A 144179-nucleotide genomic window follows, 5' to 3' on the forward strand; every position below is an offset into this window, starting at 1 on the left:
GATCGTACTTTAAATAAGAGAACAGTTAAATTATGTAGAGTACCTACACAACTTTGAACTGACCAGTAGCCATATACCTACAAAGGGTTCGGTACAACGTTCAAAATACAAAAGCAATGCAACTGGATATGTATTTTTATGAGCAAGCACCACACTAATAAAATAAGGAAATGTATGTCGTGTAGGTATGATTTCTTCTAGAAAATCTTTCATTTGGACATGAGTATTAGAGACTTGCCAGTATTTTCTAATTAATCTATAGAAACAAGGTGTTAATATGTGTTAACACCCTGGCGGCGTCCTACCTACCAGCAACTACCAAACGTGTGGGGGCGGCGGCAGACGCCCGGCAACGCCTCAAGGTCACAAAATATAGCTGTCTCGGCGCCCAATATCATTTCTTTGCTTTCTGCGTCGAGACTCTAGGTCCTTGGGGTAAGGGTGCGCTGGAGCTACACACAGGGAGACAGGGAGCTCATAGGTTAAGGGAGGCAACAGGCAACCCTCGCGCCGGCAGCTTTCTCGCGCAAAGAATCGCAATCGCAGTTCAGCGCGGGAATGCTGCCTGCGTGATGGGCACCATGCCAAGAGGCACACCTGTCTTTTTAAATTAAGGTTTAGTTTTAGTTATTTTAATTTCGGCGGCATCACATTTAACCGACGGTTAACGCTAATCAATGGATGGTGAAACAGCCCCTAAGTATATGTTTTTTCTTTCAGGTGTTAATAAAATAACTGAAAACCTCAGACACCCCAAAAAAATGTTATATTTTAAGTTAGTTGATTGCATTTATTTCTGAATAACTTCATTGTGTTTATATCGCCAAAGCCTTCATTATTTAAAAAAATATTCGTATAAGTACTTATTAATTGTTGTTGTTTTTTTAGAAAAATATGGCGCTGTCCATTGGAGGAAAATTTTGCCAGAGTCTAGTAGGTTTTGCCGTTGTACGGTAAAAAAAATCTAGAAAACGAAATATGAAACGTAATGGTGGATGAACGATCGTATAAGTACTTGATTTCTAACTCTACCGTAACTCTACACGCATAATTTGTATTTGTCAGTACGCTTTGACGTTTTTAGAAGAAAATCAAACTGGCAGCAAAACGGCCAGTATTAAGTTAGGTATAAAATACTTACATTACGTAGTGCAACCTCGGTAAAATATTTAATTGGCGCATGTTGCATTCGTAACTTTTGAACTGGGCAACATTAATAAAAGGATTTAAAAACGCAAACACAACCTGATTTAAAACATAGTGTATGTAGTGTGTAAGGTTATAATGATTCTACTTTCAATTCTGAGCAAACTACTTTCTCGTTTTCAGTTATTTAAGCCACAGTTATTTCACTTTTAGATGCTAGGTGCTGCATAGCTGTAAATATGCTTATATAAGTAGGTATTATTCGAATTCCCGAGAAATAAAGCGCAATTTTAATGCCAAAAACAATCGTTTTCAAGTTCTATCAGCTGTTATTGCAGTTAAAGCGCCAGTGCCGTTTTTATCTGGCTAGATAAAATGAATTGATAAAAATTTGGAATTGCCTGCGTAGTCAATTTTATTATTGTTTGTCACTCCTTGTTATTATGACTAAGTGTTTAGTGGCGTGTGTCGTTTGTCCAGAACTGCAATTTACTTCTCATTACATATTGTTAGTTTAATTTATACCTATAGTGGACTGATATACGTGATGTTTTTGATGATGTTGCAAGAATATTGGCGTGCTTGTTTTAATAAATTTATTCAGATGCGTAAAAAAGGTGATCGTGCACATTAACAATAACCGAGTTATTATACCTATTCTTATTATGCTGATTGCTAAATGTGAATATCTGCCAATGAAATTATAAGAACTGTATTGGAAATGGCAGTTTATTTTTTGGCTATTTATTACATATTCGAACAAAATTCTGATTAATATTTAAATACGATTAACTAGTAAACAATTTTAATGGCAACCCTCGTTGTAACAGAAACACGTGATTTTTAAAATAACTTGGACATTTTCGGCACATTATCTAGCCGTGCCATCAGTAGTAGCTATCGTAGGGCGAGGTGGTGCAGTGCACCAGGGCCCCGGAGCTCAAGGGGCCCTCTAACCTAAGCTTTAAAAAGAGAGGAGCATAAAAGAAAAAGAGAGGAAAATAATCATGTGAGCAGGCTCGAACCTCGAGCCTACTAGCTAGGGTTAAGTCCAACTCACTGTAGAAGTCAACGCACGTAAAAAGAGCTCTGGGTGGCTAGTGGAGGGGATACGTTTGCGCATCTGTCAACTAACAAGCTAATGGCGTGACGGACGCGCGCACGCTCCTACGCCCCCTCCCGCGTCCCCCACTGCTCCGCCGCCAATTTGGTCCGTATTCGCTCACTGCGCAGGTATATCGCCAGGAGCTCTTTTTACGTGCGTTGATTTGTATCCAATTCTTATTCCTATAAGTTCAAGCTATGAACTTGGAAAGAGGGGGTGAGGGCCCAATTCTTCCTCTGTGCACCGGGGTCCTTATCCACCTAGCTACGCCACTGCGTGCCATTATTTAAATATTAATTTATTTTACATTGAACATTTCAATTTATTAAGGTTAAGTAGATAGATTAAGCAGTATTCCAAGAGAAAGATTCAGTGAAAAGTAGGTGTCGGTAATTATAAATATGAAATCGTAGGTGCACTACTTAGAGCAAAAACTGAACCGGGAAACGTGACACTAACAAGGAAAAAGCACAAGCAGTCATAAAGAATTTAGTTAGACACTTGCGAAACACGGAACAAAAACATTTTCCCAGATAAGTACAAACCACAAAGACATCGCAAAGTTAGCAAAAATTACGCGCACGGAGGAGGCATGCGCGAAGAAAGTCAGCGGGAATTGCAGCGCACGCGTGACTGCACTACGAGCAGCCGAACCCGTTTCTACTGCACCTGTAGCGAGCAACAATTTGTAAGACATGAAAGATTCAAATAAGATTTTTTCCCAGTTAACCTCAAAGCAGCTCAGTAAAGTCTGCTCTTAATCGAGAAAACGAGTATTTTCCCGATATTCCTGGATGTTAAATATTTAAGATATTCTTTTGTCACATGAACACGATAAGCCCAAACCGATCGTTGTTAGTAGAGAAGGTACACATACAGCTTAGAAAATAAACCGAACTTAAAACATGTTAAAACGGTCCATCCATAATTTTTGTGCCGTGCCGTACGCAATGGACCAAAGCTTGATATCTTTCTACCAGTTATTGTGTTTATTGACCTATATTCGATTGAGCTAACGTACCTACTCCATAAGATAGGACTAAATAAGAATAGACATGTATTTTTTTGTGGGTATTAGTTTAATGGGGTTAATATGTTAGGTTAGGTGCTAAGTATGACTGGTGGTTTTTAATAAGTACCTATTGAATTTGTCATCATACTCATAATAATTTCAAACATGGTAGAAGACATTAAACGTTCTTTAACTCTTTACTACATACCCGGTGAAGAGTTAACTTGAATGCCTTTTCCATAATAAGTAAGTACTTCACAAACCTATTCGTTTTACTATTGAAATAAATATGTATATTCCACAGACAGTTCCACAAAGACGACGCTCTAATCTTCTTATTTTGTTTTGATTTCTAACGATTTGTTTACGTCGTTCGCTTTTGTTTACATGTGCGTCGTAATCAATATTGTCATTCAGTTGATATGATTATCTATATCACGCATGGCAGTGTGCATCGGCAGTGCACGAGTTGCATTGCACCGGCAACACCTTGTATTGTAGGACGAGACGGGGCTAATGCCGAAGGAAGGACTGCTTCGTGTTCGTGTCTGCTCGCGGCTCGCACGTGCACGCCCCTCTCATGCCGCGCCGATCTCCCGTGATACCGTACCGTAGCGACATAGCGGGCGCTTCTCGGCCGGCTTCGGAACCCCTCGGCCTTCTTCGCGCCCCAACTCGGACGTGATTGCGAGAGTGGAGCGGAGCGAGCAAACCAGACCTCCCCCCTTCTACCCCGCCCGGCCCAGGCCAGTCTACTAACGGCTCGTGTCAAGAGTGGTCGCTTTGACGATTTTTTGTGCGTTTTCATCCGTCTTCAATTTCGTGGATTCTTTGCGAAATAACACCAGAATCTTGGACTACAAGCCGATAATTGACATTTGGATCCGCCAGGACTTTGTGAGGTGACTAGAAAGTGGTATTGTGGAAGTGGTGACAGTGCAGCAAGGCTGCTCGCGCTACGTTCGCCGTGCCTGAGTTGGCGTCCTCCCTCCGATTCTTGCGAGGTAAATGAGACTCCTACGACAGTAATCGCATACGTGGACGATACCGGATAAAAATTAAGTGCTTCTTTTAATTTTCTTATTGAACCATCATATTCTATTGGAAAAAGTTTTTGTTTGAGCGCGCTCCAGTGGATTCGAGATGAATGTGGTTCAAGACACTTGTACCGTTAGCTAGTTAGCTGCGTCGCGGTCGGCGCCCGCTTGTGTAAAATTATTGCGCTTCTTGGAAACTTAATGAAACTGCTTTACTAATTTGCAGCAAACTTTAAAAAACACTTAAGTAGTTTGACCCTATCACAAAATTTTAACATCCAAAGATGATGTCGGATGTAATGCGTCAAACTCGTAAAAGACTGAGAGGTTGAGGATAGACTTAAAATTATAGGTAGGTACCAATTACGTTTACGGAAATGACGAGTTCTTATTGTTTCTCAATAATCCATCTGTAACAACTGGCTTTTGTTTGAAGTGTAAACGACACATTGTGGAGCTGTGAAGGGCAATTGATTAGAATTTAAGATAAAGTTTTGAAGTTTAATTATTTAGTGACAAGGAACTGTTTGATTTTTGAATAAAAAGAGTATGGATGGGCGTGGCAGGTGACCAAGTGCTTCAAGGCCTGCTGCGACTGGTTTTTAAACTGTTCGCGACTACTCGAGAAATTGCGACATCGCAAGCCACTTGGAACTTGATAGCGACTCTTTACTGCAGAAATTTTCAAATGTGCCAAACTTTACCATACCTATAAGCTTAAGAGTGTAAACCGCAACAATCTCAGATTAGAAAGTTAGGCAATTGACAACAATTTGCCTAGGTATCTTCCGAAAAGCCTTACACTTTCTAATACACTATGCAGTCGATTTGAAAGATACAATGACTCACTCTAATGGAATTCTTTGTGAAAAGGTCAATCGGAACCAAGAACTGCTGATGCTCACTTCTTGTCCTTAGTTGCGCATTTTCTTTGTTAATGTTAATAAGTGCATAAGCAAATAATAATATTTGGCCACTTAGAAGACAATCGATAAAATATAGCGTGTGAAGACTTTAGCTGATGTGAAATCTAAAGAATAAATAATATAAAGCCCACACACTGGTTTTTACCGACGGCGATTGTATCATTATCTCACGATTCCGGTACCGTTAGTTACGAAGTGCTGCGACTAAACCACCTTATTTTATAAAAAGTAGGTAGGTATTCGTCTTTTAAAAGTTTTACAACAGGCTTTAACGATGTGTTTAAATGACTCGACGAATAGCACCGATTTGACAACACTATTAATAGTGGCCTATTAAAATGTCGTTGATCGTTTGGTGGATCGATGAAATGGCTGCCAACGCTTGTTTTTGATCTACATAGAATAGATTTAAATTATACATAAAAACTGAGTTAGTAATACAAATACACAGCGGTCATTGTTACATTGGCTTTAAAATTGGAATATGGATGGCGGATTTCGTTATTTGTCTCGGGGTAGTCTCGGTTACCTGTCTGCTCCAAGTCAGTCGATTCGACGTTGTTTGGCGACTTCCTAGATGCGAGGATCAGAGAGAGCGGCGCAAGTCGCAACTATGGCCGATGCTGTCTGCCTAGTGCTTTCTCAGCTCTGTTATTTTTAGCGGCGCTATGCGCGGCGATGCGCCGCGGCGGTCTGTAAGTAGGTCGCGTTATTTGCGCTCTACCTGACTACACAGCGCTCAATGCCATCAAACAATACGAAGGACAACATCATGTATTATTTAGCTTCAATTACAAAGGTCCGTGGTTAACGGATGCGACTAATCTACTTGTTGCAAGCAAGAGAGAAAAGATCGAATAGGTATGATATGTTATAGTACCTATTACGATTACGATAATGAAGGCTCTACATTAAAATATCTTATTCTCGATTGTCTTTTAAACAGTAACAGTTAGGTCACTAATGTCTAGGAGAAATTACCTAACTTCATTTGATCTATCGAATGTTCCTATAAAGTTAAAGGAAAAAAAAAACGTTGAATAGTCACATAACGACAAGGCATAATGACAAACTTAATTTCACATTTATAAAGTTGTCTAGCTGTTACGCGATTTCGTTTTGCGAAAAATTCGTTTATCGTGCGCCCGCGCAGGAATACAATTTTCCGGGATACATGTTCTTGTCAGGGTCTATCTTATTTACATTAATAATATTAGTTAAGATTAGGATAGATAAAGAATTTAAATACTTACTCGTACTAGTAGATAGGTATTGATAATCACGAAATTATTGATTAGATGGATTGCTAAAATAATGATTATTTATATAACTACAACAACAACATAGCATCATAGCTAAGTATTGTATTTATTACAGAATCTTGTGTTGTGGTTTACATAAAAAAGTAAAACTTATGCAATTAAATATAGGTAGGGAAGCTCAAAAAAAGTTACGCGAAACTTTGTTTCGTTCAACCTTCCTCGGCTAGCGGCAGCCGTATTGTTCTTCTATTTCTGTTTGCGCTTTACTAAGTTGTTTATCATCATTCTCTCTAACCCTTAGCTGTTATTCGCACACAAATATTGTTATGATTATGACCTTATTATTGGTTTGTTATTGTGTTAATAACTTTCAACAATTGTCGCATTACCATTAAACATATAAAATAATACAAAAGAACCTTACCTTCAGCAGTTCAGGCAATATGGTCAACATATTTTTATTACATAATAGGTTACTCACCACTTCGTCTGCGTTTAGTGGGAAGCTTAATTTAATCAGGTATACGTTCGCGGAATAAAATATGTATTACTGGCTGATAATTTAATTTTCGAGAAATGTAACAATTTCTCAAATTGGTTTCGTAGTTTTTGAGTTTATACATATAGGTATATATTAAAAACAAATGAACACAGTCTAAAAGTGTATTTTTATTATATTTGTTTTAATGAAAGAATTGTCTTCAGGCCACGTGGTGAAAATTTTATTAGGTACATGTACATACGAGGTACCTATATATTTTTGGCCGCATAGGTAAGTAACCTTTACAGGGCCAAATCCTTGTAAGGCGGAAGACTATTCCATAAATAGCCGTTTGAAATATTGCCATTTAAGATGATTGATAGCAGCCACCGTCCGCAGTAAACATTGTAGATGTTTTACAGCCGGAGGTTTACGTTTGCTTGATTAATCGCATCGGCGAAGATTCGAAGAACGAAATAAAAACGGGTCAGAGCACCAGAATAACGTGAAACGCCGGATGCTTTGTGATTCATGCATTTTGATGTCTGCATCTCGTTTTGTTTGCATTTATTTAAGTTGTACAACAATTAAGACAGTTGCGGCGTTTCTTTGTAGACATTGCTATATTTACGAGTAGTAAGTACATAAATAAATCTTAGGTATAATACTAAGGTTATAAGGTATAATAATATATACCTAAGTATTACTTACAGCTGCTTTGCACCGCGTAAAGTGTCATCATCATCATCATCTCAGCCGTAGGACGTCCACTATTGGACACAGGCCTCCGCCATAGACCTCCAGTTGCTACGGTTGGCAGCGGCTTGCGTGAGTAAACCCGCGGCTTTAACCAGGTCATCCGTCCATCTCGTTGGTGGATGTCCTACGCTTCGCTTGTCGATCCGTGGTCTGCACTCGAGAATTTTTCGGCCCCAACGGCCATCTATTCTTCGTACTATATGTCCTGCCCATTGCCACTTCCACGAGCTAATTCGCTTAAACCCTACATATTATAAATGTGAAAGTTTGTGAGTGAGTGAGTATGTTTGTTACTTCTTCACGCTGAAACAGCTGGACGGATTTGGATGAAATTTGGCAAAAAGTTAATTTATAACCTGGATTAAAACAAAGAATACTTTTTATCCCGATATTTCCATGGGATAGGGATAAAATCTCGAACTAATAACCGCTGGGCTTAGAATCATGAAATTTGGTATGTAGATAGCTGGATATCTGGAATAACACATAGGCTACTTTTTATCCCGATATTCCCACGGGATAGGGATAAAATCTCAAATAACAACCGCTAGGCTTAGAGTCATGAAATTTGGTATGTAGGTAGATGGACGTCTGAAATAAAACATAAGCTACTTTTTTTCCCGATGCTCCCACGGGATAAGGATAAAATATCGAACTAATAACCGTTGGGCTTAGAGACATGAAATTTGGTATGTAGATAGCTGGATATCTGGAATAACACACAGGCTACTTTTTGTCCCGATATTCCCACGGGATTGGGATAAAATCTCAAAAAACAGCCGTTGGGTTTAGAGTCATGAAATTTGGTATGGGTGTTATAATTTAACGTCAGTGAAAACCACGATGTAATTTTAGGAAATTCCCACGAGAATTTAATAAAATCCCGGAATTTCAATTCAACTGCTGTTTCTAATGATTTACGCGTGCCAAGCCGCGGGTAAACGCTAGTTGTCTGTGTCGATGACCCTTGTTGTCCGCGTAGTGTATCTAACCTATACATAAATACTCGTGCACCAGTACTATCCCTTTTCCACTTCCTAAATTTGAAAGGAATAATTAAAATACCCACGCTTTGAGGAATAAAGTACAAATTAATTAGGATTTCAAGTGAAATCTTACATAACACGGCTTATTAAAACTCAAAATTAATTAACGACACAAAGATGTTACACATGGGATATGTTTTAAATGTATTTTCATTTTTCATTGTACTTACATTGACTCGAAATATTATTATTTCGTGTGATATTGGTTCTTTTCCTTCCTTGTTCAACAATCTAATATTTCTGTGTGTGCAAAAAAAAGTCATGGGCTACAGCTAAGTAATAAAATAAATTATTTTATTATTCAGTGAAAGCGCCTACTATCGTCTGCTCTCAAGGGGAGAACATTCATATGACTTCGTTTTGACCCTATTTCATGGGACGGAGTCCCGCGTTTAGGGGAAAGCAAGCAGGTAGCTCTTAGCAACTCAATAATTTACATAATACATATTTTATTACATAATTTTATGCAAAGACCGAAGTCACTAATAAAAACACACTTAAATCTCTTTACAAAAGAGCCGGTGAACGGCCGAAAAACGTCGTGAGAGATAATGTCCCCACAGTTGGGCCGATGTCGTCAGCTGATACGAGGGGTTAATGGCCTCGACTTTGTCTTAGTGTCCGCACTTATCGTCCTACGCCACGAGGTCGAAGGGTTATCGTCCACTTTTTTTGGCTTGATTAACGATTAAAACAAGCGACTATCGATGAAATGTTTATAATTTAAAATCGTTGATGGAAACAACCTTCCTTTGTTTTTGCTAGAAGTCGTCAAGCCCCACCTCTTCTTGCTGAGTAATGAGAATTTATCGACATCCAACCTACGCTGAGCTATTAATAAATCTTATTATGTACCTATTTCCCATGGCTCTGCGATATGAAAGCAATCCGCAGCGCAGCGAGGTAATAATTAAGTTGACTACGTACTTACTATTTTATTTCCCAACAAGAAATTTTCTTAATGCTCTTCTTTATTCTTATATCTAGTAGAAAACGGAAGACTTTAATTAGATAAGACAGCAAGATTACTTTCAAACTTTGTCCGAACTTTGTGTTTTCCTTCCATTAGTTAACAAATTAAGTAAGTGCTCACTTTAAACAATTCAAATTCAACTGTAATATATTATCTTGCTCTCGTGAGATAGATGAAGTAAACATACGCTTTATTTTATAATTAAGGGTAATAAATGATTCTTGCAGTTATAGATAAGGTAAATGATAACAATGCATATATTATTATATTATACTACCCTCAAAAGCCAAAAGGCGCTATCCCAAAAAAAAACATTTTTGACTTACTACAATACTACCAGCTTTTGCCCGCGGCTTCGCGTTTTAAAAAGTAGCCCATGTCACTGGCCCATAAATTATTTCTATGACAAAAATTACGTCGATCCGTTGCTCCGTTTCGACGTGAAAGATGAACAAACATACAAACACACTTTCGCATTTATAATACTAGCTTTTGCCCGTGGCTTCGCCCGCGTGGAATTCGGTTATCGCTTGGGGCTGTGCATTTTTCTGGGATAAAAAGAAGCCTAGATGTCACTCTCTAGCCCGTAAACTATCTCTATGCCAAAAATCACGTCGATCCGTCGCTCCGTTTCAACGTGAAAGACGGACAAACATACAAACACACTTTCATCATATTATATAGTATAGTATGGAATGTATAGCTTAAGACATTCTGCATCACATGGTAACCTAACCAAAAAAAAGTTGGAAAACCCCCGACTTTGTCACTTCAAAGTTCAATATCAAAAACGGCTAAACCGACTTTGATGAAACACGTCTAAGAACCATCGCTAGAAAACCTGATTTCAAATAAAAAAACCGCGTTCAAATCGGTCCGTTTAAGAGCTACAGTTCCATAGACAGACACACAAACACACATAGCGGTCAAACTTATAACACCCCTCTTTTTGCGTCGGGGGTTAATAAATAACTCAAATGATTTATTTTGATATACCGCCTTTTGGCTTAGGAGGGCAGAATAGAGACTTGAGGAAATAACCTAACCGACTTACCCCCTGTTTCCCCACCCATTGATTAAATTTATTTGACGGATAAATGCGTGATGCCATCTCTGATTGTTTTGCTCGAATAGACGGAGACGGCTACACATTTATCGGTCAATTAAAATTAATCAATGGGTGGTGAAACAGCCCCTGAGAAAAGTTGAAAAACCCCCGACATTGTCATTACAAAGTTGAATATCTCTAAAACGGCTGAACCGATTTTTATCAAACATAGCTAAGAACCATCACAAGGTAAGTCGCTTTCACGTTAAAAAAAAAACTAATCGAAATCGGTCCATCCGTTTGAGAGCTATGCCACCGATAGACAAACAGACACACAGACATTTACGTCAAACATTAACCCTATATTTCTGCGTCGGGGATCAAAAAGAATGAAAGATATCTTACCTAAACATTATTTTATCAAACGTTAGAATAAAGTGAGAGCAAATTAACATTGACTTATTACATTTTTGTTTATTTTGTTTGAGTTTATAAATTGACGATGTTTAACTGTAATTAATTTCATCTTTAGCATAAGCTCGCTTAAGCTGATAAACTCCGGTAGTATGCTACTGATTAATAAAGTAAACACATTTAGTATAACTTAGTAGGAAACGAAAAACTTGGATGACATCACAATAGCACGAATTCGACGCAAGGTTGGCTGCCAGTAATTGGCTAAGATTGCCCACACGCGGCCGTGACTCATAATTTCGACTATCTGACTTACGCGACTTGCACATCGATTCAGCGAACACTAAATTCAGTACTTATTAAACTGTCAGGTAAGTTAATGTAGGCTATATTTAATATTCTCGATGCCCACGATTCTACCATAGGTACCTAGTACCTACGTGTATAAAGTAAACAAATGAGTCCCGACAAATATGTAGTACTACTGCCAACAGGCTGCGGTTGATGGCTTTATTATATATTTACGAAATTAAAATACCATACCATGGGGGGGGGGGTTTCGGAGTCGAACAATAGATCCCGCTTGGTTTTATCTCTAAAAAGATGTTCTGACCGTTTTTTTTGTAAAAATAACAATGACAGGTTGACGTCTATACATTCCTGAGTTATAAAGTCCTGATCTGGTACATTACATTAGGTAATCTATGAAAACGTGGTAAGCACTTGGAATGGAATAAAGTAAGTTGAAGATACCCCGAAGAGTGCAAACGGGATATTTTTTCTCAAGAAAGAGAAAAAATGTGAAAAGATATGATAGATAAATGATAACCCAAAAACCGCGTGCCTTTACATACCTGATAATAGCTGATAACGCTCGAGTAGGTAAGCGATATAATTCGGATTTGAACCTGTTTGAGATCCAATCTTCGCTGGCTGGCGATAGCCATTTTTCTTTTCGGGTATGAATCATTCATAAGGCATAAAATTACATTTAGTAGCTACGTACCTGTGCACTGTGCGACAATTATGAGAAATGAAAACAAACATATAATAAAAATAAATATAAAAAAAACCTATAAATGTCCCGTTTTTGCCTTGTTGGCTACTGAAGTTTTAAGTTAAAAGTAAGTCGACCGAGATTTTACTATACCGCTGAACCACTATACGCTGATGACAGAGCTATCGAAATTTTCCACAAAGAGCGTAGCCGTGTTTGCATGGAAAAGCGGCCCTTTCACCAAACGTTCACTGTATTTTTTTTAATGAGAGCCCTCATGACAAGTATTATTTCCTGTAAGTTTCAGCTTCCTATCTTTGTTATTTTCTGAGATATGTTTTTTTTTTACTTTCACAAAAATGTTTTTTTCCTCATTGGCTAATGCGAGCTACGTAATCTTTTAGTACAGTAATTTATGTATAGAGACTCACATATTCTTTAAATAATATTTTATTTTTCCAGAAAAAAAACTTGGATAAATATAGGAAATAAAACTTCAGTATTTTTTTTCTTTCTTTCTAGAAGAGCGACACCAATAGTATTTTGTTAGGTAATTGCTTACCTATATAAAGGCCTACAATATTTTTTTTCAGAATAATCCAGTTGGTACTTCATACTAGAAAATGGAAAAATAAAGGATATATGGTGTACCCATACAAGATAATTTAGTCGCAAATGAGATTATGCACATTGCAACCTATTTATCATTACCTATAAAGTTAATGATAAAGAGGTTTAGGCGGCTCTTCTAGAAAGCAAGAAAAAAAAATACTGATGTTTCGCTCTTAAGCGATAAGGCCGCCTATTGCTCACCTTGTATTTTTTTTAATTTTTTCTCTGTGTATCTGTTTTCTGTATGTCTGGTGTACAATAAAGAGTCTTTGTATTGTATTGTATTGTATTGTTTTATTTCCTACATTTACCCTTTTTTCTTTCTGGAAAAATAAAATATTATTTAAAGAATATGTGAGCCTCTATACATAAATTACTGTACTAAAAGATTACGTAGCTCGCATTAGCCAATGAGGGAAAAAAAAACATTTTTTGGTTAGTTAAAAAAAACATATCTCAGAAAATAACAAAGATAGAAAGCTGAAACTTAGAGGAAATAATACTTGTCATGAGGGCTCTTATTAAAAAAAAATACAGTGAACATTTGGTGAAAGGACCGCTTTTCCATGCAAAAACCGGTGGTAGATTTTTTTTGACATTCATAAGTGCTTGTTATAGCCTAAATTGAATAAAGATATTTTGACTTTGACTTTGACAAACACGGCTACGCTCTTTGTTATGAGGGCGTGGGGGCGAGCTACCATCCCCGAAAAATTCAATCGAAATTGTTAGAACCGTCTCCGAGATCAGACTCTAAAAGACTATTAATTATTCCGAGGTCAAGAAAGTGAATATTGTAATGTTTAAAACAACGTACGCCAATATCGCAAGCAATTTGGCACAAGACAACAAAGAAAGTGAAATAAAAGCCCTTGATTTCCCGTAATCTTTCAGATAATGAAGTACCTATAAATAGGTCTAGTATTGTGTAGATAGATGTTGTTTAACGATTATAATCGTGTTTGTCTGTGTAGCAACGCGGTGGTTTGAGTGAAAATTCATTTAGACTCCCTTCGATATTGAAACACAGTCTATAGGGACTGGAACTAATTACTTTCTTGACAACGTAGACACAACAATAATAATATATGGACCCTCATCATGGTAGAAATACCTAGAATGCATTTAACTTTTTTATTTCATTATTCGGAGATTTTTTTTTGCCTTTTGACAAAAAAAATATAAAGGTACCTACTGAAAATATTCCCCTTTAGCTTTAACATACCATATCAAAACGTTAATTGCAGTAAAAAAGCTTGTAATGCGGTCTTATAGGTAAGGTACATATTATACTTTCAATTAGATTAGATTGTCGTAAACTTATCATGTTATGTAGAGCGGTTTTTTTTGCATACAAATGGATATTTGACTGTAAAAGCAGTAGTTTAAAACCGGAAAATATGAAATAAAAAACATGTATTTCCTTTATAGAGACATTAATGGAACATTTGTTAACATTCTACTTTTAATATTTTTTAGTACCTATGTTGTGTATCGATATATGTGTCGGCGGCCGATCGTAAAATCCGCCAGATCACAAGTGAGAAATCAGGTCAAAAATGCCATGAAAATTCCTCTCTCTGGTAATTATCTATGGCTTTTGAACGCATAATGGAGGATATACCTACAATTGGGAGCTCCGATTGGGAGGGTGCGAAGTACTAGGTGGGGGTAATGAAATCTATCGCAGCGCTCATAGTGGCCAAAAGAAGAAATAATCTAGGCTCTGTCATCTGTCATACTCATATGAATCTGTCATTAACAAAGCAATTTGTCTATACATACGTTTAACTACCTAATTTTAGTAATAGATGTTTGTGTTATGTTGCGAGCTTGAATTATTGAACACTGTCCCTGTTTTGTTCTTAATTCCTCTACATCTCGGACATGTCCAGCAACAATTTTCCTTATGAAACGGTTTGTGGTTGAAATTTTATATTAAGTGATACTCACAAAACCGGTCTACAAAATGATACTCATTTTGATCTGAAAACGATATTTAATTTATTACTAGCGATAGGTATAAGAACAATTATATTTTTTTTACTATTATTCAAATAAACCAATAAGATAGATTTATCTTTTCGTTTTACAGTAAAAGTACCTACAACTAAACATGAAGTCAACAAACCCTGACATAACGAAAATAAAACACACTTTTTGGATAAATTTTACTTACCTCATTTAATTTTAATGACCAAAAATGAATTCACAACCTTTTGTCCACCCAAATCACGGTATCACAGTAATTTTGTATTATAAATGAATAGGTACGTTTTAGGTTTAATTTTTGTCACAATTTCGCGATGAAATTTCAAAACGTCAGAGCATCAGAGCCAAAAAAGTTGCGGACGCTAGGTGGTGCTGATGTCGTGCACAGAGCCGATACGGGTGTAGATAAATTTAATTTTCTCACCTAGTTTATGTCAGAAAAATTGAATTGAAATCGTACGAGGAAGCGGAAGTTACGTCACACGCTGAAGTTCAGTCCTTGTTTACGACTTCCGGAGCGGGCGCAGCGCAGCTGCGGAAGAGTGACCTCGATACTATGGATCAGGGACGTCAGGGTCACCAAATCAGAAAGAACAAATCGTGTTTGCCAATTGCCAACATCTTACGAATACACCTACATGACAGTATCTAAGCATAGCAAATTTAGACAGCTAATTTTTTCCACATTAGGTACAAATAGAATAATCGAATATTAGGGTTATTACTTACCTATTTTATTACTGAAAATTCGTGTATGTACTCGTACCCTTGTGTTAAGTAAGCTTTGACCAATTACTTTGGTAACACGGCTTATTGTGATTTCCTCGCAGTTTTGAAAACCAAATTAGAAATGAGGAAATTTGCAGAAGAACCAAAGTACCTATTTATGTGACATAGACAAAAAAAAAAAACTTAAGTGTCACTGGGCGGGGTACATTGTTTAAAAATGTAATGGTCATTGAGGTCCTATCCTATGTGTTCCTGAGTGGTGGCCACCCACGTATCGGAAGACGCAGCGTAGGGTAGGTCCTCCACAAAGTGCACTGATAACCGGTGAAGGTCGCAGAAGTATGATGGATCAGGATCGGCCAATGATGCGTTTTTTGGGTGAAATAATGTTCAGGACCAGTAGCAGGCGTTTTTCGGCTAAGACGATATAGATGACGTTGAACCTGACTTATTAGACGTAAATCGAATAGAGGTTAATTAATCAGGGCTATATAAGGTCACGTAGAGGCCCCGGGTTCATTTAGTTTGGCAGATTTTAGAACAATAACTTATGTGGCTTTGCAATTTTCTGATCGTTGATAAAACCAGTCTTGGGTCTACTGTTTCCAACAAATAGAGCCATGTTCAAGGATCATGGAACGCGTCATACATTATTAAATTTTTGTTAATTATTTCTGCTGTCGGTTGGTCTGTCGCAGTGCTGTTTATCAGTCAGTGGTGAGGGTTATAAAATGACTCTACATTATTTTTTTTCAGATCTGTGTAGTTATCTTAGCATGTAAACAAAATGTATTCCACCCGAATCCGAATCAATAAAATTATTCTGTGCACTTGAGCCGATTATATTGATCTCCATAATTTACTTGCTTAACTGCAAGGTCATTTGATTACCTTCTATTCGCTCTACTCGTAATTGGATTTCGAAGTTAAGTAAGTTACTTCTCTTTATTCGCTTGAAAACATTTTTAATTAATTATTTACCTAGGAGTAGTGTGCAACAACAACTACGATGAATTTAAGAAATTTTGGTAATTTGATTTTGAAGCTGCTTTTACGTCACCGAATTATTACGTCACATTAATCGCAATCTTTGGTATCTTTAGCCAGCAAGTATTTTTAATCCACAGAACATAGTAAAAAGATGAATAGAAATAGAAATGTCACGCGAGCTTACGATCGCGCATGTGGTTAAAAAAGCCATAGGTACCTACGTTTATTTTCCCAGCCAGCTCAGTTTGTCTGTAACGAGCAATTTCTGCTCAAAAATTTGATTTAATCATTTAGTCATACATACAATCATTGCTTTCATGGGTAAATAGGATTTTAAACTAAAATAAAATATTTCCCAAACATGAAACCCTGTAGTAGGTACTTGTAGGGCACTACAGATCACAGATGATTATTGCAGTTAAAATCAAGAAGGATTAAGTTTCATTGGTATGTAGCGTAATCTGTTAAAACATATGAAAAATGTGTGACTAAAAACTGGCGACATCAATTGCGGAAGGAATATTACACGAACATTTCTATTCCTCTAAATTAGATCTGTGATTAAATACATTGTAATCAAAATTTTCCAAGAGACCAATTTTATAATTAAGATAAAGCAATTAATTCAGAAGCATTTACAGAGTTCATTATCGCTTTAATACAGCCGTTAGTGGCGGCCGGCGGTCGGCCGTCGACCACCGTCCACTTTCACCGTCGGCCATCTTGCGAGTCTTGCGAGCGGCCATGTCGTGCGTCTGCCGAGTGCCGATCATTGAGTAATTGGCATGCCTATTGTTACGCCTTGCCTCGCCTAATAACGTCATGCTAAATCTTGGCTAGGTGGCTAATTTATAAAAAAAAAATGTGGTCTAATGAGAGCCGCCTCGTTAGTCTTAATATGCAAATCGATATTATACGAATCTTCAGATAAGCATTTAATGAAATCAACAAAAGGGAATATGAATCTCAGTTTAGTACTACTGAACAGTGGCGCGACGGAAAATTTAATCACATCCAGCTTTACTGTTTAAATAGTTTTTTTTTTCTATTGTAATCATGAAATCGAAAAATCTAAGGTTAACTTCTTCATTCGTACCAGTTCTAGAAGCTTTTCCTTGTCTATTTTTAACCCGCCCCGACGCAAAAAGAGGGGTGTTATAAGTTTAACCGCTATGTGTTTGTGTGTCTGTCTGTGGCACCGTAGCTCTTAAGCAGGTGGACCGATTTGAATGAGTTTTTTTATTTGAAATCAGGTTTTCTAGCGATGGTTCTTAGACATGTTTCATCAAAATCGGTTAAGCCGTTTTTGAGATAATGGACTTTGAAATTACAAAGTCGGGGGTTTTCCAACTTTTTGTTGGTTAGGTTATTATAACAATAAATTATTTCAGGTACGTAACTGTTTGTTAAGCCGCCATTATAAAAAAAACTACTACGTTCAATTACATATCTCGGTGTCTTGGTGATTATACACTTCCTGGTTTTCACAACTTTATGGTAGGCAACCATCGCGCTATTTCCTTGTCTTAATCGCCCTGTTCCATCAACCTCCAGTTGAGGGCGACTTGGGCGGTGACTGCGGCGAGCAAATCTAATTTCCACCTTCTCGTTTTAAAAAGTATACAAAGCAAAAAAAAAAATCAAACTTATTTAGTGTTGTTTTGTTACAGGAACATCATTTATCTACGTTCACGCCTTACGCTCAAAAACACTGTAAGTATACTCGTAGTTCGTTATAGTTTTTAACGATAAATGAAACATTACATATTATCTTTCGGTTTATGTAAATTAATTTTTAGGTAAGTATTAAAATGTGTAACAAACATGCAAAGTTTAGTTATGGTTAGTAATTGGAAGTATAGGTACAGGCTGGAGTTACTAATGTTACTATATCATATCCCTCTTATTTATTGGTTGGTGTTTCAAATGAAGTAGGCACATAAAACATAAAAGTCGTTCAAATGATTCCCGAAATACGCTGACATTTATAGAAATGAAGTGTATTTTTAGAAAGCGATTATTGAGCGTTGCTTAACCTTTCAGAGTCCGTGCTTTCAATTCGTTTTAACAGCATCATCGGTAACAGTAATAACGACACGATTTTCTGTAGATTATTTTATTATACTATATCTTACTAATATTATAATTATAAACGAGAAAGTTTGTACGGATGGATGTTTGTTTGGATGTTTGTTACTCATTCACGCAAAAACTACTAAACGGATTTGCATGATATTTGGCATACGGGTAATATATAGGTACCCTGGATTAACATATAGGCTACTTTTTATCCCGAAATAATGTATGGTTCCTGTGGGATCAAAAAAGGCTTTAAGCTACATACCAATTCTGCGCGAGCGAAGCCGCGGGCAAAAGCTAGTATAAATTAAACGATCTGCTATATTTTGGCCCTTAAGCTATATGTATGTAGGTTAAAATTTAATGTCCATTAGACGACCCTGCGGAAAATCTTACGAAAAGACTAATGCATCGTGTAGTTGTAGAGGACAGTGCAACGACCGGCCTTCGTGGAGCTCAAATATTAATGACGCATCGTGTATCATGGCAAAAACGTCTTGTTAAATTTCTACTTCCCCGATTTCGTGTAACCAAGTTTTAAAGACACTTTTGGGGTGGGGAATTTAACTGATAGCTATTTATAAGCGACAATCTCTTCCGGAAAAACTATGGTTATTTCGTAATCGGATAACCTGTATCTGTATCCGATGTGACGACTTAAAATCATGAATGTGAGCAAAAGATTAAACTTGGGGAAGTTCCTCTCTAGATAGGTACACGCAGGAATTCCTTGATTTCAACCAATCCTGCTTCTATTAGTGAAACGCACCTCGTAGTCCTACAGAGCGATCGTTGACAATTAATAACGCAGCCAAAATTTTATTTTTATGGATGACGATTCGGCGGTTCGCTTCGTCTGCAACGCCTACAGATAAGAAGGCAGTGACACGCCGTCACCTTGAGTTATTTTTGTATGTTTTATTCGTACCTACCTCTATAGGAAACACCTTGCGAAACAAAGATGTTAAAGAAAAGCTACTTACATCTATCTATGAACTAAAACAATAACTTTGCTCACCCGCGACCTTATGATAGCTAGGTTTATGCAAGATATGGGTGTTCATGCAGTTCCTCCACCTCCACACTGTAAGAACACACACAAATCACACAAACCTGGTGGTCCAGACCCAACAGATGTTAGACTCACGTGAGACTAACATCGGTAGCATGGTGTACGGTTGTGTTGCTCTGAAGATGAGCTCTGGTTGAGTTCGAAACGCGTCAGTATAGTGTGATGGTGGTGATTGATGGGTTTGTGTGTTCTTACAGTGTTGAGGTGGAGGAACTGCATGAACACGTATATCTTGCATAAACGTAGCAAATCGACTAAATAACACTAGTTTGTAAGACCATTCATACTAACAAAAAATATTTTGTTGTCTGGTTGGTCGGAAATAAAGTATTTTTATTTTTTTATAAGGCGTGTGAGTGTGAGCAGTTATTGTTTTAGTTCATTGATATGGACCTCCGCAAAGTAACCCCTGATTCAGTAAATAATCTACATCTATCTGCGTCCCTCCATCTACACTAGAAGTAGTAGTTTAAAAATACCTACTTTTAAAATTAACTCAAAATTATGATTGATTTTTTGGAGTCTTTTTGTATTTTTAATTTCAACTCCAAATTGGTAATTTTACGGGTATCCCGTGAAACCATATCGTAAATACAAACTGAGACATGGATGCACAGAAAAACCAGAAAAAGAGACCAGCACTGAGAATCGAACCCAGGTCCTCAGCATTCCGTGCTGCGTGCTATAACCTCTACACCACTGCTGGACAGGAATCTAGACACGAATTTTTCCTATGCATACATATCTCAGGTTGCTTATTTCTACTATGCTTCTTTTAACTAAAATAAACTCCAGGGATTATCCGTTGCAAATTATGAATAATTTCAGTAGTCACATTTATTTAGTCATATGGATTCATAAATTAGTATCAATACCCTAAATGAATTATTTGTACTTTTACGCCAGAGAACTCAGAAGGAAAATCTGCTCAATTAATCTGTTGCGTGGTGTGTGGCTTATTTATGTATATTAAAATACATATCCCGGTAAATTATTGATAGACGTCAGTACTTACGTGGTTTTACGGTAAAGAACGTGTTCGATTTTAAGTCCATTGTACCATCAGCCAAATAAGTAGTCTACCAATTTTTAAACAAGTTCCTACTCGTATCAAATGAATATGTCGCTAAAGTCGAACTTTCAAGTTGTCAGACACGTCTATTGGCATTATTGTTTTATGACATGCAAACGATTATCAACTTTAGGGTGGTAGACCACATATTTGGCTGATGGTACCTACTAGCACGTTCCGTTGGGAAATAGAAAATGCCTGAATGATACGCCCAGAATAGATCTAAAGAATCATTATCGAGATAAACCAATAAAAATAAGCACTTCAATTTACCAAATGCTTAAAACACTAACTAGCTCAACTACTCCGATTCATAAAGTAGAACACTGTCGCATCAGCCAGTGAACTCACAAAATCAACAGCACTAGACAATACTCATATAAAAACCGGCCAAGAGCGTGTCGGACACGCCCAAAATAGGGTTCCATTACAAAAAAAAAACAAGTATCTTCACGGCACTTTTTCGGCAATAACTCAAAAACGGTATATCCGATCATGTTGAAACCAATATTCGTTGAAAGTATTTATTAAGCGTTACCTTTCCATATTTTTTGGACAAACGGTTTACAAGATAAAGGGGGGGGGGGACATAACTTTTGATACTTTGGGAGCGATTATTTTCGGAAATCTTCACTAAATCAAAATTTTTTTTGAGAAACCTTAATATATTTTCAAAAGAGCTGTCGAACTACGCTACACGTTGAAGCGAGTTATTTTTTTTTCATGTTTTGTTACGTGTATGGAGTGCCCCCCTATATATTTTTTATTAATTTATCTACTAAACTAAATAGCGGCTTTTACAAGACATCTGTACTCCAAATTTCATTGATATACATCTTGTAGTTTTCGAGTAAAATGCCTGTGACATACGGACGGACAGACAGACAGACAGGAGGACTTGACGAAACTATAAGGGTTCCGTTTTTGGCTCCGGAACCCTAAAAATCTGCAATCAAAAGTGCAAACAGACTTCGCTTCACTATTCTCGCACAGATTAAACACACCTGTATCTGATTGCCTTGTTAAACGTCCCGATACTGGGGTAAAAAAGAAAAACACCCCCTCGACTACCCAGCCATCTTTAAATAATGAACTTGACCTAGTTGGTGCGGGGCAGCTCGGGCGCCGATACTGTCTCGACGCGCCGACCTTTGCCAAACTTCAGACGCCCTGTCTGACTAATTTCGGGGCGTTCGATCCCTTTGCTGAATATTCTAAACTTAAGTTTAACATTGCGACGAGGCTATTGAAACGAAACGCGCAGGTGTGTCATAGTCCTAACGTGATTTACATGCGTATTGTTATCGTACCTTTTCTGTTGGCTTGGATGAATAAAATTATACTTTGTAACTTCAGATTGTAGCGTAGAGCCGAGATTAACATTGTACAGTTAATTAACTTCACCTAGGTATTTATCTCACATGTTCAATGTCACATAGTAGACGTTCTTACCTAAGAGTAAATGTCTAATAATAAAACTAAGTTTTTCAAATAGTTTTCCTTTTCAAACAGCACCGTCGAGTTTGTAAGGCATCACAAGTTCACAAAAACGTCTAACGAAGAATTTGATTCGCAGTGCACCGTACAATGAAGTTACGGTTTGCGCGGGTGTCGCGAGAGGGGCCGGCGGGGGCGGGAGGTCAATGACGTCCCTCCGTCTGGGGGCCCCCGTCCCCGCTCCCCGCCTGAACCAGTTCCCGGACAAGCCGTAGCTCACCTAGGGTTACCATTCGTCAGGATTTAGCTCAACTGACAGCTCTTTTGAGTCTTCATCTTTACTCTGGGAAGGTCGTCGCGTATGCCTACTTTCTTTACTTACGTAGCTAAGATAAAACAAACACAAATTGGAAACGCGTGTTGTGCGCTCGCGTGTGTTCGGAAGGGTACTTCACTAATTGGTAATTAATTAGTAATCAGCCCCGTCAATTAGCTATAAGGATAAGATTTCGACTCTAGAATTTAATTTGATTAAAATTTATGTCTTTAACATTTTGTAAATTATACTTTAGTGATCAAGTCAAATATGTAATTGAGAACCCTAGCGTTCCAACCCCGTCTATCTAGTTTACATTTTGGTACAGTACTCTTACTTGCTTACCTGCTGAACATTCCTGTTGGGTCACATTCTGCTATGCTGCGTATCAAAAACAACAAAAAAGTTAAGTAAATCGTTATAGCAAACCCAGCTTTTCAGTTTCGATCATTCCTTTGTATTAGCAAAGGGGAGTGAGTAGGCTGGGGAAATTCGTCCTTTTCGCGCGTCAAAATGTGCACAGATAATGCACCGATGATATCGCACGCGAGCTGTCAAAAACGCGTGCCGGTCGAGTGGCGCAATGCAACGCTTTCGCAAGCCTGTCGCAACCCGACCACTGCCGAAAATAGTCGAAAGTTTCTTCATGGCATTTTTTTTCGTGTCATTGTGCGTGCGTCGTAGCTTTTTCACGCTTCAGAAAGCCGATGAACTGGCGAATTTATAGATTGCAGACAGGGCTTTTTGATAAGTAAGTACGAAGTAATTTCTAAAAACTAGTTGGTAAATATCTTTATTTCCACAAATAAAAAGACCATATTTATTTTCTTTCAATAAATTTACTTAATTTATAAAGTTAAAAGTGACACATGACAATTTATGATGTTACCTAAAGAAAAGATAACAAAGCGTCAAAGTCAAGTCACGTTTGTTACCAAATGTAACCTAGCCCCCAGTCGCCAATAACCTTTACTTCAATACTGAAATCGTGAGAGATTAGGTGTTCATATAACTCCTCACAAATTTCAGCATTATGTGACAGGAAGGAATGGTCGGAAAAAATTGGGCCAACCTTTGGATTTCAAATAACGTGAGCGGTTTTCAAATTCCTACTTTGCATAGGCTTAGAGGTCTAGAGAGAGACCTACCTATCTATCCATCAGTCATTCAGTTTCAGTACAGTATCTTATTGATCTTTTAGCTACAGATTGTTCACAGAACTACATATAATATAACATCCAAAAATACAAAAACACAAACATACAAAAATCGAAGTCTTTCCTCTTTATAATATTAGTATACTCGCGATAAAAAAAAAAGACTGCAACGCGCGCATAAAGGGTTCCGCACCTCCGTACAATGTTTTAAAAACATATAGTTCAGTAATATTTTTTTGTAAAAAATTCTAATACAAGTTTTTTTTCTGGCGGTACTTTTGCCCCTGGTTACCAAAGTAGGTAGTCGTCAAGTCGAATCAAATGAGACAAAAATCAATGCGGTGTGTCGTTTTATTATAGAGTTCCTATGGCCAACATCTAACTTCATCATCAGATCAGCTCTACGTCATAATAATATTGCATTCTCGTCGGATTTATACATGCATGCAAAATTTCAGCTCAATCGGTTGAAGATATCCACTTCAAATAATTGAAGTTGAAATATTAATTCCACCCGAAAAAACATAACCACATAGTTACATTACATTACAAGTTAATAAAAACATATCACCAAATTGTAAGCACTAGATGCAAGTATTTTGAATAAAGAACAATTTTAAATTCTCACCCTCTGCCTGCCGCCCTGTCGGAGGCTGAATAGCGCTTTAGACTCTTGCCATGCGCCGCCAAAGAGAATATAACCTGTGCGCCGCGGCAAAAAAAAACAGTGGCTGAACGCGGTCATTCGGCCGACGGCGCGTATTTATTATGTGTGTTGGAGGTTTGTAGATCATAAATTGTTTATTTAGTCTTAATGCTGCACAAAAAAATAAACCACGGTCTTAGAGACAATTATTATAATTATCGAAGGTTTTATAAAATAGCACTAACAAAAACGCAAACTAATAAGTAGTTAAACATTAAAAAGAACATAAGGCCTATTACGGCTCAAGAGATAGAGCCCTGTGACAGACGGACAGACAGACAGACAGACAGCGGAGTCTCAGTAATAGGGTTCCGTTGGCACCCTTTGGGTACGAAACCCTAAAAATACGAAGCGCCTATGTGGCAAATAGACCATTAAATCCCCCGCTCAATCTGTAAGGAATCGCCAGTTGAGGTAATTGCCCTAAAAAACGGTTATTGTAAGGATTGCATTCCTTTAGAATTTTATGAAAACAAACGAGTATTTATTAATAAACTAGCTTTTGCCCGTGGCTTCGCCCGCGTGGAATTCGGTTATCGCGCGCTGTTCCCTCGGGAACTGTGCATAAAGGCTACTGCCTATGTCACTGTTTGGCCCATAAATTATCTCTATGTCAAAAATCACATCGATCCGTCGCTCCGATTTGACGTGAAAGACGGATAAACATACAAACACACACACTTCGCATTTATAATATTAGTATGGATACAAGTGAACATTATGAGGATGATACGTTACGATGATTTCTAATACATTTGAGAAAAAAACCGGTGTCACTATAATCCTTAACGGTAGGTACAAACCACAGGTACAAACTAATAAGAATGGCGGGGTTCAGCATAAATTATCCATCATCATCATCATCCCAGCCTATATACGTCCCACTGCTGGGCACAGGCCTCCTCTCAGAACAAGAGGGCTTGGGCCATAGTTCCCACGCGGGCCCAGTGCGGATTGGGAACTTCACACGCACCATTGAATTGCTTCGCAGGTTTGTGCAGGTTTCCTCACGATGTTTGCCTTCACCGCAAAGCTCGTAGTGAATTTCAAATGTAATCCGCACATGAATTTGGAAAAACTCAGAGGTGCGAGCCGGGGTTTGAACCCACGACACGACCCTCTGTTTGAGAGGCGATAGGTCAAACCACTAGGCCACCACGGCTTTTTAAATTATCCATAATTTTATCCATTTATCCATTATTTTAATTATCCATAATTTGAATTATTTAAAACTAGCCTTAACCCGCGGCTTCGCCCGCATTAGAAATAGCTTAATGTCGTCTTAACCAATTGTTGTAAATTATGCCCGAGCGATTTTTTTAAATATATAACGACAACCGTTTACTAACACGATTCTTGTTATCATGGCAACGCAATAAATAAATGACTTAGTTTGGCTTAAAAAAAAAAACGGCCAAGAGCGTGTCGGACACGCCCAAAATAGGGTTCCGTAGCCATTACGAAAAAATAAAGTAATATTTTTCTAAGGATTTCGTATTATCCAAGTTTAGGTATGGATCAAAATTATGTTCGTTGTATTGTTTCTGACCACTCTGTCGCGATATTATTTATGTCTTCTAACTAAGAAATAAAAAAAAATGTGGAGCCAATGTTTGTTTTTTCGGATTAACTATTATTTAACTAGAGAAAAATTAAAAATGCCACTAGGTTCCATAAAAAAAAACTCCGTGCAATTTTTTCGGGGACAAAAGCAAGACAATGAAAAGAATTTTGACCCGTATATAAACCTAGCCTATTGCCTAGTATCCATAGTACAAGCTTTGCTTAGTTTGGGACTAGGTCAATTGGTGTCAAGTGTCCCATGATATTTATTTATTTATTTATTATAAAATATAGGCTGCTATTTAAGTGTAAAACTACTAATAATTCTCAAGCAATCTTAGCAGCTTGTAAATTTTATATACTTACTTAAAAAATTCCATCCACCGGTTTAAATTTTAGAGGGGGGAGAGGATTTTATTATTAATTTTTTATTGTACCATTTTGTCGGCATATCCGTGCAAAATTACAGCTCTCTAGCATTGATAGTCCCTGAGCAAAGCCGCGGACGGACGGACAGACAGACATGGCGAAACTATAAGGGTTCCGTTTTTGCATTTCGGCTCCGGAACCCTAAAAAGGTTTCGGTAACAAGTTGAAAGGATAACGTTCGGTCGCACAACGCAACGTCATCTATTGATGGAAAACGAAGTTAACACGTCATCTTGAGAGCCGAGGTAGGTACGGTACATCACCGTTTTTGGACAGCGCCCTCTATTCTTGTTTAAACTTAAAATATTATCCCACTGGAACAACGCATTACCGGGATCCGGGATATCAAGTATTTTATGTATCAATGCAGATCTTTGTCTATATGTACGCGAAGTTTCATGTAAATCCGTTCAGCTGTTATTGCGTGTTTGAGTAACAAACATCCAAACATCTTAACAAACTTTCACATTTCTAATATTAGTAGGATAAATTACAAAAGGTAAAAGGTAAGGTAACCTAACCTAATAAACTTTGAAAGTTAAAAACCTCCAATTTAGTAATTTCAAAATTCAATATCTCAAAACGGCTTAACCTATTTTAATGAAACATACCTAAGAACCACCGTAAGGAAGTTCTCTTTTAAGTAAAAAACCGTATCAAAATCGTTCCATCCGTTTGAGAGCCACAGACAGACAGACAGACATTGGCATCAAACTTATCACCCCTCTTTTGTCGGGAATTCAAAATTTAAATTAAATACCATTCAATATTTAATTTAAATAATTCAAAATATTGGCTTACCTATATGTAAGTAATTCATTCTTGTTATACCACACAATTACACAAATAAATTGGATCGAAGTTTTGAATTAGCAAAAACACTTAAAATACACGTTAAAATGTTATTGGTTAATTTATCTTTGTTTTAGTTTAGTGTTTTTGTCAATTGGTTGTCAGCGTTTTATATTTATTTTAAATGTATGTTTAAATTTTATTCCGAATCGTTTCTGTCCCGCATAGTTGATAAGCTTATTAGGGTGTTTAGATTTTTAGTAACCCTTAAGGTTAAGGTTCTGTTTTGTCTGGAAGAATATCAGCGTTGCGAAGCAATTCGTGACATATAATGCATCGTGCTGAGCCAGATTCCCATTTTGTGTCCATTTTGCCCTTCCGCTTTTGCTTTGTTTGTTTTTGTATGTTTAAATGTGACCAAATAAAATTTATCTTTGTTTCTCGTCTTATCGTTGTAAATATTATTTTCTTCTGTGGAAAAAGGAGACAAGTCCGTCATGCATGAGCATTATGATAATGATTACATACAGATGTTGTGAATAATGTCTTGCCGTCGTATTTTTTCGGAAAAATCGTATTTATCTTGCTTTCTCAACTTGCTTACTGAAGTTTACTGAAGCTGATTGAGAAAGAACGATAAATACGAACTTATTCGACAAAACACGATGGAAAAACATTACTCAATAGATCTGTACATATTTGATTTGGACCATAGATGCAATAGTAAGAGGAAGAGTGTTCGAATGGGTAAACTAGTCAGAGATAGCACCAAGCGAGTAAAGCTTCCTTCCGCTAAATTCGTACCATCAGTCAAATAAGTGGTCTGTCAATTTTTAAACAAGTTCCTATCAAATGAGTTTACAGTATTACTCGTGCCTCAAATTATGTCGTTCCCTCTAGCGGGAACAGAAACGGTATCATGTTTCCGAACGCTGCTTCGACTAACAACGCCTATAATGTTTTCTTCGTAACAACTAGCTTTTCGAAATAATTATCAGTTGTTAAACACCACAATCATAATATTCGTCTACAAAATGTAACTTAATAGCAAATAAATGTGAGTTTAATTATTATTTTAATCGAAAGACTTCCTAAAAGCGGTATCAGAGCTGTAATAACTAGTCATTTAACTACACTACAACAAGTAAATAATTTTGTTGATACGCAAGCGTATAGGTAGAGTCATTCACGATGACGCGTGCCGTGGTTGGCACTAGGTACGGTGACGTCATCATTATCCTTTAATGTTTAAGCGCAAAAAACTGTGCCAGTACTTACCTACATGATTTCCGACCCTAGAGCGCCTCTGATCATCAGAGGGGGTCAATGGATTGCCTTGATAGGGTGTTCACCTCTGTTTCACACCCGCGATTAAGAATACGAGTATGTTCTATTTAGATTTCATTATACTTTTCCGAATTACATACGGCTAGTACGAGTAATAAGTATTAAAATCATCCAGGATATTTTTCTGCTACACAAATTGATAAGCATGTATAAAGCTTTATGCATCTTTTCTTTAATACCTACATGCGAGCATACGTCCAACATTAAAAATTGTCATGCACTTAGGAATTATCCACAATTTGCCCGGAAAAATTGCCTACTTTGTCATGGTTATGTCCTTCTAGTTAGTACTCAGTACAGATGTACTTGCAAAATAAACCCACTTAGGAAGATCATAAAGAAGCTAACAAAGTTATACAACATAACAAACGATGATGTGCCCTATTCTGGTCTGTTACGTTGGTAAACTAAGCACGAAGCGATGTTGATCCGGTATCATTAATTTAAACTTGAAAGTTACTACAAGTATGTATATTTGTTTCTAAAAATAAATCCTTTTTTCATCGTTTACAAAATAACCTTTACTTCTCGACATTTGCGATGCCAATTCAAGCCATTTATGTTGCGCAAATCAAGTTTTTGCAAATTATGTTGATCACCTTGTTGAGTAGGTACCTATTCTACCAATAAAGGTTATTCCAAGTCACAAAAAATCGTCGAGTTTGCACGATTGTTAACTTGCCGATATAAAATCACACGGCAACGCACTCATACAATCAGGGGCAAATGGACGATAAGGTTTCCGCAATCGATAATTTAAAAAATCGTCGTTGAATAAAACATAAACAAGGATTGGTAGATTCTATATTCTATTTATAACCGGATCTAAGATTGATGTTTCCCTGTATGCAAACGTTTAAATTAATGATGAGTTTTAAAGTCAATCGAGAAGCAGTTGGCGTGGTCGCAACCTTGCGCGGCGCAGGTCGGATTTTTCGAAGGTCGATGACTCGCCGCCTGTTATTGCTACGAGTTATTATTATTAGCGCTTCCCGGACGAATAGTTCGAACGTCGAACAAAGCGGCCGATTAAGTTGAAGTCGATGCGCACGGTTAGGTGCGGGTGCGATCCTGTTTCTTGTTTTTTTTTTATCACCATCCTTGAAGTTACCTGCGATCTGTAAATCGAACGAGGGTGGAACTGAATTTGTTACTGTAGTACCTATCAAAAAGACATTATACCCGCTTCTGCATTCAAGGTTTTATCATGAGCAATGCTTTTTTAATTATTTTTAAATCACTCGGGCCTGTAAACAGCCTCCGCTTTCGGGTCGTGCGATGATTACTTACAATCTTCATGTTCTATATTTTACAATCTTAGGTTAGTAGTGGTTCAAGTTCAAAAGTAGTAGTTTGAAACAGTAAACAACAATGTGATCGCGAGTGTCAGAAACGTTACGCAATAGACCCTCTGATAATGGACTAGTGTTCAGCTACTTTTGAACTTGACTACAATTAGGGATTTTAATTTAAAAGTTAATCGATAAAATCACAAAATCCAATTCGAATCTTATAAGTAGATAACTGGCAAAACGAATTGCATTTTTACTCTTTTACTAAATTGGTTTGTGTTAAAACTGACTTATTTACGAGTATTGCTCGAATACCAAATGCACATCGCTAGACATTTTGCACAACAATACAAAAGGGGATCGAAAAATAACCAATTGTCATTTTCACACCGCAGCGCAGCGCAAGGCTCCCCGCTGGCCCGCAGCACATGTTACGCAAGAGACAAGTGTCAAATAATTTACGTCCGCACAATACGATTGTCGCCATCATTGTTGCTGCAGGGTTGCTCAAAAATTTTTAGTGGCTCAACTAAACTCAACTTATAAACTCATAAAAAATTATCCAACTGAAACAAGGTTTCTGATCGGAACCGAACTTTCAGCTCTGCTCCACCCACGCACGTTCGGCCGAAACCGAAACTTATTTTAACACAATTAAAGATTGAATTGTAATAGGTAGCATTAATAATTATCTTTTAATTATAATTACCTTTTTTATTTATAATTTTAGTTTGTATGTAGCTTTATTTTGTTTTATATTATACAGGCATTGTGAAATTTTATTAAATATTTAAATTTTAATAGGTAGCATGGTAAAATTTACTGCGTTTATACATATACTGATAGAAAAATAGTTTATGTTATACCTACATAATTCATCTTCTTCTTCTTCTTTAACTTAAGAGTTATACTCTTGTCGGTGGAGTATCTTCCACACATCCCTCCTTTGATCCATCTTTTTGACCTCTTTATACGACGCGACGCCGACTTTCTCCCTTATCTAATCGATGTAGCTGCGCCTAGGTCGACCTCTTCCTCTCGTCCCCTCGATCTTTCCTTCCAGAATTGTTTTTAACAAGTCGTCGTCGTGTCTTATCAAATGCCCGATCATATTCCCGCGTCTAGCATCTATAGCGTCCAAGATTGTTCTCAGTTTTCAACCATTCTCAAGACTTCCTCATTGGTCTTCCTTTCTATCCAACTAATATCATCATCCCAGCCTATATATGTCCCACTGCTGGGCACAGGTCTCCTCTCAGAACAAGAGGGCTTGGGCCATAGTTCCCACGCGGGCCCAGTGCGGATTGGGAACTTCACACGCACCATTGAATTGCTTTGCAGGTTTGTGCAGGTTTCCTCACGATGTTTCTTCACCGCATAGCTCGTGGCATAGCACATAACATATAGCATTAGCATATAGCCGTGGTGGCCTAGTGGTTTGACCTATCGCCTCTCAAGCAGAGGGTCGTGGGTTCAAACCCCGGCTCGCACCTCTGAGTTTTTCGAAATTCATGTGCGGAATTACATTTGAAATTTTATCCAAGTAATATAATTCATCATTATTAATTAACATCATTATTTTCAAATAATAGCTGCAACCGAAACAGGATTTCTTAGCCAAAAACAAAACCTTCGGCTTATCACAAAAATTTCAAGTCGGTTAAAAAAACCTAGTAACTGCTAAATTTGAATAGTTACTTTGGATTTGCGGAGACGTAAAAAAAAGGCTAAATTATCATTTGATGCCTAAAGATTGTTGTTGCATAAGTATTAGTACTTATATACAAACTTACGGTATGGTCATGTTAGTCACGTATTTTTCTACTTAACTGTCACACATTAAGCATGACCTCGATAAACAAGTTTACGCTAGATTAGAGAATCGCAGTTAAAATTTTCACTTTTGGGTGGTGGTAGCCCTATATTTAAAGCGAGCTACAGTTGCGCTTGTCAAAGTGCTTGTTGCATTAACATTAGGGTCTGAAATCCTTAATCGACAACATCGTGAGCTTGGTTGAGAGTGAGGTACCTATATCGTTGAGTCGCTCTCGGCCAACATCTGGCTATCCGGTCCAGACGAGACGTACAAAAAATTAAGATAAATAGCCTACTGACGTTTACAATTGGGATTTAAAATATCGTAGACGTAGAATACCCCACCCCACTTACAAAACCGCACCTTGTTCCGTATGGATTTTCTTAAAAGTGTTTTAATACTTATTTAAAGTTTGATTTTTTCATCTGCCCTATTTATTAAAGATTTATTTATTTAAAGATCAAGTAGGTAAGATTTAGGCACATGGGCATAACATTCCGTTATTTATAGCTTTACATATTATTATATTTTCTACAGATACAGCAGGGCTACTACGAAACTCGAAACTCGAAGTTCGTGTCGTGCGGTCCCTCTGACATTAATACCGACTGACTTTAATACGAGAGCGAGAGGGACGGTACGATACGAACTTCGAGTTTCGTAGTAGCCCAGCAGAGGCTGTGAGGATTGGGACTAATTTAATTTAAAATATTTATTGAGGTTATAATCACAGGGAGATCACAGGTATCTATAATAATTGTTCTCTATTTTTATTTATTTAAAAAGTTATCCCATGATTTTGAATTTCTGAACGAATACAGATTTTTTTGGAAGCACAAAAACACTATGCCCAAATAGAGAGTAATCTACCTGCGAGCTCGTTGATACAACAGTTGAAGGGTAGGGGACCAAATTTATGTTATTTTGGAAAAAAATAGAGGGTTTAGTTAGACTTTGTCCTTTGGAGATAAATGTGTGTGTCACGTGTGTGTGTGTGTGTGTGAAATTGATATATTTTTTTAAATTCTTATACGTATTGGAAAGCAACTTTGCCAGTTAAGGAATTGAAATTGTTAATTGACACCATTATATACTTAACTTGCATATGATGTGCAAAATAATTGTTAGTTTGATGAAATTGTAAAATGAACATCACACACACACACACACACAACAGAATTTTTTACGTTCCAATACGTTTTATTCCGAAACTTCATAAGAGTTAAATGTCAGGCGTATTACAATGTATCGCAAGCCTTGAGTATGATTGAGCCTTGAGCAATGCTTGAAAAGTGAAGTTTGAAGTAAACTGCAACAGACTGAGCGCGTGGTGCAAAAAGCGCAAAATCGCCGACCTACTGACCCAAATGCGATGTCCATGAGCGAGGCAAGGTCGGGCCGCGACGTGAGACGTACTCCAAACAGTTTATCAAACGTTGTATGTATGTCATTAAGATGTTCAACAACAGTTTTAGATATCCAAAAATGCTTTTGTTCTTTGACAATCTCGTAGAATCGTGTACCTCTGATTACGCAAAATTATCATATTATTTCATTTTGCGTATGAAGATGAAGTTTGGTGCATTTAGTTATTACTGTTAGGTACACAACAGGTACCAGTATGTAGTCTAACTATTTCTAAATTTATTTCCATTAATTTTGTTGCTATTCACTAAATCAACTTTCAATGTTTTGTTCTAATTTTACTGAACATCAAAAGACCTCGTGGAATTGTAATGTGCAACATTGCATTGCAGCAGCAATGATACGTTGAAGAAAGTTTGATTAGTAAACATGGCAATCATATTGTACAGAGCGCGTGGTGCAAAAAGCGCAGCGCCGACCTTACTGTATCCCAAATAAGCGAATGTCCATATAGCGAGGCAAGGTCGGGCCGCGACGTGAGACGTACTCCAAACAGTTTATCATACGTTGTATGTATATGTCATTAAAATGTTACATACAAATTTTTAGAATCAAAATGCTTTTGATCTTTTTCGTACAGAATCGTAGATATACGCAAAATTCATATTATTTACATTTTGGACGTATGATAGAATGTGAAGTTTGGTGCACTGTTAGTTATTACTGTTAGGTACACAACAGGTACCAGTATGTAGTTATAACTTATTTCTAAATTTATTTCCGTTAATTTTGTTGCTATTCACTAAATCAACTTTCAATGTTTTGTTCTAATTTTACTGAACATCCGGTTCAAAAGACCTCGTGGAATTGTAATGTGCAACATTGATATAATCACATTGCATCACACGCACACCATCACCTGCAATGATACGTTGAAATCCTACATTAATATTATAAATTCGAAAGTTTCTTGCTATTAGGTGGATAATTTGGATACATTTCGGCAATCCGATATTGTATAAGCTTGATTGAGACAGAAAACTGCAAAAACGCATTGTTCTCGTGGGCTAGCGATGGTTGAAATTTCTCGCACGAAGTCGCGGGCAACAGCTGGTATTAGTCGTGAGAAAAAAAAGCAATGCAAACTAGTAGACATTATAAATTAAATGTTATTTGAGACTGAATGTAATCGTAATAACATAGACAGTTAATTAAGCTCGACTTAGGAACGTGTAGGCGAAATACCTACCAGGTCGGGTTACTGTCGGCCCAGGCTGTCTGGCAGCTGGCAGGAGTAATTAAAGCAAGTGCTGACACTGCTGACTAGGTGGAGTTATATCATGCCACAAAAATTTGATTGTAAACGGGTTGAATAAACTTGAATAGTGTTGATGCAGTCAAACGGTACACAGATTTACTTGAGGTGATGTTACCATGATGCCATAACATGACTAATAATAAATGTTGCAGCTACGTTTGCGTATTTATTCACGATCTTATATGGAAAGACTTGTATCTTTGACTAATGGTGCGATTTCATTAAAGTAGAGCGGATTAGTCAAAATTCACGTCGCACTCCGTTAATCAGGAATGTGACAGTCCACACTCCATTCCGCTCCACAACAATAGAAGAGCATCCTTAGCATAGAAATAATTAGGTACTTAAATATGTTTCTCATATTGTTACCAAGATAAGAACCTAGTATAAGGTGCCAGACCAGGCCTTGTGGTACGAGTACCAGGCCAAGCCAGAAATGTGTTAGTTTTAGTACAGGCTTTATACTAAATTAAATAGGAGAGTAAAGAGAGGTACGATACGAATTACCAATTTTGGAGCAGCCCCCAGAATTTCAGATGTTAGCTGACTCTTAAACGTTCTCGTGTTTCACACTTTTAGACGTCCTCATCCAAACACATGTAACATTTGACGTAGATTAGATATCTGCCTGACCATCGATTCTTCTCGCCATTATGGCTTCATGCTATGCTCGACGTTTCAAATCCGATTTGCAAAATGACCACAAATACATCTCATGAAGATTTATGTGACAGTAATGCAACACTTTAAATTGGGACGGATGTCACGGATGTAACGCTTCTTCGTAGCCTGTTTCTGTAACACAGTCATATTTGGGTCGCTCGCTGCATATTTCGTTTAGATAAACGCAGCGCAATGTCCCAGGGAGATAAGGAAGTGTCGCTGGACGTTATTTACTTGGCAGATAACTCTTATTTACTACTCGCAATGTTGTTATGACAGTTTATGACGCAAGTTATAAACAATCGTGTTAAATACCTAATGCGTTGATGAAAATAATAACAGTTGTGCAGAACGCCTTGATTTTTGGCAATACCTACTCAGTGAAAACTTTACAAAGATGCATTGATAAAATTAAATGTTTTTTAGGGTTCCGGAGCCAAAATGGCAAGAACGGAACCCTTACAGTTTCGCCATTTCATTAAAATCGAGCGTCCCCCCCCTCTAAAATCTAAACCGGTGGGTGGAAAAATTTGAAAAAATACAGGTTGGTAGTAAGTATATCAAACTTACAAGGAGAACTATAACGGCTAAGTTTGCTTGAGAATTATTAGTAGTTTAAGAGTAAATAGCAGCCTAAGGTATAAAATATGCCTATTTTGAGCGTGTCCGACACGCTCTTGGCCGGTTTTTTTAAGCGAGTTTCACTCAACATAATTAAACCACCCCAGTTGGTAATCACAAGATATTCTTAAAATCACTTCAACGTTTCGGTCACATCGTAACGGCTCTGGTCACGCACGGCAAGAGTAGACCATAATGGAAGGTATTACATGGTATTACGTTCGTTTGGCCGCGTGACTTTTCCAAACTACCCGCACTTGATCTTTATTTTGTTCTGGCTTATCTTACATAATGCACTTGATTGAATCCCGATTGGTTGGTAGTACTTAAATTATAAATAAATTTGCCAATGCGAGTGTGACCTTACTTGTAGTTATATTAAATATTATGTCTCTGATCTCCTTGATGTAAGTGACATAGTGTTTCAGAATTTAATTTGATAAAAGGCACGTTTTATTTAGTATGCGCTCGGGCATGCCGCGAGTAGCGGCGCGGGAGTTGACCGTTCATCGCGTAACGGCGACCGCTTTTATTATTCTTTTATTACATTCCAACGTTTCGGCACTTTTTTGCACTCTCAGTGCTGGTTAAATGTAATTGTTTTCAAAATGTGCTTAGAGTCAGCTTTAAATTGGCATTGGATACCGGTGATATTTTCAGGGCAATCTTTTACCGCCTCATTTATATTACAATCATTTTTTTTATATTGTAAAATATAATTACACACATTGACCATAAATTGCAAAACAATTTGTTGGCGAATCAAACACTAATTTTAACAATAGTTCTAGTATTCCAATAATGTCCAGCTTCTGTTAATGTTATTTTTATCTGTCGCATTTGTCATACACAACACAATGCAGAAGCATATTGAAATCTGACGATAAACAAACCATCCTGTACCAGTTGTTAAGCCCGTCACACACTAAGCAGACACGATAAGATATCTGTATCTGAACGCATATCTGTCAATATCGCTCCCTATACAACACACACAGCGCAGATAACTTATATTTTATCGTGAAGTATCTCTGTGGGCACCGACATATATCGAAAGATGGCAAAGATATTATCTGCGTATATAAATTGATGTGTATAATATCTGCCGATATAAATATGGTATAGTATTTTATCTGCAGATAAATACAGGTTGATGTGAGAGCCCCGCTTTACGCGAGTAAATCTAGAAAAGATAAACACAAAAACATCCTGTATAAACAATCCGCACCAAAAAAACAAGTCTACTCAGTTTGAAGGATTTAGACTGAATGTATCGTCTCGTAATATCGTATCTACGTAGTGTGTGATAGTTTCAGATCATTAAGTTATTATACGCAGATAAAATATTATCGTATCTGCGTAGTGTGTGACACGCTTTAGCTCATTGAATTGTATAGGGAGTGATATTGACAGATATGCGTTCAGTTAAGATACAGATATCTTATCGTATCTGCTCAGGGTGTGACACGCTTTATGTTAGGTGTTCCAAATAGTCGTGAAGGATGTTTCTATTCGAGTCGACCTCACAAGCTCGCGGGCATTCCCTCGTTCAACCACCCTGCAGGACGTTGACTCGCCCCCCGAGTCTCCTGACCTGACCGGCCTGTTTACCCCCCACGCGTGCTATACTAACAAACGCATTGTGTATAGCCTATTAGCTGCAGGGTTTCATTTCACTTATACACATAACCCACTATGGAACCTTTTCATAGGAAATATCATAGTGCCCATTGCCTGATAAAGAGAATCATAATGCCACTGTGAGATTTATATAGGGTTGGGTCGATGGGTCAGGAATCAAATGATTCCACCATTCTCGTGTACTGCCGTGTACGTAAGTTATATTTTGTTGAATTATTTTTAAGCTAAAGTATGTTTTCACCTGTCCCCTTATCAGCCGACCTGCAAGAAATTCCATCCACATAAGTGACGATTAGACCATTGATGTTTTGGATGATGGCCTGCTAATTAATTAGTTCTAACCGGCGAAATGTTTACGACATATCTGATTATGTAACGAGACGATTTCTCGCGTTCAGCACAAATTAATAACCTCCCTCATTACTAAGTGCGATTACGTCACCTTTTCTATTACAAAACACTGTGTTAATTTACCGTTCAGCATTATTGCCCGTTTTGATGATATCGTGTAGGTTTCATATTACTTAGCTAAGTTGTTGACATCAATAATATGACAAGTGTGGGTGCTTAGAGCTGAGAACGCCAAACTTATGCGCGACCTCGTTACGCAAACCAAACGTAACGGTAGTCCCCTGAACGTGGTCCGCGTCGCAACTGAAACCCGGCAACCGGCAGCTTGGAAAGTAATCGCCCGGCAACGGTCACTTTCTCTAGAACAGGTCCCGTCTTGCTCCGAACGTCTTATACTGCCGTGTACCAGTCCTTTCAACGGTCAAACAATATTGCAGCAGGAACACGAACAACATAAGAATCACTTCATAGTCGTACGTGATAAACAGCTGAAATTTCCAATCGGTAACCAAGTTGTCAGCGTGTCCATGCCATGCACGATGTGCAGATGGATAACCTTGTAATCGACTGTGTTGCAATGTTGCAATATCTAAAATACCTAAGTACTTACTGACGATTGTGTTTACCGAATTTGCTTTTTTCCCGCAACTTGGAACTGCATTTTCTAGGGATGAAAATCAAGAAAGCTTTCAATCGGTATTAAAATGATTTTGCAACCAATTTAGTTTTTTTTTCGACTGGATGGTAAACGAGCAAGTGGGTCTCCTGATGGTAGGTAAGAGACCACCACCGCCCATAGACACCTGCAACACCAGGGGGATTGCAGATGCGTTGCCAACCTAGAGGCCTAAGATGGGATACCTCAAGTGCCAGTAATTTCACCGGCTGTCTTACTCTCCACGCCGAAACACAACAGAGCAAGCACTGCTGCTACATGGCAGGATTAGCGAGCAAGACCCACACACATCCCGTCCAAAAACTTACAAACAATGAAAATTAAGTCGAGTTAGCCTGGTGGTTTTCTTGACCTATTATACAGCTTCTCAAGCAGAGGGTTGTAGATTTGAGCCCGGGCTCACATCTCTGAGTTTTTAGGAATTTATGTCCGGAATGGCCTGTGAAATTTACCATGACCTTTATGCTGAAGGAAAACCTGCTCACACTGCGAAGAAATAAAAAAAAATGTGTGTGTAATTCCCAATCCGCACAGGGCTCATGTGAAAACTACGGCTGAGGCCCTTACATTCTGATAGGCCTGTGCCCTGCAGTGGGACGTAGATAGGCTGACTGAGCTGAGATGATTTATATAGATTGGCAAATAAACCGTGGCAGGGCGATTACTGCGTCAGCAAAATTTTGCAACAAATTGACGAATGGCGATTTAATGATAGTAAGTAGGTTAACCTTAACTTGGCAGCCATTTAGTAAAAGGTTTGCTAGCGGCTGCGACACGAGACTCGACTGCGTAAAAAAGGACTGGCAGCCAAGCAAGGCGATGACTCGGCGCGTAGGAAACAAAAAAACATCCAACAAGTGCGTTACCCCCTCGAAGTTTATCGTATACATACATAGTTAACTCGATGCGAACCAACTTATACGCTCGAATGGTTAACGCTGGGTAACAAGTCGATGTTTATTTGAATGGGCTGATTTTATGCCCATGAATTTTTTTCGCGCAACTTATCAAATATTATCGTTTTCTTTTTGAGTTACTCACATGTTCATTAGACGTTAACATTGTTCATTACATACAACTCATTTTTTTTTGGTGTGTTACAATTGGGTTAATTAGGTATTTATATTATAGTATAGTAACTAGTATGTGCACGATTTAATAGTCTTTAAAATTTTATTTAACATTTACGTATTTTGTCGACCTCAATGCTGCTGAAGTGACAACTTCTACTTAGCTCTAGAAAACGTTTTACTCGGCACATCGTTAGCTAGCTGTAGTCTTGTTGTAGTATATATTTGTAGTCTGGATAATTTTGTTACTAGCTGCTTTGTGTCGTAATTATCTAATGATAATGAAGGTGAAACTATGTTTACTTTGCGGATATTAAGTATACTCATTATCCAATATGAAAAAAAAAATACTGTAGCAATATTATCTAAGACGTCGTTCGTAATACGAAACAAGAAATAAATGAAACAAACGTAATTATCAACGTTAACGTAATAAATAACCAAGGCTGAGAGATACGTGACAAAGAAGCTATAATCAAGTAGGAAGTAAAGCGAGTGGCATTACCTACTTATCTGTAAAATAGCGGCGTGGCTAACATCATGATAACGAAAGTGATGATTTTAATTGTCACTTCGGTTCGTCTCGCATGTGATATAAAGATTTTGGCACTTATATCCGTACTAGCTTTTGCCCATGACTTCAACTGCCAAGAATTTGTGTACCTATCGCTATCCCGGGATACTGATACCGGGATCCCGTAACTACGTCATTTTCCGGGATCAAATCTTTAATATGTCCTTCTCAGGGTCTCAAACTATCTCTATACCAATTTTCATTTAAATCAGTTCAGTTTTAAGCTTGAAGAGGTAACAGACCAATACAAACAGTTATTTACTTTCACATTTAAAATATTGGTGTACCTACCTAAGTTGGAAGAAACATTTTTCTTGGAATACATGTCACCCATTTTATACACTTCCGATATTGATTGAAATATTGATTACGATCATTATTCACTTAAGCAAAACAATCATTCATTTCTCATAAGTTAAACGAAAAGCATTGTTAATCACTAAAGTTTTATCAAACATGATACGTCAGTTATAAAAATAATTTTATCGTAAGTATAACGTTATCGTACTTCATTAAAGTTGTTCTAGATCAGTTTTTGTTAAAATTTGCTAACGTCTGGTTTGAGTTGCGCTTCACTGCCGGAGCTCAGCAACAGCGGGATGACCTTAATGGACAAACGCGCGGCCATGAGAACCTCCTGAAGGTTGCGTTTGCTTCTCGGATGACCGATCGACATAGAAACTGGTACACAGGTAGCGAAGACTTACCTACATAAATTACCTTGCTCTGTGTAGTACAATCATTAAGTATATTCTAGTTTTATGATTAGTAAATTCTTGTTCTTGCTAAGCGAATAAATTCTATTTAGTTTCTAGCCCAAGTTCATTCATTTGCAATAATTCGGATCTCAAGAGCAAACTTCGTGCTCGAGTGCCGTTGTCACGCAATTATTTCCTGCTGTAAACGCGGCTTTACCGTGTTGGTGGATGCCAATAGGTCGACCAACCAGTCGGTCAGACGCCCTCCCTCCCTCCATCTGTCCTCCCTCCGTCCGTCTGCCTCTCTGCCTGCCTGCTCTCGCCCTCCCCCCGGACCTCCCCAACTCCCCACTGCGCCAGCAACAGCCGTCCAATCTAGCCAGTCAGTCTTTGGCCGCCCGATCGTGCGTACGTCTATACAACTGAATCACGGACTTTTTACGTCACAGCTTAATTTATCATCAATTTAACTAACATCAGCAAAGTACGTTCTGGTTTTATCACTTTATAAGAGCGAACGTTATTTTAGTTTACATTTATTGATTTTCTTGAAGTCATAAACTCAACAGCCGCTTTGTCTTGTTACAGGTACCTGCCTACTTAGAACTGGGCTGGGTGAACACAGATACGGTGTGTGAAGTTTTATGTAATCGTTTTTATACTGTTATTTTAAAAAACAAGTGGAATTTGTGTGCCCGAAGTGCTTGGAAAACGACAGACAAGATTTGCCTTTATGCAGTGGATTGTGTTTACTAAATAAAGTGGAGTGTACGTTGCAGCTATTATTAATGCGCGTTAAACAAGTGATTAGTGTCATTATTGGATTGTTATCTGTTTGCTTGGACTTCTAGAGCAGCTCAATGGCCACTGTGAGTAACTTTGCTTTTCTATTTAAATGCTATTTCAAAATTATTTCCATCGTATATTGATCTCGGATTGTAGCATTCCAAATATTTACGCAAAGGTTTTAGACGTTAAAGCATTAAGACGTTAACGTAGCAGGTAGTATCTCATTCTAAACGATAGTTTTGAGTTGGCTTGCTTTGTCACTTCAAGCATAAAACAAGTCATAAAACACAATATTTCCAAATATTCGAAAGCTCCTAAATGAATGGATAGAAATAATTGACCACAATATTTGTTAAATTATTTTAAAATGGGCTGGGTTGGGCTGTATTTAGGTATAATTTAACGAAAAGGTTTCCTTATTTACTTTTTCTATGATTTTATTAGCAAGCGTGTCATGCCTATAGTGGTAAAGTACTGCGTAAAATAAAAGTAAAATAAAATATCTTGGAATGGAAATCATGCTACAAACAAATTATGAATGCTTTTTATACCTGAGAAATCGTTGCGTTCCGACTGCGAGATGCAGTTGTGCGAACATTCCGTGAATTCCCACAAGCCACGGCAAACATGTTTTTTTGTTACGGGTGATTCTATTCACCAAACTAAATCACTCATTGTGAGCCTAACAGCGAGGTTGTGAAGCGTGAAGCTAATGAGACAATCGAAATCGCGATATATACGGGCGCCATCTTACCACGACTCGACTGACGCGCGGTGCGAGCGACCTCGTGTACAAGTTCACTAATTTTAGATCATCGTTTGACAATGTTGACAACTTACACGTTCGTATTTTTTAATATCACTGTAAAGAAAAAGATTTGCGTACACTCCAAATTATAGTAATAGCTACGTAGGATTTAGATGCATAAGTAGGTTAAGATTTCCAATGACATTATTAATCGGTAGTAATATGATATACTTAACGGATATTAAACCATGTGTTTAAGAGAAATAAATCACGACCTCACAAATATTCTTATGCAAATGCATTAAGTTAATCCAAAATTAGGGATTGTAGGTATTTCTCTCTCTTTTGCTAAGTAGGTAATCAATAGTATTCCGTGAGTTTGCTGTGTGTGATGATTGCAAGAAACTTGATTTCGAATGGTGAGTTCGACCAGCGTGCTTGTAAAGTATAGGCTAAAGTGGGTCAAGGCACGATCGGCCGGCGTTTCCTACTAGCTCAATCCGACGCAGTGCTATGAGGAAGATAGGTAGGTAAGGTACCTACTCGTTACTGCAACTCGATCGGTATCATCTTTATTGAAATAAATTGCCTGTCCAAATTAATTGTCTCGATTAGCGGATGCTGAGATTTCTCAACACAGTAGTATAAAGATGTTTTTCAAGTCTTGTTACGACATAATATTCTCCCAAAATTTGCTGTTTCTTTTTTTACTCTGCGAAGTGATTTCGTTTTATCATCTTGGAATTCATCGAACGCTTTTAACTGACTGCAACCACAAAATGAAGCGCACGTTATTTATATTTCGTTGAATTCATTATCTGCTCATTTGAACTGAACGTGCAAGTGTTTTTCATTGTAACCGTTAGACACCACAATACTAACAAACATGTTTTCCCTTTCATTCTCTTCATAAATGAAGGTAGTTGGTATCTAGATATTTAATTTTCCGTTTCTGCGTTCCGTTATCAGCTAGAAAGTTGTTGTTGTGACTGATGTATAGACGTAATTTACAATTGAACATAACTAGTTCTTCCGTAACTGGGCCATGATCCATGATTATCTATTTCTAATTTAGGTCAAGGATTTTGCTGATAATTGTAATCATATTGTCATACGAATACGTTTTGAATCGTGCTAGCTAGTTTTACGAAATCTTTTAAGTGTATATATAGATTTGAAGCAGTAAGAGTAAGGAAACTTAGCAGCAATAGGAAGTTATAGGAACTTGATAGGGCCGAAACAAAAAAGGTGTTTTTCAAAAAACTAACTACATAATGTGAGTATTGGACACAAACTAAAGTTCAATAATATGTAGTTGCGTTAACTCGTTGGTTATTTAGGTATTTAAGTCTGCACCGACCTAGTTAGATACCAGTGCTATCACTGTAATAGTTACGATATATATATAGGCACCTACAAAGTACTTTCTCTAATACATTCCGTTTTCTTAATGATCTATTTTACTTATCTGAAAAACAATACATTAATGATACTTATGCTTATCATCAATTCATTTAAAACTTGTATCACGTAGGTACCTTAAGTTCTTTCATTTTTTTGAGTGTTTTGATTCTGTAAGAAGTTAATTAGATATTGCAATGTCGTCACAACAATGTTTTCAGTGACATTTGCAATTTTCTATTTCTATGTGAGCAAGCTATTTTTAGACATCCTCTTTACTCTGACCTTTTAGTGAGCTACATTGGCGTCTTTGATATTGGCAACGTGCTCAGCTATGCTAGTGTTGGTTGGTTTTATCTTACTTTCTATTTATACAATAAAAATCAATTTGGTGCATCTACAATCTGTATCTAATGCGTGCTGCGTGGCGTTCCTTTAGCCGAATTGTATTTACAATTTTATGTCTTCATCGGCAAATTATCAGGTCGTAATGCGGATAAAGCGGGACGATCATCTAATGTAACATTGACTTTCACATCAGTGTGGTGGGTCTGATGTAACGTGAGGCCGCGCGCGCGCCGGGTAGCGCGATTAGGTAAACGTTGCGCGCGCCGCTTTCACCCCACTTTCACCTCTATTTCCGCATTGCTTTGCTCATTGGGGCATTTATCCACGATTGCTATTACTAAATCATTTAATTTAATTTACAGACTGCAGTGGTGGTTCCAAAGTATATTTAAACGATACGTCTCAGACGAGGACTTTCTTTCAGTTCATCGTCAGTAGTGTACTTCAAAGTTAATTAACGACAATGAAAGAGAATTACGATGTTTGTGAGCGCACGTTATTTATATTTTGTTGAATTCATTATCTGCTCATCTGAACTGAACTTGGAAGTGTTTTTCATTGTAACCCTTAGACACCACAATACTAACAGGCAGGTACTTGCAGGGCTTGCAGGTGGTAGGACCTTCTGCAAGGTCCGCCCGGATTTCTACCACCATCTTGCTCGCTAATCCTGCCGTGAAGCAGCAGTGCTTGCACTGTTGTGTTTCAGCGTGGCGAGTACGTCAGCCGGTGAAATTACTGGCACTTGAGATATCCCATCTTAGGCGGTGGTGATCTCTTACCATCAGGAGAGAGAGAGAGAGAGACTTGCTCGTTTGCCATCCAGTCGAATAAAAAAAAATGTGATAGAGATTCTAACAACCAAACGTTACATTTTACGTAGATATTAAGTTTGTTTTCCATCTGATTTTTCATAGAAACGTCCGTAGCGCAGGAGATTTTTTATTTACGTAGGTAGGTAGTGTGAAACCCTATGAATCGTCTATTTTTTGCCGTCTGAACTGATAGGATGGTAACACGATGCATTGTAGATTTAGATAAGATAACATTCCAGGTAACAATTTTAGTTTGCTTTCGTATACTCTATATTTTATTTGTAATGTTACCGTAAAATTGAAATACCGAGAAGATATCCTGGATGTTATTAGTCGATATTTGCAGATTGATTAGCTGTAAAAATATAATCGTTATAGATTTCGGAATACTAAATGCTGAATCGAACTGTGCGGTTGTGTGTGACACTGACCTACTGACCTGGCTACAGTCCGATTTAACCACTTACTCTTATGCACAATTTCGTCTGTATCACATCATCGCCTGCGCTCTTATTACATTGCATTGCATGTGTGATGATCAACTAAGGTAGTTACGTTGCCAGTTGCGTCATGAATGAGCTAAAAGTGGTTCAATGATATAAATGTTTTTTTTCTTTAGTATACTTAATTACTTGTTAATTTTATATTAACTGTATTATTACTTTCATGACATATTAAGAATAATCGAAAATCGTAAATTTGATAAACTTGATTTTTAATTAGATGCTTTGTTTGATTGTCGTATTAAATTGTAATTGCTTTTTCTGCTCAAGAACGTAACTACGTACCTAAGGTATTGCCACGAAAATTGAAGTGAATGATTATGATTACACGCATAGCTACAAAAAGAACTAATTGCACAAAAGGAGAATGAATGTGTAAAAGTCAAGATCCTGCTGTCATTACACGCTATGTTGTAGCTGTGTGTGTAATCAAATCATTCTCTTTAACTCTCGTGGCACTACCTATACTTACCTATTTTAAAAACGCGATTTATAAGAAAATTTATCTGAAAAACCCGTAACTAAGTACGTGGACTTGGAGTCTTAGAAATGATATGGGAAAGATATGTATCGGTATACAAATACCTACATACAAACAGTAAAGTAGGTACGACTTAACCGGCACCGGCTTATTTGCACAACGCTTGCAGCTATTGACCCACTGACACACAAACAGCTTAGACTGAAGGATAGCGGGTCGGTGTGAGTGACAACAAACTTTAAGTACTTATAAGCGGGAATTAACAAATTCGTCTATGTACATTAAATTCAGACCAAGTGCATAAACATGAACACTGGGAAAAGAAGACCAATATATCGTCGGAATTAAATGTGAATTTAACAAGACATGTCATCTCATCTCGTGGGTCAAAAAAAAATTAATTTAAGTTCTTTTTATTACGGTAAACTGTTATTTTTTCAATTAAATAAAAGATTTTACTTATTTTCTATGAACATAGGTTAAAAGATAAATTTTTAACACAATAAAAAAAATTAAAGTGCTCATCGGGTAAAACAATGGAATATGTTATAAAGTTGTTGGACACTTTCCAAATGGATAAGCTTTGGTTGTTACAAGTCTTGAAATAGATCTTATGTATTTTATGATACGACAGTATAATTGTGTACAAACAGCTGCTGAACCCTTTGCATTGATGACGTAACTTTATCTATAACAATCATTATAAACTTAATAATTAATTTATAAACGATTAGGATTAACAGGAAAAGGATTTTACAAAACGAAACCTCGTCCAATAGTCGTGTTAATTATTTAGTACCTCGGCGTCCGAGCTTAGCTCGGGCTAAAGCTCGATAATAAGCGTTTTCCCAGAGATAAGACCAAGCTAGATCGATTTGTCATCCGCGAAAACCCCCACATACCAAATTTCATCAAAATTGTTGGAGCCGTTTTCGAGATCCCCGAAATATATAAGAATTGCTCGTTTAAAGGATAGAGTTTTGTACTTTGAAAAGGAACACGGAATTCGTTGTGTGTCTGTAAATCTGTTATATTAGGTTACACATAACAGAATAATTACTCATAAATCATTTTAACCGTCACGCCGCTCCGTTGCTCATTTAGGGTTAGCGTTAGCGGTTAAGTTGATCAAATAAATTTTTACTTCAAAATTACATAAATACATGTTTCATATTCCAGATAGTATATCTACAATATCAGACGATTTTAACGCAATTAATTTAAGTAGGATTTACGAGAATTGATTTCTTACTGTCTCGGTTCTTATAAATAATTTTAATTTTACCTCTTTTCAAAAACTATGACGGTCTACCTAGAAATCTTCTAATTCAAACATCTTCTAATTAAAGCATCTAATTAGAAATCTTATTTCATTCGTCGGAGAAGATTCTTAAAAGAGATTTAAGAGATTTATTTGCGATAAAATTAACCAAGGTCGGGAAGAAAGCGGATAAGTATTACTCGCGAGTTTAATAAACTAAAGCGTCTTTCGAAACAATGGAATGTACTGCCATCTGTTGTCAAATAACTATTACTAATCTAATTTAGCTACTAGAATAGATAGCAATTATAGTACATAAGTACGGTACAGGAGTTCCCCCGGTAGCTACAATTGCGGTGCAATAGATGGCGCCACCTAACACTACACATTTAAAGTTACTTATATAGGTAATTGCTCGTTCGATAGTAAAGGATTCGCTGTGAACTGTGAAGGCGGTCGTGTCGTGATCAACAAACAAAACGGATCTAATAATAGAGGGCGCTGGAAATATGGAACGTAGAATGTGGGCCACAGGCGCGCCCGCGCATCTCAATACACAGACATGCGACAGTGAAATGAAACCTGAATATATGTAATATTTTTTCTTTTCGTTCTGTTTGTTTAAACTTTTTTCGTCTCGATATTTCAGTGACAACTATAAAGATGTCGCATTTCATGACCCTTTTACTAAATTATTTAATATTTATGACGTCGATAAAAACGTTTGGAATTCTTAATGGAGCACTAAGTTTCAGAATACGTTTCTTCGATCGCATTGTAAGTGTTAATTCTCCTACAACATTGGTTGCAAAATAATTATTCGCCCCCTTTACTCCATAGTTTGCCTAGGACACGGGGTGTGATTTTCATTCCCCTGTCTTGGCCACCCCTACACAACACAGGGGGTCATTACGACTTTCCTTTTTAATTACTGCGATGTCATTATGACGTTTACTGTGAAATGGTTCCATGGTGGCCAATGAATTAAACTCCTTGACCGTATCTATCATAATTCATAGCATGTCGACGACCTGAGAAAACAGTTGATCGACTGATAACTCTCGGAATTCTCAATACATATACCATACCTACCTTACTATGAAAAATAACTTGCATAACAATTATCATGTTTTTAAAATACCTACTTACAGTTTAAAAATATGTAAGTATCTTTTTAAAATGTGACTTTCGTAAAGTATGCACATTAACATTATGCTTATGCACATCTGGATATTTGCATTATGATAATTACGATAAATTTGCGAGCACAAAAGCCGAATTTCAATCGAGTAGGGAGGTATAAAAGCAGACGTTCGAGTCACCTTGTTTCGCGTCTCGTGGGGGCAATGACCCGACACAGCTGTGGACGTCTGTGTGCGTACGTGAACGTGTACCTACACTAACACAATTAAGATTATACCTAGTCTTTGTCGATGTGTATGTGTACAGAAAAATATTTTCGAGTGCGATAGTTGGGTATAATCGATAGGTATCGTAGGTATCATTTGTAGAATATTATTTTTACTTATTTTACCTTCTATGTCAAATTCAACACAAATTTTCATACATTCGTAAATAGAGGCTTGAATCGCGCAAAATATGCTTGTTTTATTGCCTACATTTTCAGTATTTGAGACTATAACGAACGCATTTGAAATATTACGACAAATAATATAAATAAACTATAGCCTCCAGTCTAAGACTATAGACTAGATTGCAGCATTAAAACATACGTTCGTCAGATTTAGACATTGACCTAATTCAACATTTGTAGAGTTGATCGGCTTACGATGCGCACAAATCAGTCAAATCGCTTCAATTGACTTGTATATATGTAAGGATGAGTAAGAAAGCAAACATGACGATTGTAACTGAATAAATCAGTTACGGCTGTGGAGAGCTGCCTGGTGTCGCGATGACGACATTAATTTGAATGAATCGATTCGGATTATTATTTATACAATTATTAAGTATTATACATTATACGTTTATCGTTCATCTCCAACGCAAGAACGTCTCATTGGGCACAGGAGAATGAGAGGTCTCGGGCTTTAGTTTCTACGCGGGCCCAGTGCGTATTATATGAACTTCACGTCACGCATGCGGTCTTCTTTGGCACTATATCAAAACTAATAACTAGAGATGAAACGGATAGTGGTTTGGACGGATACCCGATACCGGGTATTCGGTGGGACCGTTGGCCAGATAGCCGGATATTCGGCCTAGTTTTACATACAATTAAATTAAGCTAATTCGAACATGCGCATGACACTCCGTGCAGATTGCCACTTGTAGAGATAATTAACTTAGGGGCTGTTTCACTACCCATTGATTAATTTTAACTGACGGATAAATGTGTATGTAAACTCTTTATTGTAAAAAAGAAAAGAAACAAAACACAATTGACAAACTTTGAGATACTTACTTGTACAAAGGCGGACTTATCCCTTTAAGGGATCTCTACCAGTCAACCTTTGAGTAGATGAGAGTAAATTGGCTAAATAATGATTTCATTTATCTACAACGTTAGTCTACTTATCTACAAAATAAATCTATCTTGAGCAGGAACTATAAATTGACGGAATTAAAAACTAAATATAAAAAACAACTTATTTGTCATACTGGAATATGCGCCAGAAACAAAACAAAAGCACCGTCACCTGTTTTTCGCAACTGATAAAACTAAATTTGCGAACTTTAGACCGCCTTCTTTAAAATGTTGATTTAATCTAATTTAAATTAACCTGAATTGACGTAAAGTATGTTGGGATAACATCGGACTAATTTTCGATACATTGCTTCGGCTAACTTAACTAACGAGTACCTGGGCGACCGAGCTTTGCTCGGGCTAAAACTGCGTAAATGTAGACATACCAGCGAAACAGTTCAATAATATGCGTGACGTGAAGTTCATATAATACGCACTGGGCCCGCGTAGAAACTAAAGCCCGAGACCTCTCATTCTCCTGTGCCCAATGAGACGTTCTTACGTTGGAGATGAACTATAAACGTATAATGTATAATACTTAATAATTGTATAAATAATAATCCGAATCGATTCATTCAAATTAATGTCGTCATCGCGACACCAGGCAGCTCTCCACAGCCGTAACTGATTTATTCAGTTACAATCGTCATGTTTGCTTTCTTACTCATCCTTACATATATACAAGTCAATTGAAGCGATTTGACTGATTTGTGCGCATCGTAAGCCGATCAACTCTACAAATGTTGAATTAGGTCAATGTCTAAATCTGACGAACGTATGTTTTAATGCTGCAATCTAGTCTATAGTCTTAGACTGGAGGCTATAGTTTATTTATATTATTTGTCGTAATAGTTCAAATGCGTTCGTTATAATCTCAAATACTGAAAATGTAGGCAATAAAACAAGCATATTTTGCGCGATTCAAGCCTCTATTTACGAATGTATGAAAATTTGTGTTGAATTTGACATAGAAGGTAAAATAAGTAAAAATAATATTAAAATCTACCAGCTAGGTCAACAATACAACTAACCGAGGTTATAGATATATGGTTAAGGTCACCATTAAAACTGAATGTAATGTTTTTTTTTTAATTTATGCGTTATTAAGTTTTACTAAACAACACCGTTCAAGTTGCACATTTCAATGAAAAACACAAAACTAGAAACAATAAATAGTAAACATCTATAATTAAATCTGAACTGTAATGATGTCGTCTACCTACCTCCTACCCCTGAACTTAAGACAATAATCGTAATCCTTGCTACATTAAATCACTGCAATACTTCTACCATTATCCAATTCTTACTTTAGGAACAAAGAGTTTTTTGGGTCTGATAATACAGAGGGTTTCTTTTCTGTTACTTTCTTACTACAACAACAACCTGCGTGTAAATAGAAGGGCCACAAAACCTGAGTGCACCAATTCGCGACTCCCCGAGAAGTCGCAATGCACAGTTTGGGAACCTCTGTGTTAACACTAAAAAAAAACCGACCAAAAGCGTGGCGGACACGCCCGTCCGTAGCCATTACGAAGAAATCAAGTAATATTTTTATAAGGATTTCGTATTGTGTACGGAATCTTCTAAGTTTGGGTATATTTTATACCTTTGGCTGCTATTTTTACTCTTTAACTACTATTTTTTTTTACCACTGTCGATGCCACATTACAGCTTTCTAGTACGGGCGGTCTCTGAGCTTAGCCGCGGACAGACAGACATACGGACAGACTTGGCGAAACTATAAGGGTTCCTAGTAAAGACCACTTAACCCCCTTTAAATGTAGGACTGGCGGTTCCGCATGGATCCATCGTTAACTTTGTGTGTAGGTAGGTACGTCTGTGAAAGCTTTGTAGATATTAAATTGTCTTTCTTTCATTTGTTTTAGGTTGCGGTGAGAGCAAAGCCGTAGTCATGAACGCGTTAAAGAAGCGCCACTCGCATCAAGCAGGGTAGCTGTTAACAAACGTAAGTAAAAACAAAAATACATAATTTTTTCATCTTGATAATGGAAGATGTCAAGGTATTGTTGCCAGCCAAGGAATGTAAATAAACAGGTTGTGTAAACGTTTTAACGTGGCGACTAGAGCAAAACGCTACGATTATTACGAAAAAACTTTTTAACAATCTAACAAAAGGGTGACTCAAAACAGAGGGTAACCCAAAGGACGTCCTTTTGAACGTAAAATGACCAAGCGAGAGAATAAGCTTGTTCACTGAAGTCTTATTTTGCATATACACTCCGACAATTTTTACTTGAATTGGAAAACTCGGTCAAACGGGAAGCAAACATGGACCGGTTTAAAATTAGAAGTCGAATCACCTCAACTTTACAGTCGTGCGCTCGGATTCTGTAAATATTTATTTATGGAGAACCGCGCTGCTAGCGTACGCGATAGTTTTCTTTGTTGTCTGTTTTAGTGTGGTTACAGTACACTAAAAAGGCAATAACAATAACAAACCTTTAGTCAGATTTTCTTTTCCCTTACACCAAAATTACGAACACGAAAATATTACTTTTCTTACTGATTAGTTGATTACTGATTGGTTGATTTTCTTACTGATTAAATAAATGCCACTTTTATATATAGACTAGAAATCATACTCAAATCTACTAATAAGTAAATTATTTTAGTTTACCTGACATGCTCCGTCTAGCAGTAACCGTAAATAAACATTAGTTTGTTTTTAAAGAATATAAAAGTCTAGCACGCTTAAGTATTGGAGTAGACACATTAACTTATATATTAAGAACAGTTCTAACAGACCACATTTTAATTTTTCCTTCAATTTTTATGGAGTAATCGAGAAAAACTAACAAAAATGCAACGTTGCCAGCTCAGCAGGTAAACACATCGATCGCACATTGTTTCCTGAGACCTCAAAATCGGACGTCCCCGTTTTTCTTAAATAATTGGAAAGAGTTAAGCATTACAAATGCAAGACTAGAACTCCCGTGTTTCAATTCCGCTTTGTTTCTGAGTAATAAATTTTTGAAAATGGATACTTTTTAAAACCGTAAATCGAACAATATGATTTATTTGGAAAAAGGCACGCGCTAGAAATTCGTTTCTTTTATAGGTATTTAGAGGAATTCAAATTATAGATTTCAAACTCATTTCCATCTTTCTAGTGTGTATTTACGACAAAATTAAATAATTTCGTTTTTTTTTTATTTATTTTTTCTCCGAAATTACAAAGTTTGCGCATTTCATTTTCAATGAGAAAAAGCATAAACTCAAAACATAAACTACACGTACTAAAAAAACGGATGACCATCTCATGGATTTCAGGAGTTACAAATATTTTTTGATTTTAATCAGGGTTGTCACATAATTTCGTTTAATCCGGTATTTAAAAATTTGTTTTATTTAAAAAAATCCGGACAAGTGCGAGTCGAACTCGAGTGGAGAGGATTCCGTACTCTGATTTAGGTTCCATAAGTTTTTTGAAATCTGACCCAAATTTGTTTATGGTGAAAGATGACGTCCACTATAGATTGACACGCATCACCATGTAGCCCTTCATTGGAAACAAAGCCAAATATCAGCTTATATATATTGCACAAAAGCATAGGCATTGAAGAAAAATAGGTATGTCTATTTCCAAACTAGGATTCGATCCTGTACTATAGAAATAAAAAAAAAAATGTTAACTTTTGTTGACTGTACTTGTATTCATCAGACTTTAATTTATGTTTGATTAAAGTTTAAAATCGGTACCATTTAACCGTTGAAGAGTTCCCTCTTGTGCAGACGAGCCTGTTCATACCACCAAAATTACTCTGCCAGATTATTGTATTGTCACTAGACTTGAATTAGTATACCAAATTTCAACTCAATCGGATACCGGGAAGTGGGTCAAATTAAACTTACAAAATTCCACCCGAACAAACAGTTACATATATACATTTTAATTTTTAATTTTTTAAAATGTAAAAAAGTAGTTATAGTGACATAACTACAATAGTTAAACATATGGAATAGCGAAGTTTTTTATAGATTTTGATATATTCTTTAATATCGTCGAAAATTTTTTTGTTCTATCATCAATAGTTTTTACAGCGCATGCGATGAAAGATGTTTTATGGAAACTTTTTTTACACTTTGAGTTACTTTATTGTAGTTTAGTACGGAACCCTAATTTTTTTCTGGTAATAAATATAGCCTATGGCACTTTGGAATAATTAAGCATTCTAATAGTGAAAGAATTTTTAAAATCGGTCCAGTAGTTTTTTGAGTTAATTCGTAAGTAACAAACATCCAAAAATCCAAATCTTTCCTCTTTTATTTAAATAATGTACTGTTACTGTTATGGCCCTCCAGGTCTATACCTTATCATGTCTTAAATCCAATGTTTAACTAAGTGTCTGTTTGTTGTCTTAATAATTAAAATATATATATATATTAGTATAGAAGTATAGATTATCGATTATTATCAACAAACGAAAATGTAATGTTTAAGAAAAGAGAAATCTTATTTTTACGCATTTGACAAGCACTAATGTTATTACGGGATTTTATTTAAAATTTCAATGTACCATGCGCTTTTATGCCACTTCGTGCCTTGTGTGATCTTGCCTTGCATTTATTATCGGGTCCCTGGTGTAATAAATAAAGTTTATTTTTACTAATGAAGCCTAATATATGATCATCAACAGCATCACCAATAGTATGATTGATTTCACATTTGAGAATTAGTTAAGTCACCAAAATGGAAGAAAATTTCATTTACTTATGTATTAAAACATAAAATACGAAAAATAATATACGTCATTGTATAATACCGGTATAATACATTTGGAATTTTACTCTATTATACCTACGGTATTTTACAACACTAATCTTAAGCTAACTTGTCTCTATAACAGTCACAATTATTTTGAATAAACACTGATAAAACTAGGTATGCTTTCCAGTGGTTAAATCTCACAACGGAAACCATATAAGTGAGGTGTGCATAGTTACTTCTTTCTACACACGCATAGATAGGTACATAGATAATGAAGCTATCCACATGACGTTGTTTACTTCATTCTCCTTGAGTGTGCGAGACTTGTTGATACTGTTATTCATTGCTTTCAAAGTACATACAACAATATTGTTTAAAATTAAATGTTTTGTGTCACGTTTAGGTGTAAATAAGTTTTTTGGAATACTTAAATTTTTTAATAAATTAATTTTTTAGAGTACTTACTTGATTAAAATATTTTTTAGTAAATTGGAAGTGGAATTAAAAATAGCGGAATTAAAAAGGTTTGATTACAAAGTTTATTAGTTACATAAAGTGAAGCTACAATAGAGGGTTTTAAAATTGAATCGTTATTGGTTAATCGTAATAACCTAACCAACAAAAAGTTGGAAAACCCCCGACTTTGTCACTTCAAAATTCAATATCTCAAAAACGGCTGAACCGATTTTGATGAAACATGTCTAAGAACCATCGCTAGAAAACCTGCTTTCAATAAAAAAACGCATTCAAATCGGTCCACCTGTTTAACAGCTACGGTGCCACAGACAGACACACATAGCGGTCAAACTTATAACAACTCCTCTTTGCAAAAAGACGCAAGTCGGGGATTAAAAATAGTAAAATTACCAGATATCTAGATGCATAAGTACGTTAAAGTTGGCATTTTACTTACAGATATACATATAATTTTTATTTCATTTTTGAAAATGTATAGTTTTTCTAAAAATAGTTTAAAAGCGTTAAACAGCGTAAAAGGTTCACATGCAAGACGTGTTATGTTACGTATCGTTGTTGTCCCGGGCAGGAGTCGTTCCGGTGCCCTATCGATTCGATCGCGCTCCAGACAAGCTCTGCTCCCATGACAACCGCTCGCCCTGCTCCGAGCTACTGACAACGTAAAAAGATCAACTTAAACGTTTATACAAGAACAAAATAATTATACCTCACCAGTTGCTCGAATGTGGCGAACCCGCATCGCTCACAGTCACTCTGTTATTGCGAATTGGCACAAAAACATTTTTTCCTGTGCCGTGAATTATGCAAAGCACTAATTATCACGTGTAGGCATAGTATGAAACGCCACAGGCCATAAAAGAACCGACGATTTGTTAACTCTTGTAAATGAAGGTCACTACACTTTTTCACATAATATCAACGAGTCATGCGGAAGTACTGTGCGTGCGATACGTGTGCGAGTATCGTATCGTCTATATGCACGATAATTATATGTGGTCGGGGGCGAAGTACGCTCAAGGGCAGCCGGCGGGTAACGACCCCAGCCTACCTTTGACAACTTGTCTTCAATCGACATTTGCGACTCAATTGTAATGATCGTTATTGAGACGATCTCTCATTTACAATTATATTTTACGGACTTTGTGAATAAAGTTTTTATCTATCTATTTTACCTACATTACGAAAGACGTAATTGTTCATTGTGATAAAACAAGTTTTTATCTTTTCAGGTGGTGATCCGAGGTGTCGGATCCCGTAGTATGGACGTAACTTTCAACAATGTACTGGAAGGGACTCGCCAGTACTTTATGGGACTCCCCAAGCAAGCGCAAGCGGAAGGTAGCGGGCAGCCGATGTGGCCCGCAGGCGCTCCGCCACCTGAAGAGGGTGCTCCGGCCCAATCTGGGGCCCCCGCACCCACGTCGCGCCCGCCGTCCGTGGCAGCCGCACCGCCATCCACACCGGCCGCCACGCCCTCTGCAGCGCCGCCACGACCGCCATCGGAGCCTCTAGAACCTGAGCCCCACATTATACACAAGGCGACGGTCATGCGCGAAGCAGCAGAAAAGAGGCGTGAACTACCGGAGCCCGAAGACGAAGAGGAGCAAATGAATGCGATCTCGCCACCCACTCACATTATACGGAAACCGCCGCCGAGGGCTCTACCGTCTCCTGCGCCTGGACCGGCCGCACCCAGTCCCACTCCCGTGCGGCCTTCCTCGGCGATCAGTTTGCAACCACAACCTACGCCTGAGCCGCATCCGGAGGCTTCTACGCAGTATCGTCCCCCCGTGCATCGCGTGCAGACTCCCACGGCCAGACCAGCTGAACATTTCGCGCCTGGTCGCCCTCCAGATCATTATACCGCATCCCGTCCACCTGAATCATATCCGCGGTACCATTATGATCCAAATTTATCAGATGGGAGCAGAAGCTCTCATGGACCTATAGTCGCGTCGCCTCAGCCGTCTGCGCCGCCGCGTCACAACAGTCCTCAGCAAACCTACGCCAGATTATCAAGTTCAGTGCCGCAGCACGCGGCGACGCGGCTTCGCGAAACTACGGCGCACAGTCCACCCGCTTCGCGTTTTTCATTGCCACCTACGCAGCCACCCGCGCCGCATCCGCACAACGACCGAGTCCCGCCCATACACCATCCACAGGCGCTTGCGTCAAGCGAACAACGTTCGCCTCAAGTTTATCCTACTCTACCACAACGGCACGAATCTTCACATTTCACTCGAACGCCGTCACATTATGAAAGACAAACAATTCCACCACGAAAATATGATCATCAACAATCGTATCCTGGGTACCGACAAACGCAAACCGTAGCTCAAACCGTCCAGAGTCAACGAGCAGAAGTACATCATCAAGTGCAGTATAAGCTCCCCACAATGGATGTTTTAAGTGCCGCTTATGGTGCGAGGCCGCCAGATAGAACAGCTGCTCTGCATCCGCATGATTCAAATCGGTTACTGCCTCAACGGCCCCCAGATTACCCACATGTGAGCAGAAACGTCGATGCAAGGGGTAGTTACCACTACCAGAGTCCTTCTACGTCCTCTGCATGTTATCCGCCGGCAGTACCAGGTCCTGTAAATCAAAGCCAACAACCAACAAGGACAGCTTACCGTCCACTGACTGTGCCTAAATCGTCCAATGACTATGTTGCGGCCAACCATATTCTACCTGCGCGAGCAGCGGTCAAGCCTGGCTATCCAAACCAACAAGCACGAATGACTGTATCTGTAACATCGTTGGTTAATGAAATGAATCAAACAAAACATAAGAAAGAGTCGCCCCTGGACTTGTCGGTAAAAACTGTTAAAAATTCAGCAGATTCTTCAACAACAGTAGACGATGCTGTTGACTCGGTGTCTCATGGAAGTAAAAACTTACCATTACAACCTCGTCAATTGCCAAGTAGTCGACATGTTCCTCAAAACATCCCTGTTTTTGCTGCGTCGCATAAAGTTGATTTTGCACCTGATTTTACTCAATATAGAGAAACTAATAATAATCACAGTCCAGCAATGCCGTCTGGTCACCCTCAGGTACGATACAATGGTGCGTACGAAGCGCCAAGGGCGACCACTGAAGCATATCCCGCAGAATCTCGTCAACATAGATATCATGATCGGAGTAAATATAATGTTCCAATTGGTACCCGGCCTAACTACGTCCCTCGAATAGATCTCACAACGTCAATTCCTGAAGTTCGCCAGTCAGAAAGTAGAATACGCGACGATCGAAACTTTAAAATTGGAGAAAGGAAGCGGACTACAGGGCCTATTGTTAACAACATTCCGGAAAAGATTGTAAGATATGAGACCTGGACGGCAGATAGCCGGATAGCAGATAGAACTAATCGCCCAAGTCGTGACCAACATGACCTTGTTAGTCAACCTGTCTATAGCTATACCAATCATAAACGATATGAGACTTACCACGGGGACCACAAAAGGCCAGTTTCCTCAAGTATTTATCACGAACACCATCCCCATGTCAACCATGGATATCCCTATCCTCCTGAGGTACTAAGTCGAGAAACAAGAGACTACCACGCTCAATACGCGTCTGATAGAAATCCGTCTAGTAATAGCCGCCAGGTTATTCAAAAAATTCCGAGCCACAGAGATATGCATACCCACCCATTGGAACCCCATAGTGGAGTGCCGGCTGATAAAAGGGTTTTAAGTATACTAAGAAATAGTCTGGAAACGAAACAAACCGGAATATCTGATATAGCTAGACCAAGACAGATTCCAGAGCTCATTGTGATAGATGATTTAGATGATTCTGTGATAGAAATAACTGATTTAACTAAGGAAAATGATGCCGACTTTAATGACAAAAATGTAGGCAAAATCATTCAAAATAAATCTAATGCAGCTTTGAGCCATCACATTCAGATGCCGAAGGCTGTAGATTCCATACTCAAAGACTCTGATTATCAAAAAGTCGAAAACGTGGATCCCATGAGTAAATCCCCTGAAAATGACGTAGCTTCTCGAATAAGAACTAAAGCCGAATTAAAGGTTATGCCACCATCTCAAGATAATCATTTCAAACCTGAAATGAGACAAAGTGCAGCATTAGGAAATCATGAAATCATTAAACTAACACCCAAATCCCAGAAGCAACATCTATTTAATCAAATACGAGAAGATCTTAGATTAGAATCTGTTATAAAGAGTGAAAGGCCATCAGAAACCTTTAAATCGGATATCAAATCTGAGCCAATAAACATAGAAGAGATTGAAAAAGACGCCGTCATATCTATAAAGACTGAAAACCTTCTTGATAGTGAGTGCACTGGTCCGGAAAACGACTTTGCAAGTGATTTAGACTGGGCAAGCGCTTGTGATAATTTCATGGAACAATTAAAAAGTGGATGTCATAAAAAGAAATCACGGAAAAGGCGTATTGAGACGTTGGATCAAGATAATACAGTACATGTTGAGAATTCTTTGACCCATAAAACTGAAACTAAACAAGAAGCAATACTAAATGAGCCTGTCCCTGCTATAGTAATCAAGCAAGAACCAGTTGACCCAGACGAAAATAGGCAGCAATTAGAGACAGAAATGCCTGAGGAAACAAAAGAAACTGTAAAATCATCAGAGTCTCCACTTACGCCATCGAATGAGCCGGCACAAAAAATATCAATATCTAAAGATCCTGTCGTGAAACATCCGGAAATCGAGGACAATCTTGTAAAAGAATCTGTCCAAAAACCACAGGTTTTAAAAGAACACTCCAAAAAGGAATCTTTATCAAAACAGAATGCTACGAAGGACACTGATAAGCGTGAAAGAACCAAGAACACTAAAAAACTCCAGGATAGTACAAAATCCCCTAAATCGTTGACTCAACGCAAGTCATTATCTGAGAAAAGTGAAACTTCATCATTAACAAGTTCTGTAAAACCCATTAAGAGTGCTGCAAAAGATAAAGAGTCTCTAAAAACAGTTATCAAACACGAAAATGAGTCCACTGATGACGATGAACCTTTAATAAAGAGCAAGATTATAAAAGAAAAAGAGCGGAATGAAAGGCTTAAATACGCAATGCTTAATGACATGTCGGTATATGTTAAATTAGAATGTTGTGACGTAGATGTAAGTAAATTCGCAAAAAAGAGCAATGAAACAATCATAAAAGACAAAGAAGATAAACAAAGTAAAACTAAACTAGTCCGAAAGGCACCAAGATCTAAAGGAAAATCTTTATCAATTGATAACAACAAAAGAGATACCCGGAAAGATGATTCTAGCTCTGAGAGTGAAGATGAAGATCTAACTGTCGCCAGCAGGCTTCGAGTGCGTAAATCTATTAAAACGGAAGACAGCAAAACTCCAACTACTATTAAAAATTCCGTTAAGGCGTCTCCAATGAAAAAAACACAAAATAACATAAGTAGCAACGCCAACTCTACAGTACCTAATAAAACTGGTTTCGGGGATGGATCAGATTTTCACCCTGGATGGGAAGAAGAATTGTATAGATATAAACGCTCACTCCGTATGCCTAGTAGGCTGATTGCCATACCTCGAGGACGTTCTGGTGGACCTTTTGTCAAGGGATCAAGCACCTTATTTACAAGGGGGTCCACTTCTTTACCCGATTTAGACCCCGCTCCGCTATCCCCAGCACCATCCTCTGCGCCTTCGGCTGCAACAGACGATTTGTATGCTAGGCGTCCTGACAAATTAACATTAGACAGTGATCTCGATTCCAATTCCAGCTACTCAGCTCTTAATAACAGGTTGCTTTCTGATTCAGAGGCTTCTACATCAACTGTATTTTCAACAAAATTGAAGAAAAAGGGTAGCTCTATTGTGGATGTCCTTATACAAAAGTGCGGCAAAAAAGAGGACAAGAAAAAATCAAAGGAGAAAGATGACAAAATGAATACACCTAAACTCATTCCAAAAAGTTCTAACACGACGGAACTATTAGCGACGCCTAGTCTAGGTTTAATGAAAAGCGGTACTAGGGGAATTTTGAGCGCTAAGAAAGAAAAGTTTATGGAAGATATTTATTACCTAGGTGCGTTCAGAAAAGAAACTGTTTCAGCTTTTAGAAATGCTTTTATCAATAACACAGACGGTCTTATGGGTGCTACAGAAGAATTTGCACCAGTTGTTTTAAAATCGAGGACCAGAACTGAAAGTAGAGTTATCAAGCAACGAGCAACTATAAAAGAAGTATTTGGAGACGAAAGGCCAGCATCAGCGCCGCCGTCTGCATGCAGAGACGACGATCAAGATGAAGACAAACCAGACAAAGAGTTGAAAGTAAAAAAAGAACCAGAAACTAAATCCAAAATCAAACCTAAAAAGATTCTGAAAGACAAGATGTTACGTAGATCTAGCTCTATTCGAGACGGACTAAGGAGTACTAAATCACTAAAAAGAAACGATGCCAAAGGACGGTTAATGCGATTGAAAAAAAGAAACAACTTAATAAAATCTTTGGCCAATAAACGTTTAAAAGATATTTCTGTTCCAAAAATCAAGAAAGATAAAAGCCCTTCACCGGATGATAAAGTAACTCCAAAAGAAGAAGATAGCACTCCAGGTACAACGGAAAGCAATTCTAAGAGACGTTTGAAACGTTTATTTGGAAGGCGAAAATTTAGTTCCGGTTTTGATTACATTCGCAAAAAGAAGAAAATTATACGAAGAGACGAATCAACCAAACAAGTGCGCCGTCCGGCAGCAAAGCCTAGCCCTGAATCCGTGCATGACATTCAAAAAGAAATTAAAGGCTGGTTTATTAACAAGAGCATAGGAGAGTCACATCTTCACCGCGCTGCCCGACTTGGTTACACGGTGAGTAAAAGTAAAAAAAAAGTAAAACTATTTGTTAAAATCTGGAACACACATTCATTTCAACGTTTTCGATTCAACTGACGTTTAACATATGTGCTTCTTTCTATTTTAGGACTGTGTGGCGTATTGCCTGGAGAAAATGGAAGCAGAACCCACAGCGAAAGACAATGCCGGTTTCACACCACTTCACGTAGCGGCAGCCAAGGGGCACGTTCGAATTGCACGGCTTCTCCTGCAGTACGGAGCTAACGTCTCTGCTGCCGCTCAAGGGGGCATTAGGTTAGTTCTCTAAGCCAACTCAACTGAACTCTTTGTATAGCTACTTGGGCGATAAAAATAGTTTACTTATAGTCACGGAAAGTTTTACTAAGATTCTCAAGTAAATCTTGATTTATTTGCTGAATTTATAAATTTTCAAACCAATGCACACTTTTGAGCCAAGTATTAGATTAACTCAAAATTTGAAACTATAGATATTCGTTGTAATTTTAGACCATTACACGAGGCATGCGAGAACAGCCACGTTGAAGTAATCCGGCTACTGCTCTCATACGGTGCTGACCCGTTGCTCGGCACGTACGCTGGGCAGACGCCGGAAGAGTTAGCAGCAGACGGCGCAAATGACGCAGCCGCGACCCTGTTACGGCTGCACATTGCAGATGTGCAGGGACGTGCTACCGGTCCCTGGCGCTTTCCACCGCCCGCTGCCATCATTGGTCAGTAATAGATTTGTCTAATGTTTGTCAATACATATGTAGAGTACATATGTAGGGTACATTTTAATAATGAATGACATTCATTGTTACAGACCGCGAAGAGCTCGGCTGCGATCCGCTTGCGAGCCCACCACCTGCCTCACCACCACCACCACCTGACTCTATGATGGAAATACAGTGCACAGAAGCACCACTACCGCCCTTTTATAGCCTGCGGCCGGCGCCCGGACAATCCTCGGACGGACTCTGGTGTTTGCTGCAGGATATTACCAATTTACTACAGGTTGGTTCACTTTGATTGTGGTAGGTATGCCTAACAACATTTAGATGGAAGTACCTGAACGACTATAACTATATCGCAAGCCAAAGAGCAAATTATCCAACGAACTGCCTGAATAAATAGTCCGACCAACGAGGCTTTTGCAACCCGAATAATTCTCCCGCCTATGAAACTTGACACATGATGAAAATAGGTAATACAGATTATACAACAACTTTTCTTACGAGAAGTTAGATATTTTTAACTAAACATGAAAATCGTTTTATAGCTCTCGGTGAAAAATTCCTCAGACTGAAATTATTTCTTTATACATACCAATGTACTACTTAGAATATATTATATGTAAAATTAATTATCCAATTATTTTTCGATTTCAAAGATACCGCAAATTTAACTTTAAACATTTTGCACTATAACTTCTACTGGAAAATTGCTCTGCTGATTTTTATTTTTGAATATGATTTTATTTACTAAAATAAATAGCTTTTATAAGTTATCCAAAATATTTTCCTTTACGATATTATAATTCTTATTTTTACGTAATTACGTCGTGTGAATAATTGCTCAGGTAAATTTATTAGGTTTCTTAGTCAGGGGTCGCTCTATAGTAATAGATTTAACAATAATCCAATTGAAATTCAACTAAATATACCAAGTTTTTTAAATATCAATAATTGCTAATACTAAGTATTGCCGCCGATTGGCAGTGACCGGGCGCGTGGGAGTGCAGAGGGCTGCGCGGCATTAGTACCGTAGCAGTTAAAGTATCCAAAAGTATGGGACACCACAAGAAAATTGACTTTATTGCACACCGTATAAGGTCGAATGATCCAGTTAGCTAGTCCTCTTTTAAATGTGAACGATGTTCCATTTTCAGTCTCTTGGTGCAAAATGCACATGTCATTACTTTTTTAAGTAATAAAGACTCTTTTATAATGTACGTACTAATATTGGCAATTTCGAGCCATATTTAAAAAGAAATCCGTTAATCCGGAATTCTGACAGTGTAAATAAAACATGCGAAAAAAACCCTCAAACTCCAAATGAAAGAGATTAAACGATCACTGACAAGTTGCTACTCTTCTCGGTGATTGTCAAAAACATAAAGTTTGAAGAGATGATCTGAAAAGACGTGTTTTATTTCGAAATATACCTACCTAATACTTTCTTGTTACATAGGGTAATAAAAACTCGCTACTGACATGCGATTACTTTTTGTTACAATTTCAACCTTACGTGAGTGGTAATAAGATCGTATCGCTGACTTAAGCCCGCGAACTACATCTCGTCTGCGTTTAGTATATCCTTTGTTGGATAATTGATAAAACTGTTTTAATATATAATCAGATTACCAATAGATGTATAAAAATGGACGGAGCTATTTTTACATTACGTAATTAAGCAAAAATAAAAAAATATATGTTTCAAAATGAAAAACTTTTGGATAACTAAGAAAAGCTATGTATTTGAACATACAAAAGCATATTAAAAAATAAAAATCAGCAGAGCAATTTTTCAGTAGAAGTTATAGTCCAAAATGTTAAAAGTTAAATTTGCGGTATCTCTGAAACCGAAAATTAATTGGATAGTTTTACATACATATTCTAAGTAGTACATAGGTACGTATACAGAAAGAATTTCAGTCTGAGGAATTTTTCGCAGAGAGCTATAAACGTTTTTTATTGTTTAGGTAAAAATACCTAACTTCTCGTATGAAAAGTTGTTGGATTATTGTATATCTATAATCTGTATTACCTATTTTCATTATGTGCCAAGTTTCATAGGCGGGAGAATTATTCGGAAGTCCCCATACAACGAATCTCTTCGTAGACTAGATCAAAAACTCTTGCTAGAAAGCAGACAATCAATTGCCTTGTTCCTAACAAAACCTAATGCCAAAATTTATTCTCTTCGCAGATAAAATCGAAAGATAGCTTGCTAAAGCAGATTCACTGCGGCTCGGGGTCTCCCAAGGAACTACTCCGCGAGATCAGGACGCAGGAGTTCCTGGAGCGTGCGCAGTGTCACCAACTGCTGTGTGCCGGGGAGAAAGTCAACGTGCGCGCGTCTAAAGTCGCGCTCGTGCGCGTTACGGACAAGCTGCGACAACTACTCAAGGTCGAGACTGTCCTTGTTAGCTGACACTAATATCAATCATGTCAGAAACTAGCTAGTATTAAGCCTATGGCCTAAGGCCACAGTCGACAAGGCGACTGAAAATGTTGTGCCGTGAAAGTTAAAGTGTAATTGATTTTCCAATGTGCGGTGCAAACAGTTACAAAAAAGACAAGACAGTTATTTGTTATTTAAGACTATTGTTAACCCAGCTATTTGCTACATTCGGTTATGTATAATCGCGACCAAACGGCTCAACAACGAGATCTTAATACCTACTTTGACTGATTATTTTTAATCTTAACAAAGATGTATCTCATTTAAGAACAAAACCTATTTGTTTAGGAAACTGTATTAGTTAAGGCAGCCATCACCAATATTGTGAGATTTTGCTCGGTTGCACTTCTGTGTAGTGATCCTATTACGAACAATGTGTAAATAATGTAAATAGTTTATAATATTTCATGTATAAATGTATAAATGTCTGGTAAACGTATGTATTCTCAAGGGTGCTAATTGTTGGTGAATGGTGTATATAGGATTAGTGAAGAGTTTGATAGTAGGTAGTATATTATAATATTAATACGAAATATAGTTACCACATCTAGGTTCAGACTAGCATATACTATCTTAAATGTGTGTGCAATAATAATCGTGCTTATGGATCTTATATGTAGTATGTATTGCGTGAATGAGAGGATTGCTAATGACGCGCAGAGACATCAGTCACAGGGTTGGAGTAAGCCTTATGCACATGATTGCTGTACTTAAATGACCGAAAAAAATATAACAAGTGCAATTGATAGGTATTGCATGCAACTAGGTAGGTTGAGTGGCTCCAATCTACTCTCTGTTAAAGCAGGAGCACTGGAAGAACATTTCCCATTTTATTCTTGACATTATTTGATTACTACATCACCAACACTGTTATATTTTTAAAATGTTTATAAATTCATCATTTATTATGAGATTATTAAATTCTTTTCAGTAGTAAATACCTACATTGTTATGTTTGCTATTATGTGCCCAATATGTTAATTATTGTCCAATTATTTTACAATTACTTTTAACAGTTACGTTTTTATTTATACTTCTGTAAGATATTAGGAAAATTTATTGAATCATATTATGCATATCGCAAAATTATTAACTCTGTACATAAGATGAATTGTAAACCAATATTTTTAATTTATTTTGGAACCATATCTTTTCTGAATAGAACCAATGGGAGAAGATGGGGCTATGATGTCTATTAGTATTTATTTGGCCCAGAAATTGTATTTTGGAATATTGTATGGGTAGTAGCAGTTTTTACTCTGAATTTTGAAGCCATGTTCCGCCCTGTCTATTTATTTCTCAGATATATTTAAAAAAGAAGTACATGAACAATCTGTGATGAAAATTAGTTGGATTAGTAAGTGTGGAATTGGAATGAAAACTAAATGTAATTAATTATTGTAACTGACAATTTCTACAGTGTGTATACTTTACTGAATGGAAACATTAATACCTGTCTGTACCTACATTATAAGTATTATTGTAATTATTGACACCCCCTTGTTGATAACATGAAAAATGAAAATATGAACAATTCAGAAAGAGGCATTTTTTTTTAATAATTGACATCCTATCTTTTACTACTGCAAAAAATCACAGAGTACTTACTCTCGGTTGATAAATATGAAAGTAAGAAATTATAAATAAGTAACTAATTTTTAACCAACTTAAAAAAAGGAGGAGGTTCTATGTTCCAATGTTTGTATTTTTTTTATGTATGTTCACCGATTACTCAATCAATTGTGGACCGATTTTTCAATAAGTCAAGATCTGATGATGGGATCCTAGGGAAATCGAGGGCAAACGTCAAATTTTATAGGCACACCTATTTTTAGCATTAACATTCAGAAAGTATCATTTGGTAACCTGGACCTGATGAAGAAGACCTTGATGACCAATGGAACTCATCAAAGCTAAATAATGCTCGCTCGTCTATAAACAATCATGATTAATATACCTAGATAAGCGACTAAGAAGAAGCTTTAAGTAAATGATTCGTTCGCACTGATCTGATGCTGAAGCCAGAAGGTAGGCAACGGAACTCTGTTATAAAACAAAGCGACTAAGTCATGTTTGGGCTATATGGAATCGTTGTGAGATTTACTTTGGCTACAAATCACTAAAAAGTGAGAAATAAAGAAAATTTTTAACAAAAAAGAAAAACCAACTCAAAAAATAACAAAAAATGGAACCGACTACAAAACCCTTGAAAATATTTTTCTTTTTCAAGGGTTTTGTAGTTGGTTCCATTTTTTGTTATTTTTTTTGTTTTTTGGAGTCTGTTTTACTTTTTTGTTAAAAAAATTATTTTTATTCATATATCATGTGTTGATTGCTACATACGCTATACTTTCCTCACTGTACACATCTAGTATGGATATATTTCCCAAAGTAATTTTACTGGTTGGAAATTTAGAAAAGAATTTATTATACCTATGTTTATTTATATTTATGTTATACCTACTCACAAACCGAAGGCTACTAAAATCCGTAATTACAATGTATTTAAACTCAAACTCACAACATTTATTGACAATAAAGACACTACATCGCAACAAAAACACAGACAGTAAACACATTAATAGAAGAGAGAAAAATTAGAGACGTTGTGCTGTAGTGTGATGACAAAAAGACTCGGCTCAGCATCTGCTGTAGCCCTGTAATCAGTGCTGCAGCGCTGGTTTTCAGCTGAACCCCAGTGAGTGTGCACCCACATAACTTAACGCGTAATTATTGCGGGAAAAGAAAAAAGACTATATATAATGACAAATATAAGAAAATTTAAAGTGCCTATAAACTTGTCTAGGCTGTTACATCATTACTTTTTCGTAAGAAACAAATAGCTTAAAACCATAGGTTTCTATTATACCTAATTGTATAAATTCATGTTATCCTACTAATATTATAAATGTGAAAGTCTTCTGAAAGTTTGTGAGTGTGTTTGTTACTTCTTCACGCTGAAACCGCTGGACGGATTTCTGCTGATCTAATGATTTACGCGTGCGAAGCCGCGGGTAAACGCTAGTATAGTATATAGCTGACACCTTGACATGGCAGCCTTTTAATTTCTTGTAACAGGTAGGTAAGTACTTACTTTTATTACGTAGCTTTATTTGACGTCAACACCTTATCATTTTCGCGCCGAGTGGTAGGTAATATATAAATAAAACGTAAGTACAGATGTAGTGATCATAATGTTTTGCCATCGTATGTTGTCGGAAAAGTTTGTATTTATCTTGCTTTCCCAATTATAATTATAGCTTACTGAAGTTTACAGAAACAAACTGAAACAAATTGAGAAAGCAAGATAAATATGTATTTATCCCACAAAATAGATGGAAAAACATTATGATTCACTAGATCTGTAAACGTCGCAATTCAAAAGACCGAAATAAAATTAAAGTAAACGATTTGTTTTTGTTTGTCTGTCTTGACTCTTGGCTGTCACTGTCACCGTTCACCATAGACTAATAAAACACTATGGTCGACGCCATAATTCCTGAGACAAAATTGACAACTCAATGACAGTTAAAGGGTTACCAGGGTTCGACGAAATTAAACAGTGATGTAGCTGATATCGATATTCAGTGTCGATTCGACTAAACGGTGTAGTAACAAACAGCAAACTCAATAAGAAAGTCAACAAAGAGATATAAAACAACGATAAATTAACCAAACTTAACAAAAACGTAACAGATATAACGCACACAGCGAGCGCGAGGTGCAGAAAACCTCGAAACACATTCGAACACTCCGGGAAATGGAAGCCGAATGGGTTACTATTACTATACAAAAGTTTGTTATACGAATTAGGGATGCACGTTACCATTCGATTTTTATGAAGATCGATTTAGCGATGGATACGATCTAGCGTTTTTTTAATCGATCCATTTCAATATAATCTTCAACCGATTCGATTCCGAAGTAAGGTGAATTGTATCCTTTAAATCGTATGCACGGTATTAAATTGTTATGATATAATAAGTACTTATGGAATATTAATATCTCAAATTTTTAATGAAGACAAATCGCTAAATGTCACGTGACCAGATTTGACACTGAAAACGAGCGTCAAGCGATTTCACGTAGCCGCGGCCTAATAGTAGTAAAGTAGTGACAATTTGACAAATACAAAAATCCTGGTCAACATACTCGTTAGATTTTAAATAATGGTATTTTATTGGCTGGCAAGATGAAAGAACGAGACAAATGGCATCAGTTATTACGATTCCTGCAGGGCTACTACGAAACTCGAAGTTCGTATCGTATCGTCCCTCTCGCTCTCGTATTAAATAGTATAAGTGTCAGAGCGACCGCACGACACGAACTTCGAGTTTCGAGTTTCGTAGTAGCCCTGCTGTCATCGTGGATTAGCCTCTCTGTTAGGCGTTAGGCGCTAAGTATGGATTAAAATACTTTGTCCTTGTAATATGCAGGGCTACTACGAAACTCAAAACTCGGAGTTCGTGTCGTGCGGTCCCTCGACACTTATACTATTTAATACGAGAGCGAGAGGGACGGTACGATACGAACTTCAAGTTTCGAGTTTCGTAGTAGCCCTGCTGGTTCATTTTCGTAAATACGAATTTTCAGAGTACTCGGTCCCGTTTGGGTACTACGTCCATGGAACAAATAGAGTATAGCTACTTTTTCGTTTGTATTGAATTGACTATTAATGTGAAACGTGTATGGAAATAATCGAATGGTTGATCGGTTGATGATTGACTAATCTAAATTGTTTATTTTTTTGGTAAGGTAACCCTATTGATGACGGAAAGGAATGGGCGTTGGGCGAGGCAGGGATCCCTCCTGGCGCTTGTGTTATGTTGGTTGCTGTCAATTATTTATAGTTTTTAACAGTTTTTTCGAAAAACCATGTTGAAATAATTCAGAGCAACATAACTATTATTGAGGTAAGAAAACTTTTTCTTCCATCTTGTGTTTAATTGATGTATTCCCAGTTAGTATACCTAAGCCTAAGCATTGTTTTTGTTTTTGTAACAGAAAATGAAGAGTTCTGTGTTACTGTTAGCAGTAACGAGTTGTATTTACGGGCAACTGGAGCCTTCAAGTCAATATAATCCAAACTTCCCACAACAACAGTATCCGCTTGATAATCAAAATGGCACGTATCGTCCTAATCTTCAAATCCCGTACGGAAGTTTTCCAGTTAACGGCAATGATTACCAACAACAACCTCAAAGTACTTTCTACCAGGACAGCTTTATTTCCGATGTGTACGGCGACAACGGGAATGAATTAAATCCGCAAGATACCGCGAATTACTATGCTGGCTTAGACTATGAAGAGAGGTACAAATGCCCTCCTAATTGGATTCGTTTTAGAGAGTCTTGTTATCGCTTTACCAAGTCGCCTGATCGTCCCCGGAATGAAGCCAGGAAAATTTGCCAAGCATATGAGGCAGACATAGTAGCCGTGAATTCACCTGAGGAACATGGTTTTATTATTACTAGTTTAATGAAATTGGATCCTCAAAAGGGGTCTTGGTATATTGGGGCACACCAACAATCTCCAGGATACTGGACTAATGATGCAGATGGTTCTCAGCTGTCTGGCCTGGAGAATGCTTTCTTTGAAGATTCTGTGTCTATTTATAACAGTTATAATCTGCTGCCTCGGGACTATCTAGTGTACAAGTTCTCTCGTGAAGAGGGTCGCTGGGGTCTGTCTGCGGTTGAGGGTACTCAATATTTTCATTTCATTTGTGAAGGTCAAACTCAACGATTAAGATTTTTAATGGAAGAAGCTAGGTCATTTACTTATGGACTAGAAACATTTGATCCGGAGCGAATTCCAAGAGGACCTTATTTTACAAAGGAACCTGTTGATACCATTTATGATCCTCTTCGAAGCCATTATGTTCAGCTGACTTGCATTGCAGGTGGCTACCCTGCACCAGTATACAAATGGTACAGAGAAGACTACCAAGTTGATAGCCCCGTGTTCATAGAAATAAATCCACTGAATGATACCAGATTTATCCTCAGTGGTGGCACTTTGATGATTTATTATCCTGATGCTGATAAGGATAATGCCAAGTACCATTGCACTGCTTCAAATAAATTTGGAATTATTCGCTCGGAGTCTGTCAGGCTGTCATTTGGATTCATTAGGGAATTCAATCAGAAAAGACCAAGTGAAAGTGGCAAACAATACTGGGGTAAAGTTATATACTGTGATCCTCCATCTTACTATCCATCTGTGAATTTCTTATGGGCTCGTAATTATTTCCCAAACCTTGTAGAAGAAGACAAGAGAGTTTTTGTGTCTTCTGATGGAGGCCTTTATTTCTCAGCTCTTGAGACAATTGATAGAGGTAATTACAGTTGTAATGTAATGAGCAAAGTTTCTGATGCAGGCCGCAATGGACCTTTCTTCCCGCTTTATGTTTATCCCCATTCTGATTATCAACAACTTAAATTTCCCAACAATTTTCCAAAAGTCTTCCCTGAAGCTCCTATAGTAGGGCAAGAAGTAAGATTGGAATGTGTTTCGTTTGGATACCCAGTGCCTTCATATAATTGGACAAGGAAAAATAGTCCCATGCCTAGAAGAGCAAGACTGAGCAGTTATGACCGTGTCTTGACCATCACTAATGTTGGGGTAGAAGATGAGGGGGAGTACATTTGTGATGTCAGTAATGACCGCGCGCGTATTTCCAACAGTGTGTTCTTGAAAGTGCAGGCAGACCCTAACTTTACCATCCCATTGGCAGATAAACATGTTGACAACAAGGGTGAATTGCACTGGAATTGTGAAGCTTTTGGTATTCCTGATGTCAATTATACCTGGTGGAAGAATGGCAACAAGCTCTCTATGAACACCCTAGAACTAGAAGACAGAGATAGGTATATAATTCAGGACAATGTTCTAACTATAAAGTATTTGGATCCAGTCAGAGACCCAGGAATGTTTCAATGTGAAGCTAAAAATCAGTTGAGGGCTAGATACTCAACAGGGCAACTGAGGGTATTGTCTTTAAAACCATCTTTCAAAAAGACTCCCCTAGAATCAGAAACCTATGGATCTGAGGGTGGTAATATAACAATCCGTTGTAATCCTGAAGCTGCACCTAAACCATCATATATTTGGAAAAAAGATAATAATGTCATTGGAGCTGGAGGAAAACGTTTTATTACCGAGAGTGGGAATCTCATCATCCGACAAATCTCTAGAGATGACGAAGGTATATATACTTGTGTTGCCAAAAATCAGTATGGCTCAGATGAAAGTAGAGGAAGACTGATAGTTTTACGCGCTCCACGTTTTCTAACACGTCTTCCGCCGCGTGTCACTGCGCAAGTCGGCGAACTTATCTTTTTACATTGTAATGCAGATGTTGATCCTCTCTTAGACACAGCATATCTTTGGAATCACAACGGCATACGCATGAAGGAAGCAGCTGACTTATACGCCGATAAACGAATCAAAATAGACGGTGGCGAGTTGACAATCTACAACGTCAGCTTATCTGATGTTGGTGATTACGAATGCATCGTTAAATCTGCTATTGGTCGTATCTCATCGCATGCACAGCTACGTATAGAAGGTCCGCCTGGCCCACCAGGTGGTCTCCAGATTCTGAACATTCAGAGATCCGCCGTGACACTCGAATGGACCGATAGCAACTCTAATGGACGACAGATAACAGGTTACGTTATCACTGGTCGTACGAATTGGAATTCTTCCTGGATTCTCATCGCAGACGGTGTCGCCAATGTAATGGAAGTAGATCGCTATAATGGAAGAAAACGGGCAACAGTTTCCACAACCCTCTTACCTTGGTCTGTTTACGAGTTTAGAGTGCAAGCTATGAACGTTCTCGGAATAGGTAAGCCATCAGCCCCCAGTCCACAGTTTTCGACTCTGCCCGACAAACCTTACCAAGCACCTACAAAAGTTGGCGGAGGCGGCGGTAAAATTGGCGATCTTACAATTGCGTGGAATCCTTTGCCCAAATCCCTGCAAAACGGACCAGGGATTCATTACAAAGTATTTTGGCGACGTAACGGCACCGAAGTGGAATTTCAGTCTCAATTGCTCAAGGAATACGGGAATGTTGGTATGTATGTGGTCCATGTGGTGCTGGAGTACTTTTTCACGGCTTACGACGTGAAGGTGCAAGCGTTTAATGACTTCGGGGCTGGTCCGGAGAGCGAAATCGTGACGATATATTCCGCCGAAGACATGCCACAAGTGGCTCCGCAGCAAGTGTCGGCGCTGTCCTACAACTCCACCTCGCTGAACGTGACATGGAACCCAATCGACCAGTCACGCGAGCGGCTGCGCGGCAAGCTCATCGGGCATCGGCTCAAATACTGGAAGCAGGCTAACAAGGAAGAGGAATGCATCTACTACCTGTCGCGGACTACACGCAACTGGGCCCTCATAGTGGGACTGCAGCCTGATACTTACTATTTCGTAAAGGTAAGGAACTGAACTTTTTTTTTTTTTTTTGAGTACAATAATATATTTTATTTGTACATCTTAACCTACCTCTTTCTGATTATAACTTGTAGGACCTGTTTCACCACTGATAAGTTCCTGATTATTTTGTTCCAATTCCCAACAGATATCTGTTACTTAAAATACCAGGAACTTTTCGGAAAGTAGTTAAACAGGCTCTTAATTGTACAGTACAGTAGGGCCTCTAAAACAAAAACAAACAAAAAAATCACTTGACTCCAATTGACCATAAAACAACGTCATCTCTGACTGAACGCCAAATAAAGAATACATACCTACACGTATTTGCAGCTAAGCCTCCATGCGCAATGTCTTATTTTCGCATCTTATTACATAAGCGCGACAACGTATTTTTCAGACATCGCTATAGCAGTGTCATAATGTTCATGTCCTATGTTTATTATCATTATTTCAACAGAACTAATTAGTAGATTGATAGGAATATTTTCGTTTGTATTTTCTTCCAGCACGCCGCCTTGCCTTGCTTGTACCCTTTTTGTAGTCATAGATTTTATTCAGTTACGGTACTCACTAAGCAAAATTTAGTATTTTTGATCAGGGCCGGATTTAGAGGTCTTGAGGCGTTGAGGCAACGAAAGAGTGGAGGCCCTTAGGCGAAGACTTAAAAAAAATGATATTTTTAAACCTATATTTATGCAATTGTGGGCGGCCTCCATTGTGGAGGCCCCGAAATTGTTACCCCGGATGCCCTCCCCTAAATCCGGCTCCGCTTTTGAAACACAATCGTTGCAATCACCCATTTCTTGCGTAATTTCTGTACTGGTGCGGCGAATTGGTAAAGATTGAGCCGTGAAAATAAGTATAACGCGGTTAAAACCGTTTACAACGATATGTCGGCGGGCCGTCGGATGTGAAGACCAATTAAAATGTCCCAACAGGATCTTATATAACAAAATAACACTGGCAATAACTACCAACCGTATTTAACAACCAAAATTGTCGTTCCTTTTGATGTCGTTATAAACGGCTTGAACTGTATGTCTTTTACCCAGATAAGCATTTCTGCCCTCTGATCCTGATCTGATTTGATTTTGGTTTTCTGATTCTGAGAGGAGGCCTGTGCCCAGCAGTAGGACTTATATATAGGCTGAGATGATGAAGCATTTCTGTGTCTTGTACTGCGCTGCGGTCATCTGGGACACAAATTCATATCTTAATACATTCAGGTAATGGCGTTCAACTCGGCCGGTGAGGGTCCGGAGAGCGAGCGTTACTTGGAGCGCACGTTCCGCAAGGCACCGCAGAAGCCCCCGGCCTCCGTCAACGTGTGGGCCGTCAATCCGAGCACGGTGCGCGTCGTGTGGCGCTACGTGCAACCCACCGACGAAGAGGAGCCGCTCATTGGCTACAAGGTCAGTTCGGATTAAAGATGGGCTCTGACAAATGAACAATTGCTAGGTCAAAACGTTTTAAGACGCATTTTTAAATTATACGTTGCGCTTAAGCCCCCGTGAAATTTAACGATATTTTACTGATTGCTGGTTCATGTCAGTGCAGACAATCCAGTAGGAATCGACGCCACGCCACTGTACCACTGTAACAGTTCATTTAGTTTCGGCTGGACTGGACATATTTCTTAGCCAAATTTAATTATAAATCTAGCCGCATTTTCACGAGTGACTAGTAAAATCACGCTCAGTTTACACTTGTTTGTGTAAGATAATATATTACATTGCGGCGCTAGATTTACCACCTTAAACTCGTTGATTTTCTTTCGGATCTAAACTCAACTCGCCTTTAGATTGCTGCGGCACTATAATAAAGTTATGATACGTTGGATTATTCGTAGCCCACTATGTACTCGTAAGGTCGTAAGTTTGCGTGCAGACCCTGTTTTAAAAGAATGTTTAAATTTTTTAGGTCCGAGTGTGGGAGACAGACCAGGACATGAGCACAGCCAACGACACACTGGTATACGTCGAACACAAGTTGGAGGCTTATGTAAATAACCTCATTCCCGGTAAGGCGTATAACTTGCGCGTGCTAGCGTACTCCAACGGAGGCGACGGCCGCATGTCCTCGCCTCCCATAACCTTCCAAATGGGAGATTACCACAGCGATGCCTATGGTTACTACGTAAGGGGCTCCTCAGGCCATAAAGTTCATAGCATAACTCTAGGAACGCTTCTCTCTTTGATACTTATTTGTCATTCATCCCTTAAATGGTTGTCTTCGTGATGTCTATGCTGTCCGCTTTTCTTAACGTAGGTGTAGTAACTAAGGTCTGAATAATGATATTATAACGCAATAGAGTAGACATCTATTTTTACACTAAAGTTTAAGCAATATTTTTGTAGGTAGGTAGTACCTATTTTAAGTTATATGATGTTAAGTAAAACAGTCCTTTCGTAATCGCAGCTTTCTCTCTTATTCGGTTGTGATATTTTTCCGCCCACTATCTTATTATACTTGATTTTTAAATCTCTTTAAAAGAACTATTTTATCATTTGAATTTATTTTTTTATAAGCTTTATTTTTACAAGTTTTACTTCTTAACAATCTCTATTTAGTATTGACAATAATCGTTTCGATATAAGGATAACGAATCTCTTTATTACTTTCATCAGAGTTAGGTATTCTATAAAGTATGTACCATATCACAATATTAGTTTAGATTTAAGAAATTATATTTGGTTATAATTACTCTTTTTGTACCTATTGTTATATTACGTACGGACTGCGTCATAACCCTTTGATTATGACATAACCGTCTTGAAAACTGAAATCTTAACAATGTATATTACCACCTTCAATCCGAGCCATTTTCTTGATCATAAGATATTTTTTTGTAAGTTTACTATTATTTCTATGGTCTTATGTATAGTACAAAGAAGAAAGGTGTAGAGTAATTCCAGTTCTAAATGATCCACAAATGATTGGTGTTGCAAAATTATATTATTTCAAAATTAATATCACACTAACGAAAACGAAATACATCTATTTGCACCAAGATAGTAAACATTGCGCTTTATTCACAGAAATGTAACAATGTACAGTAAAATTGCCTTATACATTACACGTTGAAATCTTTGTATGTTTGTTTGATATTGAAAGATATGTGAAATAAATGTTTTTATATTTGATATGTTGTTGTTGTTGTTTCTTTAAAAAATATGGCTCTGTCCATCAGAGGACAATTTTGCCAGTGTCTAGTAGTTTTTGCCGTTGTACGGTAAAAAAATTATATAAAACGAAATATGAGAGGTAATGGTGGATGAACGATGACAGCGCGACCATTTGATATGTTGTTTAATTAATTAGGTAAATGGCATGAGCAAGTTAGCACTGCATTCGAATGACAACCATACTTGTTCCTTTCTGTAAACTTAAAATGAGATAGATGTTAATGTCAACGTACGGTCGAGAAAACCACTAGAAAACTGATCACGTACCAAGGTGGAACCTTTTCATAGCCAATTTAGTTTGATTCCTTTGGCAGATGAATGGGATGTCAACATATCATTATTAGCACAAAGTTTCCACCCTGGTACGTGATTCAGTTTCCTTGACTGTACAATGTAAATATCAATACACAAGCAACCTCAAGGCACAAGTCCGTTTTTAAGCCTGTGAGCGAACGGGTTTAGCAACTATTGTCTATCGACCGCAGCACAGGATTCGCGGTCAATGTTTGTTTAGAGACGCCCTAAGAGCCTAGTTAGAACCACACCACATACACACACATTTGTTTCAGATTGGATAGCGACAGATTTGCGTTCGTTGTTAATGACATCACTAAACGATACCCCTAAAGCGTGCGGTTGCTAAAAAGTATTTGTTGCCGACACCACTAATGAATAGTGTTATTGCCCTGACGTGTGTATATTTTGCCGAGTTATAAATAATCGTAGTAATTACTAAACTAGAATAACATTACACGGCCAAATACGAACAGTAGCAAGTGGCTCAACAATCTCGGTACGCGATTGTACAGAAGTGAAAAATATACGAGAAGTTCCGTAAGTTTTTTTCCCAACGATAAGCTCATGCTTAGGCTGCGTTTGCACCAGAGATATGAGAGGATGCGTTTGTGATACAATAGAAAAACGCTTCATTTACCTGTCCTCGCTCAGCGCAGCTCTAGATAGTGGAAACGGTTCGGCGGAGCGAGGACAGGTATACGAAGCGTTTCCATTAGTTGATGACAAACACATTCTCCTCGCCACGCATCCGCGCACAATGTGGAAACGCCGCCTTGGTTGTACGGTCAAGGAGTTTATTTCATTGGCCACCATGGAAACATTTGACAGTAAACGTCATAGTGACATCGCATTAATTAACAAGGAAAATCGTAATGACTTTTCCTTTGAAAAGGTTCCATGGTGGCCCATTAATTAACCCTTAATAAGGCAGAGGCGATTTAGCGACCACTTGCATTGAGTTGGAAACTGAACCTTATTGCTTTCATAATACGTCACAATTTCCATTGTAATTATTGAAAAAACGACTAGCTTTAAAAATATTCTTTGTCAGGTATGTATTCGATAGCTGCTTTTGATTCTGTGGTAGTATGCTCCAATAAACATGGGGCCTTATAAAGGGTTAAATTCCTTGACTGTATATTTGTTATTTAACCCTTTTCCAGGCATAGTGTATAAGGCAGTTGTCTCACCGCCGGCGAGGAAACGATTGGCTATCGACTATTTTCTCGCTCAAGAAACCAACAAAAGATATAAGATCCTGTGTGAGTAAAAGAGACATGTATATTAATAGTTGATCGCTGGCGGTTTACAGTGCCAGCGAGAACTCGCTTTACATCTTTTGTCGCAGCGACAAGAGCTATAAAACTCGCTGAGCTATAAAACTAGCTCAGCGCTGTTAGCTTGGCGGCCGCCCGGCTCGAGCGAGTGGAGCGAGTAATCGCCCGTCGTGCTCGAACACTCGCTTTTCACTGCTCGCCCACTCGTTTCTAGTTACTCGCTCTGCTCGCTTCTCGCTCATCGTCGGCGGTGGGACAAGTGCCTAAATGCGACCACATAAACGTACGCAAATATTCGACCTTTCTAAAGCGGCGCTTACGATTACACAGAGTCTTTCACCTAACGCGGTCGCCGATCTTGTTTCAAACTACTGGTCAACGGACGTCGTCTTCACTACCGTGTTCTTTACACTTTTGCGGTTGCCGCATGCAGCATGCGGCTAGCGACTTATTGTAATTGCCTCTTAAATTTACAATATGGTACAGTCAATGACTTCATGAGCCCACCATGGAACCATTTTACAGTAAACGTCATAGTGACATTGCATTAATTGACAAGGAAATTCGTAATGTAATGACTTTTCCTTTAAAAAGGTATAAAGGTATGATTCAAATCTAAATTCGCGGGGCCAGAAAAAGGGTTAAGTACCTATACAAAAATCACTCGTAAAATACTTAAACGTTTATTCAATGTCCAAAAACTTAATAGTGCTATCATAGTTTCTTATATTTCACCTTACGTTTTAAACATTTCGCGTCCACGTTATTGGACAAATCCTCATCCAGCGAGTTTTTTCGCTTTAAAGCACTGATATTTTCTAATGATTGAGTTTGCTTCAACGGCAACAGTCCCACAGCGTACGGAATATCATCATCCAATGTCGTATTCCCATCATTAGCGGTTTCATTGTTAAGTTCATTTTCTTTGTCGGATAAGTCACTTTCTTTTTTAGATTCCCATTCTGGCTTGGTTACAGCTGTTAAATCAATAACAGAATCCGGGTACTCAGATTCAACCGGCAGAGGGTCATCATGATTTTCATTGATTGCAGACTCGTCGTCTACATGATTGTTAACAGGTGCCTCGTGTGAAGTCATGTCTATGTTTTCGTCCCATTGTAAACCACTTGAAGTGATGCTTGTCGCAACGTCGTTTTGTTTCTGAATGTTTTCTGCAGCCAGCTCTTTATCGTTAGTGGTTTCATTGTCAAACGCATCACCAACATTCAAAGCATCTACGTCAAAATCTTCTACGTTAGAGTTGCACTTTTCACTCTCATTCACAGAACAATCGTTATTTGGTACCATGCTCATATTCTCTTCAATTTTCATTAAATCGTGTATTATTTGATCTCTTTCTGGGCACGTTTTCTCTAATTGATTTCCATTGTTGTAGGAGTCATTTTCTTGATTTTGTTTTGGAGTCGACATTAAGCAATCCAAAGTGTCTTCTTTGAAGTCACTGGTTTGAGGAAGTTGGAGGCCAAAATCATAACAATCTTCATTTCTTCTTAGATCTTCAGGGTTTAGATTATATTGTTGGCTGATATTCTCGTCTAAATGGGAGTTTTTACCATCCAGCAGGGACATACCAAAATTAGTATCCAGAGAAGTGCTTGTTGGACAAAGTTGTTCCATCACTCTCGAGTCATTGAGATGTTGTTCTTGATAATATTTTTTAACGTCATCACTCATTGATTTAGTGAAAAACTGCATGTCACCGTCGATGCAAGAAAAGTCATTTGCATTATCATTATCTATCGAGTTGTTATTGTTTTGCATACGAGGATCAAGAATGACATAATTTTGCTGCTCAGCAAAAGATTCCAAATTGTCTGGCAGAATAGCATTAAGACTATTTATTGCGTCTTCGTGGTTGCTAAATTGTGCTTCTTTATCATACTCGTTGGTGGAGCTATAGTTCTTGTTTCCAACAAGCAATTCACCTCTTCCTATTGATTTGGACAAATCATCTATGCTTTTGATTTCACTCGGATCGGCGACCTTTTCTATGATGTTAGGTTGTTCGATAACTTCATACTGTATCTCGCTGCTCTGCACCATGTCAAGCAGAACTTGTTCGTTGACATTGATATAGGAGCCGTCTCCGGATTCGAAGAGGATAGGTAAGTCAGTAGGCAGCCCGGCGCTTTTTAAAGCATCGACGTATTGCGACATGGCGTTGCTTATGCTGCTGTTAGAATCATTAACTGAGCTGGTGGTGGTAGTATTGGCGTAGCTTGCCGCAATGCCCTCTGGTCTTATAGGGTGTTCTTTTGAGTAAGAGATAGCGGAGTCCATTACATTGGAAGAGACGGTTTGGTCCATGTACATGAGGTCGCTGTCCACGCCCATATAGTTGTGTGTAGTAGAAGATTCAGGGCCGCAAATACTGTTCACTGCTTGTGATAACGTAACCCTGTCCATATAATCCTGGAAAACAAAAACCACACATTAACACAATACTTAAATTTTGCTCTGAAATTGCAGTATAACGAGCGAATGTACATTAAGGGGCTGTTTCACCACCATTTAATTTTATTTGACGGATAAATGTGAAGCCGTCTCCGTCTATTCGAACAAAACAAACAGAGACGGTATCACCTTTATCCATCAAATAAAATTAATCAAAGGATGGGAAACAGGGGGGTTAATCTACGAAAGAAATGTGTATGGAAACCATGTATCGTGATGGTAAAACTGATGGTGAAACATAAGTACCTACCCAAGGATACAAATAAACGGTTGTTGACCACATTATTTTGCTTGTCATTTTTACTAAAGCGGTTAAGAATTACCTGCATGTGCCTGGTCTGCAGATGCTTGAGCTGGTGTATCGCTTTGCGCGAGTCCTGTTCCCGCCGCAGCAGCGCCCGCTCCGCCGCGCGCCCCAGAGGGCCTGCTCCTTCCCATCCACCGGTCCGCTACGAAATAATGCTATCTTAAAATTCTAGGGCAGAAAGGATGAAAGTATCTATCTCTTTTCGCCTTGTAAAGGGTTAACCTGATGGGTGACTGTTACCGTAGCATATAGGTAGTGCCACGAGAGTTGAAGTGAATGATTACACACACAGCTACAACATGTCGTGTAATGACAGGAGGATTTTGACATTTACTCAATCATTTAATTAATTATTTTGTGCCATCAGTTCTTTTTGTAGCTGTATGTGTAATCAATCATTCACTTCAACTCTCGTGGCACTTTCTATACCCATCTATCTAAGAAATTCAGTAAGGTAGGTATTTTTCATCTCTCCTGTTCGGAAAGTTTAATTTTAATGGGTAGATAACCGGTTGGAAAATTGCGTTTTCATCTCTAGGGTGGAAAGTATTTATTTTTTATTTTTTCGGTTAGCCATTGAGTCGAAGATAATTCGATCACCAAAATAATAGATCTGTCACCTAATAAATAGATCAGTTCCTTAATTCGATGCTTCTACCTATTCTACTGAGGCAGGTCTGGTTAGGTACAGTCACCAGCATTAATATCTGCCACAGCGGAGCGTGCAAAAATATCTGACACGTCCTTCCGGCCCTATAAATAGAGTCGTAATAGTATCAGATATTTATGCACGCTTGTTGTGTCAGATATTGGTGCTGGTGACTGTATGACGACAAGCGAAGCGAGGAGGAGTGATAGGTAGAAGTGTGACCCTCAGTGCGCGAGCCAAGCGAGCGGAGCGGGCGTGCCGCGGCAGCGGCCGGCGAAGTGCCAGAACCGAACATTTTTTGCTAATACTTGTATGATGAATATAAATGTTTGTAGTAGGTACTTGAGTTGGATGTTTGTATGTATTTAAGTATATATGTATGTATGTCTACCCGTTGTTTAGCACCCATAGAACAAACTTTGCTTAGTTTTTGGAGCTGGGTCAATTGGTGTTATTTGTGAGAAGATGTTATTATTATTTCGTTCATAGTATATCATTATCGTCAAATTTCAGTTCAATTATTTGATTATCAATATTATTTTCCAGTTTTAATTCCATTTTAGGAAACCATTTCTATATTGTTTGGTGATTCAGTTTTAGTGACACATCTATTATTTTGGAACCCAATATTATTATTTGATGATCAATATTATTTCCGAGTAATTTTAAATAATATTTAGGTAACAGTTTTAATATTATTTGGTGATTCAATTTAGGAGACAGATCTACTATTTTAGGAACAAATATTAATTATTAGGTCGCCGAAAACGCATTTATTAGGTGAGCAATAAAATCATACCCATATTTTATTAGATACAGTCGAACAAATTGAATTATCACCCAGGGTGGAACGTGGTTGACCTGTTTTGGCTATTTTGGGTATTATTTCAAAATTCTTAAAATTCTTTATTCAATGAACAATTAGTACTTTATATAGTACGCGAGAACCCAGGAGGATAGACATAACTAACTAGTAATAGGTAAATATGGTGGTCTTACTGTAGGACGGCCACGCCTCGGCTTAATGGCGCGCGGAGTATCGCCGTAGTCCATACCACTGGCCGCGTTGCTTCCGTTCTCAATGTCGAACGGTATACGAACCACCATGTCCTGCCAAAAGCACTTACATTAGAGGTTAGCTAAAATTATCTCAGTTGTAACGTGACACGCGCGACCCTTACAGAATTGGTCATGAAAAGACACTGAGTAACACAACGTGACTCAGTTGCATAATTAAACGTAGCAAGTCGATCGAAGTCCTTGTACCTTATTAGGACGACCCAGGCTGTCCACTGGCTGTCCAGCACTTGGTGAAGGTGTAGCAAGCAATTTCGGGTCACTGCTATCCTAAAGAACATACAAAGGCTAAGTATAGAAAAAAATAATTAAGAAGGTACTTAACGAAACAAAATAAATACTAGTTAGTTACGCGACATGGATCATAAATTGTTCTTAGGTACGATTAATTAAAGGCTGTCCACGATAAAACCGGGACATGCATGATCTGGTGTATCTTTGTAATGAATGCTAATTTTCAAGCAGCACCTTTTTGTAATAGTTAATATAATAAAAATACAATGATAATAAAATTTTAGAGCGTCTGTGAGTTTTAGCTTTATGTGTTTCACTGTGCCTAAATTGCTTTAGTACCTACAGCGTTTTTTGATAATCTTCACTCGTTTCCAACTGCAATGCCTCAAAATTATACTTTTATTTTCACAAGCTGTTTTACACACATCAGGATATCATCTTTCCAGAAAAAATCACGATGTAACTGTTTTCTAGTTGGGGAAGTCGGGAAAACTTTCTAATTAATCCAAGCACCAAAAGTACTTTTTATATGGGAGGCATTTTTCTGTCAAAAAGGCAAATTCGCCAAAGTTAAAACACTCCAAAACTACCTCAATCCTGAAGTCAATTCGAAAAATGTTAGCTATTGTGAAAAGACAATGCATTGAGCTATAAAGTGGAATGTCCAATTTAAAAAACATTTATTTTTTACTCAAAAAACTTAGTAAAGACCGTCAGAAGACGTACAAAATAATTTAGGCACAGTAAAATATACAGGGTGTCCCAGAAACCAACGACAAACCGTTGAGAGCTGATAGAGCAGCTCAAAAGCTATCGATTTAACCCCCATGTATGTTCAGCGATTTTTAGTTGTTTCCCCTTTGTCATTTTCCCTTATGTCCATGTTACGAAAAATGCTCAAGTTTATGCATTATTTCAAAATTTTTTAGTAGTGCATTACATACTCGTAATTAGAATCATTATGAGCTAATGAAGTTTTTAAACCCATTTGCAATTATTTTTTTGGGGTCAACTTTTTAGTAATCACATAAAATTTCTTCATACTAGGTGAAAAGTAAAACACCGCAAACACAAGTATGGAGAAACCAATTTATGTGATTACTAAAAAAGTTAACCCCAAAAAAAGAATTGCAAATAGGTTTAAAAACTTCATTCGCATCGAAAAATTGTCTCCCCTAATGGTTTTAAAAGACCTATCCAACGACGATACCCCACACTATAGTGTTGATGAGACAAGAAAAATCACCTTCACTTTACGTCTATGGGAGGTACCCTAAAAAAAATGTTTTTTTTTTATTGTATCAAAAATACAGCTTTCTAGCATTGATAGTCCCTGAGCAAAGCCGCGGACGGACAGTCAGACAGACAGACAGACATGGCGAAACTATAAGGAACTATCCGGAACCCTAAAAAAATGATAAAAACTTCGATTAAAATGATCAATATCTCCAAAACAACTACAAATCGCTGAACATACATGGGGGTTAAATCGATAGCCTTTGAGCTGCTCTATCAGCTTTCAACGGTTTGTCGTTGGTTTCTGGGACACCCAGTATAAAGCTAAAACTCACAGAGACGCCCTAACTTTTTATTATGATTATATTTTTATTATGTAGTTTCATAATCACTAAGTAATCACTTAAAAAAGTGATGCTTGAAAATTTGCATTCATTACAAAGATACTTACACCAGATCACGCATGCCCCGATTTTATCGTGAACAGTCTTTATTTGGATCACTACCATGTCGGGAAGAAGCTCTATGCTTTTAAAGATGACGAATAAAGATCCTTCGGTTCGAAATACCTGCGTATGTAAGTCTATAAGAGACTGGGGTGGGCGGTTTATTACAACAGGCGGAGTGAAGACCGGAAGTTCACCTGTAACAAGACCCTAGTGAAAATTCTCTCCTTATTTATATAATTTAATTTAATACTTACCGAATTCTAAAATCATCGAATCTGTAGGTATTAGGTACTTACTGTGATTGTTTATGCCGAGACCTTCTTTGGTAACTTTCGAAAGACCTTTGATCTTAAGGAATTGTGCCGCCGATACAAGTTCATCCAAATTTTCCTCCAAACATTGAGTTTTTCCGCAGTACATGAACTCAACCAGTGATTTCAAAACACTAAATCTCATTTTTAATATTATTAGCGGCTCACCACTCTGCTTTTGTAAAACTTCCTGGTGAAAAAGAATGTAATCTGCAGGTAGGCACAACTGGTATTTGAAGAGCAGATACTTGTTAGCTATTGATTAACTGTATAAAAGTATTAGATACCTGAAAATATGCACTACTGGCCGCAAGAACTGCTTTATGAACACGCAAAGTGTGTGAGCTACACATTAGTGTCATGTCCACTAATGATTGCATTTGCAGTAATTTTCCAAATCTGGACATTAAATGCTCTGAATAATCTTCATAATGGAGACTGTATCGTATTGGCGCCATACCAGGAAGGTATCATTAAATTTTACTTTTCAATGCGACCGATAATATAATTAGTTTTATTTGTACAGTAGTACCTATAGTAGTCAAGTCATTCAATTTTGACAAGATACTAACAAATGAAAATCGAATAGAAATAAATTCAAAAAAGATTTATAAATTGCAGCCAGTATCTTAAATGTAGTTAAATTAATAGTAAAGAGGTGATGATATCCGGCGACGTACACTGAGAGATTGAAGTGCGATTTATTTTATAAATCTATGAGGCTGTGCCTGTGTGCGCCTTTCATATTTTTTAATAGTTTTTTTTTATTGATTATTTTCTTTCAGCTTCATTTTTTTAAGACTAAATTTAGATTAAACTTAAGTCCGATATGCAAGTTGGATTCAAAAAATATTATTACGGTAGATAGAGTGAGGTAGCAATAAATAACTCACTTGGCGACTTTGGCCGTATTTGTAGAGCGGGTATTAGAAAGAATCAGGGTGGCGATATCAAGTCTATGCTCTATGATAAAGATAAAACATCTCGTGAACATTCAACTGGCTCATATTAATAACGCTGTGAAAGGTGAATTAGTTGCCACATACGGATAATTAAATTTCCATATAACGAATCAGTGATAACGAAGAAGAAAAGTAGGTACCTCTTCCCAATCGACAGGTTGGTTTCTGGATGAAATGAAAGGTAAAAAAATTTCGGATTCTTTTAATACTTTAAAAAATGCAGAAAGAAATAGTAAATAGTTAAAAAATGAATTTATTACAAATTTGTATTTATAATCCATAATATATAAAAGGAAATCACTGCAAAACATATTTTAATCCGCTGGTATGTAACATAAATCAATGAAAAACTATCACAGACTACTTTGCTACATGCTAAATATTAACTTTAGCATCAGACCTTAGTACCAGTTCATTAAAATGTGACGAGTTAATTTAAGTAATAATTCAGTTTAACAATACATGCAAGTAAAAAAAGACTTTTATTTTGCTTTCAGTTTGGAATGTAAAGTAGGAATGCAATGATTTGTTCATAAGGCACTTGGAACAAATACAGCGAGATCATGGTCAGATGTGATTATTAATATTTATCATCGTAAAATTTAAACTTTTTCTGTACAGTTAGTAAAAATTATAAATGTAAATGGCGAAAACCCATTTTTAGATACTTAGACATTTTTGAAACTCTACTAATAGATAATTTTTATAAACAAGAAAACCATTAAATAGTTCCATACAATATAATCACATTTATCATTTATAAAACGCACAATAAACACGTACTTAGTCGATTGTAAGGAAGAACATCAATAGAGCTAAGAGTTAAAACAGAAATATAACGACAGGAGTCGAACGTATTCTAATAGAACCCATGTGGACCATGTGAATACATTACACCATATTACAACATCCACATTATCCACACAAGAAAAGTATTAAGAAATACAAATTTGTAACACTTCCAATACTTTTAGTATCGTCTTAGAAATCCATTTCTACACAATAGTTTTTACTTTTTACCCTTACCTCCCTACGTCGAAGCTCATAACGCTGGGCCTTGGCCGCAAAGCTTTCGCGCTTTATTGCACGATGCGCAAAAATACCGGAACACATTCTGTTTAATATCTGAGATAGAAAGTAAAATTGTGCACTCTCGTGGTTCTTAAAATTCATTTGTGGCAAAATATTATTTTCATTTCAATTTGTAATTCTTTGGATCTCCTTTCAGACCAAGCTACCTGAGAAATCGCCAGATTTTGGCGGACCTAAAAATAAACAATAATATACTGTACTTAATATTATCTATAGAGAATAATTAATTATGTTTTATTTGATACGCGCTACTATATTTTCGTACTAATACGTTGAATTAGTTAAATGAGATTCCATCCCAGATATTGCAGAACATAAACGATGAACATAAATTACAGCCATGAGTTCACTTAGGAATAACTAGTTATGATTATGGCCTTAAAATTGTTATTTGTCTGTTAGTTCGTGTTAAATCCAATATTAATAAAAAAATAATGTTCTTATCAATAAAACATTTAATTTAATGTATATTATTAGAATTTGGACGTCGAGTTTGCGTAGGATTCTAGGTGGATCCACAAAAAAAACCATTACTTAACTAAATTTAGTGAGATGAGAGTAGTAGAATAAGGCTTTTTAATATAAATAAATACTTTTGGTGACAGGGGATTGAATGAATACGGCTTAAAATAACGTTATAAACAAGCTTGTAAATCGACTTGTAAACGAGAAATTGGAGACAGAAAGTGCAAAAATCTTTAATTAAACTGTTTAGCAGCGATCGCCAGAACGTCGTACCTACCTGAATGGACAATAAAGAATCCTACATAAATTAACGTATAATTTCTAGGTACTTATTTACAATACATTAAACCGTATTAAGGGGACCTGAATAGCTTAACAATCTATTTTCATTTACTGTAAAATGATAGATTGACTCATTAATTGACAGCTGCCTAAATTAAATGCAAATCGCATAAGAAGAAAACTAGCCGCCATTAAGGGGAATAATAATAAGAAGAAAACTATCATTGTACTTAGACCAGTTAACATTTTATGGGAGGTTCCTTCTACAAAATAATTCCTCATATGCAAGTAAATCACAAAATTAAATTATGTAAAGTATTATAAAATATCAATGAAATCATCGTATATGAACACTTTACATAAGTATGAGTATTTTTTTACAATACATAGCATGTAGAAAAAATAGAGATTCATTCTTAGAGATCGTTCAGTGAAACGAGACCATGTTTAGTCTACATAATAATGGCTACGTTTACGTAACTCAGCGCCATAGTAAAGATGTCGACGAATGTATTGAAAGAATGAATACATTCGAGTTTAGGTTTCACAAGTTTACAAAACTCTCTTGTACTTCAAAGTAATAATAAGTATGTCAACCTTATTTACTACGTGTACTTTAACAAGGAGACTAAGCGATGGTCCGTTTCAGTGGCAGGTTACGTAAGTCTAATATTAAAAGCAAATTACAATATTTACACGGGCTGGCGACAGTTACACCTAGCGAATATCTAATATACACATCGATTATTTGTTCATTGGCTTTTAAAAATAACTTTGCCACACCACACCATACCGTTACCGCTCACCGGTAACGAGTCAATTGTCAATAATTTTTAAGAACTCCTCAGGCGAGATGTGTCCGTCATCTGCGGGCGCGCCCGCGGCGTCGGGGACGGTGTGCTTGAGCTCGCCGAAGGTGTAGGCGGCGCGCTGCTTGTGGCGCGAGCCGCCGGCGCCACGCGCGGCCGGGCCCGCCGGCAGCGACGCCTCGCAGTCCAGGCTGGCGCGCTTATTCCAGCAGAACTGCGGCCGCGGCTCTGCGCCCGCCGACATCGGCATCGCCAGCTGCACGCGCGCGCCGCACAGCTCGGCCGCGCTCAGCTGCCGCTTCAGCTTGTCTTTGCCCACGACGAGTTGGAACCCGCGGTACGCGTCGCCCGCCTGCGCTCGGCCGAGCTCGTTCTCGCTCATCTGCCGCTTCAGCTTGGAGACGCCGACCGGGCTGGAGCGCGTCGGTCTATCGACCAGACTGTTCTGACGCGAGGTGCGGTCGCGGCGGCTGCTGCCGGAGGAGCTGGAGGTGTTGGTGTGCGTGTCGATGGTGTTGTACACGTGGTCGAGGTGCGGGGCGGGGCGCGCGGCGGCCGGCCGGCGCGGCATGCTGTCGGTGCGCGGCATGCTGCCGGTGCGCGGCATGCCGGGGCGCGGCGCCGACGCCTCGTGCGCCACGTTCTCGTACACGTGCGCGCCCTCGCACTCCTCCTGACTGATCAGGTTCTGGCGGCTCTCCGTGGTCTCCTTTCGCTGACCGAAAGAGTTACTCTTTTTGTGCCCGTTTCGACTCTTCGACTCCAGAACGTTGTTTACTAGTTTGCAGTCGCTGGCGCTTCTGGGGAGGAGGTTCGCGTACCCGTGAATGGTTTCTTGCTTCGGTGATCTGTCTACCGGTTTGGGACAAGTCGGAGCGGAGTTACTGTCGACGTCTTTTTTCGTGGAACTGGAATGTCGCAAATGCTTATTTTGGGATGGAACGGGTTTGGCGTGGTCCACGTTGGCAGTCATTTGAGGTATTGTCTCCTGGCGTTTCCTGTCCAAGTCGGGCTTGGAAGATTTGTCCAGAACGACCTTGGTTTTATCGCTCTTACAGATCTTTACACTAAATCTGAATGGAGGTTTGAAAACAACTTGCAATCGCGCCTTCTCCCCGGACAGAAGATTGGTAGCGCTCTTGGACGGCCGCGTTTTTCTCGTGCCTTTCTGTATTTGTCGGTGCGTTCGTTCCGTGAGACCCAGCGGTATTGACTTAGATTTAGGAATAGCCGTCGGTTGGGGGGAACTCAAAAGCCACTTCTGGACTTTCGTTAAAGCCTCAGTATCTTTAGTGGGAGTGGATGGATGTTTCTGCATTGAACTATAATCTATAGTTTCCTTTTTGATCTTCGATTTGCGTTTCTTTATCTTTCCTTTATGTTTTGATAGAAGAACATGCTTTGGAGATTTTCCTTCTGCATTAGTTACTACTACGGTATTTTCTTTCGTAACTTTGGCTGCTTCTTCTGTTTTTGCTGAATGACTAGGCTTCTGAAAAAAAAAAAGAATAGGTAAATGTTTTGTGAAGTAAATAATAGATGAGTATTAAGTATCGCGTCGCTTATTAAATGAATCTTGGTACATCAATTAGTTATAAAAGCGCCGACTTACTCTCTTTTTACCGGCGCTGTGTGCCGGAGACGCCTTATCTCCTTGCTTATTTTTATGATCCCTTTTATTACGGTAAGCTTTTGTGCGCAGCGCAACTTTCTTCTTAAGAGGAAGTTTAGATCTGGAAATGAAAGAAACGTAAATTATGGTGATTTAACACATATGAAAATTTAATAAAATTTTAGTATTTGGTAGGTACATTACATACTTAATTTAAGAAAAATACTAGTAAATGAAAAACTACCTGACAGCCGTGTGTACGATCAGTCCCTGATCGGCGGCATCTGGTAAACGGACGGTTTCGGTTGTGGACGAGTGGATGATAGTTACTGACTTCAGTTTCTTTCCGTGGCGGCCCAGGAAGCGCGTACTGGCCACCTGGAATAATATGAGCGTAGTTATTAGAAAATGATACCGACGAATGGCACACAAAACCAGGTGTGGTCGTAGCCTAAGATTTTTCTATTACAAGTGTCTCCAAAACACGCATTGCTGATGTGGGTGCCAAGACTGCCAGGCTGAAATGAAACTGGGCAGGCCACGTCAGCCGTATGGAACCCAATAGGTGGGCTAAAATAGCCACAGACTGGATACCACAAAACGGACTTCGGCGGCTTGGCAGACCCAGGCGTCGATGGCGGGACGATCTGGACGCCTTTCTTCGCAGTTGGTCAGAGATCGCCCAAGAACGGGTAGAGTGGAGGACATGGGGGGAGGCCTTTGTCCAGCAGTGGGACACCTCTACAGGCTTCTAAATAAATAATAATAAATAAATAAGTGTAAGATTTTGAGTACGTTCAGTTCCGTTTGAAGAAAAAATGACTATGATAGTGGGCGGAGGGTCACTACCCTTGGACCGTCACTGTACATAAATAGCTGACGTTGGTGCGTAGTTTGTTGGACCACAATATAATTTCTAATATAATAATAGAATAGGTACATAGTCACCTAGAACAACTACATATACTGTGTTTAGCTTACTTATTAGAATGACCAGTATGACGTAAAACTAGCGATAATAAAAAGGCGTGATTTTTTTATGCTATTTTCTAATTTCTTAAAGTCAAGGTTTCTAGCGTAATACCACGTCTCATCGAACACACCAAACCTCTAGCAAGTTACTGTTAGCAAGAAAGTTGTTTGTTGCTAACATGTTACCTCGGTGATGCGACACTAAAACTTATTATCTTCGAGTTCAATCGCTGCATCTAGGATGCTGCAACATCGCTAAAGGAAAATAAAATTATGTTAACTTAATAAGGAGATTGTATGTCCGTATATGTTACGCGTAAATGCAATATTTATTTAGACAAGTTTCGTAGTTACTTACTTACAGACTTTTTAATATTAACCGTAAGTAGTCAGTTCAGTTAGGGATATAAACTATACTTACCAGAATCGAATTATGGATTTACGATGGTATTTAGTGGGTATTTAACGAATAACCTAGAATTTATCTAGTATACAAAATTATAATCATACATAATATAAAGAATTCGTCCCAAACAAGCGCAGCACATTATTTTTTGAATAAGGAGTCAGCACATTACTTACGTGCTAGGTACCTATATTATATACTATTTTGATCTCTATAAAAAGTAAAAAAAAACTGTTGTTTTAGAATTGGAAGCCTTGAAAACGGTTTTCTAAATATTTGCAAGATTTATGTGGCGTTCATTTTATTTTTAGTCTGTATTATTTATGCTAAGGAGTATCGATAGCACTGTCTGTAGGAACCGTTTTATACCCCAGACAGATTGCAGTACAATCTCCACCAGCCAAAGCACCAGTCGCACCATTAAAATTAAACTGAAACAATTCGAAATATTCACATTTCCAAAATAAACTTTAAATAAAACACAATATGGTTGAATTTTAAAATGAGAAAATTTCGAATTATTTCAGTTTCATTTTAAAGGTGAGCAGTGTGCAATCATTGCACACTGCACTAGTGCTGCTGTTAGGCACTGCTTGGAAATGAAGCATATTGAAGACAGGGCTTACCAGCAGTGCGATGACGGCAAGCAGTATGAGCACGACGGCGTACCAGTGCCGCAGCACCCAGCGCTTGAACCCGGCGAGGCTCTCGTCGGAAAGCAGCAGCTTTCGGAGCGTGGCCAGCGGACCCGACGGGTCCACCTCGCGGCAGCGTTGGAACACGTCGCAATAGCTGGAACGAACACCGTGAAACCATCAAATAAGTATACGCAATGCGGTCTGAGGACACTCATGAGTTTTGGTGAACGAGGCAGCTGCTCCTCGAGAGGAAGGCATACGAGTAATTAGTTGGTAAATTTGATGAAAATGTACAAACCAATGTTCCGGAGACTCTAGAACTGTGAAGTGCAAGCATGATATAAGTAAATCCCCCCAATACTGTTGTAACATTAATTTCTTCGATATATTTTATTCAGAATGATTTGGAAAAGCAACCCTAACCATTATTAGTGAGATTTCCCAGTAAATCCCTACTATATATGGTATATAGGTAGTTTGAACCCCAAGGATCAACATAGGATACCTTTTATTCCGGTAGAGGGCGCCACCGCACGATAACCTAGATCCACCCAGACATAAGCGGGCATAAGCTAGTTTAATATAAAATGAATATTTCAGTTGTGAAGGTTTGATCTCAATGACGTCTCCAGTACAAACCAGTATTTTCAAATAATATACCCTCTTTTTCGCAATTTTCATACTTGATTACAGACAACTGCTCTCTCCTAGAGTCTTAGAAACGATAAGAGAGGTATATAATATCGAACTGCGTATGTATGACATCTCCCACTCACCCATTGTAATCATTGCACGGTGTGCCCGGCTTGGCGTACATATCGGGCACGTCGAAGGGCGGCGAGTTCCACTGGAAGGAGGAGATGCAAGCAGCGCCCGGCTTGCGGCAGCACAGCTCGCACGCGGCGCGGGGGTCGTCCTTGCGGGCCGCGCACTGGCACGACTCCAGCCCATACGCCAGGCAGATGGAGCCCGTGCACTCCTGAAACGGACGAATTAATGAGTCATGAGTCAGTGAGACAAACTACAAAGACTGGTGTCGTAACGTAATTCCCACCGGGTTGCCTAAGTTTTTTACATGACGTCAGTGATGAGAGGTATGGCAAACATTGTGATTGTGTACACTTACCTGTGATTTGAATTAAATACTTCTGAACTGAATAATAAGTTTTCTAGATTTAAAATAGTACTTAGTAGCTAATTTGTTAAATATCCTGAGTGCCATCGCATATACGAGTATGCATGCTTTTTGACAGAAAAACAGTTTTTGATAGCTTCAAACTGATTCCCTCGTTCTGTCGCACTGGTCGTGAGCAACTTTAATCTAAGTATGAGTGTTTCGAAATTAATGTGCGAAATTATCATACTTAAACATTTTCAGTGCATAAAAACACCGCGAGAAAAACTATCATGCGAAGCAAATTAATGGTGTATATGAAATCCACACTGGGCACTGGAGCCGCGGCGAACTACACCCTAAGCCCACATATTATTATTATTTATTAAACAATCTGAGAGGAGGCCTGTGTCGGTGTCTATAGGTCGGAGATGAAATATACTAACCCCCATATAGCAGACGAGCTCCTTGTCGCAGCGCGTCCGGTTGGGCTTGTGTCGCGAGGCGGGGCAGGCGGCGCGCTTGCCGTCGCAGTGCGCTGCGTCGCGACACCCGTTGTCGGAGCGACATTTGTCGCCGAACTTCAGCGCACACTGCGCCGTGCAACATGGACCCTGCAGCAAACAACTAAAACTTTAATTTCTGCTAATTAACTCAAGTTCCCTGGTACCTATGGGTCGTGGTTGGTTCAATAGGTATCCATTGCGGCACAGGGAGACGATGAAGAGGGGGATTGTTAAGTTGGTTTAGGTTTAGGTTAGTTTTGTTATTTTTCGGGGTAATAGGTAACGTATTTGATAATGCAGGTTAAACTATCCGTGACATATCCATCATCCAACCATCTCTATATTTAACCAAACATCTATAAGAAGGAAAGAAAGGAAGAAAAACATTTATGTATAACACATTCATGATCAGGCTATAAAATACAAACAAAAATAAATTGATGCTCTTATAAAAAAGTCCCAGCTCAACATATCGCTGACTGAAAACCAGCACCGGTCTTCCTCCAGGTCACAAAACAAACACAAATACTTAGTTAATAAAAAGAGTCAATAAATGTGATTCTCCAGCTAATTGATGATAGTATTTGCCTGTGTAGTAACCTAGTAACTGACCTGACTGGGGCTGCAAACGCTGTGCGGGGTGAGTGTGCAAGGCTTGTAGTTGGGCCGCGCGGCCTGCGGGTGGCAGCACTTGTCTGTGCACTCCGAGGTCCAGCCGCAATCGCACTCTTCACCCTCCTCGACGACGCCGTTGCCACAAATCGCTGGTTGAGGCTCTGTGGAGGAAATCGTTTCAGAAACTGCTAAATGCGAAATGCAACTGAAAGTCAACATAATATACTCAGCGGCACAAGATTTGGCCAACTTTACATAGAAACTTACCTATTATCAGTGCCTATTATCGCATGGTAACGGCGGGGCAGGGGGTGCTATAGTGAAAAGCACAAGACCGGTCTGAGTGGAGAGCCTTGGGGGAGGCCTATGTCCAGCAGTGGACGTCTTTCGGCTGACATGATGATGATGATGATGATTATCGCATACATTTGAGGACCAGATTTTTGCCGCTCAGTATAGGTATAATGTAATGTTCGTTTTATTGATAGAAAGCTAGCCCTAAAGCACTATCATTGGCGTGCAGAAATTATCACGTAGGTAACTTCAATTTCGCACGCAGATAGGTACTCCTTCTCGTGTTTCAGAGGTCTCAAGTTTCAAGTCAGTCTAACGTCGCGTAGTATCATGAAACCAAGCCTAGCTCAAAACGTAAGGGCTCAACTGAAATGATAACCAATATGAGTACTTACCTACTTAACACGCCATATTAAATTAACATTCGCTACTTATCTAAAATTACGCACAATTTTAAATGTTTACCTATACGGCGGCATGAGGCACAAGTGAAAATTTATTTATCGTGAATAAAAAACCCTTGTTCTTACGTTAAGAAATGGCCTCGTGACAAAAACTCATTTTAGATAGCGAAATGTGTTTCAATTACCAGCATCAAATATTGAAATTATGAATCGCGATGTAATTAATTTCGACGTACCCGTGAAGCATCCCTTTGGCGAGCGCGCTTTATTGTTGAGCACGGGGTCTATCGCCCGGAGCGAGCAAGGGGAGAACTTGTTGTTGTTCTTTCTGTCGCCACTGGTAGCTCGCGCGAACATTATGTAGTTTCCGTCCTCGCCGAACGGGGTGCACACTTCGGGATCATGCTGGAATGAAACTGACGTTAGGATTGTAGTTTGTTTGTTGTGCGGCGACTTTGCACGGTACGGGTATGTACCTACCTACTACTACGGTAGTTATAGATAGGTAGTGCCACTAGAATTGAAGACACAAAGACATGTCGTGTAATGACAATTTAAATAATTAATTAATTAATAATGATAATTATTAATGTTCCCGCAATGAAATATAAATTGGTTAGAAAATTTAATTTCTTATAAAAATATTGCATGCCTAATGTAGGTAGAACATAAAAGCACATCCTGATTCGCGAATAACTGTATAATTTGTATCACTCTGTTCTGGCAATAAATGACTTTGACTTTGACAGCAGGATTTTGACATTTAAGGGCTGTTTCACCACCCATTGATTAGTGTTAACTGACGGTTAAATGTGATGCCGTCTCTATTTGTTTTGTTCGAATAGACGGAGACGGCATCACATTAAACCGTCAGTTAACACTAATCAATGAGTGGTGAAACAGCCCCTTACTCTTCATTTCATTAATTCTCCTTTTGTTCAATCAGTTCTTTTTGTAGCTGTGTGTGTGTGTGTGTAATCATTAACTTCAATTCTACTAGGTACCTATATCTACTGGTATACCACGAAGAGACAAAAAATATGTTAAGAAAGTTCTATTTTTTGCGTAGGTCAGCACCACTTCAGGGTCAGTCTTGCTCACGTCTCCCGAATAGGTAGGTACAGCTTTTCAGGCCGTCTTGATTCCTGGACAGAGCGTTTCCAAAGCGCGCTTCCTTCGCTCAAGGTGTACCAGATGTAGACGCTGGCGTTACTTACAGGCGAGCCGAAGTTGTGACCTATCTCGTGCGCGAGCGTCACGTGCGACACGGCCGGCGGCACGTGCTTGCCGTAGTTGAGTAGAGTCACGATGCCCGTGTTGAGGGACTTCATGCTGCCGCGGTAATGCTGCAGAATAAAATGCACTATAAATACGCTCTTCAAATGCAGCATTTCGTCACTACTTTGAAAAAACAATACGTCAAAAGTTCATAAAGTTCATTCAGAAAATTTATCATTTTTTAGGTAGACTATTTAAAAGAAGTGACGATGTTAGGATGGAGTCACATTTGTATAATTTTAGCATCGTTTCAACGCCATGTAGCACCGAGGAGCAGTGGCGGGCGTAGGGTAGATTGGCACCCCGGCCGGTTTTGTATTGAGCACATCGGTGTGTTTTTGTGTCCAAATTAAAGATTATGATATGGACAATATTAGGTACATAGATACTTCTCACGTTTATGAAGTCTGTTAAAAATGTGATCAGTGTTTCGATGGAGGCAAACCAGATTTTTGATGGCCTGGGGCTCTATATAAATCGACTTCAATAAAAAAAAGTTTTTTTTAGGAATCTCGTCTATTATATTTTTATTAAATTAATTATTATTATTACTATAAATAGGTAACATATTGTTTCATTATGTAACTTTAGATCGGACTACTCGTAATAAATGAAAAAATAATTACCCCATTTTTTTCGCAGACGCCGCCTGCGTTCTTGAGGTCGCCTGTCCACGCCAAGCCCAGAGTCCCCATTTCAAAGTCTCGATACGTAAACATGTATGCTAAGCAGAAAGCGTCGTAATCTTCCTCTGTGAATATAAACAATTAATAAAACCTTATTTATTGGACCATTCATTTTTCATCAATCTAAAAGTTTTAAAGAAAGAAAGAAAAGAAAGAAAGAAACTTAGAAATTGTAAACAAGTCGATAAACTTTCTTTAACATAAGGAATGTGTTCAGTACCTGAGAAAAGTTCCAAGTATTTCTCAACTCCGTAGTTGTTAGGAAACCTGTAGGCAGGATCTTTCAAAGCGTCTAGTGTATGAACTTTTATCCTTTTGATCATAAACGTGATGTTGTCTGGCTTGCCGTCCTGGTTGAAATCTGAAATATCAAATATGTAAATTAGGTATCAAATGCGTACTTATAGCTTTATAATATGAAGTAGAAAGATAAAACAGTTTCGTACCTGTGACTTTGTAAATGGCGTTGACTTTCTGCACGTGCCGAGTCATCACTTCGATGCAGGCCTCCTCCGAGCCGTATCTCTGATAGAACATGTGGTCGGCTTGCAGATAGACTAGGCACGTAGTCTTCCTGGGGTCGACGGTGGCACGCTTGTTGACGTGCCGTCCATCGTCGCTGGCATTCGCCGACAGCACGGTGTACCCGATAGGCTCCTTCTTAACAATATCCTTACTTACTGTGACGACCCCCGCTTTCGTCTTTATCACTTCGACGTGCGTCTTTGGTTTCGGTCTCGATTCTTCAGAATCGAGTCGGACCTTAGTTATGAGGTTACTCTTATCGACTTTAATTTTCGGTTTTCTCGTACTTAATTTATCGATAGAATCGTTACTAGTATAAGGAACGTCTAAGTCTAATGGTAATTCGGGATTCATCTTAGGTTCATCGTCTTGCATTTCATCTTCCGGAAGCCATCGTTTTTTGCGCTTGTTGATTTCTTTTGTTAAGTCTTCGGTGTAGTTATTGAGGGGGGAGTTTTCTAGGTTCTGCAGGTTTGTGAAGTTAAATAGTTCCGCTTGGCTTCCTTGTGTTCGTTTGAGGTGTAGTTGGTGCGAAGCGCAGAGCGTTGGCTGGTTGTCGCGGGGCTGGTCGACGTCGGAGCGGCGGTAGACGACGCTGTGCATAGTGGGGTGCGAGGCGTCGTACCGCGACAGAGGTTCCACGTAGTACTCCTCGGTGGACGTCCAGATAGTGCCGTCGAATAGACCCTCTGCCGTGATAACACCGTACACCTCCGATGACTCGTCATCTGAAATTCATAGAAATGAGATAGATTATAAACACCTATGCACACCGTTTCAACAATACAAAAAAAAAAAAATTCTTTCATATCAATTATAACTCTTAGTTTCAAATTTGAAAGAACGAAGTGAAACGTTATTTTTGTTTATAGCTTAATAAAGTGGTGGAACGCGTGCACTATTTCGAAAAAAGCCTTTGAAACAGAAACAGGCCGGGGACGATCGGGACACTAACAAATGGTGAGCGATATTTTATGAGAATAAATGTGAGGTGCAAAGAGCTTCGGGACTTGAATGAATAAAATCACAGCCTGCAGTCGCAGTTGCCCAGTTGCGGGCGATAGAAACCGCTCATAAATAACCGTAATTACTACTCCACCTTATCCTCTATTTCCCCCTTCATTCATTTTCTGATAAAAGGAAAAAATCAACCAAATGTAAAACAAGCTTCCTTGAAAGCTTTTGTAAGAAGCAGGATTTCTAAGATGCGGTTTTAATGAGGTTTAATGTCTTCATGGATTTTCGGCTCGGAGTGGGAACATCAAAAGCCTCGCCAAAACGGTTGGCTGGATCCAGATTAAAATAAACGAGTTCTGGAAATGGACATACGCAATTTGAACAGAACATTCTTCGAGCCTCTTCTCAAAGGGTTCGCCTACCATTGACAACAAGCATGCTCATATTAAAATACATATAAGTAACGCAAATGCGGGCTCTTTTATATTACGATTAAAGTTAATCGCGTTGTGTATCTGTACATGCTCTATATTTAAACGAGGAATGGTTGTGGCCTTCCTGAGCGCCGGAAAGCGTTTATACCTAAAGTAACCAGTAAGAAACTTTAAGAAGCATTTACCCAATTAAACTTTGGAATTAATTTCATCAAAATTAACTTTGTCTCTCAGATGCCATGGGTCTCGGCATATAATTCTGTTTTATTAAGTTAGTCACAGGCTGTTGTAGTTTCCTGCGATCGTGTTTAATTGGTAATTTTGGCAATCAGGAAAATTTTTAATAAATAACTGACTTCAAATCGAGTAGGTACGAATACGATATATGAAACAATTTAATGCTATACTTAATTGGTATCGGAGACGTCTCTTAGTGCCATAAGAAGATTAATTTTCAATATGATGGCATTACTATTCTGGAATAATGAAATAGGTACCATTTTAATAGCTTTAACAATTTATTCAGTGATTACAAGTTTCCACAATTTTACACACCACAATTTGTCACACTAAACTCTAATAAAAATTAACATTTTAAAGGTTAATATACTGAAAGGCAAATGTACCTGTGCAGTAATAGGTAATTTTCTATGTAGTTTTAGGCCAAATTTTTGCCGCTGAGTATATTTTTCAAACGGATCCGTAAATCAAAAATGACCTTAGCAAACGTATACTCGTAGGTAATGGTTTTTATAGATCTTATCCAACCATACCCTACAAAGTGTTTACCCGAGAAAAAAAAAGTCACCTCTTGTTGTAATTAATTACCTACTTGTAATCAACTCAGTCAAAGGCAACCAAATAGGTACTGTTAGGGGAGATAGCTAGGTAATGTAACCGTAAATTTTATTTTAAGATTTCGTCCGCGTGGTTAATATCTTAATGCAAAATTATACAGCTTTCTTGTACTAACAGTTTAAGGTAAAACGCGGAGGAATCCTTACATAATTAGGTCTTAAATCTCGTACCTACCTTATTTAGCCCATTCGGCAAAGCTTCGTGGCCTAACCACGGCACTCTAGCTCTATTATGCTATGATTTAATAAAATACTATTATTCTGTTTTTAGTATTTGTTGTTATAGCGGCAACAGAAATATATAATCTGTGAAAATTTCAACTTTCTAGCTATCACGGTTCAGGAGATGCAGCCTGATGACAGACAGACGGACGGACGGACGGACAGCGAAGTCTTAGTAATAGGGTCCTGTTTTTAGGGTTCCGTAGCCAAATGGCAGAAAACGGAACCCTTATTGATTCGTCATGTCTGAATGTCTGTCTGTCTGTCCGTCCGTCTGTCACAGCCACTTTTTTCCGAAACTATAAGAACTATACTGTTGAAACTTGGTAAGTAGATATATTCTGTGAACCGCATTAAGATTTTCATACAAAAATAGAAAAAAAACAATATATTTTGGGGGTTCCCCGCATACTTAGAACTGAAACTCAATAACTTTTTTCCATCAAACCCATACGTGTGGGGTACCTATGGATAGGTCTTCAAAAATGATATTGAGGTTTCCAATACCATTTTTCTAAACTGAATAGTTTGCGCGAGAGACACTTCCAAAGTGATAAAATGTTGGCCCCCCTTCCCCCCTGTAACTTCTAAAATAAGAAAATGATAAAAAAAAATATGATGTACATTACCATGCAAACTTGCAAACTTCCACCGAAAATTGGTTTGAACGAGATCTAGTAAGTAGTTTTTTTAATACGTCATAAATCGTTAAGTAAAGGAAACTTTTGTTACTTGCTGCTACGGAACCCTTCATGAGCGAGTCCGACTCGCACTTGGCCGCTTTTTACCCTTTGGGTACGGAATTCTAAAAACGGATCAACGAATAATAATAAATTTATGTAGGTATTTAGGTATTTTTTAAAACCATACAATTTAAAGTTAAAATTTATAAATTAAGATCACAATCCGATCATAATCAAAAAGTATTCAGAGCCCTTAAATAATACAAGGCGATCGACCTCCATAACAAATTAGCAAATGCAGATGATGCAGATGAACACATCGACTACTAACTACGATTGAATTTTTAACCTATTTTTTTACATACCTATTTAATTAAAAGAAAACCAGGACATGGAACACGGATCCGGTTAAAGAAACAATTTAATTTCCGAGGCAGTCGTTCAATTTATGAAACGCTCAAATAAAGAGTAATTGGAAATTGAAATAAAGGGACTTAACGAATGGATCGTCAGTTACATTATAATTAACTATACTAAAGCTAAAAGGTACTTAACAATGACATTTTATTGAGAAAATTAATAGGTACGTAGCCCTAAATATTTTTTATGATAAAATTGTATTCCATTGAATTATACCGGTCTTGGGCGTTCAAAGCAAAAACAAGGCTCTTAAAGCATTGTAAAATAAGAGTCCGCAATAATAATAGCGAGACGATTTAATTTTTTTTTTAGTAAAATACGATTTTCTGAATTAAATCATGCAAAATAATATTGTTTCATTAAAATCAATTTAACGTTTTTGGCTCTATTGAACTCGAGGTGACATACCTACGTCATACACCATACCATTAAATATAAATAAATAATAAATACAAATATAAATACAGTTAGTTAAGCTATCTTAGGTTAGTTCTTTTTTATGTATGTAAACTCATAATTATCCTGCTTTATATTTTCTTTCTTTAAATAAATATATTATTATATTCCAAAAAAAAAAAATATAAATATCAATATCACGGGACAATTCACACCAATTGACCTAGTCCCAAAGTAAGCTTAACCATTACCAAGAAAAAATACCTCTAATGTCCTTGGTGATATTGTATTTGTAAAATATAAAAGGTGATGTCTTGAAGGCATCTATCTAATACGCGAACGGTTAAAGACACATGATAGAAAAAGATTTGTTTCACACTCGCATAATGCACTCTGCAGTATGCGGTCTGATTAAAGCGTACGAAGCCTGCATCTTGTGTGAAAGAACTTCACGATCCAATTTTGTTACACTTGGCCGGAAGGTTTGTCTTCTACTCTACAGCGTGTATTTTTGATACTACCTCAAACTTTAAGGGTAGTTAGTGAAGGCCTTAATAATCACACTTTATTGTGTTTTATTAAAAAAAAGACTTATTAATTTCCTTACAAAATTAATTAGCACGCAATGTAGCACTACATGAAACTGCTTTGTTTCTATTCAAAACAGCTGTCACAGAACGTTTCTCTCTCGTATCAAATTATTGTACGCATTACATTGCTGCTCGGAAATATTTCAAAATTAATGTATATCTATGGCGACAAAAATTTAAGGCATGTTAATGGCACCCCATGAAGAGTGTCACTGCACCTTATTCCACAGAAACTAGGACCTTACGAGACAGACTGACATTTCGGAAAGGTAACCTTTTATTCCAGATGATTTACGTGTAATGGCAAAAGCAATTACAGGAAAGCAAAGACACCGATAATACCTTGCATTCATAAGGTAAAATTGATTGCATTCAGCGCGTCCTGAGTAAAATTATCTATGTAACATGCGCGGCTAATTACCTCCGCGGGCTTTGTACTTAAATTAAAAGAAAAATTGCAAATTAATTCAGACTAGCAATTTAAACCCTAACTAGCTTACTCGTTATAGTTCCCCTGCTAAAACTAGCGTTAAAGAACAATGGATGCTCACTAACTATCCTCAGGATGTACTTTAGCCACTCTGTGAAATAATTACGTTGCACGAGTAAGTAGGTCCAGAAAAACTTAACATCAAAGTAGGGTTTGTTTTAAGGATACATGTGATGTGGAAATATTTAACCACGTCTTTGAGATAGAACACGGCTCTTTTTTTTTAATTTGCATGGAGCTTTCTTTATCTAAACCATATTTTAGGTTTTGATAAAATGCTACCAAAACATACAAGTTCATTGCACTTACATTAATCAGACGATTGGAGATTTAATTATATTACACAGTTTCAAAGGTAATGCTTTCATTAATCAATCCATTTAGTTTAAGGTTCGCCGTAGTTAACTGAACTCATTTGAATATCTCATGCCCATAGTGGGATAGTTTATGAGTGAAGGTTCACATTGCAATAGAATAAACTCTCGTCATGTATTAGAAGGGCTGCATGACTTGGCTCAAACGAGCCGCGGGGTACGTGACTTGCTTTTGTTTGTTAATAGTTCCTCCTTGCCAGGACCAGGCCATTTTCTCGAGAAATACTACGTAACGTTCAATGCAGGAGATACCAACTTTAATTGGCAATCTATCGATACAATGTAGCTATCGAGATCCACCAACCAAGGTTCTTAAAAGCTTTAACTTCTTTTAAAAAATAGTAAGAGTAGATATTAGAAAACTATGCGTTATTAAATGAATGTCATCAATGTTTTTACTTATTTCTTTCTTTTCTAAGCATTAGTTGATCACTATCGATTTTTTTATAGACTTAACCACATACAAGAAGAAAATATTGATTCAATTATTATTTTTAAAACGACCAGCGGCAGCCCTATTAGTGGGAGCAAAGCCAAGTTGCATAACTAATGTTTATCTGATGCGGCGAAGTGATTATGTGAATTCTTTTCATTGTGTTCGTCCTATCTTCGCCTAATGTATCACTTTAATTACATTATTTCCCCGTCCACTACATAATCCGCATGCAATTAAATAAAGGTTACGGGCTACACAAACGATCCGGTAACAATGGAACTATGGAAGGATCTTTGATGATCGATAGCTAAGTGTGTTATTTTCAACCGGCTGGTATTAATCGGTCGTGGGAACCCGAAGACAATCTCTATGCAACAATACGGGTACCTATCTAAGTAGTTAGCCCATTGCAACACTGCATTCTAAGTAAAAGATGGTGCGGCTGCGGCAGCGCTTCAAGATATTTAAGAGTTTAGCTTGGCTCGTTTTGACTGTCTAGGCGATTGGCTAGGTTGAAGCCTTTCTGATTCCCTATTTATAATGGTTTAAGTTCCAGTTTTGAATAGCTCCATTATTTAAACATGCAATTTTAATTTACTGTCAATGCTGACATTACCTTAAGGTCAAGGTACTTTGACCCAGTAAGTAAAGGGTAACTTTGGCCCATATGTAAACCACACATAGAAGGGTCTAAATTACTAAATCGTGGGCGATCAGTTAAACCGTTAGGTTAAGTAATCATAATTTCGACGTAATAATAAAATCAGGAATGAGTTAATTTCAATGGACAAAGTTACCTTTCAGGGCTAAATTAACCCAATGTTACGGTACGTCGAATTATCTATCAGTTCGCAAGTCAGTTATTCAGATTCAGATATGGTGCCGGCACAACAAAGTGTTCATAAATATCAGACAACACGACTCTATTTCGAGGGCCGCTAGATGTTGTCAGATATTTTTGCACGCTCGGCTGTGGCAGATAATAAAGCAGGTGACCTGTTATGTATGTATGTAAACTCTTTATTGTACAAAATAAGTAAACAAACAGATGACAAACAATGAAATATATGTACAAAGGCGAACTTATCCCTTTAAGGGATCTCTACCAGTCAACCTTTGAGTGGATGAGAGGAGCATTCAGTCAGGGACATATATTATTTTTCTCGGATGTTATATTTCTTCTACTAATAAATCGCTATTTAGGGACACACATACGCACGCACGCACGCACGCACGCACGCCCCTGACCTGACCGCCGTGACCTGTTATATTTCTTATACTAATAAATTGCTATTTAGGTACGCACACACGCTTATTGTTTTATCTTGTCTCAATGCACGAAGAGAACTCAGACCTTCGGTAATGCATAAATATCCAAGTACTGACCTTCTAGCTTTCCTGTGTAGACCTGTGCCTTGTAGTCCAAGGGGCCCGAGGAGGAGTGGAACTGCGCGCCCTCCGCGAACACCGAGTTTCTATCGGGCTTCAACAGCAACGTGAAGTCCCTGCGCCGAATAACAATCCATTAATTATCAATGAAGATTACCGAACAACGGCTAACCGATACTGGTATTGTCTTTCCCCACCTCGACCTTGGTGGAATCAACGATAGTATTAAGTATCGATGGAGCTATAATAATACTTTCAAGAATTGAATTCGATAGAATCAACGAAGATCTAGCATGTAGCCCCCAAAGGTCTTAAAAAGTAAGCTAAATCTGGATTCATTAAATTCACACTGCTTGTATTATTGTGTATTTATTATTTTATGTCCTATACTACTTCTTACTAGTTGCAATGTTCTCTAAGTCTTAGTGTAGCATAGCATTTAAACAATATTTCGCTTTAAAATTTATAGTGACAAGTTTGACGATTAGTTGATACGAGTATTATGTAAAACTTTCTTGATTAACTAATTACCAAGTGTGAGCGCAAGCCACTACGAATACTGAAAACTATAAAATAAAGTCTTTCTGGAAACACGCCATGAACGTATTACGCGATATAATTCCGAAGGAAGTATCTCTGCCACGAGGAGCCGCGATTGCTTTAGTTTATTGCGTAGTTACTTTTATCAAGTCTTTAAGCAGGTGCCGCACTAACTTCACAGGGAGTTAGCTAAAATCATAAAGTGGTGACGTGCTCGGCTATCATATATCAGAGTTATAGCTGATTTATAGCCTCTACAGCCAGTCGGTAGCTCTTCCACATTTTAATACACTTTCAACTCTCTGCGGTGCTAAATTATAATTAACGTCCTACGTGCCTTATGAACATTATGCTTGGTACTTGTTTCAAGCGAACGGGCGCATTTTCTTTCATAACAATGTAGGCAAGGACAATGTATAAGTACCCTAAAATTCAATGTTGTTTACCTTGACCTGGCTTTGCATTTATAAGGTTTACTCGCCCCTGCTTACAATCCATCTACATAAACCTATTCAAACACAGTTTTAACTTTATAATTAACGACAACCGTGGTGAAAAGCATCGAATCAAGTAATTTCACACAAATAAATAAAAAAAATCCAAAAACAGGGCATCAAGTGTCGTATCTAATGTTGTTAGAGGATAGATAGACAGCCGAAATGTCTCCCTATTTGTCTGGTCTAACTTCGTTACGGGAAAACTTGCGCAGATTCCATCAAATAAAGCCAATGAGAAGTGCTCCCGAAACGTAGCGCCGGGATATGAGTTCTATCCACGTATTTCCTCTTTTCTATTTCATCTAATAAAAGTATGAGATGTAGAAGCAGTATCATAAACAATGGTAGTAAATAGTAACTCGATTATCTTCATACAACAGAAACGTGAAGTTACCATCCCATATGTAATAAAGGTACATAGCAAATGCCCAACGAGGCATAAAAAATATTTCAACCCCACTTATTCATTACGAAATTGACTTAACGGTTTAGAATTTCGCAGGTCTATTGTTTGCCAACCGGATTTCTAACTTGATTAACGAATTAATTACCTGAGTAATTCCGCCGGAGTCTCGCGCCGGAATCGTATACAAACGGTTCCGGGTCAATATTTGACTGAATTCTTCAAGTATCAATGTCACTGATCGAGCGATTCCACAAATTTTGAATTAATGTTGAACCTATTGACTAAGGCACTCACTACGCTAATTATTTCACAGTATATTTCACGTAAATCGATGTGTATGCTGCCAATATTTTGCTTATTTTATATCGAAGAAAAGGTTAAGACAAGTTTCGCGGAAAACTTGAGAGGGATAAACTTACGGTTAGGCTATACTTATTATAGACCGGGCCCGGGGACAAATAACGAAGTTAGTATGCGACCGGCAGCGCGCCGCGACATAATAAATATAATACGTAATTCAATTAAAAACACTATAGGGTGTACGCAAGGTCTTGGAAGTCTGCGGATTCTAACTATATACTGCGCTAGTTATTACAACCCTTCATTCCGTTCATGATGTAGGCATGAAATATGAATAGCAATTTTGTGTTTAAGCTATTTAAGTTGGTTAGTTACTTAAAATCATTATAACTTATAAGATTGATTTCATAATAAATTCATACGCAAGTGCTAACTGGTAATATCTACTGAACATTCAGGTCGATTCGGGATTGAGTGCTCGATGTCGCATTACCAACGGAGCCCTCTAAATGGAAACAAAGTATCCGACGGCGGAGTTCAAGTTTTATTAGCAAGTTGGCCGACATCCGTGGCCGTCCATCCTCATTTGCAGAGGGTAGATCAAAACTGAAAACTCTCCTAAGAAGTTATTAGCAGACGCAATTTCCCGGAGCTATTACTCATTCCGGGAACAAACAGGCATCAGTCGAGACACTCCTGTTCAGTTACGATTACGATGGCAACGGCTTTTACAAAGGTACTTAGACGATTGAATTGTTTGTTTGATACTAATGTCTATATGAAATCTGTTTTTCATAGCGAATCTTTTCATAATTAGCACCATTTCAGGGAAATTTAGACTTGAATATAGTTAGGTTCATTAGTGCAAGAGCATTTGTTAATATCCACTTTCCAGTATCACAAAACTCATTAATTTACTATGTTTAAAATTCGTAACATAGTTTATATATCATATTACTTATTGAACAATTATAAATTTATCGATATGCAGATCAATTAGACAATGTGCATATCAATGCCATTCGTATATTAGCGGCAGCATATCCATAATCCAAGCTTCGAAAACTTCGCTTAAAGTTTACAAATTGTCGGGTCCTTTAAGCCGCAACCGGGAAATACAATTAAACTTGCGGCCAGTTCGACATCCACCTGACCCCCTTCCCCTCCTTTTTTGGGTCCCCGGGGGCTCGGCCGTTTGACCTCTTCGAGATACAATCGAATTAAACAATACATGTATGTGCTCTGACCGCCACCGACACCTTCCCGATTATGAATGGCTGTGTAAACATCCTCAATTAATATTTTAAATGACTTTATCGATAGTTGTTTAATACAAAAAATATATGTATTTCGCTACACAAAGTGCGAGTTTATATATGGGTTATTAGTAATAAGCACAGAAAATGTGATAAATTTAAGTATCTTATAGTCATCGGGTTCTTTTAATCAAAAGGCGTACGAGTACATATAAAATTTATAAAAGCTATATGACGTATCGTAGGGCTTCAAAGTAAATTGGTTTGTGAATGTGTCACACCTTTTTATAAAAGTTTAATTTGCGCTCAGCGGGGGCGTCTCATGTTCACATTAAAATTTTAATCGTACTCAGAGCCGGAGCTTTCAGATTATGTAGTGTCCTTGTGTGGTGGGTATCCACTTCAGGATTATGCTTGCTTATGTAACGTACACTCCACAACATAAACGCAATTTAATCTTTACGGGGTTTCGCGGAGAGGTGTAGTCGGTACACCACTCTCGGACTAGACATGATGGGAGTTTTGGGCGAGTCATGCGTGATATTTAATGAGAAAACTTGTAAATGGAGACACACGCTACCGTCGTAAAATTCATTAATCTATATAAATAAAAATGAATGTTAAAATGTGTGCTAATCGCAAAACTCGGGAACGACTGTCCGATTTCGCTAATCTTTTTTTGTTCGTTGTTCGTTCTGTCTGAACAAATTTCTTATGGAAGAAAATATAGAAAAAATACAACGGGGGTGAACCGCGGGCAACAGCTAGTTTACAATAATATCGGGTTACTTTAGCCCTCAAGGGTAACGAACAGGTGAAAACAGTGTTTGCAGGGCTATGTGCAAAAAACCATGTGCCACATTACTAATGCCAAATATTTTTATTCGTTCGTTCATTCAAAAACCAAATATTTTGAACAACTACACGATGTTGCTGTAGGGTATGCATTATACTGTTAGTTTGTTACTAAGTGGGTAGGTTTCAAGAATAAACCCAGTTAGCTTCCAGCCGGCCTTTCATTGACTTCTCATTGGCGCAGTAGTAGTTTAAATAATAGTTAAAAACATTACAATTGGCTTTAGTTAGTGTGCTAAAGAGTGTTTATATTTCCGTGAAAACAATTACTATAAAAATGCCGATCGGTAAAATCGAGACCTTTGATTTAAATTCCAAGCAATGGCCGGCTTACGTGCGTCGCGTAAATCAGTTTATATTACTGAACGAAATTAAGAATGAGTTGAAAGTGCCTACACTTATAACCGTAGTAGGTGAAGCAACATATTCTTTAATGTGTGACCTCTGCGCTCCGGCCCACCCGGAAAGTAAAACCTACGACGAACTCGTTCAGCTGGTTACGAAACATCTAGAACCTCAACGCTCAGAGATAGCCGAAAGGCACATATTCCGGCAACGCAGACAGAGGCCCGGGGAGACCTTAACGGAATATTTACAAAGCCTGAAACACCTGGCCACTACTTGTAATTTTACAGGAACAGGAAGGCTCGAGGAGGAGCTCCGTGACCAATTCGTTTCGGGAATGGCAAATGAAACTATGAGGTCGAGAATATTCGCAGAAAGGGAGATCAAGTACGGCCAGGCAGTGGAGCTAGCTCTGGCGCTGGAGGCCGCCGAGAAGCATGCGGTGCTGAGCGGGGCGGCGGCGAGCGCGGGCGGCGGCGACGGCGGCGAGGCGGGCGCGGGCCTGCATGCGCTGCGCGCGCGCCGCGGCGGGCCCGGCCCGCGGGGGCCGCCCGCACAGCGGAACGCGGCGGCAGCGGCGGCGGCGCCGGCGCGCGCCGGACAGCTGGTGGCGGCGGCGCGCCTGCTCGAGCGACGGTACAGAGTGTTGGCGGTGCGGTAAAGGACATCGCGCGAACAAGTGCCGGTTTGCGAACTATAATTGTGATCAGTGTCGACAACGCGGACATTTAAAAGTGATGTGTCCGAACGGTGACCGACGTGAAGGTAATCGGGGTCAACACTTCTTGAGTGATAATTCAGAGGACGAGTTTTACAGCATGGATATTGCACGTGAAGGTAACAAACCCTATTTTATAAACATTCAAGTGGACGGGAAAACATTAGAGTGCGAAATCGACACCGGGAGCAGAATATCGGCGATTAACGAACATTGTTATGAACAGTTATTTAAAGATAAGGAATTACAAAGGGATAATTTAATCCTGCGTAGTTACTCTGGCTCACAAATTGAACCTTTAGGTTTTTTGAAAGTAAAAATAGGTTTGAAAAACACGGTGGTGGATAACCTGTCACTGTACGTAATTAGAGGGGTGGCAGGCCGCTATTGGGGCGTGATTGGTTGAGCGCGCTCCAGATAAGTGAAATTAAAATAAACCACATCGTGGAGGATCAGTTCGTGAGTCAGTTGTGTAAAGAGTACCCGGAAGTATTTAGTGCTAAACTGGGGACATGTAAGAAAACTTTAAATTTAGAATTAACAGATTGCGAAGGTGTTTACGTGCGCGCGCGGCCCGTGCCGCTGGCGCTGCGCGCGCGCGTGGAGCGCGAGCTGGCGCGGCTCGAGCGCGACGGGACCATCTACCGGGTGGACCACTCTGACTTCGGAACACCGATCGTGCCCGTGATTAAAAGTAACGGAGAGTTAAGGCTGTGCGGAGATTATAAAATAACTATTAATCCGAAACTTAAACGGGATTTTTACCCTTTGCCGCGTATAGAAGAATTATTCGCGAATTTAAGTAACGGCGAGGAATTTACGAAAATCGACCTTAGGCACGCGTACGAACAGGTGATTTTAACGGAAAACTCACAGCGGTTCACTGCCATAACGACCCACATCGGGACGTTCGCATACCGGCGCACTCCGTACGGACTATCGTGTGTTCCGGAGAAGTTTCAAAAATTAATGGAAGAAACCTTGCGTGGGGTACCCGGTACGGTAGTATTTTTGGACGACATTTGCGTCACGGGTCCGGACCGCCACGCACACTTACGCAATCTGAGAGCCGTATTACAACGTCTCAAGGAAATGGGATTGACTGTTAAACTTGACAAATGTGCATTTCTACAAAAAAGCGTTAATTATTTAGGTTTCATTATTGATAAGAACGGGTTACATCCCGACCCCGCCAAACTCGAGGCGATCACCAGCTTACCTTCGCCTACCGATGTCACACAATTAAAGAGTTTTTTAGGCCTTCTCAACTACTACGGTAAATTTATTCCTAATCTCAGTACATTGTTACATCCGTTGCATGCGCTTTTAAAAAAATGTGACTTGGGTCTGGGATAATAAGTGCGAGCGGGCGTTTAGCGGCGCGAAGGAGGCGCTGGTGAGCGACTGCGTGCTGGCGCACTACGAGGAGGGGCGCGCGCTCGTGCTGGCAGTGGACAGCAGCGCGTACGGCGTGGGCGCCGTGCTGGCGCACCGCTACGACGACGGCAGCGAGCGGCCCGTCAGCTGTGCCTCGCGGACGCTCAATGACGCCGAAAAAATTACAGCCAGCTCGACAAAGAGGCGCTGGCTATTTTTTTTGGAGTGACGAAACATCACCAATACCTCTTTGGGAGGCAATTCGTACTTCGTACCGACCATAAACCCCTCATGTACATTTTTGGCGAAAGGAAAGGCATACCGCAGACGGCGGCCAGCAGGCTTCAGCGTTGGGCTACGCGGCTGGCGGGCTACGATTATAAGATTCAGTTTGTGAGGTCGGCGGAGAACGGCCCGCCGACTCGCTTTCGAGGTTGCCGCTGCCACGCGAGCGGCGTCCCACCTCGGATATGGCATACATAAATACCATTATAGAGACGATACCGATTAATTTTAAGGACATAGCTAAAAATACTAGGAATGATCCTTTGCTATGTAAAATATTAGGGTACATTATGTTCGGTTGGCCATTATCACCTAGTAGTGACGATGAAAAAATATTTTTTGCCCATAAAGATGAGTTATATACCGAGTTGGGATGTATCCTGCTAAAATATAGAATCGTGATTCCATCAAAACTAAGACCAGAAGTTTTAAAGGAGATTCACTCGGGGCACTTAGGGACAAACAAAATGAAAAATATTGCTCGCAACTATGTGTACTGGCCGGGCATCGACCAGGACGTGGAAGCGTGCGCGCGCGCGTGCGCCGCGTGCCGCTCCGTGCGCGACGCGCCCGCGCGCGCCCCGCTGCACCCCTGGGAGTTCCCCTGCACCCATGGCGGCGTGTTCATGCTGATTTTTTCGACTGTGCAAGTAAAAGGTTTTGGTAATAGTAGACGCACACTCGAAATGGATAGAGGTTTTGTTTATGTCCGGAACTACAGCTTCATCCACGATTAAAGCGTTCCGGTCAGTTTTCGCGCGCTTTGGACTTCCGTCCCAACTGGTGACTGATAATGGTCCACCGTTCTCATCTGAAGAGTTCAATGATTACTGTTGTAAAAAATATTAAGCATACCACTTCGGCGCCGTACAGACCGCAGGCCAACGGGGAAGCAGAGAACGCAGTGAAGACCGTAAAGAAAGCGATCAAACGGGCAGTCTTTGAAGGCGAAGACCATATGGTCGCATTGAATAGGTTCCTTTTCCAGTACAGAAACACTGAGCACGCGACGACAGGAGTCGCACCGGCAGTAGCGCTGCTGGGGCGGCGATTGCGCGGGCGCCTCGACGCGCTACGTCCGGACGCGACAGTGGCAGCGGCCGACGCGCAGCGCCGCCAAGCAGAAGCCTCTGGAGGCCGGCTTCGACCACTCAATGTGGGAGACGCCGTCCTCACGCGCGATTACTCGCACAAGGGTAACAAATGGCCGAAGGCCAGATTGTGGCTACGACCGGTCCCGTGTCATACAAGGTGGATATGGGGAATAGTATAGTATGGCGTAGGCATCAAGACCAAATAATACCTTTGAGGGCGGGAACCGGCACTCTTTGTCTATGTCGCGTGCCAGTATACTACCGGAAGAAGGAAACCTAAGTTCTGACGGCGTCGAGGAGGATACGGCGGCGGAAGCGGCCACGAATCGGCGGTGGGCGAAGTGGGCACAGCGTCGGCTGCAAAATCGGACGCAGAGTCAGAGTACGGGGATGCGGTAGAGGGGTCAGAAGAAGAGACTCAACAATCGAACGCAAATACCCCGCTCCCGGTTACCGCTTCCGCACGCACCATCCGTGCCTACCGGAGGGCTCACACTAGATATAAATTAATTATCTGAAATGCTAAAATCGATTGTGTGTCTCAATTAGCAGAATTGTTATCCAGACATTCGTTTTAATATGTTGTATTTTGGATAAGTATATCTAGAATTGGTGGTGGGATATGTAGGGTATGCATTATACTGTTAGTTTGTTACTAAGTGGGTAGGTTCAAGAATAAACCCAGTTAGCTTCCAGCCGGCCTTTCATTGACTTCTCAGTTGCTTAGTTAATTTAAGATATAAACGTGCCTGCACCGCTACGCATGCCGATTTGAAATAATTTATTGAATCAGGCATTACTTTGCAGAGGTCCAAATCAATGAACTAAAAGAATTTCTTTGCTCACCCGCGACCTTATGATAGCTGAGTTTATGCAATATACGCGTGTTCATGTAGTTCCTCCACCTCCACTCTACACTGTAAGATTACACACAAACCCATCTATCATCACCGCCACACTACACTCACGCGTTTCGAACTCCACCGGAGCTCATCTTTAGAGCAACACGACCGTAAATCGTTAGAAACATGCATATCAAAAAAAAAACAGTCCATCCGTTTGAGGGCTACGATGCCACAAACAGACAAACGGACAGACTTTGGCGTCAAATTTATAACACCCCTATTTTTGCATCGGTGGGTAAATAAACTAAGACGAAAACAATAAAAGTGCACGATCGTTTTTCACAGAACCACAAAGTACCAAATACCTGCGTCCAGTAACTTCTTAAAAACTTTCAGACCGATTGTTGGGAACTCGAAGACGAGCGAATAGTTCAGGTGAAGTTACTAACAAAATTCCAGAACTTTATTTTTACTGGTGGCGCAATACTAATATTTCCTCAGAACAAAAAGGTTCACTGTTAGACTTGAACTAAGATTGGTTAAATGATTACAGAAATTTCCCGTAAATTCGAGGATTGTTCATTTTAACTAATGAAATTATATAACTAACAGAAGAAACAGTAAATACCATTGATCAAGCTTAGTTCAAGTGTAACAGTGAGTGAGTCGATGCCATTAACGGCTAAAGAGTTCCGTCCTGCAGAGACGATCTTGGCTGGACCACCAGGATGTCACTACCAGATCTTTGAATTGTCACCAGATTTATGCCAAATTTGGAAAGTTAAACACATACATTATAAGTTAAATAAAAGCTTGTTAACCTCCTAACGCCCCAGTCAAATTTTCGATTTATGAATCATCAAACTTATGTCATTTATGATAGAGTTTGATTTTAAATTACAACAAGTCCTTTATTAAGGACTGGGCGTTCGGAGGATAAAATAATCTAACTATATATGCGATTCAAAAATATTAATCTCATAATAATTTTAAGAGAAAATGTCGCCGATTATATCATGTGAAGGAGGCGCATCTTTGCGGGCTCCGACGGCGTAACCGGGCGATGTAATTACATTTACTTACACCTTTTACACTTTTTATGGCTTTATATTCGCAAGTACCTCTTTGTGCTTGGCAACAAGCGGCAGGTTGATAGAAAACGATAAGCGGTGTCTTAGTACCTACAGGTAATTATGGTTTCTACTAAATTCAAAAACGAAACCTATTAAAAAATATTTAATTACCCATGACCAAGGATCGTAAAATGCGGGCAATATCTATTGAAATGACGTATGACAATTATAACAGGCCGATATGAACGGGCAGGGCAGGGATCATAAATGACCATAGGGCTGGCGCATTTCTGGCCCAATGTGTTGGTATCACAATATATCCAATGTATCAAATATCATCTAAATACATCTACCTGTTTCAGCTTGAAGAAGTGACAAGAATAAAAACAATCACAAACTAACGTATATTTAGAATATTGAAACAGTAAATATCATAAATACTGTTCAACCCAGCTAAGGTCCCTAGAGACTGAGAGGCTCAGTCTCTTAGAGTACTCTGCATTAATTAGTTTATTTGATCTTTGGGCACAGTTTGGGAAGTTCACTCTATGTAACCTACACATCAATACAAGAAGTACCTAAGAAGTTTGTTCTTATAGACACAAGCCGCAAACATGACCAAGCCATTTTTTTTTGTCTAAACAACTTACTTTTATCCTATCATGTGAGCGCTATTTATCATAGCATTGAATGTATTATGCGCTGAATTAAAAACGATGTACCGTTGTTACACAACAACGCCTAAAACATCCGAAAATTACAGTAATTTTATTAATCTCGTTCCATTGAGCTTAAATTGAACACCGCGCCATAGACTGTGGAGATTGAGCTAACTCAAACGTCCCTAACAATCTAAATTTAAATACGTACCTATTGTGCCATAGACAAGTAAGTTAAGTGCGTCGTTCGCCAGATTATGAAGTTCCGCCATCAGAGCTGTTGAATATGTAAGCGAATCATATCTGTTTGGTATATTCAAGAGGATGAGCTCTGGGCGCCTTAGACTTGGTATTTGGTTGTAAGTAATTAACAACTTTAAGGACGTTGACTTTCAATAAAATTAAGGTGTTAAAAAGCAATTTAATATTGAACTAACAACGTTTTAACCTGCTAAATCTTGGTAGCGTGAAAGGTTTGAATCAACCAATTATTGAATTAATATTCAAACATAAAATACAAAAAGAACCGGCCAAGTGCAATTCGGATTCGCACACGAAGGGTTCCATACCATTACAACAATAGACATTAGCAATAAAAAACACGTTTGTCGTATAGAAGCCCCCCTTAAATATTTATTTTATTCTGTTTTTAGTATGTGTTTCTGTGAAAAATTCATCTGTCTAGCTATCACGGTTCATGATATACAGCCTGGTGACAGACGGACGGACAGCGGAGTCTTAGTAATAGGGTCCCATTTTTACCCTTTGGGTATGGAACCCCAAAAACAACAAACGGTGTATTTTATGTTTGGCGGATATGGTCCTGAAGTACGATTCAAACATGTACATTTATATTTTTGTCCAAATGATTACCTACTTAATAAAGCTACTAAATTTTCTATCCGTGCATGTTTTAAATTCCCAAATTAAGCAATAGCGAGCAACATAAACTAACCTAGGTACGTATACCCATAACTGTTGTCACCAATTAAGTCAAATACAACAAACAAAAGAAAATTATACGTTTCCCGTAGTTCATATTATCTTCAACAACTAAAATTAAATTAAATACCCAAAAACGGTTTAGTAAAATAACAAGGATCTGTAATTATTTGCTTCAACAAAAGTTTATTCGAGCCCATTTACCTTAAAAGCCTCATGAACGCGTGACGTAATCTACGTTACTCTACTTACTTTATTTACTTTACTGTATAAATAATAATGATCATATAAAATGTTTTCGTGAACATAAAATTCATTCAACCTTTAAATACCAGTTTATTAAATATTCGAAGGTAATTGTGTTAGATAATCGGTAGGATGGCCAGCGTCGTAACGAGGAAGGTATTAAGAGTTTTCGCGTTGCTCGATTAGCCGTGATTTTTCCGTGTCATTTAGCTAAGTGTGGACTGGTCTTGAGCACAGTATAAATCCAGTAGGTAAACTACAAACAGCGCGCCAAATTAGCTCTTCAATATGAACGTGTACACAGCAGTAGTGTGTAGTGAGCATTTTACTTAGGTAACCTGGGAGTAAGAGATGCGCGAGTTATATCTTCGGACGCTATAACCCTCGTGTACTCAAGCTTGTGGGCACTAACTAGCGGTTTTAGGTTTGCTATCACTGACATCTGTAAAAAAATAGGCAACCCGATGGGAATCGCGTTGATACATCACCACAACACTGTATAGCAGTTTAGTATTAATTCTTAATGAATAATAATGAGTCTCAACTCACCCGTGACAGCGGGCAGGCGGATCCACTTGGAAGAGTTAAAATTTTGTAGATTATCTACAATATATTATACAGTGTATTATTGCCAGACATTTCACGTTTTGGAACCAACTAACCTAACTAAACACGAATTCAAATGCTATTTTAAAGCACAAAGAGTATTTTTTACGGTCCCATTTAGAACAACGCTGCGTTTTGACATGAGCCACTTTACTGTTGAGTGGTACAAACAATAATCAGTAGATAAACACGCGCAATTTCCTATTTCTTTTTAATAAGAACTCAGAGCACTGGACTGATCCTAAAAAGTATTTCATTGAAACAGAGGACACTACCCTGATTATAATAAGCTCCTTTTCATCCCGAGAAAGCTCGAAGATCCCGCCGGACGTAAAAGCTAATAATAGTAAATTTTATAGTACGAGTAAATAAAGATACTACTTGAATTTAATAATGGCGATGTCCTGCACGGCGTGGGTATTTTTCATTGGTGTGGGTGAATACGAATTGGGAGCCTAAATTTTGTAAATAAATTGAGCAGTCACCATTACAAGTAATTCTAAGATACTCCCATGTACCACAAAGTTCAGCACCAACAGTTTTACTACACATGTAGTATTAATGCAGGCCTGCCCTTACATAACCACGCCGTAGTTGGATTAGTTGCGGCGCTTGGGGCATGCAACTTATTTACCCCGCCAACTTTACCCCACTCAGGGTCAAAACAAACAAGGACAAAGCGCGGACGGTAATAAATGAATAATGCAATGATGAGCTACTGTATTTATACATTAGCAGCTAGTAAAGGACGAAGTGAGTGAACTGCTAGATGTGAAGATGATTTTTTTTAAATATTTCGCAAAGTCGATAGTACGCTTTCAGTTATGTATTTGAACAGCAATTTCAGAGCGAAGTAAGATTTATTGTAAAGATAAAAAAATATTTACATCGCTGAGTACTTTAGAGACTAAAATATTTATACTTTTTCAGACGCTGATCCTCTTGTATATGTAAATATTTGGTGTAGGTTTGCAGTACAAAAGGTCGACTTCTCAAAAAATCTTGAACTTTGCCAAGGACGTGAGAACGTGGCCTTTGGTCCGTTACAAAGTTTAAAAAGCACCCCGGGGACATCTTCAGGAATCTTTTTAGAGACGCTGCATCGCTTAAAACTGAAGGCAGTATCAAATTCACGACGGAAATAATTACAGGTAACACTTAAAAATAATGAAAAATAAATAGGTTTTTAATTAAATTGAAAACAAAAATACTGAATCTTCTTTTGTTCAAAGACTCATGTACCAAGTAATTGTTTCAGTTAGGTATAACACATAGTGTTTTGAAATTAATCCTGGATATTTGAGGAGATCGACGAGTTGATTTGATTGAGTTCCCCTGTAAAGGTTTCTAAACGGATTTTTTGATAAAAAAAATGTAATCATATCTTTGGCGTAGTACTTAGTTTGACCAGTTTGAACATCAACCAATGTACAATCAAGTGCAAAAATAAGTATCTATCTATTCGAACCACTTAAAACTACGTTACACGGCCTTATTACGTCGGAATAAGTCTGTGGTACTTATTTTTGAAATTTTGAATAACTTCATATTTTTACACTTGACTGTACTTATGGAAACATCTGTCAACCAGTCACCATCCTATCATAAAAAAAAAATAACACGAACAATCAACCCCTTTCAATCCACACCCAAACGAGTATCTGGGTGAACTTTTGGTCACTGAGCGTAAAACATGTCAATTTGTAGGCGCCGCAATTGCAAAAACTTTGCATCAAAAACTCTTAAAAAATATAGGATTAAGTAATTCATGTGCGAAATTACATTTGAAATTTACCACGAGCTTTACGGTGAAGGAAAATATCATGGAGAAACCTGCACAAACCTGCGAAGCCCAATCCGCACTGGGCCCGCGTGGGAACTACTGCCCAAGCCCTCTCATTCTGAGAGGAGGCCTGTGCCCAGCAGTGGGACGTATATAGGTTGGGATGAAAATTCCATGTTAATATATAGATATAGATTGTTAGCGATAAAACATTTGATTGAGCTTTGCCGTTGTTGGGTAAAAATGGGGTTTCAACTCTCATAATATTTAGTACCTGGGCGACCGAGTTCCGCTCAAGCTAAAACTCGGTAACCAGCGTTTTCCCAGAGATAAGACCAAGTTAGATCGATTTTTCATCCCCGAAAACCATCAAAATTTCATCGAAATCGTTGGAGCTGTTTCCGAGGTTCTGATTATATATATACAAGAATTGCTCGTTTAAAGGGTATTCGATATTAGGTAGACAAAAAGGGATTTTTCGAAATTCCTACTCCCACGGCACGGGATAGGGAATAAGTGGGATTATATTTGAAGCCACTACGCCGTTCTTAAAGGATCAAAGGATCAATACTGTTATTAAAGATTGACAGGCAGTTTCAATACCCGATTGTGATCCATGTTCAATTATTTGATGTTGACTCATTAATGAAATCCGAGCAAGGGCTCGAGATCAATTTAACTAACAAATAGCTTGTGTTGCGTTAATTTAATGATCTGTCAGCCCAAGCCAGTAACTCAAACTGCTAACTTCTGTCTTCTCATCCAGTTCTCATCTCATTTACATATCTACCGACCTTTGTCTAAGGCTGATTAACGAAAACATTCTCTATTCAGAATCGCTGCAAATTGTATAACTTGGACGTTTTACTATTGCGTCAAGGTCTTTTGCTTTTAGTAAACTTACATCAGGTAATTTAAGAACAGGAACAAAATATTTATAACGCATCTATGCTATTTGGTACATAGGTACCAAAGTTTTGGCAAATAAAACACAAAACAAAGAAGCTAGATAGGACTTTGCCGATGTAGCAGGTAACCGATAGTAAATCATGTATGAGTCAGGACTATGGGAGTCAATTCTTTATAGTCAGAATATTTTCATTTTTTTCTAAGTTTGATAGCGAACTAGGTGGACAGACTTGTTGTCGGTTAATAATAGACGAATTTAACACTGTCCCTCTTGCAAATTAGAGCTACCAAATCTCAAATTCAGTGAATAAGCTATACTCCATTTCGTAGCCGGCTGTCCAATGGAGAACGTTTTAATTAAGCGAATGGAGCCCACCGCTGAACTCGATACATTTACAAATGGATTAGTTCCCAACACATTCGATTGCCTTTACTAGCAGTGGCAGTGCGATTGGTAATCGGAAAGCAGTTACTTATCTATACTGGCGGAATCGGAACTGGAATGGCGTCTGCAGATCAGGAGACGAGCTTTCGGTAGGCCTCCAACAAGATAGAGCGACGACCTGGTTAAGATCGCGGGATCGCGGTGGATGCGAAAAGCACAAGGCCGGTCTTAGTGGAGAGCCTTGGGGGAGGCCTATGTCCAGCAGTGGACGTCTTTCGGCTGACATAATGATCTATACTACGCTTTATGCATTCACACTAACCTGCTTTAGATATTAAATGCAATTACCTACTGTTTACCTGTCGATATCGAGATCGAACAATGTGGTCAGCTCAAACATATCGTAGACTTATTAAGGATATGATACATAATAAGCTCCCAATGTATTGAAACAAAAAGCTTGATTTAACTTGCGAAACTTAGTTTAATTAGTTAATTATTTAGCTTAGGTATGCTTCTTTTGCTTAATACGTAATTACTTCAAATAATAGTAAACCCTGCTAGTCCCTTTTTATTTATACGCAAAAAAAGTTATATTTATTTAGTCTATTTGTTTTTGTATAATTAACTTAATGTCGCCAACAACATCTTCGGAAATCTCCTTTACATAATTTATTCCTATGTTATTATAAAATTATATCTTTCTAATTAATGACAGATATTACCTACAGTGTATAATTCATAAAATTATGTCAAGAATGTTTACATTTCCTCGAGTGCAAACAAATGGACTAAGTTTATGAGAATGGTAGATAATTTGCATAGAAACGACGCCTTGTACTAACATAATAATATATGTAAGTATTTGATGCTAATCTGATAGGGTATAAAGGAGCAAACTCGAAACTCAAATTATGGGTTAATTATGGAATTAGTATTTGTATGGCATAATGTCAGTCATACTCGTAGGAGTACAACGAGTAAAACGGTTTTTTTTGTTTTTTCCGTACAATAAAAAGGGTTTTGAGTGCCTTGATACTATACACACACGTTGATAATTGACTTATTCTAGGAACGAATCGGTGTGTATTAAATAGCCGCTTGTTAATAACAAGAGGATTAACTACAAGTGTAAACAGGCCAATCAACTTTTTTACCGACACAAATCTGTCCGCGACATTTTTCAAACAATTGCAGATTTTTTTAAGTAAACATGTTTTTTCTGTAATATAATAGATGGTGTACATGAATACATGCCATCCTACGTAAGTTAAACCTATTAAACCGTGAAATATCTTGTTGGAAGTACGATTTTTTGGTAACGCCAGAGACAATTTTGGTAACGCAGGAGACGCCCAAAGTGTCGGTAAAATAGTTGATTGGCCCAAACATCAATTACGTATACAAACCATGCCCAATGATCGTAATTTAATATCTCAAGCGGGACGGGAGGGATGGAAGAACCCAGAAAATCCAGCTAAAGTTTTTCGTTTTTGTAGGTTCAGCTCAGGCGGAATCTGTTTACCTGCGGGTATTTGGGCCATCAATCATTTTCGCGCAACTCCAACAAATATAAACAGGCGAAAACTCAAACGTGACGATTGATTATGACGCGCGTTGACTGATTCGACGCATTAGCTGTTTAGTCAAGACTCGAACAAAGTGACAATTTTAAATCGGGAATCGGGAATACATATATAGGTACTATGCCTGAGTATTTAGCCCAGTTTTTTCGGATTTAACCCGTCACGTGTCCTAGATACTACATTAGTCCCTAACTTTTTTGTGCGAGAAATGTCCTAGAGACTACTGGTAGTGACGGGTTAAAGGATAGTAGCAAAAAAAGTAGAAAAACCGACCGAGTGCAAATCGGACTCGCGCACGAAGGGTTCTGCACCGCACGCATTATCTATACAATAGGTATTAGACATAAGCAAAAAAAACGGCAAAAAATACAGTTTGTTCTATGGGAGCCCCCCTTTAATATTTATTTTATTTTAATTTCATTATTTATTTTTAAAGTGATTATACAACTAAATACTGTGAATATTTCAAGCGTCTACCTGTTGCCGTTATTAATATCAAGCAAAAAACGGCAAAAAGATCACGTTTGTTGTATGGGAACCCCCCTTAAATATTTACTATATTCTGTTTTTAGCATTTGTTGTTATAGCGGCCACAGTTATACATGATCTGTGAAAATTTCAACTGTCTAACTATCACGGTTCATGAGATACAGTCTGGTGACAGACGGACGGACGGACGGACAGCGAAGTCTTAGTAATAAACCCGCGCGAAAGCGCGAAAAAAGTTTAAGGAATTAGATAGAATCGTTCAAATTAGTCGATTCATCTCAGAAGGATGAAAAGACGAAAATCCCTAAGTTACTTTTTCGTTATTACTATTATTTGTTATTATGTGGTATTGTTATAATATGTGATTATATTCCATGTTTTCTAATTTACAGCGCATTGATGTGAACTGAAAAGCTGTAATTTTCATTGGTTTATGAATAAATATGTTCAAATTTGTTACACCGAAAAATAAATTAATACAACCTCTTTACTGACTGACTGTTTTTTATGACTATACTTGCTTTATAATCCTATTTTACGACTTTGACGTAAGACGCCGGAGGGCTACAAATCTTTACCAAATTGCAAGTCAATTCGATCACTGGAAGTGGGTAAATTCGATTTAAAACAACTGCGGTAAGTACATAACGATCATTGCAAGTTAAATATATTTTTTGTAAAAAAGTAACTTACTTATAATAAATCATCAGCAATCATCAACAACACTTATATGATGTTGAGCGATTAGGTATGATACGGATTGCCAAAATCTTTTTCGACGTCTTATTTCTTGATGCATGAGCTTAAGTTTACTCCTAACTCAATTTATTATGCATTTTGCGAAGCGTAGCACAAATTCTCTAGAGTCCTGTTCATGAATATTTATAATACGAATGTCATTGCTACTAAAATATCTGTAGATAAGTCAAAATAACAATTCGTAGGTATGTTTGTTCTCGAGTCTGAGATGTTTATTATGTACCTACTATTCTTTACTAATAGCAGTAGTATAAGTTTATAGTTAACCAATTATATAACGAAAATTAAAGTTGAAATGCCAAAATTTTGAAAATATCCCGTGAGATTTCTCAAAAATTACAAGGAGGCTGACTTTCGTGCACTGAAAGACTGTGCTGCGGCTTGCCACAGCATCGTGTTAAATGTAGCCCCTTTTTTAGGGTTCCGTACCCAAATGGTAAAAATGGGGCCCTATTTCTAAGAATTCCCTGTCCGTCTGTCTGTCACCAGGCTGTATCTCGTGAACCGTGTTAACTAGATAGTTGAAATTTTCACAGATGATGTATTTCCGTTGCCGCTATAACAACAAATACCTACTAAAAACAGAATAAAATAAAAAATTAAGGGGGGCTTTCATACAGCAAACGTGTTTTTTTTGCCGTTTTTTGCTAGTGTCTAATGTTGTATACCTAGATCATCATCATCATCATCCCAGCCTATATACGTCCCACTGCTGGGCACAGGCCTCCTCTCAGAATGAGAGGGCTTGGGCAGTAGTTCCCACGCGGGCCCAGTGCGGATTGGGAACTTCACACACACCGTTGAATTGCTTCGCAGGTTTGTGCAGGTTTCCTCACGATGTTTTCCTTCACCGTAGAGCTCGTGGTAAATTTAAAATGAAATTCCGCACATGAATTTCGAAAAACACAGGTGCGAGCCGGGGTTTGAACCCGCGATCCTCTGCTTGAGAGGCCATAGGTCAAACCACTCTGCCACCACGGCTTGACCTAGATAATGGTCCGGAACCCTTCGTGCGCGAGTCCGACTCGCACTTGGCCGGTTTTCTTGCTTTATTTTAAAACCGACTTTAAAAAACGTAGCTATTATAAATATGTTTTATTTTTCTTACCTGTTGTGCGCGCGGAAGGAGAGGCGCAGGGTGTCTTGCGCGGGCGCGGGCGCTTCGCGACGGCGGCGCACGCGCTCGTACGCGGCCGGCTGCCAGTGCCGCACGAACGGCGTCAGCGACACCCCTGCAACAAACACCATCTTTTTCACACTCGTGCTTTTACTCTAATATCATGCATAAAAGATGGGTCGAAGAGAATGAGATAAGATAATAATCTAATATCTTTCTATGTGTTATGTACTGTGAAACGGAATGATTCGGATAAAATTGGGGTCACTCACTAATAATTTTTAAATCGGTTGAAAATCAATATTATCCATACAAAGAAAGTTTTTGACACGTAGACGACAAGAACATCGATCTATATATCGAATCATTCAGTTTCATTTATTAACCAAGCGAAATTTTTTGACTTTTACCTACCTACCTATTTTTCATGAATTAAAATCGAATTGGTTGTCTGTGCGGGCAGAACATTATGGCTGATACCACTGTGGCAGCTGATGTCATTTAATGCCAGTTTTATAAACGCGCACTAATAAAATTGGCATTATGGAAAAGTTCAGAATCCACCAATCTCTAAGTCTGGCCTGATTAGGTGTGCTCATTTGGCATACATTTGACATGATTTCAGGGCCCGTCAGTTTTCATTTCAATAGCAAACTATTGGACGTAAAAACTGACTTCAACAGCTAACCAGCTAAGCAAATTCGTTACAGTTCCAAAACTCGTTTCCGAAATATGTAAATGTTCAACTGCTACGGTGCAGAACGAATCGTGATCAAAAGAATGTACATTACACGGACGGCTTTTACGCGTAAAATCATGAAGGGAACCAAGCCAAACAAACTGAACCAATTTAAAATAGTTTTTCGGAAAGCGGTGTGCAGTGATTGAGCTCGTGACAGTAGGTAGGTAGGTAATACTCGTAGCAAATAATTAAATTAAGTCGACGACCGCCCCGCCGGTCGGGTTGGTAAAATGTTTAACTAACACAACGTCAATATTTGCCTGAAAATTTTCGGTACGTTCATGGACTTAGTACGCTAACGTCGGTGGGGTATTATTCGAACAAGAATTATGCTCAATTATAACTTAATTGTCGGAAGTAGCTCTTACTTTTATTATAAAATTAACAGCCAAAGTTTCTAAGTTTGTGAGACAAGAAAGCGACCCAGTCGGGTTTCATTGGGAATGTTTCGTACTCTTTTTTGAGTAAGTAATAGGCCACTGAAATTTGAGAGTTTCTAGAAAGGGAAGCATCTCTAAGTATCAGAGGAGCAATGATTCATTTATTAATGGATTCGTTGCGGGCGGCGCCACATTTACATGAAACGATCGTTAAAGCGCAGCTTTCTGTTCATTTTTTAATTAAAAACTCCCAAACGCCTAAATTTCAGGTAAGTCCGGCTGATTGATGAGTACCTATTTGAATATTGCAAATTGATATCCATTAAATGCAGGCTACGTTACCACCGGTGCCGGTAATCGGTAGGTACATAGCATATTAATATTCAATTACGATTTAGATTTTATAAATCAGAATTAATGATGCGTTTATTAATGCCCACTTGTTTAGGACATAGACAAAAATAGATACTGTTTCATGCTCATCAATAATGTGTAGCATAAACTTTGATTGTGTAGTATAAGTGTGTCAATTACAATAGTATCTGTTTGTAATTTGTAACTGTTCCTAATAAATAAATAAAGTCCTCCTCTCAGAATGAGAGCGCTTGAGCCATAGTTCTCACGCGGTCAAAATGCAGATTAGGAACTTAACTTACTTATAATTTAAGTACGAAAAGGTTCACACTTATTACTTTAACAAAATTCAATCGAATACAAAATGCAATCTTCGAAATTTTGAACGCTATTTCAAAACATAAACACCGCCGAGCGCTTGCACTGCAACCGCACATTGCTTTCATATTTGGTACACGAGTATCAAATTTTCGTAGTTGCTCGAACTTGGCAGATAACAAATCTTAGAGCTCGGGATATTCGGAGTTAGAAGTGCGGGACGGAAATATGAGGCCAAGTTGCACCTAATTGGGGAATCGCGGCCATATGTTACCGCTCCCTCGGGCCAGTGCTACACGCGCAAGTCTAGAATCAGTCTAGATTACCGCCAAGTGGATTTATTGGTGCTTGGCGCTCCGCCGAGCGTCACTTCGATGGCTTTAGTTTGACTATACACGGGAAAATACACACATTTGTAGTCAGTGAAGTATACTTTAATTACAATTTTCATGCTAGACTTAGATCAGTCAGACAGACAGGAATTGATATTGAAACAGGTATTTAGGTAATTTATTTAGTTTTTGATGCGATTTTATTATTTGTTGTGCATGGTACGCCTAATTATGGTCGACCTTGGGGTCATTTTTATAAGTTTGCCATAAATGTAGGTACAATACAAATATAAACTAACAAACTAAACAAATAAAAAAATAGACGTAATTCATTAGTTTAAAAGTTCGTTGGATGGAAGGAACAAGATGCCTGACGACAAGAGGGTTTTGCTGCATCATGCTTTAGGTGTACCTATATTTTTAAATCGAATGAAATAGGATAATACAAATTAATTTAGTATCACGGTTGACATGACAGTCGTGAGCACATTCGATTTCAAGTTTAATGATCGTACATGTAGGTACCCGAATATATTATTATCACAGTCTAAATATATATATCTAACTCATAAACTAATAGCTATTTGTCAGATAAAATCAACATAAACGCTCCTTGTAAATCAAGTCATACTCATAAGTCAACAGTGCCTGAATTAATCTGAGCGGAGAACTAACTCGCGCAGTCTGACTGAACGTAACCCGCTGGGAGGATAGAGATAAAAGAGCTCAAGGTCCCATTTTCAAAAATAAAATCTACATAAGCAGACGTACCGACCGCCCAAGTACATTACGGTGCAGTCGTGTGTGGGAGCGTATAATTTTGCGCACCATTTGCCTGTGGACGTGCGCGGCGTCAGCTCGGCTCGACGTGACCTCTGCCTGCCGACCTGATACTCGATAGAATACTACATTATTTTCTCTATACTTCTATTCGCTTCATGGTCTAGTAACGTGACTAACGTGGATAACAAGCAAGACTTTTTTTTGTGACAAACTTGCTAATGTGATCAAAGATCACGATGTAGGAAACCTAATTAAAACAGCTCTCACAGAGACCCAGATGAGATTGATGAAAGATTTCAATGTTTGAGCTACACGATACAATTGATCTGATTTTGGTCCTTTTTCTTTCCAGTAAAATTTTGAAAATGAGCTTTTATTAATGCTGACTGCAATGCAACTGCTACAATGTAAGCAAAAAATACTTAGGGGCTGTTTCACCATCCATTGATTAGTGTTAACTGACAGTTAAATGTGAAGCAATCTCCGTCTATTCGAACAAAACAAAAAGAGACGGCATCACATTTAACCGTCAGTTAACACTAATCAATGGATGGTAAAACAGCCCCTTAGTGCACTCTTATTATTAAGTTAGATTACACGTCTTACAAACAATATTTTTACTGTAACAACAAGATATCATCCAGTGAGAATAAATGCTCACAATGACCTCATATGCCCGCCCTAAGACAGGGTCACAGCTGGTCTTTATAAATTACTCTGCCTTCATAAACGGGTAACTGGAATAACTTGAAGTATGAACAAGGCTTACACGCTTCTATTCGTACACATAAAGCTCCTACATTTAAATAAAGGCCGACTAGTGGGCGCAGAATTGTATATAAACAGATGTCAATTGGGAGAATCCATACTAATATTACAAATGCGAAAGTGTGTGTGTTTGAATATTTGCAGTGGCGTAGCTAGGTAACCTAGGGCCCTGGGGCAAATAAAAAAATGGGGCCCACTGCTATCAAAACTGGTAAGGTTTTTTGAAGTAAAATCATTATATATACAAATACTTTAAAAATGCTAAGCAACTTTATCATCAGCTATAAAGCAGAATTTCGAGGGCCCCCTGAGCTTGAGGGCCCCGGGGCACTGCCCCGCCTAGCCCCTTGGTAGCTACGCCACTGAATATTTGTCCGTCTTTCATGTCGAAACGGAGTGACGGGTCGACGTGATTTTTGGCATAGAGATAGTTTATGTTATGGGCCAGAGAGTTACATAGGCCACTTAGGCCAGGTACTTTTTATCTCGGAAAATGCACAGTTCCCGAGGGAATAGCGCGCGATAACCGAAATTCACGCGGGCGTAGCCGCGGGCAAAAGGTAGTTATCGAATAATTGTCATTTTCTCACCATTAAGTCAAGCAACGATTTAGCACTCCTGATTTTATAATACCACAAGCGATCGTAATCTGTTCTCTAATAGCTACTCTCGAATTCTGACGTGTAGCGTGGCAGTGCAGTGCAGGTGCCATTCAGAACCCAATCGCAGGGTCGTTTCGGCACCTCAAGGGGGTTCTTTCCATGCAAATTCGCCGAGTAGAAGCAATATCGGCGGTTCCGCTTGTGGTCCAGAATCGTAAAACAGACATTTCGACGTATCATTTGTATTTAGCTGCGGTACTTACAATTCAAGCACCCGCAATCAATCCAATGAATCAAAATCCGGTATAGTAATTACCGTACGATGGAAAGCGACAATTATCTTGTCACATGTCGTCTTGGATTAGTACAATAAAAACCAATTTCCCTTCAAAAGATGCCAGCATTTAATAGAAAGTTGAAAAAGAAAGTAAAACACAATGGCGTTAACGAATATTAATATCTGGATATGGCGGCCATTGAATGAAGACTGATTGTCTGACTTCGAACAAGTTTAAAATAACAATGTACTGCGAGTCTCATTTAACTTATTGCAAAATAAACAAGTTTCCTTTTGAGATGCGAAGCGAATTGGATAAAACGCGAATGGTAAGCAGAGCGCGGAGAAAACTCATTTTTCCGAAGCGGTAAAGGTTCTTTAGCAGTTGTGGAAACCAATAGCGAGAGCACTGACTTCGATGGAATACACAGGATTCCTGTTAGTTGCGCCCGGGCCGCGCTCCCTTCGCCTGCACTATAAATATACGTAGGAGCCTCACCGACCGAGGAAATTGTATTGAAGAACGCTGACAAAAGAAATTCTCTCTAAAAATATTTTAATATTGTAAACAGATCTCTTCGTCTCGCGTCGCTGTCTTTACACAGGGATGATAAAGTAAAGCATTCAGTGAATCTGTCAGATATTTTCCTCTGAAGATAGACGGTATCGCTACCTCAATTTATTAATGACAAATATTTCCACGAGATTCTAGAAGGTAGGTAAACCCAAGTGGTGTTTGAAAAATTCGTAGAGCCTGGATCAATCGTGTATTATTATACTCGTAGTTGTAGATACCATGTTTTAAATACGTAATAATAGAAGATAGATGAAAGATTTGTAGGTATCGGAACAAAATGGATTTCATGGCAGCTCTTTTATAATTGCGGTCGCGCGGATGGAGGACGGGACAAAGAGACCGCGATAGTGAGGCTTCTTTTGAAATCCTTCTGAACGTCGTTTTGAGGCAAATTTACCTTTATTAGACGAGCTGAATAAAATCAATATCCTTCTCGTGGCTTAATGAAGGTTGCTACAGGGCTTTGCTGACTGCGGAAAGGTTTAATAGAAAGGAGATAATGCTTTGTAAGCTTAACGAGTCATATTCCTGATTAGTTCCAGTGAAAAGTGCTACTTGCGGCGCACTACCCTCCCACTCCCACAACCAGCGGGGCCCCGCAGCGAGTCATCCACTTTGAAAAAGAAAACAGGAAACTACGTTTTTCGTCTTCCATTCACTCGTTATTTGTGAAATAATCGAGTGAGAGGGACAGGATAAACGAAGTTCATCAATGGTTCGATCGAGTTCCATCATTTCGCTTTGTGAGAAAACGAGCTGATTTAGTAATTGCGATCTCGGATAAGCCGATTTAGAATGCGGAGTATCGGGTGCCACTCATTAAAGTAGAAATCTGAGTATTTTGAATTTAATTCTTTCTTTTTCGTCAGAATGCAATCATTGAATACACTTTAGTTTGAAGAATTACATAGCAAAAGATGACGGATTGTACGTACATTTTACATAATTTACTCTAATCTGACATTTAGCCCCTGTTCCACCACCCATTGATTAAATTTATTTCAACAATAAATGTGATGCTGTCTCTGTTTTGTTTTGATCGAATAGATATATACATCATGGCAAAAGGTCCGGCGCACTAATAATTTATTAGCGACCAATGAAACCGTTTGTGGTTTATTGCACTCTTGCGCTATTGGATAACGACTCTGGGTCGATGTCCAAACTCCCTTCACGAATATCATGATTTTAAAATGGCTTGGCTATAAAAAACATTGAAAAAAACTTAGCAGTTTCACTTCACACGTGGCAGTTTGGCTTTTCTACTGAACTCTACCAAAAGCGCAAGTAACGAAGGTCACTGACTTTAACTGGAAAAAAAGTTTAGCTTTTTTAAAAAAATCTGCGAGTTAATGAAGTTTCTTCTAGGTGAGTGCAAATGCAGCTGCTTGTTTATTAAAAAAAAATCTTTCCTTGGCTACCGCGTGTTTCATTTCATTTGACAAAGATTACTCTAAAAATGCAATAGGGTACCTACATTCACAAGATTGTTGAACCACTTGCCACTGTTCGTAATTAAAATTTGGCCATGTAGACCATGCAGTGCTTGCTAACCGAATATATTTATGACAATATTTTTGAAGTCTTTACTACTGGTAGGTATGTATTATTCTATTCGGCTTAATTATGAACACCAAGTCACAGAATAACTAATAGTACTACCGTGTCTTAACCAAGTGTAACTTAACATTTTGAGGGTTCATTTTTGCTCACAAAAAATTGTTTATCCAAATGTTTTCGTACTAATGGTTTATAATCATAATCATCACTCTTTCTCAATCTTGTTCATCATAAACTTTGTACCTACTGTTACTTAATAATAAAAAATCGCCTTCTGAAAATTTTGATTCATAAATCCAAAAATCCAATTCTAATACTAATAAGTAGGTAGGTATATTTATACACTCGTAATGCAGTTATTACATAACAAGTTTTGGGCATTTTTGTCTGTGAGGATCGCAGTAAACTATACCGCTACGTATGTATATGGCCACTCGTTTACGTTAGTAGAAAAGTTATGATGAAAATATTTATGATTAGAAAAAGCGGTATAAAAGTGGTTTATGATTACTGACATTATACCTAAATTAGCAGTTACAAGTACCTAATCGGTAGCGACAGAAACACTATGATATAACGGGTTCACGGTGGATGCAAGCCGCTGTCAACCGAAGCAACTGGAGGTCTACGGGGAGGCCTATGTCCAACAGTGGAAGTCCTATGGCTGAGATGATGATGATATAATATAACCGGAGTTGAAATTTTGTGTGGACTTTGTTGGCGCACTCGCATTCCTGTGTCCGACTGTAGGTACAACTTAAAAAGCATGTAATTTTTTTTTTAATTATTTTATTGGTGCGCCAAAGTTCATATAAAATTGCAAATTCGATTATTGAAACTTCGAAAATGTATCTCATACAATTTTACATCTATATACGTTAAGATTCTAAATAAGCCAAAATCATAATGCAATTAAGTTATTAATTGCCCAACTAGACTCCGCGGAATAGAAGTATTCCTGAATTTTATTTAACTTCCAAACAAGCGGTTTACTTGGTGTATTTAATGCGATTAAAACATGTCCTTTTTATAAAATAAAAAAGCTTACAGTTCTCAAAACGATTGAAATATATTTTTACGATTTGTAAGCCGGAACGCATTAATTTTAATTCCATTGTTTGCTTCCGGTGAATCAATTGTGTTGTGCCTTCAATTGGATGTTGTCGTTAATTCTTTTATCGTTAAACAGGACAACGGTTAACGATTGATAAATGAGAGAGGGAATTTTTTATTGCTTGATAAAATATTTTGTCCGTTTCCTAGATCGTGCGGGTATGTTAATTTTAGGTAGATAGGAAACGCGGTAAGCATGACATAAAATGAAATTAAGTAAAAAGTGTGATACATATTTTTTTGTAAGCATTTTATTTAACCATTGGTAACTGGTTCGGAATGTATGGGTCTCGTAAGTCGAATTTCACCCGTTTCCACTGGTCGAATTGAGTAGAAATTTATTATGCTAAATGGCTAATGCAAAATTTTTAAAAAGAAAGACCGAAGCTCTCCTATTAATCCAATTCACAGGACCAACTCAAAAGTATTGGGGGTTAAGTTATATGTTATTTGTATCACGATCCAGGTGGACTCCTGTTGTAGATAATGTGCCTTTTAAAGGAACGAGATGTTAGCACGTAGCAGAAGTTGGGCGTAGTAGCTGTGAGGTATTTGGAGAGCGCCACCGACACCGGGTCGGGTTGCTTTCAGGACCCTTAGAATTTCATCGCATTCCTGCCAGTACGATCACAATTTAGGTGATATCTTAGGATTGTTCGTAGGTAAGCCACATAGATTAAGGGTTAGGTTTCAACTCCTTGCCGTTTACGTAACCTTTGGTAATAGTTTTCTGCCCACAACTCACATGAGACTAACCGAGCTTTGCGCTGGTCGCCTCTTTCCGCTTGTAGGTACACTGGAATTTTCATTATTATTTTAATTGACATGCAATATTTAACCCTTTTAACACAAATTATTGTCCCTACCCCATCTCATGCAACATTCAACTCGACTCCGCGTCTCCTAACTGTTTGAACTTTGATAAAGCCAAACTTTAACCGTTTCAAAATTATAACATATTCTAAGGACATATCGTACAACATGCCACAACACGTGTTGAATTTTGGAACATAGTTGGAGTTCCCAACTAAGGTTCGCGAAGCCTTAGCGGTCGGAGCGTTCAAACCATTCAACAAGGCAACCTCTTTATTATCCCGCAGACAATGCACTATCAACTATCTGTATGTTTTAATCCAATTAAAATTCCACCCTCAGTTGTTCAAAATAATTAGATACATATTCTCGTACAGTAATCTATCTTGCCAGCGCATATTTAGCCGCGATTCTGGGCAAAGTGGAACGTGCGAGAAATGCAAGCAATGCATATTGATGAAGTCGATCAAATTTATCGTCTGCTAATCTTAAAGTTATTATGAGCAAGAAAAATACGAATTAAGAGTTATACTTTAATAGTTTTTAGGGTTTCGTAACTTAGTCGGCATGAACAGACCCTTATATTTAAGATCTTTTTGGTCGAGATATAAATATACCAACAGTAGAGGTATTAAGTTTTTTAGTGTTCCATATTTTAAAAGGAAAAGATGTTAGCTCCATCTAAAATTACCCCACATTATGTAACATTTCGCTTCAGAGCTATTTAGCACTTTGTAAGTTATAATAAAACGCTCTATTGCCAAGGTGAGTGCATAATTTGTGCAATTGGGCGTAACTCCGTATCTAAGCCGACTGCTATTACCTAGTTCTAATAAAACCCTCTGGTATTTATAAAAAAAATGACCGCGGCGGCCGCGACCCACTGCCCCTTTGATCATAATTCCGGAAAAATGTCCGCAGCAGGACTAGTTGCACAAACTAAAGTAAATTGATTACGTATTTTGAATCGTCGGTTCGGACCCGTCTCGCGAAAGCTGCCATAAACAGCCCTTGTTTATTCAACGTGTTCTGAGACATCGCAACAATTTTCCTCTTTCCCTTTTACTTTCGTTTCTTGGACGTAAAACGGGATGTATTAGAGCTCGCTAGGAACAGTAAACATTTTTTTTACGTCGTAAACCTAAATCGGTTGGAAATTGAGTTTTAAACTGGCGCTACACAGAACTGTCAGTTACGCTTTTGTTGCGGCTTTAATTGTTGTGCGGGAACGACTTTGAAACAAAGTGTATTCATAACCGGTTTATTTTTAGTTATAGGAATAAATTATACCGTATTATCCTTGACTTCTAGTTACTTCGACAGACGGCTCAGTTCAATTATTAATATTATTAATGAAAAGTCATTTTTTTAAGCTCCCCTTAATATTAACGGAGTCAAAAAAACATGTAATAATAAGCTTAAATAATGATTTTAAAAAAAAAAGTAAATATTGGACAGAGAAAAGAAGACAATTATAGTGTAAGCCAATCAAGCAATAATCGAGCATCGATCAATCAATGATACAAAATTATTACCTACTACTGCTAAATTTCCAAAACTGCACTGAAAAATCTAAATATCAGGAAATTCACGTGCGTATCAAAAGTAACGAACAATTTAACAGAAACATTGTCACCTGCGAAGTCCTTAGAATTTTCGTTCAAGTCTAGATGCTTTCGAAACATGAGAATGAGGCATTAACTGACAGACACTCTAAAATAAAGTGAAGCTAACGTTACTTCAGGTAACCGGGCCCTTTTCAGTTTAGATAAGAAGCGTGGAGCGTTTGATGTCGGTGAACAATATATACGCCTCTCTTGAAAACGGATCTGTACTCCGTTTCGGGGCAAACGAGTTCATTGGGTATTACCGTTCACTCCTAAATAGGTAATACGTTGCTATGCAATAGTATTTCCACAATAATCAATGTTGCGTTAAGGTACGACCTTGCCGTTGTCATAGTGAATCCAATAATTCAGCGAGAATATTGGATGCTTTAAGGAAGACCGTGATTATTGGTAAAACAAGACACTTGGATTGACATAATGACCTACTAAATATTGTAGTCTTATCAAGTTAATATTTTAGCCTATAAGTACGCTTGTTCAGGACACGATGTTTTCACGACATGTTGTTTTTTCAGTTAAATCTTTTCTTAGGTATTCAACAGGTTTGTCGTCGGGTTTTACCTTTTGTTCTCGGAACTAGTTATTATTGCACGACCAAGTTGAAACAGCACAAGCAAAGCACGCGATCGGCATAAGTCCTAAACAATAAGCTACGATTTATACAGAACAAACTAAACCATTAAAAACAATAGCAACTGCCAGGCAGAGTGATCCCACTTAATAAGGCTATGTAGCTCACCGGGGTAGTACACGTTTACACAGAAAATAAACCCGCCGAGATGACGGCTGCAAAACAAAGAAGTGACGTATTGCCGCCGAGATTACAGGCGTTAAGCCAAATAAAAAGACATAAACCGAATGAAAGCGAGATAAGAGCATTCACACAATTCAGGAAAAAGCACTTTACACTTAAGTGTACTCAAAATGGGGATTTTTGCGTCGTGTTATTAAGTAGGGCCTTTGTTTCATTTATGAGTGGAAGTTTTGTAAGGTAAGGCCGCTGCAAGACCTTCAAAAGGCCGGTCAGAAACTTTTTGAACTAAAACAAAAAGGAGTGTAATAAATCTGAAGCTATATTTATTAGCTTTATGTTTGTCCATTGCATTGTCAAGCCCGCAGGGACGATTTAGGGCGGAATTCAAACCATGCATGTGAAGGTGGAGGAAGAAAATTTAAAAGCTAGATGAAAATCGTAAGGAACGAGATAGTTTACCTAATAAGCTACTTATGAAAAGTTTGAGGATGTCAATACATTCACCATTTAGTAATTTGAAAGAAAATATTATTGTCATTACCTATTTGTTGATGAAATTAACTCATAATCAAGGGGATTTTCAGTTTGTAGGTACATTTAGCCGAGAAAATCCTCTTCGATTCGCCTGTCATAAACAATAGTCCGATATGTGATAGGTAAGGCAACGGCAAGATGACATAAAATATCAGTTACGGGCTTACGGGTGAAATGAGAAGGTAAATGAACGTGTCATGGTAGTTCGTAACATTCTCACTGGGACAGACGTGGACGCAGGATGTTGGTCAGACTTGGTCAACATAAGTAATAAGGCGGGTAATGTCTTGATATATCATGTAATGTACCTACACACATGTATGAATGTAAAATCTTTATTGTACAAAATAAATAAACAAACACAATTGACAAACATTGAGATATAGGTACTTATTGTTTTTATTGATAGAATAATATAAAATGTAGATTAAGTACAACAAAAAAATTCAAACTACATTAAAATTAAATAAACTAAAACTATAATAAATCTAAAAATGGACCCTGCGGCATGGTACCAAAGATGCTGGCAGCATTTCCCAGCTGGATCGTTAGACTGATGCGTTGAGCGAGGAAACTGCCAGCTCTTCGGTCTCCTGTGGTACGAGTATTTCTGAGTCTCTTTGATAAAACTTTCAAGAGACTCAGAGTGCCCGGGCCCCACGGACCAAGGGTCTCGACGCCGAAAGGTACAAAATTATATTCGGCACCGAGACCACTGTATTTTTCTCCTTTGGCAGTTTCTACCATTTCTGCTGCTGCTGCTGCTCATATTGATGTTCGGTGGAGATGTGACAGGGCCAGTGTGTCAACACAAGTTGCATCCCACACTAGCACACGCCCCATACTCCACGGAATCAGAGACATCACGTCCGGTCTCTTGCCGTCATTTCTAGATATGCCCGTCGGCTCTAAAATAGCCGGCACTTTGACCATAGCAAGAGACCGGCGGATAATATCATTAAGGGCAGCATGTCTTGAGAAGCGACCCGCACTTCTCTGGCAGGAAACACCGTAATGCCCAAGCCGGTCTATATACGTCGCTTCCGCAGGGACACTGATGTGGGGCGCAGACCGGGAACCGGGACCCCGAGGCGTAGGCATACACACAGTCGCTGGGTATTTGGTTCCAGGAAGAATATAGGTATGTACAAAACTACAAAAGCGAACTAATGATAATAATAATGTAGTTTTAATGGAATCTAGTAATTTAATACACAAATACGCCTATTACAAAAAATATTTGACTCACCTAAGTCGGACCCCTATCAAGATATCATCTACCTTATTATGTTGACCAAGATCCTGGGTCTATGACACTTTCATCCCATTTCCTTTATAGCTTGTAACAGAGCCAAACAAAGCGAAAGATTTTCTGCTTTGTAAAATAATTGGGACATCGACGACTAAAAAAAATTGTTCGTTGTTACGTTAACTTTAATACTTAAATTTAACAGAAATAACTGCAATAATCATGAAAAATACAAACGCCACGGTAGAGTAGTCAGAAAGCTATTTAATTGCTAGTTTGTCTTTTATACAATCGACTATCTAGTTTCAGTGTTTTCGACGTACCTAATAGCCTCAACCGTTTATTCTTTGTTCATTAATTATGCATGAAAATGCATATGCCTTTAATCAAAATGACAAAAACGTTACGCTTTAAGTTACGTCCTGATTATCAATGTAATACAAATTATCCGTTTTGTAAGAATTATAATAATTAAGTAATTTAGCGTATAAATACCACTTGTATATACCACGCAAAGTTTAATAAAATTACTTGGTCCTGCAACGAAAACAATTACTTTGCGCGATTTAAAGCAGAAATCACTGCAACCGCGTGGCTGTAATGATAATTCTATACACATAGCAACAAACCGTATCAAACAAGTAAATTTCAATCTTAACTCTTTGTTTAAAGACACGTGTCAACCGCACTGTTATATCGTTCAAGTTCGTCGTCATTCACTCTGTTCACGCACTGACTGTTATATGTACGCTACACGTAGTTTAGTGGGTAAGCAGGTCGCATTACATAACACAAACTACGCTGCCGACTCAAGAGAACCAATGAAATTATTTATTTGCCAAATAAGAGCTTTTGCATGTAATTTATAATGAATACATGTACAGTTAATGGGATTCGTACCTATTTGTAATTAATGGAATTGAAGTACCTTCTGTCGGAATGCGTTAATTGATATAGGGTTGACCGTCCCGCAGCAGAGCTTGGGTGGATTACGCGTTTGATGCAATTAGTCTTTGTTAATTGGCTAATTCCAGTAATCCTAGTACATACAGATGCAGATGGAGATGTATTGGAGCGGCTCTAAGTGCTCGGCGACCTCAGATATACAAGTAAGAAGTACAATAGTAAATGGAACAACGCGTAGATTGTCTATGTATTGGCCTTTACTAAGCAAGTCATGCACTCCGGATGGCCTCAGATGGATAATGTGTATATGGTATCACGGTCTAGCCATTAATCAGCTTTTGTTTAATGATAGAGACCTTTTTTACATCCCTAATTATTCATAGTTAGTAATTCATAAAATCTGATTCTTTAAATTTCCTTTATCGGTGAGTACCTACATTTCAACAAACTGACTTTCATTAACATGTTTGCTTTTAAACGGAGTTATTTTGTGCATCACTCCGAAGCAAGGTTGGTGCTCCTTCAAACGAGCTTAACCTTGTAAGCTCAATGACATGTTCACAATTTCCTATTTTGTGTGACCACATAACAATTCAAAAACTAAGATGTGCAACTCTTTTTCTCTCAAATTCAAAATGTATTGCCAAAGAAACGGCATTATGGTGCTGTCCTAGAGAATCTTGGCATATTCAGTGAACTAGTTTCCCATTGCAATAAATCGAGACTGTACGGAGAAAAGAAGATAATAAAAACGCCAAACTGTGTGCGTAGCTAATATATGATAGAACTGCCTTTGTCCTGATGCATATAAACATACATATTAACTTCTTTCTCCGGTGGCACCTCTCGTCGTAGCTCAGCAATTAGCTGGTAACATTTTAGAGATTGTTGCTCGGGAAATGCGCATTTTGAATTAGTTTATTGGATTTACCTGTCTTCGGTTTTACAAAGAGCTCTCGTACTTATATCTCTTTTTGAACGTAAAGAACCATTTTAAAAAATAGGTCCATTTCATATGGTTTAGTAGTTAATCCATAGTTAAATAATAATAAATAAAATAGGTAATAAATATCACGGGACACCTGACACCAATTGACTTACTCGTATAATCCCAATTATAGTTCCAAACTAAGTAAAGCTTTTACTACGGATACTAGGCAACGGATAAATACATTTAAAAATATATTAAACATCCAAGACCCAACACCAAACATTCGTATTATTCATCATATATCTGCCCCGGCCTGGAATCGAACCCGTACCTCAAGCTTCGTAGTCAGGTTCTCTAACCACTTGGCCACAGTGTAAGAAAATGTACAGTGGTTGACTTGGCCATCCGGTCGTTAAAGGTAATACCTACTCACAGTAATAGAATTGGCATTAATCTAAATCAAAACAACCATTACTTTCTTCCGTATCACTACGAGTCTCTAATAAATAAAAGAAAAAACCGCAAAATAAACACCTCCCCGGTAGCATACATGAATATTTCAGCTCTCTTAGTCATGCAGATCAATTCCACTGTATTGAATCAGATCGGGATGCCCGAGACGCCGAATCCGCTATCTAGTTTGGCGCCATGCATTCGTTATCATAATAATCGGGTCACATACATTATTTATGAACAAGGTAATACAAGAATCGTGAATACGTCGTTAGGTCAAATTATGTTTTATTCGAATGATGTCTTTAACAAAAAATATCAAAGCGTGAAATTAAAGATTATTGGTTTAGTATCGCAAGCATAGAATCTGCACACATTAAATTATACCTCAACAGTTAAAAAGTAAATGACACGAATAAATATAAGTAACAAAATAAAAGTGTAAAAGTTTTTTGGTCGCAATTTTATTTAATGTCCATGGTAATTAAATGTCGCCACGCATCGTGTACTTGCAGAATACTACTCTATTTATTTATTTAGTTCTAGTTAAACCCAGGTGCCCTAGCTAGGCTAATATAATTTATCTAACAAACTAAGCTTCCCTGAAATAATGTGTTGTTCAAATTGTTTCGCAGGAGCTTTCCACGGTGATACCTATTTCTAACAAACATTTATTATAACATACGTGCTTACTTGTTCCCTGAAATTATTAAGTAAAATAGTTCTAATGTGGTTTAGAGAAAATTACTGTATGGTATAATTTGACCTTAGAGGCGATTGCATTTCTGATTGTAGATTTAGTTAACAGAGGCCTCTATACATTACACGGTTTCTCTAAGCTATTCAAATTAAGTAATTATGTTATAAATTCAGGGATCTTATAAATGAATTGACCTACAGTTACTGAACAAGTGAAGTGAGTTCTGGATATCTTAAATCGATCTGGGTATTGCTACAAAATTTGACCAGTTGACAGTTAATCTGGGTATTCTTATCTGCTGTGTCGTAATGGGGGCATGAGCTGGCCCCGCGGTTTTTCACAGACGGGGTTTAAAAATCGACTGGTTTGCTGGTTTTGCTGGTTGTGCTGTTTTATAGACAAATCGTCGATCAAATACTTGTATTCAACCGCATATCTATGCATATGTTCTATATAAGTTATTTGCATATCTAAATTGTGTTATATGTGAGTATAATTTATTGAATCAGGTATTACTTTCCTTTCCATGTCAATGAACTTAAAACAATTACTTTGCTCACCTGCGACCTTATGATAGCTACGTCTACGCGTAGTATATAATGGACCCTTTTACGAGCCAACTCTCATATATTACCTAAATGTTGCACATACATTTCGTCGTCATCGTTCGTTCATCAAAAATCAAAATCTGTATAAGTTGTAAAAAGTGTTACATCGCATAAGTCGAATTTCCCATTTAAAATTGTAATTTTTCATCAAGTCCACTATACTGTACGTAGCCTTCGGAGTTAGCCAGTTAGGTAGCGATGATTATGGTCCGCCGCCGCTGCAGACAAAGCCACTCGCGGCGACAAATTTATCGCACACCGCACCTGCTCCGTTCGCTCGTGTCGCCATACACACCGTTCATAATGTTAAAACTCGTCTCTAACCCTCGCAAAATAAACGCATTTCTAACTTTTAAAAGATATAATAACGTCGCAATCGTTAACTACGAAGATTTCTATAGTTGAGACGTATTATGAAAAGAACCGAATCTAGGCCAAGTCCTCGAAATCCCAGCTTTAAAAGCTTTATACGATGAAATTCTTTTGTTCAATATTTGTGTTGGAATCGTTCGCAGTATCCTTTAGTTAGATGTTATCTCGAACACGAGAACAATTCATCCTGTCACCATATTTGAGTGTCTGGTAAATTTTTGGATATAGCTTTACCCTTTCTAGCCAATAACAATAACCGTCTATCTAGACGGATGACTCGGCTAGAAAAATGTAATGTAAATTTAGGTTTGGCTCTTAAAATGTCACGACTGTAAACGAGTATTTTGAGGTGAATCTCGTCGTATCTGTAGGTACCAGGACGTCATAATAACCGGAGAGGTTTAAAGTGGCCACGTGATATTAGCGTCACAAAGAAAGTGGGGGGACAAAGTTAAATAATCTCACAAATGAATAATGTGGCTGTCCGGGTGCCCGCTTTGAATAATTTATGCCACCAATCGAGCTGAAAGCGGTTTATGTATCTCCGAAGCTATAATGTTTAATTTGGTTCCGCCGAACGCGGAGGAGTGCGTGTGCGTGCGTCGGGCGCTGACAAACTCGGCGTGCTGGCTTCGGCTTCCAATTAGGTAAAGTGGCTTCATGCCTTCCCAATACGCCTTCCGTTCTCCAAGTTTATTGGAAAAACCTAATTTATCACTTTTAGGGAAAACTTGTGATAGTGCTTTGCGTCCATCCAGGATTTATGTTTCTTTGGATCATGTAAACTTGCAATATAATTGGTTGTAAAATTTTTGAAGTGACTAAGTTTCAGATACGGGTATTCACTAGACAAAATAGCAGCTTTGTTAAATAGCAGTCGATTTGTTATGCAACGCCAAATGCGTCAGTGAGATTAAAACTTGATAGTAGGAACGAGCGTCAGCGCCCGAGCGCGGGCCTTCAGGCTCGACAAACGATGGCTCCCCCGCTTCGATCATCACGCCGCGATCGTATCGAAGCCTATTTATTTTTTCCACTCGATCGCTGCAGTAAGCCAACATCGCTGAGCCATGTTTTTATTATCACAACGGTCTTCATTGCGCAACGCTCACGTAACAACCTCTATTATGCAAGCCTGTCGGCCGTTGATTGATTTCAATCCAATACTTCAGATAACTGTCAATTTTAATAATAACCGACGTGATTCAAATGTGAACTGAAATCGACATACGCGTGGCTCGGCTTGATACTAGCTTATAAATATAAAATGAGCACGCAGAATCGCTTATTACAGGATCTTCTGACTGAATGCCTTAGGATTAGCTGTAATTGGTTATTTATGAAGTTGAAAGCCGTAAAATTTGTAAAGGAGTGTAGGAGATTGTTTATATTGTTGCAGGCTGTGGGTACACGATGCTGAGGGCCCATTAAGATTTATGGCCCACTTGGTTTCAATGACACGCGGTATAAAGGGATGAAGGCGCACAGAAATAAAGCTTTTGCCACAATCCGCGACGACACGATCGAGTGGGCGTTAATAAGAGAGGGGACTGTGTTTTTCAATAATCGCGAGGCAAGTAGGTACATTACATACCTACTCTATTACCGCATTTATTTTCAACTCTGTATTGTATTTCTTAGCTTCAATACATATAGACCTATTACAATTTATATAAATAAAACTAAAAAGGAGCTTTGTTTGTTATACCATTTTAATGCCAATAACTCCAAAAATATAAAAAGTGCAAATCAATGCTGACAAAATATAATGTGCAATCAGCTTAGCTGTTCAAAGAAGAAATGCTGCCTGATTGTTTTAGTCTTAAATAGTTCGATAAATAAGTAGATAAAGAAGATTCTGCTACATGTTAATATTGCAGATATCTAATCAGTCAGCTGTCAGTTCAGTAAGTCTCTACTCAATTCGTAGGACAAGATATTCACGCAGCGACCGTATATAGAGCATATAAGTAAGGTATATTGTATACACGTATTATTTATGTAAACTGTGCATGGTGTACTTATGATCGAAACGCGAAAGGTGTCCAGACTATAACGTGTTACATTATTGCGATGTGTGTAAACAATGATAACAAAAGCCCTAAAAACAAGGCATATAAATTTTATTAATCAAAACGTGACCGTTGAAAATATTATGTTCAAGCATATTTGTAAAACGCTGCCTCCTGCAGTTAAGCAAATTGATAACAATCGATATAAAAATAAAATTGAAAATAAACGAAGCGAACGTAATTGAAGTCGCCTTACGCACGTGAATAATTCTCCCGCCTCCCCTTGTAGGTACGCAATGAGGAATATTGCGAAGAAATCAAATAAAAACGCCGCGAGGGGGGCGGGTGCTCAGGAAATTGGAACAGTGACACCTAGTAGGTGGCGATGAGACCTCGGCACACCTGCGCCAATTATGCCCCGGCTTCCCGGCGCGGGGTGATGTGATGTACAGCAGCCCTCCTCTTAGATTGCACAAGATTGGAATTATTGGAATGAGCGTAAAAATATATCGATCCCCGATTGAAATGGAACGGCAGTCGGGATGTCTTTTAACCGTTAATCCTTACATTTTCTCAGATCCATTACATATGTTTCGGTATGCGTCAAATCACAACGCATCCTGCTCTGCTCAGTTCAGTTCAGAAACAGTCTGAAGCAATCTAAAATATAACCTTCATTTTAAATGTCAAGAGGAGCATTTTAAGTTCAGAATTCAGCTGTGATTTATCTAGATTTGGTGATACGATCGCACCAATTATACTCCGGTCATAAATCAGATCTGACCTCTGACACTGCCTTGACTTAACTTTGCAAACTGAAAATTAAGAGCACATCCAAAATTGGCCAAGTATGCGTGACGCGGGTCAACCTTGGCGCCTGCGACTGGTCGGCGTCGGGACGTCGCCTGGACCCGCGCCAGGGAAAACCTTGACCAAGATACCATCCCGAAAGGTTAAATAATATGTCGTTCTCCATATTGATATCATCATACTCAATACTCAATGCTTTATTGCTCTTCTACAATATTGTTCATTATTATCATCCCAGCCTATAACGTTCCACTGCTAGGCACAGGCCTCCTCTCAGAATGAGAGAGTTTGGGCCATAGTTCACACGCGGGCCCAGTGCGGATAGGGAACTTCACACCCGCCATTGAATTGCTTCACAAGTTTGTACAGGTTTCCTCACGATGTTTTCAAATGTAATTTTGCACATGAATTTCGAAAAACTCCGAGGTGCGAGCCCGGGTTTGAACCCACGATCCTCTGCTTGAGAGGCCATAGGTCACTAGGCCGCCACGGCTTTTTAAACACCACTAATATACATATAACATTCTAAATTCAACAACTACCTGACGCTTAACGAAACATTTATTTGCTGCGGTCAACCCAATTCACGTCCAAATATATCCCAAATTATTATCGTAGAAAGCTTTTAAATATTTAAATGTTGCTACTTAACCAGTGCAGAATTTATCTGCGGTGGAACATAGTTCTGTTTAATTGAACAACGAAACCATTAATGTACCTAGTTGGCAATTAACAAATAAATAACAATGAAATTCGCGAGTGAGATTAGATTTACAGATACATAAGTAATCCTTACTTAGGTAAGTATTGGGAGGGTGCGAAGTACTAGGTGGGGGTGATGAAATCTATCGCAGCGCTCGTGGTGGCCAAAAGGAGAAATAGTTCTGGCTCTGTCATCGTCATACTCATATGAATCTGTCATTAACAAAGCAATTTGTATATACTTTAACTACCTAATTTTAGTAACAGATGTGTGTGTTATGATGCAAGCTTGAATTATTGAACACTGTCCCTGTTTTGTTCTCAATTTCTCTACATCTCGGACAT

At 38.4% G+C, this 144179-nt stretch overlaps 4 protein-coding genes across 6 annotated transcripts in view; 2 read left to right on the top strand and 2 right to left on the bottom strand.

The window, feature by feature from the left end:
• Positions 1-4018: 4018 nt before the first annotated feature.
• Positions 4019-66176, top strand: LOC141427313 (uncharacterized). 3 transcript variants are annotated; one of them, XM_074086643.1, is made up of 9 exons: positions 4019-4267; positions 18200-18242; positions 41173-41453; positions 51305-51384; positions 55854-61463; positions 61576-61742; positions 61956-62179; positions 62272-62462; positions 64377-66176. In XM_074086643.1, exons 5-9 carry the CDS (start codon positions 55884-55886, stop codon positions 64599-64601), a joined length of 6387 nt encoding a protein of 2128 aa, XP_073942744.1. In that variant the 5' UTR covers positions 4019-4267; positions 18200-18242; positions 41173-41453; positions 51305-51384; positions 55854-55883; the 3' UTR covers positions 64602-66176. The 3 variants fall into 3 exon arrangements, with proteins under 3 accessions (XP_073942744.1, XP_073942746.1, XP_073942745.1); XM_074086645.1 differs by lacking the exon at positions 41173-41453; XM_074086644.1 differs by lacking the exons at positions 4019-4267; positions 18200-18242 and adding an exon at positions 40959-41068.
• Positions 66177-69399: 3223 nt separating this feature from the next.
• On the top strand, positions 69400-76222 carry Cont (Contactin). The gene is made up of 4 exons (XM_074086648.1): positions 69400-69544; positions 69636-73079; positions 74306-74491; positions 75000-76222. The coding sequence occupies exons 2-4, from the start codon at positions 69639-69641 to the stop codon at positions 75315-75317; spliced, it is 3945 nt and encodes a 1314-aa protein (XP_073942749.1). The 5' UTR covers positions 69400-69544; positions 69636-69638; the 3' UTR covers positions 75318-76222.
• A 2283-nt stretch (positions 76223-78505) lies between these two features.
• Positions 78506-85131, bottom strand: LOC141427316 (uncharacterized). The gene is made up of 7 exons (XM_074086649.1): positions 84864-85131; positions 84562-84766; positions 84386-84459; positions 82536-82616; positions 82269-82379; positions 80637-80762; positions 78506-80271 (listed from the first exon to the last, which is right to left on the bottom strand). The coding sequence occupies exons 1-7, from the start codon at positions 85032-85034 to the stop codon at positions 78553-78555; spliced, it is 2487 nt and encodes an 828-aa protein (XP_073942750.1). The 5' UTR covers positions 85035-85131; the 3' UTR covers positions 78506-78552.
• A 595-nt stretch (positions 85132-85726) lies between these two features.
• The window catches only part of LOC141427314 (uncharacterized), a 293055-nt gene continuing 234602 nt past the window's right edge, over positions 85727-144179 (bottom strand). Inside the window, exons 2-15 of the mRNA XM_074086646.1 lie at positions 123548-123671; positions 104482-104600; positions 97158-97964; positions 96932-97072; positions 96652-96776; positions 95965-96093; positions 94984-95152; positions 94047-94210; positions 93375-93542; positions 92591-92793; positions 91803-91968; positions 90043-90176; positions 89799-89919; positions 85727-89678 (exon numbers count right to left, since the gene is read on the bottom strand). Of these exons, the coding sequence (XP_073942747.1) occupies positions 88194-89678; positions 89799-89919; positions 90043-90176; positions 91803-91968; positions 92591-92793; positions 93375-93542; positions 94047-94210; positions 94984-95152; positions 95965-96093; positions 96652-96776; positions 96932-97072; positions 97158-97964; positions 104482-104600; positions 123548-123671 (4055 nt within the window). The 3' untranslated portion in view covers positions 85727-88193. The remainder of the gene's footprint in view (positions 89679-89798; positions 89920-90042; positions 90177-91802; positions 91969-92590; positions 92794-93374; positions 93543-94046; positions 94211-94983; positions 95153-95964; positions 96094-96651; positions 96777-96931; positions 97073-97157; positions 97965-104481; positions 104601-123547; positions 123672-144179) is intronic.

Source organism: Choristoneura fumiferana, chromosome 4, assembly GCF_025370935.1.
Source record: "Choristoneura fumiferana chromosome 4, NRCan_CFum_1, whole genome shotgun sequence".
Lineage (NCBI taxonomy): Eukaryota > Metazoa > Arthropoda > Insecta > Lepidoptera > Tortricidae > Choristoneura > Choristoneura fumiferana.

Excerpts from the sequence above, each read along its gene's own strand:
- LOC141427316 (XM_074086649.1), bottom strand. The coding sequence starts at position 85,034 with ATGGCGCCAATACGATACAGTCTCCATTATGAAGATTATTCAGAGCAT. Across the intron at positions 84,460-84,561 it reads TCTCGGCATAAACAATCACA|GTGAACTTCCGGTCTTCACT; the intron begins GTAAGTACCTAA and ends GTCTTGTTACAG. Across the intron at positions 82,617-84,385 it reads TTATAGACTTACATACGCAG|GATAGCAGTGACCCGAAATT; the intron begins GTATTTCGAACC and ends TATGTTCTTTAG.
- Cont (XM_074086648.1), top strand. The coding sequence starts at position 69,639 with ATGAAGAGTTCTGTGTTACTGTTAGCAGTAACGAGTTGTATTTACGGG. Across the intron at positions 73,080-74,305 it reads ATACTTACTATTTCGTAAAG|GTAATGGCGTTCAACTCGGC; the intron begins GTAAGGAACTGA and ends TAATACATTCAG. Across the intron at positions 74,492-74,999 it reads AGCCGCTCATTGGCTACAAG|GTCCGAGTGTGGGAGACAGA; the intron begins GTCAGTTCGGAT and ends TAAATTTTTTAG.
- LOC141427313 (XM_074086643.1), top strand. The coding sequence starts at position 55,884 with ATGGACGTAACTTTCAACAATGTACTGGAAGGGACTCGCCAGTACTTT. Across the intron at positions 62,180-62,271 it reads ACCGCCCGCTGCCATCATTG|ACCGCGAAGAGCTCGGCTGC; the intron begins GTCAGTAATAGA and ends TCATTGTTACAG. Across the intron at positions 62,463-64,376 it reads ATATTACCAATTTACTACAG|ATAAAATCGAAAGATAGCTT; the intron begins GTTGGTTCACTT and ends TTCTCTTCGCAG.